The 125,354-nt window shown below is 37.9% G+C and overlaps 1 protein-coding gene and 1 long non-coding RNA gene across 3 annotated transcripts; one reads left to right on the forward strand and one right to left on the reverse strand.

Annotated features, from left to right (window-relative positions):
- Positions 1 to 46,869: 46,869 nt before the first annotated feature.
- Positions 46,870 to 95,579, forward strand: sema3d (sema domain, immunoglobulin domain (Ig), short basic domain, secreted, (semaphorin) 3D). 2 transcript variants are annotated; one of them, XM_084409678.1, is made up of 18 exons: positions 46,870 to 47,129; positions 58,610 to 58,821; positions 66,516 to 66,676; positions 70,563 to 70,625; positions 71,311 to 71,430; positions 71,592 to 71,685; positions 72,637 to 72,765; positions 73,831 to 73,973; positions 81,631 to 81,745; positions 81,858 to 81,927; positions 82,177 to 82,321; positions 82,588 to 82,810; positions 83,113 to 83,201; positions 83,310 to 83,351; positions 84,168 to 84,325; positions 88,799 to 88,863; positions 89,474 to 89,610; positions 93,964 to 95,579. In XM_084409678.1, the coding sequence occupies exons 2-18, from the start codon at positions 58,641 to 58,643 to the stop codon at positions 94,339 to 94,341; spliced, it is 2,313 nt and encodes a 770-aa protein (XP_084265804.1). In that variant the 5' UTR covers positions 46,870 to 47,129; positions 58,610 to 58,640; the 3' UTR covers positions 94,342 to 95,579. The 2 variants fall into 2 exon arrangements, with proteins under 2 accessions (XP_084265804.1, XP_084265805.1); XM_084409679.1 differs by having other exon boundaries at positions 46,883 to 47,129; positions 84,171 to 84,325.
- Positions 95,580 to 97,571: 1,992 nt separating this feature from the next.
- Positions 97,572 to 102,774, reverse strand: LOC311290917. Its single transcript, XR_014627480.1, has 3 exons — positions 102,613 to 102,774; positions 101,587 to 101,669; positions 97,572 to 98,927 (listed from the first exon to the last, which is right to left on the reverse strand). It is a non-coding gene; the product is annotated as an uncharacterized lncRNA (long non-coding RNA).
- Between the last annotated feature and the right edge of the window lie 22,580 nt (positions 102,775 to 125,354).

Consider the following 125,354-nt stretch of genomic DNA (forward strand, 5'->3'; position numbering starts at 1 on the left):
CTCAGGCAGTAGCGTCTTGGCTCTGTGTTTTTTTACGGGCATTAGATAAAGCAGCCTGGCCTTGTCAATCTCACACTCTCCCCTTCTGCCTCCTGCTAATCTAAATGGGATCTGCTGTAGAGGTGATGGTGAAGGGGAACATCATGATTGATTGATCACTGATATCTAGAAACTCCATTAAAAAAGCACTAACTCATTCAGACACAAATCATTCCTATTGGAAACAGCAGTGTATATCTTGCATCATCTTGAAATCTCTTACACCGAAGCGCTATTTGGATACATCACAAGTGTTTTTAAATTCACTTTATCACAGTGCCGATTGTGGTAATTAGTGGAGCACATGTGAGCAAAGTTTGCCCCAGCTCTCCAAACACATTCATCCATTTTAAACTAATGCTTAGTGATGTTTACCCAGTTCAGCCGTTAATGAATTATAGATGTGCCCCTTTAGTGATCCAGTGTAAAGAGGATCTGAAACCTCACTTGTGTGCAGAGAGGTGGATTAAACCCCTTTAGATAGATTTGAACGGCCTGGTGGCTGATCATAGCCTCAGGCGGATTACAAATGTCAGGCAGGTAAGAACTTGATGGGTCTGATTCAGTTAAATGCTTTTTTATTTTGTACCATTTCGCAGCATATAATTTGCTCTCACAACAGCACAGAGTGAATGTTGAATGATGCACTTTAACTGTGTAGTAACTTTATATAATATTGTGCTGGGAAAATATTTCCTCAAAATATGACGACAAAGCGATGTTTTGACACCAAGCTTTGACTTTTTCATAGCTTAATTGAATGCATTGCTTCTCATGATTGTTGCAACAGTCTTTGTCATTTGAGAGGGAAGTTATGAAACTCATAAAAGTCAACGTAGCATGGCTGCACAGATTTGAGTGCAATGAGATATGAAGCCACTTTTGAAGCGTCATGCCATATGAAACTGCTGCAGTGGTAAAATGAAAATGTTGCAGAATCATTTTGCAATACTATCTCTATTAAATGCATCATAATATGATTTGTATAGCCTATCTGCAGTTAGCTTTGCTCAGAGAGGCATCAAGCTATTTTTTATACTCAAATCTGTTTTCAAATCTTTTTTAAACTCTGATTAAAATCAGATGTCAGTCTAAACATGTTTGAGTGCATTCTTTTTTATTCACTCTTTAACTCAAACAAACTAATGACCAGTAAACAGTATATCTTTGAATGCATAAAATGCCTCGCTCGTGTCGTCTCACGCACCTTGTGAGTTCACCAATGTGGTGAGATGTCATCATAGACATAAGAAGCAGCAAAATATGTTTTACTTCCTCTCTTTCCACACGGATAGCTGCATGGTGCTTATATCATTACCATAGCAACTGATGTAGATACTGCAAGACCTTGATAGAATATCTTAAAAAAAAGAAAAGAAAAGAGATTTCATCACCTGCAAAATGACAGTCAGTACTAAAGATTGCATTTAACAACCAAATCGAATTTGCATGCAGTGCAAACAAAGATTTATAGGCTAATTTTCTTGGTAGTGCACATTTTTAAGAATTAATCTTTTTAGGGCTTTAGCTCAAATCTAATGGTTGTTAATAGAACCCAAGTGAACTAATTGTACTACTTATTCAATTTACATAGACTGAACAAAGTTATTTGACACCAACAAGCCCTTTGAGAAAAACCAATTGTACTCTCCTTATATTAACCAAATTAAAGGGATAATTAAAGACAGCTGTTCCAGCAATGCCAGACTTGATTACAGCTACTCCTTTTCTAAAGCTCACTTATATTCCTTATTATATCATCAGAGTCAGGTTACTAGCTTGATAATACAACAGGGTAATGCTCGAAGAAAACAGACAAATTGGAATTTGTCAGTGTGGAAAGAGTTACTCAATCAGTCTGGTACTCTGCAATTGAACCACTGGGTACCTCAGAATGGACACTTGGAACAGTATCAAATCTTCCCATGAGAGGCTACTCTGCCTAAATATATTCAAGGAGACAGCATAAAATCATCTAGGAAGTCAAAGGTTCCTACAAACTGGTTCTGAATACATTATAGTTTTTGATGGAGGTTCACCACATTGGTGAACTCACAAGGTGCATGAGACAACATGAGTGAGCCATTTTATGCATTTAAGCATATACTGGTCATTAGTCTGCTGTGAGAGTTAAAGAGTAAGAGTAATTGAAAAGAATGAGGTAAAATCGACATCATTGAAGACCAGCATTTTGAATAGAAAAACTCTGAAAGAAGTACATTAGGTTTGGTTTTGTTGGTTATTGCATGTGCATTCTTCATGCATTGCAGGCAGAATATCGTACTAACATTTCCTGCACTGATTATTTTGCCACACCGCAACTGATCTACAGTGCAATGTAGTCTGATTCCTGAATGAATAACTCGAAGACTAGTTACTCTGTTCTTTTTACGCTAATACTTGTGTAAAATGTAGGTTTTTTTTTTTTTTTTTTGTGCAAAATTTGAGATGGCCTATGCTCAGAATGGCCAGCATGGGAAAATTGGGTATCGAAATGAATCAAAAAGAGACCAGTTTTATGATTCTTGGACAAACCGTCAACTAGTAAACTAAGGCCCCGTTTACACGATGGGAAAACGCAGATATTTCCCTGTGGTTTGGCCTGTCATTTACACGAAAACGGCGTTTTTATCCCAGAAAACGATTATTTCTAAAAACTCTGGCCAAAGTGGAGATTTCTGAAAACGCCGGTTATGTGTTGCGTGTCAACTGGGAGAAACAGGGTTTTAGGTTCTCAAACGTCACATTATGTGCCAGAAAATGCTTACGTCATTTAAGCGCCCTATGTTTAGAGTTTGTTTGGCTACCATTTGATCATGGATGCTGTTAAGGTGGTACTCATTTTTACTTCTGTGCAAACGCTTTTGGCCTGTTTGCATTTGCTTCGCTGTCTGTCCACACAAACGAACCTCGCGCCATGTCTGTTGTTTTGAAAGGAACTGGAAGTCGCTCGTTGTTGTCGATTTTGAGGATTCTGATTGGCTTGCATGGCTTTATCCTTCTCCCTACACTGCCGCCCATAGGTTTGGCATAGTTATGATGTTGCTCGACGGCGTATTTATGCGGGTTGTGTGCACGATGTTATTTTTGAAAACGGAGGGGGAGAAATATTCGTTTCTCTAAATACCCGGCTATGTGTAAATGTGGCCTAAAGCAAGACTCTTGAACTCTGCTTTCCAGACCCATACAGCAAATCTCTTGGTTGGCTTATTCTCCTTAAGCTGTTCTCTCTGATACTTGCTGACAGATCCTGTCAGTCATCTGGTGCTTCTCCTAAGTGCATGTTGGGTGTCTCTCAAGTCTCCTTCTGATGAATAGATGTGCCTTTTCTGCTCTTTTTTCCCCCCCTCCTTCATCCTGCAGTCTTTAGATTTTCACACTGAAATGTTCCTCAGGTGAAACTGATAAGAGTGGGTGCCAGTTGGTCACCCATGGCCATGCTCTTGACCTTCTCCAAACCCTTTATAATAAAGGGTTTCCTTTATTATACACCTCATTGCTCAGTAGACAGCTTTAGCTCACCTTTAATGTTCCACATCAGAGATCTGTGTCTCAGCTGCAACAAAGGACAGCCCTAATCGAGAGGAGAACCTTTCAGGCCACCCAAAGTAAAAAAAAAAAAGTAAAAAACATCCCACTGCAGACTTCAACATTGTGACTGATACATTGTTTTTTAAGTATCCAGTTTCCTAAACCAGTGAGAAAAAAGTTAAATCACATGCTCGGCTGTTCATTAATCATTAATTCATTAATCCAGCAGTGGAAAATTCAAGCATATAATACCAACATTTTTATTGCAGTTCAGTAAGCTCTTAAACTCATTCTCATTACATCTCAACTTATTTGCATATTTGTTTCATTTAGACTGCAGTGTTTAACTTGATATCTATGCCAAGAACATCATCAGACACTGAGCAAGAAAGCACAAGTTGTTGATGATTTTTTTGTTCATATGTTGTTTTGTGAAATTTGTTGTTGTGCGACTGAGGACAGATTGTTTTCGCTGACTGAACATGCTGAATCAACGTTAGAATATCTGAGAAGTGACGTGCTGTAATCTGGTGACTGTCGGCATTTGGTCTGCGTCTGTCGTTGCAGTGTGAACTGGCCTCAACAGTGCCAGAACAATATTTAATGTGATTTCTATGATAATTATAGACTTTTGAATAAAGTTAGGCATTGCATTTCAAATTCATAGCAGGTGATCATCTCCCATTATTTTTTGTACAGAAACATTTTATGTACAACAGTAAAAAAGAAACGTATAATTACTTTAATTTTTATTTCAGTGCATTAAACTCAGTGTGTGACTCAAAAGGAGCTGGAGCTGGTCACATTTGTTTGTTGCACCTTAATAAATCTTATTGTTTTAAAAATCTAACTTTTGACTCTCAAAAGAAAAAAAGTAAAAGATTGTTTGAATTAGATCAATCAGTTTAAGGTGGCTAAGCTGGTTTTTGGACTATGGTAGCCGGATTGTTATAGGTCAGTGTTAGTCTACTAGTTCTAACCAGCTTGCTCATGGTATACTTGTACCAGCCAATGACCAGTTTGGTCCAGCTACCATGAAAAATACATGTAGAGAAAAGAATAACATAGATTTAGCATATGATATCATGTCTGTGCCATAACTGCTTTGATTAAATGTCCAGCCTGTAATCAGTATGACATGGTTCATCATGACATATCAGCTCATAATAGTATGATGATTAATGATCATAATCCATCAGAACAGTTAAGAGTGTCCCAATTTACCTGGAACCTACTGTCTCCCTTTATATAAAATTTGAAGCTAAAGTGGAACAGTATTATAATTAAAGACCATCACAAATAATTAAACGCATTTTGCAACAATATACACGTACAGTACCATTCAGTTTTATTATTATTTATTTATTTAGAATTTTTTTGAAAGAAATGAATAGGCCAGCAAGGATGCGTTAAATTTACATTTATAATGTTAGTAAAGATTTCTATTTCAAATAAATATGTCAATAACTTGTCAAACTATCAAATAACCTTGGAAAAAAAGTGTCAAATTAACATTTGTTAATTTTTTTGTAGCAAATCAGCATATTAGAATAATATCTCAAGAATCATGTGACACTGAAGACCGGAGTAATGAAAAAAGTCAGCTTTGCCATCCCAGGAATAGATAACATTTTAAAATATATTAAAATAGAAAACAGCTACTTTAAATGGTAATAACACTTACACAATAACTCAATATTAATGTCTGTGCTGGATTTTTGATCAAATAAATGCATTATGCAATTTGTGAGCATAATCAATCAAAAAATAAATCATACTTTTTGTTTATACCTTTTATGCTTTTTGTTACTGACCATTTAATCATCATTTAAAAATAATTAACCTTAACAATTTTGTTGGTATTTTATTTTAATTCAGTTTTTAAGAAAAGCATTCACATTTGTCTGAACTGTCTGAGATTGGTGAGAACTGAAGTTGAACTGAACTGTGTTCCACTTTTCCTGAGCACACTCTATTAGTTTGTCTAACTTTAAGTGTGATAACATCACTAATTGTAGTGAGAACAGTTGCAATATCCGCTCTGCTGTCAGATGCACTATCTTTCTTCTAATATGTTAGAGCTAAGGTAAGTTAACTTTATAATAAATAATTCATAACCATTTTGATAAGTATATATTGATCCTCTGATATCAAAAAGGGTGGGAATGATACAGCTTATAATAAAACTTAATTTTCTTCTAAACTATATAAATAAATGCGCAGCCATCTATAATGCGAGCACAGTGCAGTGTTACACAATGAACAACAGCAGCACCTAGTGGTCGTGTCTGGAGTTTTTATATGTGATGAGTAATACGAAGGAGTCTGCAAATCAATTCCCCTATTTAAAATTCTGTAACCATAGAGCTTCAAAATGTTCAGTGACTCTCTTTCTGTCTGTCAATCCAAACTCTGTCCTCGAAAGAGCACCTCACTGAACAGCCATCAATACACTTAATGAGAAAACTCTCTTTTACGACCCACACAGAGGGAAACATTCCTCAAATTCACAGGGTTTCTGTAGATATCCATGGAGACAGTAACACACTCTTTGTGGAGATTCAAAAGCACACATTTAACTGAAAAACTAAAGACATGGCTGTCTGACAGTCATTCAACTTTGTGACCAAACATAATCCATTTGTAATAAAATTCAATCCTGTTATAGATATGTATTTCAATGTGCATCCTGTATCTTTTGGTTCTAAAGTCAACATGAAATCACCAGTGCCCTCATTGAATAACCTACTTCACTCGGATATATGCATCAGATTAGATAAGTAAAATGGCAAAGCTGAATTTTCAGCATCATTACTCCAGTCTTCAGTGTCACATGATCCTTTAGAAATCCTTCTAAAATGCTGCTTTGTTTGGAAAAGAGCAGCTCAGACATTCTGCTAAACATCTTATTTTGAGTTCCACAGAAGGATTTTTTTTTTTTTTTTTTGAGTGACATAAGGTGAGTAATAGATGGCAAAATGTATTTTAACTATTTTAAAAAACTATCCCTTCAGCAACACAAATGTTTTCCCTCCAAAACATTTGTTAGATGATGTATCAAGCCACTAGAGGGGAGTCTTTAGTAGCTTTACAAGCACAACATAACCTGTCCTGCACCCTGTGATGCACTGAAACATATCTAGAAGTCACATGCTCCTGAAATGTCCGACTAATATATTTACAGCTTGACCGATCTGTGATGCAATGGCCAGATATGTTCATACTCATTTCAATTTACATTAATTACCTAAATGTGTGTATGTCAGGGAACCTGTGCTTGTGGAGCATAGTTAGGCCATGTTTTTTTTTTTTTTTCTTTACGTAGAGGGTGACGTTAACTCTACTGTTTTTATCTCTGATGTGTAATATAATTAATATTCCAGTCATATATCTTTCTCTCCTCTAGCAACTCAAACTCCTCTCATGTGTGGGTTTAAAGTCTCTTAGAATAGTCTCACTCTGACTCACTCTGAGTGCTTCCTCTGGTCCTGTGATGAGGCAGCTGTAGATATCTGCTCCCGGCTAACACACAAACAAACAAACACACACACACACACACACACACACACACACGCACACACACACGCACACACACACACACACACACACACGCACACACACACCTTGTTTCCCCCTGACACACTGATACTTCAGGAGATTTGTAAGCTCTTTTGTTTTTGAAATCCTCAAAGAGCTGGCAAATGCCGACTACAGCATGCCTGATGTCCTCGTCTTATGGGAAGATGAATGGGACTGTGCTCAGTCTGTAAATTTACCATAGCGCTTCTGAGATTTTAACCCTCTCCTTGACATTTAGGCCTGTTATTATCATTAAAGCCTCACTTTGCAAGTCTGCACTTCTGCTACACGTTTATAGATGGCTGTGCAACTGGCCCCATGTGCGGATATCATAAAATGGTGATGAGAATGCTGATAAAGGTGAATGGGTGTAAGATTGATGGCCATTCGTGTCCTCTCTTGAACTGGCCAGTGGCATTATTGCATACTGTATTTTATGTCATACTATCCACTACACGAGGGGGTTGTGGAGTAAATTTAAGACACGTAAACTGCACTACACCTGCAGTTCAATATCAAACACACGCAGAAGATTGATATCCTTCTGGAGACCATCCCATAGCCTTTTGATATCCATTTTGTCATCTTTCTCCCCCTTTTTCCTCGTTCTCTTACACTCACTTTCTCTATGACTGTTTTTCTTTAAGGTTTGGATTGCAATGTGTACAATTTACATTTCATTTCTGTTAAAGTTAGATTAAATAATTATGTATAAACTACGGTAAGATTTTTTAATGTTTTTGAAAGTCTCTTTTGCTCATCAAGGCTGCATTTATATGATCAAAAATACAGAAACAAATATTTTGTGAATTATTTATTTATTTATTTACTATTTCAAATGTCTGTTTTCTAGTTTAATATATTTTACATTGCAATGGTATTTGTTCCTGCAATGGCAAAACTGAATTTTTTGCATCATTACTCTAGTTTTCAGTGTTACATGATCCTTCAGAAATCATTCTAATATGCTGATTTGGTGCTCAAGAAACATTTCTTATTATTATCAATGTTGAAAACATTCTTTAGTGTCACTTTTTATCAATCTGTTGTGTCCTTGGTGAATAAATGTATTCATTTCTTTCAAAAAAAAGAGAGAAATCTTACTGATCGCAAACTTTTGAATGAAGTGTATCTGCAGTGGCCTCAAAAAGTGTTTGTACACTTAAAAATTTGTGAATTCCATTGCATTAGATACAAAATATTAAACAGTGGCATTATTGCAAAGAATAGATATTCAAAGCTCATAGTTAATTTTTAAAGAATTATGGGGTCCAAAACACATTGGAACTCATTGACTTTCAGGTGGACAAAGACATTTTTCAAAATATCATATTTTGTGTTTCACAGAGGAAAGACTTCATGCAGTAGGAACATTTGGGTGAGGAATTTTAGGGATAATTCACCCCAAAAAATTACTCACTAGATTATTAATGCTTTACCAACCTAATGATATTTAGACTAAATCTGATGTACTGTACTTCTTATAGACTTATAAGGCCTTATGATACACAATGAAAGCTATAAGAGATATAGCCATGAATAGACATGGAAGCACAATTATTTTTCCAATGTTCCAACCTATTCAAACCTTTATAAATGGATAATAATGTCTTGAAACTCAGAAGTTTGAAAATGTGTAGACTACAGTCTGTCTCTCCCTCTTTAAACTTTGTCCAAAATATTTTCAGGCTGTTGCTGTATTAAAAAAAGTAACACATAGTAATTATTGCCTCAGTTCTTGCCAAGCACACCTGTTTCTGGTTAATAATGAGAAATGTCAAGCCAACATAGTCCAGTTTATGTTTTTGCTTGAATGGCTAAATGGCCCCTAAAATGACTTGGTATCCTTTGAAGAATCGTGGAGTTTATATTGGCGCAAGTGCAAATTATCAGTAAAGATCTAAATGTAAAAACCTGCCCAATGAGAAAGATATAGACATAGATTTCCATGTACGAAAACATAAGCCTTGTTGTTTTATTATTCAAGTAATTTGTCATAACCTGTGGACATTTTTGTTGATAGTTGATCATGTTGTGATTAAATAGAAAGTGAAATCTTTGGATACTGATAATGCAGTAAAAGAATATTTACTCTCTAATGGTGTTCTAATGTCATGTTTTGAGCTGGAGAGATGATTTAGGCAAGAGTGTGTTTGAGTGCTGTGTTACTGCTCGAAACCCTGCTGCTTTACTGTCAAAGAGATTTTCCTTTTCGTAGGCTTAATGCCAAAAACAGTTGCTTTTACACACACACACACACACACACACACACACACACACACACACACACACACACACACACACACACACACACACACACACACACACACACACACACACACACACACACACACACACACACACACACACACACACACACACACACACTTACCTCAGTTGTGGTTTTTATCAGCCCCTAAAACAAAATCTTTTGTCTTTTATCATAATGAGTACAGTACTTCTATAAACTTTAAATAGTTCAGTTGGACTTGTGTGGCTTAGAGTGATCTGTCAGGAACTGCGGTTGTAGCAGTTATATTCAGTTATTCGTTTAATAGACCGTAAATGAGATTGGTCATGGCCTAACGAGAGCCTTCGGCACTGAACTTTTATTACGTAAGTCTGTACTTCTGCAAATCAGAAATTGTATTTCCAAATGTACGTTTTCCATGTTGTAGAAGTGTTCTGTAGGACATTTTATCTTTTAGATACAAAGACATTTCAATGAATTTTTTTTGTTTATGTGGCATGTTGGATTCTCCATGACTTAGTGGTAAATGTAAGCTTGTATTGTTCCCTCTAAATCAGAAATCACATTACATTGCAGTGGCCTATAGCAACCAGCCAGAACATCCTAGCAAACAGAAGATACTAACTACCACCTAGAGTGCCCTGGCAACCACCCCAGACATTCTAGGAATCATCTACTGCCCTAACAGCCTCCCAGAAAACCCCAGAACACCAGTAGTCACCCAGAAAACCCTAGTAATCACCCAGTAGCCACTTTTCCACTGTCGGGCCAGTGCAAGCCAAGGCTAACAACATGCCGGGCAGGGCCAATAACCTCGGACCTCGAGCTGCGAGCCCAAAATCAAGCTGCATTTCCCCTGTCGGGCCAGTAGACTTGCAGCGCTACCCTAAAAACCGCCCTTAACATGCCTCCATAGAACAACGTCACTCAATTTCACTAGTATGGAAAAGATAACCGAATGAAAACCAGCTACACTGTAGATAAAAAAATAAACATGTCATTTGGGACATTTGTTCTTTACTTAAAGGGGATGTCTAATGCTATTTTATGCATTCTGAGTTATTTGCACTGTTAAAGAGTTGGATAACCCACCACTAAACATGGCCAAAATACACTCCTTCAGGATTCGTATAAGTTTCGGAAAGTTTTGTTCGAGTATGGCCCTGAATGACGTCGTAAAGGGCAGAATTCCTTGTATGGGCACTTCTCCTGGAAGAGCGCATGCACACATCAACCAGAGCGAGAGCAAGAGCACGGCCATCAACATGCTTCGTTCGGGTTACGGAGAACGTCGGCAGCGCTGTCATTGTGTTTTTAGACCACGAAATCAGTGTGTTTTTGGTTGTGAGGGAAAGATAACTGTGTTCAGCTTCCCAAAGAACCCAGTGTTAGGGGAACAGTGGATACAGTTAGTTATTACCGGGGCAGCAATGGAGTTGTGCAAGTGTGTTACACACACAGGGACGTGCAGCAGCACACAAACATGCCAAATATTAAAAATAAAAGGATTACAATGTAAAAGATTAGTATTGTGTACATAAAGATATGGTGGAATCTGGCTTGTCCCCTGCATAATCTGCTTGCGCCGTGCGCTTTAGACCATGTGCTTAGATTTTAAAAATAGGGTCTCAAATGTCTGTTGTTTGTTGGCAATCGGCACGTAAGTGAATATAATATTAACAACACGAACGTATAGTGTATCAAAAGTTATCCAGGGATAATGCGATGATGTATTGTGCGTGACTCTTTAACTCCGCCCACGACACGCCTCCAGGTGCTCGGCTGTTTTTGGAAAGAATCGGTACAGCGTATCTGTCTTTTATAAATCGGATAAAACTAAAGACTCTGAAGATATGAAGGATGCAATACTACTCCATAGGTACTCAAGATTAACAAAAGATTGGCAGAAACTCTGCGTGTTATGTCCCCTTCAAAGACTCCAGCATCGATATTTGAACAATGATTTACACCATTTACATTGACAGTAAATGCTAATTAATCATGCTAATTTAAATGGTATTTATCATAATTTCTCATAAAAACAGAACACACATATTCATTTGTGCCTGCTTCCATTTATTTGTGATCACAGGAAAACAACTCCATTAAGACTTTTAAATTCACCATGAAATCTCGTGAAGTTTTTTGGCTTTTAGTATGAATATGTTAGCCATGCTGTTATCTATATGGTGAATGGTAGCCTACATATTGGGGATAGGAAACAATTCAGGCCGTGTAAATATGCTTTCCATCGAGGCGAATGAATTAAGTCTGTTTTCGCATTAGTGTCACGGGAATCATGAATTCGTACCAAATCATACGAATTGGGCAACTCGTAAAATATGTACGATTTAGCAAAAATCTTACGAATTCATACGACCTCACTCGTACGATTTTTTGCTAAATCGTACATAATTAGCCACCTTGTAAAATACGTATGAATTGCCGTGAGATCGGCGCACGCGCACTGACTGCTCCGGTCCAGAGACACGATAGCACAGAGCGGATCATATGCACAAGTTGGCGCAGACCACAAAACATATCGGACCCATTTAAATTCTACACAGAATGCTGTATTTTAAAGCGAAGGAGGAGATCAGTTGGTGAAACGGTTTGATTAAACACATTGAAATCTTTTCAATGTGTATGTGGACAACATCCGGATACAGGTCGCATGTTAATGCCAAGTGTAAACGCAGTCATTGAAAAGACAAGTGTAAATGCGCTTCTGATCGGAATGTTATTTGATCGGAATGTTATCTGATCAGCGTGTCCAGTTCATTTTCTGTAAAGAAGGCGCATTTTTCCCACCACAGCTGGCAACGTTCTCGGACCCATACGTTTCTCTGTACCGTTTCCATTACGGCATCTATCCACATTATTAGTACTTGCAGCCTCTTCATCCTCCTCATTTTGCGAGATTTTTAAAATGTCCCCCAACTGAAAACTGTTTTTAAAAGAAAACCCACCACTTCAGGTAAACTTTGCACCGGAGGCGGAGCCATAATTTTTTTCTTTTCTTTTTTTTTTTTTTCGCGAGAATGCGAGATCCGATCTGTTATCCAGATACAGAAGCTACATGATGAGGACAAGTGTAAACGCACCGTGTCTTGACTGACTTATGATCCAATCTGCTTGATCGGATCTCGCATTTTAATGCCAAGTGTAAACGCAGCCATTGTTTACGTCACAGTTCTTTAGAACGAATAAACATTTCTATTCATTTTCCAGGAAATTATGCAATCTGAGGAAGTTTGAGCGATCTCTCCCGTCTCACTAAACTGTTATCCTTTCAGCAAGAGCAACATAGGGAGCTCATGAGCAGAAAACAGGTTATGTGTTATAGAAGTTAACATAGTAGGCTACTATATGATATATGCGGATGCGGATGCATTAGTCCTGTATCAACAAAGACACAGGGAAGAGTAAGGTGAAACATAAACCAAATAAATACACGATTATTGTTCTTCAAGTAGTCTTGGTATTTTTCATTATCATATGTGTATTTATTATGAATGGTTAGAATAAGTAGCCTTTAGCAACGCATATAAATATATTTCTGCCTCACATGGTGATCAGAATCCCCATTGTATGGGAATCAGAAGTTATTTCAGACACTCACTGGTGTCTAAAATTTAGTTTTGAGATGGAAATTGTTTTAAATGTCTTAAGCCCTATTCGCACGGGATTTGTATTATCTCGGGACCTCGTGTGAATTAGAACCCCCCCCCCCATCTTAATTTTGTGTGGCGCATTCGCATGGGATAAGCGAAGCCTGTGATTTTACTCGAATTCACTGACTTATCTCCCGGATATGATGTAATGTCTTGTTGCTATAGGTCTAGCTGTATGATATATAATAAACAGAAGAATGTTCCTTACCGCATACTGCTATACAAGTCATCTTATCTAATCAGGGTTTTCAGCTTTCTCTTTCTGCAAATTGTGCAGTTGTATGGTGTATAGCGAAATGACCAAGCACCCAAAATACTATCAAAACACTCCAATGCAGACTCCATTCTTCGCGAAAAATGGATAAAAAGGCACACAGGAAACAAAAAGCTTGAAAAAATGATACACTACCATGCCAATTCCTGGCCAAGTGACAGAGAGATTCACATGGGACTAATATTATCACACAACCTCGGTGTTCGGCGAAATATGGTAGGTCATTTGCAGGGGAATTTTTACTTTACAAATTAAAGACAAGACCAATTTGCACGGGATTAAGATCACGGACAACCCCCGCAATTATTACAAATGATTAGAGGTCACCAGGTAATACTAATACTAATACTAATAATTGAGGTTAGCTGATAGCCTGATATGAAGACATAGGGAATGAGCAGTGGTGTTGACCGTCTCCTGACTCAGATAAACATCTCTCTTCATGACCACTCCTCAAACCACAGTTGGCCAGTTTTGGACCAAGGCATTCGGCGGGCCACAAACCCCTGGCCCCCGATGAGGCCCAGTCAAGCTTTGGAAGTGACAGTGGAAACATGACTGGCATGCACTAGCACACTCGCTTTTGACCCGACCATAGAAACGCGAAACTTTTCAAACCACCTGGAATGAAACTAGCAACCACGCTAGCACACCAGAACACCTTAGCAACAACCCAGATTTTCGAACGCCTCTCACATTTCATAACAATTTAAATAGTATTGGATAGGTTATTGGACACATGCACATCTCTAACTCAAATATAACTAGTTGAACAGGACTGGTGTTGAAGAGACGTTAGAGCGTGGGTTGTTTTGGAATTATGCTATCTGAGAGATATGGCTGTAATGGGCCTCTTTGGTTTGGCAGCAGTGTAAGTGTGAGGAAAACTGAGACTGTCATACCTCACAGAGGGTTCTCTGCCCTAACAGATCTTAAACTGGCAGGAAAACAAAGTGTGGCTGTTCTCATCCAAGTTTTATTATTTATGAAAGCCATGACGGTGTTTGATTTCCTCCTATGTTTTATCATTATGTCAGCGCTTGCGTATGAAAACACAGGTTAACGGGAAAGTGGGCGAAACCTCTTTACCTTTTGTGACGCAAATGGGCCATGTTTTCATACTGACAGCCGGATTGTGTGTGTGTGAAAGAGAGCAAATATAACTTGTTTGATCTGGCTGTAGTTTGCATCCAATCAGCATGGCCTCTGAAGCCACAATATGTCATTTAAATGAACCATGCCATCCAACAGGGCAAGCTACAAGTAAAGCAACAGGAGAACGCCCACCAAAAGTGTGTGTGTGTTGGACAAAGGGTAAGAGAGATCAGCACGGTCACCCATCGGACAGGAAACAGACTCGTGACCTTGTCAGCATGTATCATTGGTGCTATCAGGGATAAACACACACCCATTACAAAAGTAGTAGCTAGCATAGTAGCTATGCAAAGTTCTCCATTTCATTGCAGGAAATTCTGTACTAGTGCATGGTTTCTCCTTTGCAATGAGTCAATCTTTTGACACGTACATCGAACCAGTGCGATCATTCTAGGCTGGTCCCTGCTGTGTATAAACAAACTGGAGTGATTATAGAGTTCAGTGTGTGACGTTCGTACCAAATTGAAGGACTGGCTGAGTGCTGTCATTTGTATGCCTGAAACATTTTATGTTAGAGACTTTTAAATCTTCTACTAGGATAAGTTTACAAATCGTATCTACACCCTGATGTCCATGGCAGCAACCAAAATAAAGTCAATCACCCAAAGATGGTTGATTCCACAAATTGTTGAAATTAAATGTATATTTATTTGACTTAATATTTCATAATCATTCATACGAATTAGCCACCTCATAAAATATGTCTCTATTTTGTCTCTTGGTGTCAATTTTTTTTTTTTTTTTTTTAGGCCAAATCAATTTGGCTGCAGCAGTTTTGTGACACATATATACATAGAGCCATAATTACAATTGTATATCCCAAAATTCAGATTAGTAAAGTGACCAGTACTTAAATGTCTACATTTAGTTTGCCCTAATCTTGTTTATTTGGTTACACCCTTGGCCATAAAACCTTTTTGCTAGCCATCACATTTAGAGTGTGACTGAAAAGTTGCCACCTGGACAACAAGAAGTAGCAGGCATGAAAGGGAAGGGAAGAAGCCTGACTGTTCAGTGGAAAGTCTTCAGTCACTTCCTGTACTCTCAAAGGTGTGTTTATCTGTCTAACAATCCAGTCAGCCAGTCTAAGACCACCAGAGCTGTAACAACTGCATCAACACTTCAAAAGCCAAGGCTGCCATTCTCTCTCTCTCTCTCAGTCTCTTTCCATCTGTTTCACTCTGAGTGGCTGGCAGTTGGTTTTTGTCTCCTCTCTGAGACAGGGTTTTAAACAAAGGGCTCAGGTTAAACAGCATCACAGATGTCTGGTGATGGTATAGGTGAATGCACACATGCTTTCATTTACAGTACTTTACTGGTCTTGCTTTACTAGATTGTTCCAGTATGGATATGTAAGAAAAAGCCGGAGGTGTGTTTCTTATTTTAATATTTCAAACAGGAAGGATTAATTGATGACTTTAGCAATGAGACGTGTGTGTGATTGTTCGGACGTGGACGTGTTTCATTGCTGATAAGTGAGGACTGTATAGAAATACTTGGCTAATCACCAACTTATAACACACAAGTTTAGTAGTTATTTTAGATGGATGTGATAGCATGCTTTACTGAGACTATCAATCATTCTTTTGCCTGAATCAGCTCTTTAAAATGCTTTAAGACAAAGTTAGTTTGTCCAAACCAAGTGTCAGGAGACAGCAAATGCCCCGTTGTAACATTTGGTCCAATACTTTGTTCTGCATTTGATGAATCAAAGCTGCCATGATCAATATTTTTTTTTGATCAACAGACTGCAATATTAATATTGCGTATTGATAGATCCAGGAAAAGATTTTGATTAATATGCCGTTTGCACTTCAAAGAATGACACTTACTTACATCACACAGGTATACATCAATTATCCACCAAGTTTTGAAGTTTAAAACACTGAAATTGAGGTTTGTTTCCACTTTAAAATTTTCAGAAATTGCACTTGATGACAGTTGGTTTTTAAACCACATATTGATAATTTGGTCAAGAAATTGGGAGTGAGGTTGAGTTTCTATTTTAGGCATTGACAGTAAGTACTGTATATATAAAGCATTTAATACCATTCAAAAGTTTGGGATTAGCTAGATTTTAAATAAATTAAGAATGAAAATAATTGTTTTATTCAGCAATGACGCATTCAATTGTTTAAAAGCGACAAAGACATTTATAATGTTATAAAATATTTCTATTTCAAATAAATGCTCTTTAGAATTTTCTATTCATCAAAGAATCCTGAATTTATTTTTGTTATCATGGTTTACACCATTACACCAAAATTATTAAGCAGCATAAGTTTTAAACATTGATAGTTATAAGAAATGTTTCTTGGGAACCAAATCAGCATATTATAATGATTTCTGAAAGATCATGTGACACTGGAGTAATGGCTGCTGAAAATTCATTCATTAAGTTCTGCAGCCTTGCTGAGCATAAGTGATTTCTTTCACAAGCATTAAAAAGATTTGTTATTTGCACAAAAGGGATATTTTTGAATGGCAGTCAATGGAGAAAGATTTTTGATTGCAGATGCTGTACACATCCACCAGCAGGGTAATGCTAACTACTTTTGCTGCCAAATTTTCTCTTTAACACATTTATTTATTTCATACTTGTACTTAATTGTTTGTAATGTTTATTGATGTATTGCTTTAAGCTGTAATTTTTGGCCAAGTCTCTAAAAACAAATTTGGATCTCAAGAGACAATAAAGAGAATAAAATGTTAATATTACATTGTCCTTTGGACAGGTGTGATGTATCACACCCAACTCCTCTGTATATGCATAATTATTATAATGGGTTCCAGAAACCACCTCTAAAGCTCACAGGAAGCTAATCAGATGAAAAAGGAAAGATCATACAAATATAATTGATTATGGAACCAGTAGAGCAGACCTCCAGTGACACGGAGGGGAATTGAATTGGCCTAGCGGATGTGTCCCATCATCAGTGCTAAAACGGGAAGCATTTGTCCTGTTGGGCAGTGACAGTAGGTTTCCTTCTGATGTCTGCTGGAAGTTATAGACAGCAGGTTTTCCTCTGAGCAAGATGGATGATTGGATGTAAGGTGAAATATGCTCGTCGGCCATTACAAACAGAAGTGCAGACGTTAGGTCATGCAGCCTGAGCTGTTCGCTTTGAACCCTGTAGTGACGGACTGCTTGGAGAAAGGACTTTTGCCAAATGTAATGTTCTGAGATGATGTGGACAGACTGCTAGAAAACATACCAACATTCCTAAAATGCAAACACAAAATCAATAAAAACATTCATAAGCAATAAAACCTGCAGACATTTTAAAGGGATAGTTCACCCTAAATTATTTTCCATCACCCTCATGTCATTTGAAACCCATTTTTTCTTTCTTTAGTCTGTCAGAGACACACAACTAAGCCATTTGTTTGGGTGACCTATTCCATGAACAATTGTTTTTAATGAAATTGGGAATTAATGTTGATGTTTGCCAATTTCTGACCTCCCCATTCATTACATTTTACATTCTGACAAGCTAGTATGACAGTATGTAGTAAATGGACTAGTATACGTAGTTATCCATATGTAGTTGGGTTGTCTACTGCATTATATTAAAGTTTTTAATTTCACTTTATACTAGTGATGGTGGTCCTTTATGATGGTGGTCCTTTGGGAATGCTCTAGTTGAGGTTCATACAGCTGTGACGAACCGAGGATGACAGTGGCCTCTGTACTGCTCCGGGCAGCTGATGCTGGTTTTAATGCAGCACGGAAGAAATATTGACCAATTAGACTGTTGACCTGTCAGATCTTGCCTGAAGGGTAAGTGCTGGATGCCCTAGGGTAACCCGCGGCAATGAGGGGTTATTCTACAAAGAGGCTCTCTTAACGAATTAGTATATTAATGTCAGTCTGGGTCACTGGGTGTCATGTCCTGACCTTATGGTTTTCATGAAATTCTGTTTAGTTGGTTTGGTGAAGTTAATGTACAGTTAAGATCAATCTGAAAATTTTGAATGAAAAATCTTAAAAGTAAATAAAGTTTGAAATATTATGATCTAAGAATAAGAAATATTTAAGATTCTGCACCGTTTCTAGGTTGCTAATCAAATAAGTGAATTTGCTAACATTCATGGTAATTTCAAATTTGAATAAATTTCACATTTGTATTTCATTTTCAGTTAACACTTGAAACATTATGAAATTGCAGACTATTATTTTTGCTAGTGCTCTCAGACTTTTAAACCCCATGGCATATGTACATCCCATTCATTTATTATTAAAAATAAAGTTTCTTCATTGCTACTTTGTGTACAATGTAAAAATTGATAAACTATAATTTTTGCCTATAATCTAACCCTTAATTTTTTTTTTTTTTATGTAACCTGATGCATTCAAGTTTATTCAGTGATGTTAAATACTTCTGACTTAACATATGTAAAATACATTTATTTAAATGTTAAAACTTAAAGCAGATTTTTTAGGTTATTTTTTTTTCGGTGAAGTAACCTAAAGAGTTTACTCTTCCGGAAATGTTAACCTAAAAGAAGCGCTTTATGCGGTAACATTTCAATTAGAGAATTTGAGATTGAAAAGTTCTTTGAGGAACTGTTGAAAACATTCTTTAAAAGGCTGAAAAAACCTTTTTGCTACTAATTGGAACCTTTGCAGAACACACATTATATACCTTCAAGTACTTACATCTTTTTCTCATTCTGACTCTTTGATATGGAAATAAGCATAGTGCGTTCACATAGTAGATGCTTGCATTGAACATATTATAATTAATGCTAAGAGTTAAAATGACAATATAATTGCTGTTTTCTATGGAACTGCCTCAGGATGCATTGGACTGTGTGTGTGTGTGTGTGTGTGTGTGTGTTTGACTGGAGCAGTGTGTCTTCTCTGAGCGCTCTCTCCCCTGGGTTCACTCTTCACAGGTGCACTGAGCTTAACCCACACTGACCCCTCTTAATGAAGCACTCTGGGGCTTCCTGTGACCCCTCACCTCTCTCTCTAACCTCTTTCTCTCTCTGCACACACACAGTGGACATTAGCACGAAGAGCCTTGAGGATACAATAGCTTGAAAACAGCAGGACAGGAAGTTTGTGTGATCTGGCCAATGATATGTTCCAAAAGAGGATAGATGCTATTGATTGAGATATTTACACTTTGATTACAGCAGTATCTATCTATCTATCTATCTATCTATCTATCTATCTATCTATCTATCTATCTATCTATCTATCTATCTATCTATCTATCTATCTATCTATCTATCTATCTATCTATCTATCTATCTATCTATCCACAAAAAAAAAAATAAAAAAAAATCACTGTTTCCAAATTAGTTATATTCCTATATCTGAGCTTGGAGTGGAGTGCTTCTCTTTTATACAAAAATGTTGAGTTTTTTTTCTTAACGGCATATGGAATTCTACTTTCAGTTTTTAAATTATGACCTGTGCCACAGAGAGAGAGAGAGACATTGAATCTGGGTTAGTTAGCAGTACTGGTCTGATTAGTTTGTGGAGATTTACTGTGGGACTGCTGGTGTTGTTAGTATGACCATGTGGCCCTTTCTTTCCAGGGTACTTCTTGGTGTGCAGCGGTAATAAATTGTATGCATTTCTAGAGAGGCCGGTGTGTTTTTAGATCTTTCCTATAGGCTTACTTTCCTGTGATGTGTGACACACACACACATAAACCATTTATAAGGTTTTCTGCAGCCATGACATCAATAACAGAGTTGACAGCTTAGTGCAGATGGTATAAACCTGGAAATGAAAAATAAAGGAAAACTTAAAACATAAAAAAACAATATTGTTTGATATGTGTGATTACCTGCGTTTCTTCTATCTATCTATCTATCTATCTATCTATCTATCTATCTATCTATCTATCTATCTATCTATCTATCTATCTATCTGTCTGTCTGTCTGTCTGTCTGTCTCTCTATCTATCTATCTATCTATCTATCTATCTATCTATCATTCGTTTGTTCGTTCTATCGTTCATTCTAGCGTTCTAGCGTTCTAAGAATTTAGCATTCTATCTATCTTGCGTTAAGAATCTAGCATTCTATCTATCTAGCATCTATTGATCGATCTAGCGTTCTGTCTTCTTGCTAACAATTGCTGAGCTATTGTTAAAATATTTCTTGGATTAAACAGTTGTCAACTTTTAAAAATGTGTGACAGTCAACCAAAGGTGTTTTTCCCCATTATATATTGTTTCCCTTACCAGAAGGAAAGAAGAGAAGAAAACAAAACAGTGCCTTTTTGTACTTGTCGGACACTCTCTCAACAGTACATGCAGTGAACTTAGCCAGCGAGATGTGAACTGGAAAGCTGTATACGTGGTGATTAGAGCCCTGCACATGTAAAGGAAACTTTAACGGTGGCAATATCTTTCTGTAATGAGGCTGATAACAAGGTTGTATTTGTGCCACAGACCTGCAGTACCTGCACTGTGACTTTAACGAGACTAAATGTGGCACCAATTTAAACCACAGGGTCTTTACACACACGTATTATGGTTAGAAACCTTTTCATTGTATTCAGCTTTGCCTGGAAATGCCATTATAGAGCCACTTTTTAGCTAATTTATTTTTCATGGATGCTGCTGTAAATGTGCTGCACTCTTTACAATGCATTCATTATTTCCTAGTTGACACTGAAAAGTGTTATGTATGGCAACAGTCAGTAGGCCTGACATACACCACACATAATAAGCCACAGCCAGTCCTTAAAATATATGGCACTTTTGGCACTGAGAGTGATAACACACACCTTTACTAAACCAGCCTTTCAGTAATGACCTCCTTGGAGACAAACACACACACACACACACACACACACACACACACACACACACACACACACACACACACACACACACACACACACACACACACACACACACACACACACACACACATCCACTCTGCTCACACACCGCTAATGACTTTGAATTGTTCATAATTGTTTTTCCATTATAGTTTGCTTTTCAAATGACTGCATCCTGTGGATGGTTTCTGGAGCAAAGTGGTCATATGATTAATGGAATTATTTTCATGGCTTTCTGGCAGTGATCATACATGTTGTTTTGTATCTTTTCAGAACAGCAGCTAAATGCTCATATCTTTCCATTTATTATGTGTAAATAATTGTAACATTTATTTAACTTACAGTTTTTCTCAGTCGCTTTGGTGCATTTCTCACATCGCTATTTACATTTGCACAACAGTTAGTTCAACCTCCACAACATTTAGTCATTTGTGCACATCATAGTAGCAGTTTCTCATTCCTTCCAACAAATTGCAAATGCTTTTGGACATGCATCAATTGCTTTCATACAACTCTCTGCTGTTTTATAACATCATCTGCTTATGTCATGTCAGTCAAAATTAACTATACTTGTGAATGCTGAATAGTCATTCCATATAAAACTAATAGTCCTCATTTCATTGCTTGAGTCATTACATACAAAAATGTTGAACTAGTTGTCAAAATCTGTCAAGCAAATTTGACACATTTTTTTAAATCTTTTTTTGCATATGCAGTAAAAATGTGAAACATACATATTCAGTGTCTTGTACTCAGTTACCTCACTAAATACAGTAATGTGTAACTTTACTGTATTTTTCTAATGGCTGTGCAAATAGTATATAGTGCTGTCTTGAGCATTTTCAGGTAGTATGTCACCAAGATCTGACTTTTTTGCATTGGAAAACATTTACAGAGTAAACTGTCATAATGAAATCATGACAAAGCCATTTGACTATCTTGTTCATAAACAATGGTGTCAGGACTTTTCATCTTGATGACACTGACACTTTCATTGACATGAATACTTGCTTTTGAGGAATGAGCTATCCATTTTGAGCAAGTGACACGCTTTTGCAGGTTATCAACTAGGTTTTGCAGTTTGTACTAATTGTTTTGAGAACTGCATTAACTGTTGTGCAAATGTAAATGAGAAGTTAAATCTGGACATTTTGGTTTATTTATTAAGTACAAGTACATAAATCACTAAGAGATTACACACTTTATGCATTTGCTTGTGTTTGTTATTTATTCTCAATCACTTTGTACTCCTGATTCTGACTTCTTCTGTATCCATTTAGGATTTGTTATTGATTTATTCCCTAGGATGCAATGCATTTGCAATCACATAACTAAGTGATGTAAGTAATTTAAGAGTGAACAGAGTGTGAGAGATACTTTGCATGATCATGCTTTTGGAAAATGTATTAAAAAGTTTATTTTTTTATTTTTTATAAAGCACATTTCTACTAGGGGTGGTTAATCTGTCTGATTTCCCGATTCGATTCGATTACGATTATTGAAGTCCCGATTCGATTACAGTCGATTTTCGATTATTAACGATTCTCGATTAGCGATTATTGATTTTCCAGTTCACAACAGTAAACGAAAATACACTACAAAGTGATTGCAGTATTAAAAAAAGTCAGTTTCTGTGTCGTGTAGTTATAACTTCAGAATTATTTGTATGTAGCTTATGTTCTGTAGAACACAGAAATGAATACATCACATTGTGTTGTGACTCATCAAGTTGAACTAAACAATAACAAATAAATGAAAGGCTTATTTCCTTTAGGAAGTAGATCAGAACCAACATACTGTAGAAACTGGACAATTTTCTTCTAGAAAGACAAGGTGTTCAGCTAAAGATATTAAATAGCAGTCCCAAACTAGCTTGTGTTAATACAATGTTGGTATGAGCCACCACAGTATTTTACAAATATAAAAAAATAACACAAAGTGAAAATAAAGTGGCATTTTGGGGTTAATATTGAAACGACAGTTACCATGGTGAATACACAATACTAACAAGAACTGTTAATGAAACATGGAAACTGCTCCTGGTGAATAGAATGAAAATCATACCTGCATGCAAATCCTTCTCAGCTAACACACGACGTACCAGTAACGTGATTTATTGGTATTTTACTTTTATTTCATGACTTACTAATTTACAACGTAACAACGTTGCATGCTCGTAGTTTCCTTTGCACTATACAGTGAAGCGATACACGGCGCGCCCCTCCGCATTTGCGCGTGCAACTGAAGAGTGTGCGCTATGAGTACAGTATAACGGCTGACAGGACAGGAACGTCCGTTTTTCTGAGGTGAAATACTTTTTATTTCAGCGTACACATACGTCACTGCCTGGTAGTTCCTATATTGTGCTGGGTTTTCTGAAGTAGTTGTGATTCGCCTCTCATAACATAACATGCTCTAAATGCACGCAGAGTGGATTTTTTTTATTTATTTTTTTTTTTTATAAAAAATCGATTTTTGAAAATTTACTAATGGATTCATACTCGTCCATAACATACTCGCGATTAATCAATAATCGATTTTTTTCACCACCCCTAATTTCTACTGCCTCAAGTGCAGCCCAAGTGCTGTACAACAAAGCCATTGATAAAACCAAACACAGAGAATACAAAACACAACAACATAAAAATCTAGCGTAGCATCAGTTCTGGCAGGTCACATTAGTCAAGCTCTCAGCTGATCCACGTCTACCTATAGGAATACTAGCCTATCACTGTATACATATATAAGCTCCTTCAGTATTATCAGCTGCTATCGCGTTTCTCAGGAGCTAATTAATTCCCCACAAGGATTTCACCTCAGATTCATTTAAGTTTGTGAACTTGAACACGAGATTCGCCGCATTGATCATAAGCTGCCTGATTTGGAAGTGACCTCAGTCTGCATTGCTGCTTGCATCGCTGTTTATTGATAACAGGACTCGACGTGATTCTCTCTCCATTCATCTCTGAAAGTCTTCACGAAGCTAAGCTAAGTTCCTTTTTAATGCTCATTGCTAAAAGCTATCAGGGTATTGGCAACATGCTTGTTGCTAATGCTATCCGTGTGCTTGGGCTTATCTAGTCGTTTTCATTTAAAATGCTCTTGCTAGGCTTATGCGATCATATTGCCAATGTGCTTTACTTATCTGTTGTTATTGGCAACTGCTGGTGTTGCACATGCTGTGCTTTTAGCACTATGCAGCACAGATTCAAGCAGCTTGCAGTGATAGTTAGGAAATAACAATTCATGGTGCAAACGGAATCATTTCTGCTGTGGCACAGCTCTAAAAAGACATAGTAAACAGTCACTATACAGTTGAGTCAATTCAGCGTTGATCCTGGTTATACAAACATGCTGGTTGTATCAGATTTTGTTGCCGCTAGTCTGAGCTAGTGCTGCATGGTGTATGCTTCCCCTACCAAACTACGCTAGTTTTAGCATTTAGCAGTTTTTGCAAACCTACTAAAACCTACCAAACCAACATTACTCTGTATTTCCAATGATAAGGATAAGTGAATAGGAAATCTCCATCTCTCATCTCTCGATTACAGTCATCACTTAAAAGAAACTGGATCTAAACTGCGGATATACAACCACAAGCAAGCAGCTGATTCATTTGGATATCTTAATTTTCACTTCTTCATTTCAGACGGCATGTCATTTATGGCAATATGCATGTTTACTGCTTAAGCATTTCGGGTATTGACAACATGCTTGTTGCTATGGCTTATGCGGGGTATTGGCAACATACTCGTTTAGGTCATACAGGTAAGGGCAACATACTTGTTGCTTAAGGCTTTCCAGTATTGTTGGTAACATGCTATTGCTCAAGCTTTTCAGGTATTGGCAACATGCTTGTTGCCTTGGCTCACTTGGGTAACTGCAAAAGCATCCAGAATTGCGCTGTCAGTTGGGTTTGGGGGATATTTGCATATGGTTTTGTTTTGGGGGGTTATTGCTGCTCTCCCTGCTCTTATCCATGCTAGGCTGCATGGATGCGCAGGGAGTTCTCGCCCAGAACAGAACCATACCGCCAATCCAAACTGTATGCTAATTGTCAATCGTATTTGACGACAGTGGTCCTGACAGAATTAATATTTAGTTCTCTCCTGTGTCAGAGTCAAACGCCAAGCTATAAAAGTGCTTCTTTAAAGCTGTTTTAAAAGAGGGCAAAGTGGGGACAGAGTGGATTGCAAGCGGCAAGCTATTCCATAACCTAGGACCGGCTATCGAAAAGGCGCGATCACCTTTTCGCTTGAGTCGGGACCGCGGTACCTGGAGCAATAATTTATCTGCCGTTCTCAGATTCTTTACTGGCTTGTCCAGAATAATAAGATCGGGGTGATTCTGTCCCTCTTTCTCATACTGGTCAATAGTCTAGCAGCGGCATTTTGAACCAGCTGCAATCGATTCACCAATGACTGAGAGAGTCCTAAATACACCACATTACAATAGTCCAGTCTGGATGATATAAAAGCATGGATGATCATCTCCAAATCTCTAAATGAGAGCATAGGTTTCATTTGAGGTATTTATCTTAAGTAGTAGAAACTAGTTTTCACCACAGCACTAACTTGTTTTGCAAAATTCAACTCAGAGTCAAAAAATATACCCAGATTTTTTGCGCATGGGTGAACATTACTGGAGAGTGGCCCCAAGTAGCTAGTGATAAGTGGCGAAGAGCTAAGAGGGACAAAAACAACAACATCAGTTTTGCTCTCATTTAAGTGGAGAAAATTCTTAGCCATCCAGCATTTTACATCATCGAGACAACAAGGTTGGAACAGGACTTATCAAGTGGATGTAATGGGACATACAATTGAGTGTCGTCAGCATAACAGTGATATGTGATCTTATATTTCCTGAAAATAGAGCCCAAAGGTAACATATACAGGGAAAATAAAATAGGACTCAATATGGCCCCTTGTGAGAGCCCGCATGATAGAGGAAATTAAGGTGATGAATGATTACCAATTTGAACTGAAACAGACCTATTGGAAAGATATCAATAGAACCAGCGTAAGACCATGCTGCAATGCCCAACCTCATGCTGTAGACGATCTAAAATAATACTATACTGACTGTATCAAAGGCGGGGGTTAGATTGAGCAGAATTAAAATAACGGAGTTACCCAAATCCAAAGTGAGCAAAAGGTCATTTGTCACTTTAAGGAGGGCGGTTTCGGTGCTATGGCGGCCCCTAAACCCTGATTGAAATTTATCATCAAGATTATGGTCAGTTAAGAATGCAGAGAGACAATCTTCTCCAACACTTTTGACAGAAAAGGTATTGTGGAGATGGGTCGAAAATGATTACAATCAGACGGATCAAGACTTGGCTTTTTCAAAAATGGCGAAATCACTGTGTGCTTAAAGGGATAGTTCACTTTGAAATTAATTTTTGGTATGTTTTAGCTTACCTCAAAGGCATCCAAGATGTAGGTGTCTTTTTTTCCGGAGTAGTTTCAATTTTGATATTTTTAGGTCAAACCGTTCTTGTCTGTCAGTCATATAATGCAGGTCTATGGTCACTGTCTCAAAACAGCATGCACAAAGTCCAAATTAAACAATTCCCCATCGTCCAAATTAAACAATTCCCCATCGTAAGTACACATTGATGGCTTAAGACACGAAACGAGCGGTTTGTGTGAGAAAACGAACAGTATTTATATAGTTTTTGTCCTCTTGTAAACACACACACCCAAATGATCAGAGGACGCGGGTGCTTCGGTCTGCGCAAGCGCCGGAAAGCGACGGAAAAGGTCAGAGGGCGCGGGCGCTTCGATCTGCGCAAGCGCCGGAAAGCGCCGGAAATTATCTCTCGCGCGTGTACGTCACTCATTGTTTACAAAGAACAGAGATTGTAGGTAAGACGGCTAATCGAAATGGTTCTAATTTGCGCTTATCCAGGATGTTTAAACCGACGTAAAAGAAAACAATTTCGTATGCTCGCGCGAACTCATCCGGGAGTGGTGAGTTTTCACGAATTCCCAATTTATAATCCTTCCCTCTTGAAGTTCTGGTTGATCGCTCTTCGGCTGGATATCAACACACCCATAAACGTACTAAAGTTGAGGAGGGTCTGCAGCGATCATTTTTCCCCTGATGATTTTATAAACCAAGGAGAGGATCGCATAGTACTGACATCATCAGCTGTGCCTATGGTGTTTTCTCATCCAACGGAGGTATGTGAACAACGTCTTTGTATTTGTAAAGCTGGCATTACATGAAATGAGCAATACAATGTATTTCTGCACCATATATTTGGTAAGAATGGTTTTACATGAGAGAGTTATAAGATATGTTATAAGAAGAGAAGATATGTGTAGCCTATACTAAGCAGCTGCTAGTCAAACCAATGTGAAACTATGTGTACTACTCATAAGGGTGCAGTCAATGATACTACTACTACTACTAGCCTAATAATAATAATAATAGTAATAGACAGTGTGGATTCATGTTCGTGTAGCTCTACTTAGTGTTGACTTTGTAATGACAAGCAATATTTTTTTAGGAAAGCGTACAGGAACCATACCAGCCAACAGAACATGAGTCAGATGAAGAGCATACAACAGAGTGCCTTGGTGCATACATCGGACTAAAAGATGTTTAAATCTCTGTGTAAACAATGAGTGACGTACACGCGCAAGAGATAATTTCCGGCGCTTTCCGGCGCTTGCGCAGATCGAAGCGCCCGCGCCCTCTGACCTTTTCCGTCGCTTTCCGGCGCTTGCGCAGACCGAAGCACCCGCGTCCTCTGATCATTTGGGTGTGTGTGTTTACAAGAGGACAAAAACTATATAAATACTGTTCGTTTTCTCACACAAACCGCTCGTTTCGTGTCTTAAGCCATCAATGTGTACTTACGATGGGGAATTGTTTAATTTGGACGATAGGGAATTGTTTAATTTGGACTTTGTGCATGCTGTTTTGAGACAGTGACCATAGACCTGCATTATATGACTGACAGACAAGAACGGTTTGACCTAAAAATATCAAAATTGAAACTACTCCGGAAAAAAAGACACCTACATCTTGGATGCCTTTGAGGTCAGCTAAAACATACCAAAAATTAATTTCACAGTGAACTATCCCTTTAAATCAGGAAGGAATAACGCCAGTGCTCAATGAACTGTTCATGATAGTCAAAACAGATGTGCCAATCACACCTAACACCTCTACATTGTATACAGTTGAGGGAATTATCACACAAGAATAATGTACATCCTTCTGATCGTTAGGAGGTAGATATGGAACTGTTATATTAAACATGACAGACATGATCCGATAGGCAGATTTCCTTAATATCAGTGTTACATACTGAAAGGCCGTAAGTTACAACAAGATCAATGGTATGTCCGTGTTCGAGTGTAGGGGCGTTGATGTTGAAGGAGGTCAAACGAGTCAATAGCTTCCAGGCCAGGCGTGGATAAACCGCGGCGATCAAGCCCCGCATCTCTTTAGCCTAAAAAGAAGTCCCCTGCGCTTTCCTCGTTTTCTGACGCGCTTTTTACGATGAAGACAGCAGCCCCGTCGGGTAACAGCTGATAACAGGAAAGATAGAGGAAGCCCGCGAGTTGAAGAAGTGATCCTCAATAGGGATGCGTCTGCAGCAGTCCGCCGAAGAGAGACGTACATCGCCCATACCAATACATATAGAACAAATGACATGGATGAAATCCGCGGCCAGCCAGCAAACAGCCCGGCGCCATCTTTTCTGATAGCACGATAAAAAGATAGCACATTTTCACTTAAAAAATAATAATTGGTAAGGGCTTTTTGGCAAGTTTTCTAATTTTTTTTACGACTGCTTCCAAAGATTTTACTGAAGTTTCAAAAAGCATAGCTTTAGCTTTCAGTCTCATGTCAGGTTTTTGTTAGTGGCTTATTAATCTAAACTTGTCTTTGAAATGTCAATAACCTCTTTGTTACAATTAATAGCCTGTAATGTGTAATGTTCATAGGCTAAATAATGGCATACATTTCATTGAAGGCTCAGTCTTAAAATGCACGGGCCGACACTGCTTTAAAGCATGCATATTTGTGCCTGGTGCTATACAATTTAAAGGGTTAGTTCACCCAAAAATTAAAATTCTGTCAGTAATTACTCACCCTCATGTTGTTCCAACCGCGTAAGACCTTCGTTCATCTTCGGAACACAAATTAAGCTATTTTTGATGAAATCTGAGCCATGTTTCACTCCTCCATAGGCTTCTATGTGACCGAAACTTGCTGGCCCAGAAAAGTTATTAAAGAGATCGTTAATATAGTCCAAGTGACTCCAGTGGCTCAATCTTAAGTATATCAAGCGACGAGAATACTTTTTGTGCGCAAAAACAAACAAAAATAACGACTTTATTCCACTATTCATTTCCTTCTCTCTGGACCTCTAGTTGGTTCGCGTAGTGTTTTTGCGCAGCGCGTCTGTGTTACACGTCACCACGTAGGCTCACTATTGGCCGACGCCGGTCATGTGTGTGTTGCGTGATGACGTGCAACACAGACGCGCAGCGCAAAAACACTACGAGGCCCAGAGAGAAGGAAATGAAAAGTGGAATAAAGTCGTTATTTTTGTTTGTTTTTGCGCACAAAAAGTATTCTCGTCGCATGATAAACTTAATGTAGTGCCACTGTAGTTACTTGGACTATTTTAACGATGTTTTAATAACTATTCTGGGCCGGTGAGTTTCGGTCACACTGGAAGCCTATGGAGGAGTCAAAATTCTGTCAGATTTCATCAAAAATATCTTAATTTGTGTTCCGAAGATGAACGAAAGACTTACATGGTTGGAACAACATGAGGGTGAGTAATTACTGACAGAATTTTCATTTTTGGGTGAACTAACCCTTTAAATAAACATGTATGCTAAAATCACAAAAACAGAGTGTTGAGTGAGATTTGACAGTATTATTGTAAATATACCAAGAAATAATCAATGAATGTAATGTTAAACAACATATTTCCCCCTATAATTTGCAGTAAATGTAGACACATTTCATTAATTTGACAAATTCCATTAATTATTGGGCTAAATGAGGACCTGAAGATCTAAAGTTCAGCATAAATCACTTTAAAATTTGGTTATACTGAGGTTGTAAAAATACTATATGGGACACGAGCCATGGATAGACACTTACACATGTATTAACATGCTCAGACGTGCACAACTATTTCAGTCTTTAATGACATTTTCTGGTCAGACAGAATAGAAAGGGTCATCTCTAAAACAATTCCCCCCTGACCTGTTGAGTTTACTTAACCAGGGACAGACAGTTTATCGCTGAACAGTTCTCCCCACTTCACTGAGCACAATTACAAACTACCGTCATTAGAGCCTCTCACAGGATACAGCTAGAAGTCCAACTGATTCATGTGAGGAATGTGGAACACACACACATACACACAGTGCATTCAGCATTCACAAACACACACATTGCAGGGTGCAGTCATTTGTGTTCATATCAAACATATTGTCAACAGGCACACTGCAAAAAAAAATAGAAAAAAAAATAAATATTTCCGTGGTATTTTTGTCTTGGTTTCCAGTAAAACAATTATAAATCAAGATAATTTATTTGAGAAGCAAAATGACATAAATTTTTTTTTTGTTTTCTGAAAGATTTAGCAAGTGAGTTAATACTGAAAACAAGAAAATTATCTGCCAATGGGGTAATACAAATAAACTTTTCCGCCCTTGGAATTAATATTATTTTTTCTGACCCCACTGGCAGATATTTTTTCTTGGTTTAAGCATGAACTCAATTTATTTTTAGACTTTTTTCAGAAAACAAGACTTAATGTGCATCTCCAGTATATGTATCTTGATTTAAGAATGTTTTGATATTTTTACTGAAAAGCAGTGATAGGAAAATGGTTCTGCTCACAAATTTGTTACTTAGAAATCTCAAAGGTGTACCCATACTGTTCTGGCTTTAAACATAAATAAACGCCTGAGATTTACCTATGGGATTAATGACATTTTGATATTATTTTAGGAAAGAAAACAAACCGATTGGGGTTATCACACTCAATTTACAGATCTGGTTACATGTCTGATAGGTGCTCGAATGTATTTTACTGGCAGGCAGCAGTATGGACGGCCTGTGGGGTCCTGTGCAGTTTTCCTCTAGAGTACAGATGGCCGATAAGGGGAGAGAAGCATACAGCAGTTAGACCAGGACCACAGGCAGTGAATATACTATGCTTCATTCTCTCTCTCTTTCTCATTGATGCCAATCTCTGTGGATGGAAGAATACTGTAATAAAAACACATATTCCAGAAAAAGGAGAGAGATTGGTTGGGAGGCTGGGTCGAAATCTTCTTATCTTGCTGAGTTATTAGCAGAGTTGACTCTGTAATGAAGTCTCAATGCTAAGATCACTCCACAGCAATATACTGGCCAATGACAGCTTGCCTTAGGCAAAAACTGTGTTTGCAATGAAAAATTAATAATGTGTGTTCCAAATCCTTGCCAATATAGATCACTTGGGCCTTGAAAAGATTTGTAGTCTTTAAATATGGGGTGTAACTCTAGTCCTACAGATCATGGAGGATTATTAGGAGGCAGAAGAACATAACAGCATTATATTGTTAATTGGAAGAATATTGTTTTCAGAGTGTTCAGAAATGAGACAACCGCATTGGAAGTATTGAAGGATTTACAAAGCAGGTATTGTGTCCATATCAGTATCTGCCAGGATTCACACTCATTTTGTCAGATGGACATGGAGGAAGAACCGCTGCCTGATTACCTAAACCAGCCGAACAACAAAGCTATGACATCAAACCACCTTAGACTGGTTTAGAATCCACATGAAACAGAAGTTACGATAGTCTTTTCTTCCTTATTGTGACGTATATCCCAGTGAAACAGCTTCTCAAACAAGCAAAAATGGAGGACGGTTTTGAACTGGTTGAACTGTTGGGTGGTTGTGGTTTGCTATTGCTGTGTGACAGGTTGTTCCGCCCTCGCGCCAGTAAACACGTCATCAGAGAAGAGAAGATATGTCATTTCAAGATGGAGGGTAAGTTATGATTTAAGATTATAATGATGTGCACAGATAAATCATTTATAATAAACATGGCAATATTCCATAAAAAATAAGAAGTGTCAATTTTGATTTCCTAGTGACTTTAAGGTGTTTTTTTCTTCTTCAGGTTTTTGACTTGGATTTGTCATCTTTGCTTTAGCTTCCCCTCCTCCCTCAGTTTAAATGGCTATCTGTCCATCATAGCAACGCCCAGGCCATAGAAGGGCCAGCAGACATAAGTGCCAGTGGGAGGAGGACAAAGCCCAGTGCTGTCTGTCAGTCACTGAGCAGGAAGTGCCGATCCCATGTTTCTCACCCTCGTTTCCTCTCTGTCACAAGCTGTGGGACTTTGACCTAATGCCACTCCAGCCACACTGCCTCTGCACAGCTGCCAGTGTGACAGGAGAAAAGACTGGAGGAGAGAGTAGGAGAACAGAAGAAAGGAGGACTATTCTACTGTGCAGCATACATTTTCATGATCCATCTGTCTGTCTTAATATTCTGGATAAAACATCAACAAATGAAAACTTTTTTTTTTTAATCACAATATCACAAATTACAGGTTAAAATTGTTTTAAAAAAAGTTTAATATTTTGTAAATAATTTCAGTTCATCCATCCATCCGTCCAATCTTTCTCTAATCCAAATATTTCAAACACATTTTTTTGTTAATTGCTAATCAATTTATACGTTTTACCTGTGTCCTCAATATAAGTTTTCATCCTTTTTTATATTCCTTAATTATTTCTTTAAATTGCAAATGTTATTCCTCAAATTCCAGTTCCTTTGTGACACCATCCTCCAGGAATCGACTTCATTTTAGAAGGAAAACAACATCACAAACATAAGTAGGTATTAGCAATTAATTCATTCTGATCCTTCTATTTTCTTTCATGCCAAATAATTAAATTATAATTAACAAATAAAGTGTCTGCTCTTTTGTCTCATTATTCTGATTTGAAGAAGCTGGGAAAATTCTAACTAATTAAATGGAGGTGAAGACTGAAAATGATTGACATTACGAGATGTCACACACACTAAACCGGGAGGTTTATTTCAGTGGAATACCATTGCTAGCAGATCATCTCAGGTTTTGTGCAAACGAAAATGAATACCCTCAGCTGACTGGGTAATTGAATCAGCTAGCATGGCTTTTTATTTGATAAACAAGGAAAATTGTCCATTGGGTCTCATGCCAAAGTGGAAAAGCCCAAGGCATGGGTGGAATCAGAGCACAAGAGAGAGGAAAGGATGGGAAGGAAAGGTGAAGACCCTGGCTGACGTGTGTGGATTGTTGGAAAATTTTGGCAAGAAATGTCCATCTTTGTCTTTTATTCAAAAGGCTGGAGGGTTAAGTTTAATGTGAGGACATTTTAGTTTGAAATGTGTGATTTTTAAAGGTTAATTGTGAAATTTGTTTAATGATACAATACGCCTGTCCCAACTTGACAACTTGACCGACAACAAGACGCAAAGTACTGTAAGTTGATTCCCAATTTAAACAAAGCATCCCAGCCTGTCCAACACTGGCTCAACCAATAGAATGAGTTGGAGGCGGGGTTTCATTTTTGTCCAGGCCAATGACGGTCTCAAGGGTTGTGTTTGGGAAACCTGTTTCAAAACAGTCAGAATTTTTTGCTCAATTATTCAATTTTAATCATTGCAATGGAGTCATATTTATAAGAGATAGTTAATTTTTTTATGCAACAGCATGTGCATGTGATTATATGTGTGCTCCTGCAATTTTTATATATATTTTTTTTATCAGCCTGACAGCTTTCTTTAACACCCAGTGCCTCGGTGCAGACATTCATTAGGGGTGTTTATCTGGGCGAGATCGGACACAGTGGTTGCAGTTTTGAACATAACCCTAAAGCAGAATTTAATACAAATGAATTATTTTAGGACATATTGAACATGTCTGAACCGGTGGGCAATTCCTGTCAGTTCTTATGATCTTTCTAAACACCCCAAGCGTATATTTAAAGTATGAAAGCCAACGTTTTACTTACAGTGTGTGCTTAATCCTTTCCATGTGCACCATGGAATAGTTTGCCCATATATGATAAATTGCATGCAGCTCATCTCTCTTCTAGTTAACTTACTGTTATTAATGTGAAGGCATTCATTTTGAGCTTTTATGGTTTGATTTTTATTGGTCACTCACAGTGATGTTAAGCTAAACAAGTTTTTAACACCTGTGCCATTACTCAGAAAAACCTTACAGCTTTCTCTGACATCTTTTAGTGGCTTAAACATAGTGGCACACACACACGCACGCATGCACTCACACACACACACACACACACACACACACACACACACACACACACACACACACACACACACACACACACACACACACACACACACACACACACACACACACACACACACACACACACACACACACACACAAACAAAGTTTCCCCATATTATCGAGGCACAAGCAAGCGTGTGTCCACCAGCTGGCTAATATTACACTTTTAACTTAACATTTTCTCTACAACTATTTTCCAAACATCTCCTGCAGGTCAGAAGCAATCTCATGTCTGTTGTCTCCTTTCTCCAGTTCTCCTTCTCTCTTTTTCCCAAAAATTCATATATAACATATAATATCGTATTTTGTTCCACATGCACCCAGACATCTCGCTCTGGGATCTATATAGAAAATCTCTCAGTCACTGAAGGATTTGATTTATTCAGCTCAAGTTACATTTGATTTTTTTCAAAGCTGCAAATGGACAGAATGGAAAATTGTATTGCGCAGGTTGTTCTTTCATAGCTCAGTAGACTCTGGTTCTCAGTTATGTTTAATCAACTTTGTCTTATATTTAATATTCCTTAGGAGAAACAAAGATACAGTAGGAACAAATGAGACAATTGTTGGCTTTACAGTAAGAATATGTAAAAAGTGAACAGTTGGATCAACTTAAAAAAATTACTTCAATTGGTAACACCTAAAGAAATGAAGTTTTCTCAACTTAAATGATCACGTTTTATCGTGAAAAACGTGATAATTTAAGTTGAGAAAACTTAATTTCTTTAGGTGTTACCAATTGAAGTAATTTTTTTTAAGTTGATCCAACTGTTCACTTTTTACAGTGTATAGAGCCATACTGTAAAATCCATGATAGCACAGCTCAGATCACGTCAAGACATTAATAGAATTCCTCTTGAAATTTTTTATTGGAGGGGTTTTGGGTACTTCTTTGACATTTTGAGGGGCTTATAGTGTTTTTTCTTTGCTCTCCATTTTATCTAATCGCTATCTAGGAGAAATACTTGAGCTATTATAATACGTTTTTTTGTTATTTTTTAAGGAAGCAGACGAATAAATCCAGCTTATAATCTCCCAAGAACAAACAAACACTGGCAAATGCACAGTGTTTACACTTGGATTTTGCAAGATGATTAATGGGAACTCAGAGGAAACTGGTTTCCTGACATATATCGACATGTCATTGCTGTGGAATGTGGATGATACAGTATGACACATTGTAAACAAATAAACACACTGTAGTTGGTATGTTGACTTCAGGCTATATATTTTAGCCAAACCTCATTTTAAGATGCTGTCAAAACACATATGAATTACATTACTTTTGTGCGTCGTTGTACATTCAAATATAAACACACCCGTATAGATGTATTTCAGTTGTTTATCTGTTCTGACGTGATGTCAACCAGAGCAGACATACTTCTGAATGTCACTACTATAAACGTATATGGGTGTATGTGTGTTTAACTTCCTTGCATGTTTCAGATCTCTGCCGCTCGGGACAACAAAACACCTCGGCCACACCAAAGAATCCAGCTGTCTGGTCTGGAAAAATAATAAATAATTCTATGCACAGACGCTTGCCAATTGTGAAAAAGCGGCGGGGTAAATAAACACAGTACAGAATGAGAGAAAACTTTGCTCGGCTGATTACATGTTTTTAGTGCAATTGTGGCTAAATGGATTTTTCCCGTTAAGTGTTTACCTATGGAAGAGTGAGACTATGTAGACTGCCACACTGTTTATTTACAGGGAATTCACTCAAGGCTGGTTGGAAAACGACCTGTGTTCGGTTGCAAATGTCTGAAAAATACAAACAGCAGATATCAGGGCATCTTTCTGCCTGCTTTGTCAAAACAGTGATTGTTTTTAGTGCAATGCCACAGAGGAGGGGGCAACTGGTTGGGTTTCTGAACCGGCAAAATTAAACAAAGAAACATTAATGTTCTGTTCAAGATGTGGAATTGTCTGATGGTTGTCGGTGAGAATTAGTGCAGGGCGTGAATTTTACTTCTGATTGGATGGAGTGCTTTTAACGGTCCGGTCGTGAAGAATGCCGGAATTTCTTTTCATTCTCATGGGGAGTATAAGGAGGAATGTGTACTATTGTGTGTCCATACATTTCTAAATGACTCATACTGTACAGCAGGGCTTGACACTTACTTTTTTTGCTCACCAGCCACTATGGCTAGTGGTTTTCCAAAGTTACTAGCCACTCAGCATTTTCTCTGGCCACAATTTTGACATCGATACCATGGGGAAAACTGCCATATAGATATTTTTAATATTATCTCATAATTTGACATGGCCAGGTATATCAGGCTGATGTCACTTTAAGACCCATTATACTGTTACACATGCTTTTTCTATCTCAACTGTTTATGTTCACTTAAAGGCACAATATGTAACTTTTTTTATAATCACTATATGTTATATATTTTTTTTGTTGTGTACTTACATTATCCCAACTGTTTCCAACAACTTTCAAACCAGGAGAAATTTGTAATTTAATTCGAAGACACGTCCCGTTTCTTTATTTCCGTTTTGTCGCCGTCATATCCGCGTTGTCCCTGGTTTCCGCTCGTACTGCCATAGCAACCAGAGCCCTCTGATAGTAACCAAGGTGACTGACGTGGACAACTGTGTAGTTCGCAATGTCTATTTGCACGCTGTTGTTGTTTCGTTCAAACATTATGGACCATGGCAAGCAGACTTTGGATAAAAAAGGAGAACTAAAACGAGAATCAATATCAGCGCGGTGTTTTCGAGATGCCTAGAGCTCCCATAGACAGTACTGTATATAAACGAGAGCTCCACGTCCGAGACTTCGACCGCTCCTACATGTACTTTATTAAACAGGTGAGCACATTTACATAAAACTAATCAATGTTATATAGTTCAACAATGATAAAATGTTAGAATATGATCTGTATGTTATTCTAATGTTGATCTAGCTTACTGCTAGTCTCATACAGACAAACTAACACATACATTTCAACACATTCAAATGCAGTTTAGTGTGCTAGTGTAATGTTAGACCAAGTGAAACAGCGCTGCGTTACCTCACAAGTTTAATTTGTCTAATAAACTGACCTGTGAGTTGTAATTCTGCACTTGCGTGTAGTTCGGTAGAATTAAATGTCCATATTCCTTTTATATCCGCGGGACTCGCGTCGCGTGTGGAGCTGATAGCTGTCTCTTAGCAATCCCGAACTGCTTCATATTACAGTCATGATAAAAACATCGATGTATTTACTCATCCATAAACATTATTAGATCGGTCGGCTTGACGTTGACGACAAGATCCATAATTCTTAGCAAATGTTGCGTCATCAAACTACGCCTTTGTTATTGTAAGAGGTTAGCGACCCCTAGCGGCGAAAAATTCCATACTGTACGTTTAAAACATGTTTTTATGTGACTGTGTTTACATGAATGCATACATAAATGCACACAATAGCCAGCAAAAAAGAAATTAATTTCATAGAGGTGGCTTTATCTGTCAAGCCCTACTGTACAGAGTGTTTGATGTGAAATGAGAGGAAGTTCAACTAATGCTAAAATTAATTTGACATCAAATGTCTTTGTTTACATTGTAAAATGATCCTGTCCTATATATGCTCAAGCACATAAACACTGTTCACATATGTCAAGGGGGAAAAATTACTTTAAATTGTCCAAAAGATGGGCAGTTTATTAAGAGATTATTAAAAAGAGAAAAAACTGTGATAAATTCATTCACATTTTCAACTAAAAGACAGACGGGGGGAAAAGACTTATATGAGCATCATCCCTATGTGCATACATATTATGCAAACAATGTGGTATTGTGTGATGTGCAGAAATATATTCATAGTCCTTGTAATGCAACAATACAAAACACCAGGCAATGCTCAACACACATAAGAATAGAGTAGAACATGTTCAATAACTGAAATCACTACATACATTTTTGCATTATTTATTTATTAAATCTAGCATTATTAATTTTGTATCACACCATTGTCTTTGATTTACTGTACAGAAAACATTTTCACTCTCTTTTAATGAATTGCCTACATGTTATAGATGGAATATCTGTGTGTGGCATGTTTCGTCACCCATTCCAAAACCCCCAGTGGACCTTCATGGTTGATAAAACCCCCACAATTCCTGAAGTAGTTACTCGGCGTGATTTCATTATTGATCCTTATCCTAATAATTGATAAGGCTGGATAACATGGCCTGTTGCATTGTGGGAGTGCTCAGCCAGAGGCCTGGCTCATAGACTCCACTAATGGCATGATTGGCTAATCGCTCTTTCTCTCTCTTAGCTCTAATAAGTTGTTCTGTGTGGGGAATGGGAACTAAAAGGTCCCTTGGTGTAGAGTGTTGGCTCTGGGCCCTCAGCGCAGTAGATCTCCACTACAGATTACTGCAGAAATTACTCTCAGATTTCTCTCATCATTCTGGCTTTCAGCTACAACAGGGATAGATGTAAGCTGAATTGGCTTGCTGTTAATAAATGAAGACTGTTTTATATCAGGATTTGAAAAAAGTTACTGCACTTCCTAGATGACACATTCAAACACTAATGTCCAAATCATATTCTATGCAAATATGTGAATGTGAACATTTCAAACTACAGTACGCAAGCTCAAATTGTTGCCTTATGAAATGCATTCTCATCACTGCATTGCTACACATAGAAAATAACAATCATAATGAGAGCTCTGGAAAGTCTCTATTCTCTTAGACATCAATTAGATTAAATGAAGTTCAAATTGAGACTCTCGTCAGAAAAAAAGGTTATATCTCAACGTCTCAAACTGATTTGCCAGGATTTGACAGTCTGCAGACTGTCCACATTAATGTTATAGCGCTATACTCTTACTGTATGTCACCAATTGTCTCATTTGTATCTATTTTTATTTCTCTTATGAAGAAACATCGGAGACAAGGTTGAAAATTCTAAGTAATTCAACTGAGAACTCCACTAAGACTCATGAGATATAAACATTTTCAAATATATTTCCTCTGGATGCAAGATACTATATCTGGTTTAATGGCACGGACATTTGAAGGTTACTATTGTCCCCTTTAACTAAAACTAAAACCATAAAAGACATATTCATTACTTGAAATAAAATAAAATAAAAGGTTTTTTTTTTTTTGTCAGCTAGTTGAAAGGCAACATTTCTGGAAGCTTGTTTCCACCACAGAATAAAACATTTTAAGAGATAATTTCGACTTTTTATCTCACAATTGCGAGTTTACATCTCGCAATTCTGACTTTATTTCTCAGAATTTTGAGATATAAAGTCAGAATTGCGTGAAATAAAGTCGCAATTGCATCTTATAAAGTCAGAATTGCGAGATATAAAGTCAGAATTGCGTGAAATAAAGTCGCAATTGCGTCTTATAAAGTCAGAATTGCGAGATATAAAGTCAGAATTGCGTGAAATAAAGTCGCAATTGCGTCTTATAAAGTCAGAATTCTGACTTTTTTTCTCGCAATTGCGACTTTACATCACGCAATTCTGACTTTATAATACGCAATTGGGAGATATAAAGTCAGAATTGCATTATATAAAGCGTGTTATATAAATTGCATAATATAAATTGCGTGTTATAAAGTCAGAATTGTGAGATAAACTATTCTGAGGTAAAAAAACAAAACAAAAGTCCGTCTTTTTTTTCCCCCTTAGAATTGGACTTTATATCTCACAATTGTGAGTTTATATCTCACAATTCTGAGAAAATATGTCAGAATTGCGAGATATAAACTCGCAATTGCGTGTTATAAAGTCCGAATTGCGTGATATAAAGTCGCAATTGCGAGAAAAAAAGTCCGAATTCTGACTTTATAACACGCAATTGCGACTTTATATCTCGCAATTCTGACTTTATAACACGCAATTGTGACTTTATTTCACGTAATTCTGACTTTATATCTCGCAATTCTGACTTTATAACACGCAATTGCGACTTTATTTCACGCAATTCTGACTTTGTAAACTCGCAATTGTGAGATAAAAAGTTGCAATTATCATTTACATTTTTTTCTTTTGTGGCGGAAACAAGCTTCCATACAACATTTCTCTCTCTCTCTCTCTTACAGTAACTTGACTAAAGCTAAAACTGAAATACATTTTTAAAACCTTAAACGAATACAAAAAACGAATAAAAATGACAAATTACAACAAAATTGCCCAAACTAACTGAAATTAAAATGAAAAATATAAAAATAAAAAACATTCACAATATTAATGAAACCTAAAATGACACTGTCCCTTTGAGTTCTAAGGTTTGTTACCGTAGCACTTGCAATGCACTGGCCAATCATTCACATCTTGGTTTGTTCACAAGTCTTGGAGTATGTTTCTGGCCTAACTCACACACAGAGATGTATGCTTATAGACAATACACAAAAAGGTTCTTTCCCGGGGAATATTCCACTTATTACGTCTTTGGCAGCATTTTGGGACAGCAAGCCACTTTTCTCAACAACACCCAGTTGTTTTTACACAGACTGTCCTGCATTTTATCCAAAGCACATCCCAAAAAGGTCAGTGAGCATTCAGCGTAGCCTTCAGTTTTTAGGAGTTTCTGCACCAGATTAATCACAATATTTCAGTTGCTTACAGTATATTTTGCCAAATAATACAACTGCATGTTATAATCCCCATCAAATGGGCTTTATGTTTTGATTAATATACCCAGCAGGGCAGCTGGGTAAATATCACTTTCTGAAGTTCTTTGAGTGGAGTATGTCATGATGAATTCATGGGAAGGGGAAAAGTATAGCAGAGCTCAGTTTCAACCACATGTATGTAATGCTTCTCCAAATGTGGAAGTGAAAAATCACATTAATTTGAGGGGTGTCATTGCTCATTGCTCTCTCTCTCTCCCACTCCGGCAGTCCTGCTGGCCAAAGGCTCATACAATGACTGAATTGTGCCTCGCGTTCTGTACAGTAACAGGCTTCTGAATTTATTGTATGTGTCAGCCTTCATAAAGAACTGTGTAAGTCACAGCACAAATGAATGACATTAGCTATCGTTAATGACGTATGCAGCCAGAGAGAAATGACTCATATTGAGACCTCGAGCAAGCCTTAATTTTACAGCGCAGTATAGTGACCTTTTTTCCCCCGGCAAGCATTGGAACCAGAATTATTCCCCATTAAATATAAATTATAAAGAGTTATAAAAGGTAAAACATGGTATGAAGAGCGGTGAATTTTTAACTGTATGCTGAGTGCCTCTAAAATGAGACAGGCCAACCCGATCTCACGGCAATTCGTACGTATTTTACGAGGTGGCTAATTCGTACGCTTTTTGCTAAATCGTACATATTTTACGAGTTGCCCAATTTGTATGAATTCGTACGGATGACCTACCCCTGACCCCACCCCTAAACCTACCCATCACTGGGGATTAGACAAATCTTACGAATTCGTACGAATTGGTCGTGAGATAGCGTTGGACAGGCAGTGTTTTGGAATGAATCTCTTCAAGTCGCATCAAGTTAGCCTACTTTCCAAAAGTGCTTTAGTGTATTTTGATCGATACCGTAGACATCAGTGCTTATAGCCAAGCTATAAACTTCCATCAGGACAGCCGTAGTCCTTTGTAAAAGAAAAAATAAACACTCAAAATAGTCAATCTTGGGTCCCGAGAACCAAAGCAGTGATGTGTAATTTTTTTTGACCACTATTTACCAAAAAAAGTACATATTTCTCTAAAGTGGATATTAATATAAAAAGGTATACATGTATGGCTCATAGAAGGTCTTGGGACTGAGAAAACATACTGGGGGTGCAGAGTTTATCTCTTTTTTTTATATTTTGCTCAAAGTAATAAACTAGGCTACTAAAAACAAACAACGTACATAATCTAATAATCTAAACTCTCCTCATGAGCACAAAACAAAGTTAACTAGTCATTTGAAAGCTTTTTGTCTTCCCTTGCCATCTCTAAATAATTTTCCAAATTATAACATTGTTTATTATGAAATGCTCTTAATATGCTTATTAATAATGCTAAATGTATGGAAAAGTTCTAAATGGCACCACACGTTAACTTGTCACAAACCTGGTTTAGTTAAACGGTTAAAAGTAATTTGTATGACATATAAATAATTGTATTTACTGCATTCTCGTTTTCTGCAGCGTTTTAGCAAAAGTATCAATTTTGCTGCTCACTGTGTTTTTGCTACTGTTATTAAAATAACCACATCATCTGCAGCTCTCAGTGTGGCGCTTTACGTCTTTAGCGAGAGAGAAGCAAAGGGCTTGAATGAAGCGTGTTAATTGTCTCTAGATAAAAATATTAAAGGATATAGCGCCGAAAGATCATTACTGTAAACGACTCTGAACTCTTGAGGCATGTACCGCTCATTTGGTTTGACGCACCGCTCACTTTAATCTGTAGAAGCGGTAAAATGGAACAATTATGTACCACTAGTCTGCCATTCGAATATCGCTGCCCTATAGCTTAAATACTTATATTATAAATTAAGTATTCTATAATAAATGTAAGTAGCCTATTATAAGTAAAACATAATTAATTATAATAAATAGTATAGTAAATAAAAATTTAGATAAAAATAATTTGAAAATGCAAATTGGTGACTTTAACAAATGCATACTATCGATTAACAACCTCGGATAGTTACAGTAGGTGTAGTAGGTCCGTCTTTAATGGTTTATCAACAGCCCTTTTTTTCCACCTCATGGACATCACATGATTACTTTATATTCACAAAATGGCAGTAACTTATTCACAATTTATTGATTCTCCCTAATTCTTCTTTTATTATCTTTTAACTTTTACTTTCTCAAAAGTTTTGTGGAATTGTACACAGAGATTGATCATTAGTCAGGCGACTATAATTACGTGGAAAATTGAGATGCCGCAAGATGACAAACATAAGGGACCAGGTGACATAGAAGGCCCTTGAGGGCAGGGTGGAGCCACAACGATGAACAACAGAGGTGGAGCCAGGGTGCCGAGGACTGAGCCGAAAACAGAGCGACTGAGAACCAAGGTGGAGCTGGAGGGGTGGAGGGATGAAGTCCCGGAAGTCCATAGTGCAGGTAGAGTGACGATTTACCAATGTGGTGCCAGAGGGACAAGGAAGCCCACTGGAGTTGTAGGGCAAAGGGACTTGGGCTACACTTAATCCCCTCAAACTCCACCAGTATTCCCTCTGGGGTGGGCTCAGGCTGGTCTGTCCCTGGGCTGGTGGTGAAAGGTGCGCTGTTTTCCTCCTCAATCACGCAGATGGTAAAGTGGGAACTGTTGAGGAGGAGTACCCAGTCCACGTACTCCTTAAACTTCCCTCAAGGTCCGTCTTGTGGAAAAACACATGCAGGCAGTCGTCATCATAATGCCCTAGATGGTATATTCCAAGAAAGCCTTCATGTTTCTCTCGAGGGACTGGTTCCAATGTGAGAGGAGGATAATTTTAACTGCCGCTAGATCCATCTTTTGGTCACTTCTTCTGTCACAGCTGGGTAGCAAATAAAGATAAATACAGGATCTAAATGTAAGCAGTATTGCGTTTTATTTATACAGATTAACAGTGAACAGGAACAGAACAACCGGCTTAAACGTGACGAGAACTGACAATGAACTGAATGAACTTAAATTAACAATAGCTGTAACCTGTAACACATAACCAAATCCTTGAAAAACCATTGCAACTAAAAGGCCAAAAAAAAAAAAAAAAACATAGCAAACCCAGACAATCCGTTACATTTAACAAAATGTCTTCACTGTCACTTTTTTAAAAATCATTTTAATGCATCCTTGATTAGAAGTATTAATTTTTCTCTATTAATTTTACCAAATGTTTGAATGGTATCATTGTTTCCACAAAAATATTAAAGGGGTGGTATAATGCCCTTTTCAAAAGATGTAAAATAAGTCTCTGATATCCCCAGAGTGTGTATGTGAAGTTTTAGCTCATGCTTAAACTACCCCACGTATTTCAAAATACCCCACATATATTTTGATATAGCATGTTAAAATGGTCACTTATTGAGGGTGAGCAAAAACGCACCGTAAATTCAAATAATCTGATGCTGCTCCCGGCACAGGGGGAAGAGCTTCAACAGCTTGTGTCCTTTTACCCAAGGGGGTAATCTTTCAGCCGGAAACTGAAGCTTCCCCGGGGGCCGCCATTGATTAGCAGACCATCACCTGCTGTTAGCATTCCATTGACTCCCATTCATTTTGGCGTCACTTTGACAGCGAATAACTTTACATCTGAGGTGTTTAAAGACTCCATTTGTCCATTTATTTCTAAAGAAACACGAAAATGTATAAAAGGCTCCATTAACTTGTATCTTACGTTATGGCCCCATAGAAGCAGTTTAAAAAAAAATAGGCTAACGATTGCGTCATATTTTACGCGACTCTCTGTCGCACAGTAGAGACATTACCGTATGGACAGGAGGAGAAGCTCGCGGGCAATCGGGGGGACGTGGAGGAAAAATGCCAAAATAATTCATCAGAATACTTAGCAAAAGTTGCTCCTGCTCCTAGCTCATGGACAGCTACTCACGCTCTCCGTCTCTGCAAGTTTCGGAAGGGAATGATTCAGATTTCTCTTGGCACAGCTACTAGAAGACAGACGGGTTGCTCACGTCACATCTACGTCGTCAAGCTCAGTTTGAGTCTGCGCAGTACGCTCGGCCATCAGGAAGTGAGAGCTTCTAATTGACTTCACTTTTCTCCGTTGAATCCAATGAGGTCGCTGTGTCCATTTCTTTTACTGTTTATGCTTTTACCTCACACAGACATGCACTGAAAATTTGAAAAACTTTTAGCCTTTTATTTTCAAACCGGAATTTTTGCAAAATCGTACATATTTTACGAATTGCCCAATTCGTATGAATTCATACGAATGACCTACCCCTGACCCCGCCCCTAAACCTACCCATCATGTGGGTTTAGACAAATCGTACAAATTCAAAAGAAAAAAATTTAAATGATAATTGCGACTTTTTATCTCACAATTGCGAGTGTCGCAATTCTGACTTTATTTCTCAGAATTGCGAGATAAAAAGTCAGAATTGCGTGAAATAAAGTCACAATTGCGTGTTATAAAGTCAGAATTGCGAGATATAAAGTCAGAATTACGTGAAATAAAGTCACAATTGCGTGTTATAAAGTCAGAATTGCGAGATATAAAGTCGCAATTGCGTGTTATAAAGTCAGAATTCTGACTTTTTTTCTCGCAATTGCGAGTTTATATCTCGCAATTCTGACATATTTTCTCAGAATTGTGAGATATAAACTCACAATTGTGATATAAAGTCCAATTCTAAGAAAAAAAAAAAGACAGGTTTTTTTTTTTTACCTTAGAATAGTTTATCTCACAATTCTGACTTTATAACACGCAATTGCGACTTTATATCAGGCAATTCTGACTTTATATCTCCCAATTGCGTATTATAAAGTCAGAATTGCGTGATGTAAAGTCGCAATTGCGAGAAAAAAAGTCAGAATTCTGACTTTATAAGACGCAATTGCGACTTTATTTCACGCAATTCTGACTTTATAAGACGCAATTGCGACTTTATTTCACGCAATTCTGACTTTATATCTCGCAATTCTGACTTTATAACACGCAATTGCGACTTTATTTCACGCAATTCTGACTTTATATCTCAAAATTATGAGAAATAAAGTCAGAATTGCGAGATGTAAACTCGCAATTGTGAGATAAAAAGTCGAAATTATCTCTTAAAATGTTTTATTCTGTGGCGGAAACAAGCTTCCATACAAAACCTGCCTAGAACTTTATCTCACTAAAAAATAATTGCGCCAATGTTCATCAACCAATCAGAAGCGATCATTCAACAGCCCCTTGGTATAGGCTAAAATAAAAATGTTATAGGCTACATAACTCAGTAATGTTGCCCAATGCTGGTCAGTCTCGCACCATCTTAGTTTTGACATTAAACAGTGCTTCTTGCCTAGGTCGGGATTAGGCTAATCTGTCTAATCCAACTTTGAGCACAATTCTAGTCTTTTTTTTCATGTAGGGGGCACAATTTGAGATGGCTCGAACGCAGTATAATTCTCTTGCATTTGATTCAAACCGAATCAAATCAATTTGTCATAATATTAATATAATTGATAGCTTACACATGAGCATTATAGCTCGTGGAAAATGTGTAAATATGTTGAAGCGTGCCGCCCTCCCTTCCCTCCTGCACGCGGCGCTAATTGGTGCTCTCTGCTCGAGCCAGCAGACACGAGCCTCACAGACGCGGACACCTCAGCCAAATTCACACAGAGTCCAGTCACACTGAGAGAACAGTTCATTAGTCTTTTTATTTGTTTTCGTTTTATGTGTCTCCCCTCAATTAAGTTGAAGAGAGCTTAGTTTGGGAACAGCGGAAACGTCTTCAAAACATTTCAAGCATGACTTTGGATAATAACGGATTTTGAAGTGTCAAACTGCGCCTCAGACTAACAGAAAATAACGACAGACACCAACTCTCTCACAGGTACTCGTTATTAATAATATTTCATTATTCTGTTGCATTTCAATGATAGATACTGCCTGGGAAGAAAAACACTAAAACCTAATCAAAATTTTTGGTTTTAAGGTGCATCACTCAGAATAAGTGACAGTTTGTGTTTTATGACGGCCGATAGTCGATAGTGATCATCTTTCCTTAGTTATATTATACATATATTATGTTATTAAAGATACTGCTAGCAATTAAAACGGTGGCATGTCTGCTATGTGTGATACTGACTTTAAGGAATAAAATGAATTGCCTACTCTCGTGAGGATAAATATTTGCAGATATTCTTTGAGGTAGCCTAGTTGATCATGCATGGCTCTCCCCTTTCTCTTCCCCTTATCTTTAGGTGATAGGAAACATTTAATTTCAGAAGATTTAATTCCCATCTGCGCTTTATTAAACATTCTCTTACTGGCAAGCAACTTTGTGTAAAGCAAATATTTGACTTTAACAAGTGCATATGATAAAAAAAAGGACCCATGCTTGCTATTGTATAGATGTCCATTTAATTTTTTTATTTGCATATATTATTATACATGCATTATTTTATTTACATATTCATTTATTTTAGATTTTGATTTATTTTAGATTCAAATGTATTTTAGTTTAAAATTTAATTTATAAATAACAATATATTGGTTAATTTATTAAATAAAATGATATATATAGCCTAGTTCAGTTTGCTAAGCCTATGTGTCATTCTTTTCCAGTATACCCATTGCAGTTTTCTTCACTGTGCATGATTTGCTAGTCATGTGGTAAAGGAATGGGATTTTGTGATGGGCATTTGTAGCATTTGCGAATGATGCTGTTTTAAGTTTCAGAAAAGTGCATTCTGATACAGGCTCCATGGGGACACTACCAGAGAGTCTATGTGGCATTACGTCACTTAAGTGTGGACTTGGAGGAGGAGGAAGGTCACAAAGGCTTAGGGCAGCATTTAAGGATCATTATCATTAGAACTGACCTCATGCCAAAGTAGGTTTTTGTCTCCAATTTTCTTAAATTTATATCTGCTAACTTTTATGGATTAAAAGCCACAAAAACACCCATGGATGACTTTAAATTAAGGAAAAGATTAATAAGGTTGTGAAAGCAGATAAGGTTTGTTTTCAAACGGCCGGCCAGATTTGCTGGTGAGGAATGTTTAATGGGAGTAAAGTGTGTCTGTTGTGTCTGTCAAGGGAATGAAAGATGGGAGATTCTCAGCCTGCCTCTGGTCCTCCTCACACGTCCACGCCAACTGCTGAGCTGGGATTGGCATTAACTCTTGACTCTTGAAGGGGACTAAAGTAAGCCAGGACGTAGTACTCGAGTGGTTTAGAGGGGGCTCTTTCTCTTCCCAGCGGTATTTGCCTCGTGTTAACGGGCCGGATAATACCTCTCTATGATGCACGCAGACTTTATGGAAACTCTCACATGCTCCACCGTTTTATGGGGTGAGACCAAGAGAAAGTCTCAGTCATAAGCCACAGATGGAGTATACACACAATTTATAGACTATGTGAGTGTTCCTTATTAAGTATTGCCTTATTAATATCAATATTAGCAGTTCATTTATCTATATTGATTATATATAAAACATGAGCGTATCTGTTTTTATTTCATTTGCATGCACAAGCACACATGCCGTACAGTATAGTTGTACCTGTGTTCTCAATATAATGTTTTGCTTAAGCAAGCTGGACCTCTGACATAAATGTGGAGAGGAAAGCATGATTCAGAGGAGCTGGATTTCCTCTGTGTATGCTGAAGAATCAAAGTAGGGCAGTAAGTGGCAGTGTGATGGATTCTAGTTGCTCTGAATATGTGTGCGTCCGTGTCTAAGTGTGTTTACTGTACGTCCGTGGAGCATAGTGCCACCTGGGTGTTAAAAGGCTCTAGCACAGAAGTGCGATTTCTTTTTTTAGACTTTTTTCGTGCATTTTCTCTCCGTCTGTCTCGCCTCACTGTCTCTCCTCACTACATCAGCAGTATATGAGGCAGTAAGACAAAAACACTTTTGATTCTTTTAAATCCTCGATTTCTTGACTCATTTAGAAGGCAGAAGGCTGTGCCCTAGTGCAGGAACTTTAGTTTAAACTCTTTGATAGAAAAGAAACAGTCTATCCTTTTTCTTTTTTTCTTTTTTTTTTCTTTTTTTTTAAAGAAAAAGCGTGGCTTGCCATGCAAAAGTGCCATCATAATGCTAGGGTGTGCCGTTATGCCATGTTTTTTACAGTAATTCCCAGGGTTGCCAGATCTCTCTAGCCCAATGGCCAGTAAAAAAAAATCCCCAAAAATAGTATTGTAGTGTTGAAACTGCCAAATTGTACGTTCCCGTACAAATAAATAATTAGCAGCAAAAGCAGGGCAATTACATTCTTACATTTGGATCATGAGATAAATGGTCAGTGGCTTTATTCCATCAAATATATGCTGATTGGTCCAGTTTTGGTTTGCGATCTCTTACCCGGAATGAAACCTCCTCCTCCGCAGGTTAGTTGTGTAATTTAAGTTACCATTGGTGATGAACACCACCAAAAACCAATCAATCTTCTTAATCCTGAAAAAACTGAGTTTGCACAAATTAAACTCATACTTGGGTAGAGCCACTAAAATTTGCTTCATAAAATAAGCCATAGGGTTTTTGGAACAGATCTATTATGTTTTGGACACATATGCAACCCCTCTGGTCTTCCTAATAACCTGCGTTACCTGAGTCCGTGTTTTTTTTTCACTGAATGTTTGTATCCTAAAATTGATTGACATGTTGCGTTCAGCTTTGTCTCCTTCAAAGGGATTCTGTCAGCGCCCTTACACACCTGAACACCCTTGATAAAAACCCCAAACTATGTCAAACCCCTCGTCTCTTATCCATCCTTCACACGGCCTAAACCTTACACCATCCGCCCCCTCTTCACCTGTGTGCGGGTAACAGTACAGTTTTTAATCCGCTCACTCCAAACACAGCTAATCGACAGGAGGCATTATCCGAGCACTTTGTCTGCTCTCAATTACGGCTATGGAGGTTCCAGGATGGATTGAATTACCCATAATTCCCTAAACCTGTCACTCACAGACAGACAGACAGACCGAGTGTCAGGTATTCCGGGCACATAATGAGGTTTGGGAATGTTGGCAGGGAGGAATTTCTTCGCTCTCTTTCTGCTCTCTGTCATTAGATATGCACCTGGCTCTCCTCGAGCTAAGTGCAGGTATGAGAGCTAAAACATCCTTCTTTAAAGATGAGAAGGGGGATTAAAAACATATCATTAAACATGGACTTGGCTCAAGCAAAAAGGTCTATAGAGAGAGCTTCGCCCTTTTTAATGTTTGCAGAACACAATTGAAAGCTTTTTTTTTACTGTACACTTTCCTCTGTCTAACATTGTGGAGATACTTTATATCTTTTTGATTTGCCTTTACCATTACAGGCAGAGTGCAATGATCCATGGATGATGATGATTAACTTTATGAACGGCTGTGGATATAAAAAACTGCCTTAAGTCAAATTTACAGACTGTAGGAAACAGTTGTTGAGGATTAGAAATTAAACTTGAGATTAAATTGTTATGACATCGTCCTGCTGTGTGATTGGGCGTTTAAGTTGAGGCCAAAGGACTGTCCAAAGTGTCATGCGAATACTATTCAACGAGTTGAACTAAAGGTCTGCTTTTACTTTCAAAAAATATGCGAGCTGTCAGTCATTCAGTTATGTCCTGAGGCAATTATAATGTATTCACAACAAACAAGGGGAAATAAGATTTTACAAATGTTTCCATTATAGGTAGGCCTATTAAGTTGAGTTGTTTTCACATTCCGGGTCACAGAAGTGAGTGAGTGTAGCCTGACGTCGTCATACTCAATTCTAGTCAGAATGTGAGTCTGATACTTTTCCATAGAGATTTGATTATGGGGCGTGTCTCAACCAAACCAGGAAAAAAAAAAACTCTGCACTCAATTGGATAGACCTACAACCAATCAGAGCAACGGAGTAAATGACGCATGTTCTTCATTCATATTTTCAACCAACAAAATGTCGCGGCTCTCTGTTCCTCTTTTAAAATGAATGCGCTGTCGATATAACAGACGCGATGGCGGAATCTACACATGATGTTTCATAAACAAAGTTCGGGAGGAGCACGTACAAATAATCAATCCAATATAAACTTGTCATCAAACAATACCATGTCTAACGTTACCCTATCTATCAGCATGAGGAAGCATATTCACTCTGTAAACTTACCTAACACTCCTTGACAGTTTTTCAGCATCCCTCCACCACCCCGAATCCTCACTCTTGTCTTGTTCTCTCACAACCAGGAATACGGGGGAGTATGGCTACCGAGCCCACAGCCCTCTCCTCGGACAGCACGTCATATACGCATTTATTCTATCGACTTATTTGTGTGAAATCTTATAAACGCATTTAATCTATCTGACTTATTTGTAAATGTGAACTCGTGAAATCTCAATTCTCCAGCAGCAGTCGTCTTTGTTGTAAACTAATTCAAATCAAGCGCTCTTTGGTGACGTGGACGATTACGTTGCATTGCTCATCTGTCCATCATCGTATAAAGCCCGCCCTGACAATTTGATTGGTCCGAACAATTTTTGTTCGGGCATAATAGCTCCTCAACGGAGCGAGTCCAGACCGAACTTCCCGACCAAAAAATATTGTGGGCGGGGTTCGGGCTGGCACCCAGGCTAGAGTGAGTGAGTATGTGGCTGCATACAGTGAATATGTAATTACATTTATGTCTATGCTGAAAATAGTTAACTTAGAAAGAAGAGTAACAGCTGATCATGTGATCTCAACATGGCACACGTCCCATAAAGGGACACCCCAGAGTAAGACAGCTTGTTCTAAAAGACTGACTGGAGTCTGGAGAGTGATATCTGGATTATGTTTCTAATGTGAGCATAATTTTAATGATATTTCTTAAAAAAGTATGTTTATTTCTTCATATGTAAAACATTTCTAAGTAGAAAAACTAAAAGTACCTTTATTGTGAAAATATGCTGCATGGTCTGCACTGTAAACATGAAAATTGTTATTAGTATTTCTGAGAAAACTGATGCTTGGGAAACCACATAAACAATAAATACATTCAATATTCAATAAAATACATTCAAAAATAGTAAAACACACTTTACATTTACACCAGTATAAAGTCCAAAACCATATATTTAAAATTTTGCAAACTTGTTGACGAAGGATATTTTTACTAACTACCTTTACTGACCACAATATTGCTTATATATTAAAGCTACAATATGTAATAAACAGTTCGCAGCTAGGGGTCGCTAACCTCCTTACAATAACAACGGCATAGGTTGATGACCCAGTGATAAGCGGAATGATGGAACTTGTCGTCATGCTGATGGATCTAATAATGTTTATGGATGAGTGAAAACATTCATGTTTTTTAACATGACTGTGGTATGAAGCAGGGTGCAATTGCTTATAAGAGACAGATATCAGCGCCACATGCGAATCCCTCGGATATAAAGGAATGACATTTCATTCTACCGAACTACCCGCAAGTACTGAATTACTACTCACATTGGTCAGTTTATTTGACGAATTAAACTTGTGAGGTAACGCAGCGCTGTTTCATTTGGTCTAACGTTACACTAAACAGCATTTGAGTGTGTTGTAAGTTATAATGTTATTCTATGTGTTAGTTTGTTGGCTATATGAGACTAGCAGTAAGCTAGATCAACATTAGAATAGCATACTGATCATATTCTAACATTTCATCATGTTGAGCTATATAACATTGATTTGTTTTATGTACATTTGCTCACCTGTCCAATAAAGTACATGCAAGAGCGGCGTCCCTGTCAAGTCGTGACTCGTGAAGCTCTGTCAAGTCCAAGTTAGTCGCGGACGAGGAGCTCTCGGCATCTCGAAAACGGCACGCTGATATTGATCCTCGTTTTAGTTCTCCTTTTTTCCCAAAGTCTGCAGAAACCAGGGATAACGCGGATATTACGTCATTGACAGGCAACAAGTGAACAGGGACGGGCACTTTTAAAATTGTGAATTTCTCTGAATTGACAAATTCTTGGAAACATTTAGGATAATGGAAGTACACAATTGAAATAAATATATAACACTGCGTGAGCTTAGAATTATAAGGTTCTATCTCCGTTTAAGGTAGTTCTGAGATATTGAGCATCAAAGTTTTTACATCCCAGCTGGCAAAACTGTTATGTAGTATAATCTACTATTATAGCTCAACAAGACCATCACCCTACAGGTACTTTTGGGCGCCATCACCGGCTTCAAATGTCTAGGCTAATGTCCAGCCCTTAGCTCTGTGTCCAGGCTACAGAGCTAAGAGGTGGGTTTTGATTGGTCCGTCCGTGTTCATTCATTGGGGTACTCTTGTGTACACACACACACACACACACACACACGTAGTGTTTTAATTTTTTATGGGGACTTTCCATAGACATAATGATTTTTATACTGTACAAACTGTATATTCTATTCCCTTACACTAACCCTACCCCTAAACCTACCCATCACAGAAAACTTTCTGCAATTTCACATTTTCAAAAAAACATAACTTTTTTGATTTATAAGCCGTTTTCCTCATGGGGACCAAAAAATGTCCCCACACGAACAAGGATTTCGGATATTGCCATCCTTGTGGGGACATTTTGTCCCCATAATGTAAGGTTTACCAGGCCACACTTACACACACACACACACACACACACACACACACACACACACACACACACACCTTAATACTATGTCATTTGTTCACAATGTCCCACCACACAATAAATCATTATACCATTACGACTAGACACATTCAAAATGCAAAAAGATTTGTTTTTCCAAACTGTTTGGAGCAATTTGTTATATTTTTGTATATTTGTAATTTTTAAATATAACATTAAAGAGTATATTTGATGTGATGAATTGCTCTGTCATTTATCAGATTTACCAATTGTTATAATTTCAATTTGTGCTGGTTAATTATGAACAATGGGTAAAATTGGGGGTGGGGACGGGGCTCCATTAGGGCTCCTCCCCTAACCGCATGTGATCTCACTCCAAGCTTTTGATAAAACTTGAGAACCCTGCCTTATAATCCCAACTCGGTTTATGTTTTGTGAGATGGAACCTTTTTATTTTATTAATAACTACTAACAATTTTTTTTTTTTTTACAAAAATAACACCACACAGGCATTAATAAACACCTAATGGATCAGATTATGTCAAAAACTCCATTTCGACCAAAAGTGGAGACAGAACCTTATAATTCTAAGCTCACGAGTCTGTGCAAGTGATTTTTGGATATAGAATTCTTACATATTGTACCTTTAAGGAAAATTAGGCTACTTATGCTACTTAGGCCTACATTTTGTGTAAACAGCACCATGTGTGAAAAGTACCTTTACACTACAACATTTCTTACAGTAGTGTAACGCAATGCAGCTGCTATTTATTCTTGTGCAAACAGTATTGTACCACTTTCACTTAGTATAAATACCCTTTGCTTTATTTGAAGTAATTCAACTTCAGTCATTTATGTTTAATTATGTGGAATAATAAATGAATGCTGCCAAACTAACTTAGCTCCATTTCAGTTCAACCAAAACAATTATTTTTTACTATCTCTGGCAGCAACAAAACCATATTTCTGTTTCTCATAATAATATTTTTTTTACCTTTTGAATTTTTCCTCTTTAAGCAACAAAATAGTAGTTGTACAGGTGGCGACCATGTGAGCTGACACTCTAATGTAACTAGGCTTTGGTTATATAAAATATTGAAGCCAGAAAATACAGCCAAATATCCACAGAGCAGTATTTTAATGGTTATTCTGAGGGGGAAAATGATAGGATATTATTTATCTTCTTTAAAAACCGGTGTTGGTCTTAGAGAGCCCAACCATCACCTTGAACATGATATGAATTTCATTTGACGTAACAAAGACACATTTTCGTTGTATGTTGTGATTAGAATATTATGAAAACATAACATGGCCTTGGTGTCTGCGTGTGCTTATGTTGATATGAATATTATTTACTCAGAGCAAGGGGGTAAGCCTTGCACCCGACTATGACCACCACAGTGAAAAAATTGACCCCTGCAAAGAATAACACACATGCGTAACCGGAGCTCATAATAATGAACTTGCTCTGACCTTTTGTAAAGCTGAACGGTAAAGTAATGTAGTTGACTATGTCTGGGGTAGGTGTGAGCTGTCCAGGAGATGTTTGCGTGACACAATAGCTGTGATGTCAAATCAGAGGAAAACATAAAAAACATGGGAAAGAAGTTCTATTGTTTGATATATGAACTTCCAAGACTCTGGCATTACCCAAGAGCCCCAGTGCAGATATCGTCGTGACACTTGCTCTCTGAGATAGCTACTTAAGCCCCTTTAATCTGCCTTTACATGTCACAAATGCTTTATGATCCATCATAATCAAAGCTATCTGTTATGCCGCCTTGTTCTTTTAAATAAACAGACAAATTAGACTTATCTTTGTGTTGGAGTTAGAGATATGTAGGCCTATATCTGCTGTGTGCATTCCTTAGTGACAATGTATGTCTTTGTCAGACACATCTAATAAATAGATTAACTGTGTTTCTGTTTTGTTTAACAATGCAGTGGATGTGTTTGGGTAGCAGTTGGTCATTAAAATAAATGGACACTTTGCATGAAATTCAGTATTGGTGATTGATATTCAACAAATAAAAAGGCTAAACAACTGACTTTGCAATATATTATTTTAATGTGACATGTACGTATGAAAACAATTTCACCAGATGGAAAGAATGAATCATGCTAAAATAGAGTAGTGATTTTGTAGTGTAAATCTGCATAGAAAATAACAAAATAAACTAATTACAAGCATAGATACATACAATAGAACAAAGATACAAATGATATAAACAGTGCTTTATTGAATAATCAAATGTAAAATAACACTGCATGGTTAATATAATTGATCTTTGTTAAAGCTACAAAAGTGATTTTCTCTTTGTCTTTTGTTTGATTAACATTAATGACAGATGGGAGAAGGTAGGCTATATTAGGCTGCTGTCACTTTTAAGACCTAATGCATGCATCCAAAATAATGATCCACACCTGTTTTCAGAGATGGGACCAAGTCACACATGTGCAAGTCTCAAGTAAGTCTCAAGTCTTAACCTTCAAGTCTCAAGTAAGTCCCAAGTATTTTTTTCTTGGGCAAGTCAAGTCAAGTCAAGTCACAGGCTATGTCAAGTCAAGTCAAGTCAAGTCCTGTAGTAGGTCAAGTCAAGTCCAAGTCAAGTCACCTTATTTTTATCTGCAGAATCTGATCTTAATAAAGTGAAAAGACAAGATATCAGTTACTGCCAGTAAATTACAATAATTTGGATTTGCATTGTAAATACTCATGTTCAGTAAAATACATAATGGGATCAAACAAAATTGTAACTTCATAAAATTATTTATTTTTCACTTCTGCCACAGTGTTTGAAATGTTTTAAATTTTCAACATTGAGTCCATAAAACAAATAACAGCTTAACATCTAACAGACTCCTCTCTGAACACCTCCTTCTCTATCTCTCAAACACAGTTTACGTACAACATTAAACTTTGTTACATTTCTCCTCTCTCTCTCTCTCACACACACACACACACACACACACACACACACACACACACACACACACACACACACACACACACTCATTCTCGCTCTCTTTCACTCACTCACTCACACACACACACACACTCACTCACTCACTCTCTCTCTCTCTCTCAGACACACACACACACACACACACACACACACACACTCTCTCTCTCTCTCTCTCTCTCTCTCTCTCTCACACACACACACACACACACACACACACACACACACACTTTCTCTCTCTCTCTCTCTCTCTCTCTCACACACACACACACACACACACACACACACACACTCACTCTCTCTCTCTCTCACACACACACACACATACACGCGTTTTTTTTTTGACGGCCTGCTTAAGCCTCTGTTATACTCCAGTTTGGACGCGTACACGACAGCTGTGCACAGCTCGGACGCGGACTACTTGTATTTATACTTTCTGCTGAGGTCCGCTCGGTGAAAGCGTTCAACGTATGCGCAGTAGGTCGGCTTGCGCTGTTTAGCCTAGTGACCGCGCATACTTGACAGCGCAGTCATAAAAAATGGGAGGCACGCGGATGTCCGCAAGGAGCCTGATTAACACTCAAGTCATTCAAGTCATCGTGTCTCAAGTCAAGTCAAGTCCCGAGTCTTCAACTTACAAGTCCGAGTCAAGTCTCAAGTATTTTATTTTTTGTCAAGTCAAGTCACAAGTCATAAAAACAGCGACTCGAGTCGACTCGAGTCCAAGTCACCAAGTCACAAGTCCCCATGTCTGCCTGTTTTGTTTCTTAATTGTTTATGTTCACTTAAGACATAGGCGACTGTGGATACTCGTGAGATGGGTATTTTGACAACTTTGTGTGTACGTGTCTGTTTAAGCACAAAAAGTCGAGAAAGAGAACTGAAATTAAGTTCTGAATTGATTTTTTATTGTTGAAGGTGGTGAATTTGTTCCAAAATGTGGAATTTTGGTCTGGCCATTTGAAAAGGGGTGCTTTAAAAGATGAATTTAGAGAGGATTTTACTCAACATGCCAAAGCACAGCACACTGTCAACACGCTCAAGCCCTCACTGACAAGTCTCTTAATTAATTCCTTTAAAGCAACCCTGCTAAAAATCTACGTAAACCAACTAGTGAGTTGTTGGACAACAAAGTTGAAGCCTCTCCATCCCCTCTTTCATAATTTGCTCGTTCCTTCATTCAAAATAATGGGACCTTTTTGAGAGCCCCTGCTCTGGAGTGTGTGAATCCTTGTTCTTAATGATTCCCTGCTGAGGGAAATTTCCTAATGAAGATGGACTACAACAGTTTTTTCTCTCTCTCCCACAATTTCATGGCACTCTGTTGACTAATGAAGCAGAGATTCAGACATGATCGTCACCCCAGCCATTCAGCTTTTACAATACTGTTTGTTGTAGAAGCAAGAAAGGGAGACGGGGACAGAGCAGACGAGAGATGGTGTGAGAAAATAAAAGAAAGGCATTTGAAAGAAGGCTGAAAGTGGCTGCTCTCATCAAGCTGACCTTTTGTTTAGAGACAAACAGATTTAGAAAGAGAGAGAGAGAGAAAGTATGTGTGTTGGTGGACAAAAGAAAGGACTTGAATAGAGAAGCAGCTGATGCAGAGCTGCTAAAATGCATAGACATGCCTGAAAGAGACCACAGTAAAGCAGCTGAACATTTGTTTGGGATTTAACAAGACCTCAAACACACACACACACACACACACACACACACACACACACACACACACACACACACACACACACACACACACAAAGATGCCCAGCCGCTCCCTTAGATGACTCCATCTAACTGTCCTCTCCATCACAGGTCCACAGCAGCAGAACTCTCCTCTCCCATCATGAAGACTGCTGGGGGGAAAAACAAAAAGCAGCAGAGGAGCAGACATCAGCATCTCCACCAGGTCGGGATGGGGCGGTTCTCCAGTGTCTGGTGGTCTACATTGATGATGCTCTTCTTCTCTCTGCCCAAGGTGGACTGCATGAAGGAGAGTGTGCCTAGAGTTAAACTCAGCTACAAAGGTAAAATGTGTCCTTATGTGACTTTATGACTTCAACATTCTCTTTATTCCTAAAAGCTTTTAATTTGCTCTATGTCAACAATTTCATTTTAGAATCATCTATTAAATCTTTAGTGTTTTGCTGAATTACCATGTATTTATTTTAAACGTCTCCTGGAACGTTAGTCATTTTTAAAGGTTACATTTTGAAGTACATTTTGGAGTGTGATGAGAGGTTTACAGCTCACTTGTATGAGGTCAATATTTAGACTGCACATGTGACTGATTGAGTGTACATAAGGGATGTGCTGCATATCACAGTAGCAGTATGCAAGTTTTGTATATTGTATATGCTGGGAACACACACACACACACACACATGAAGATGAAGATGAATATATCTAAATGAAGATATATTCTTAGACATCTACTGTTTTTTATATGAAGCTATTTTTAATGGCTATATGTTTTTGTTTTGCAGATAAGTATGTCCCCAATTGTTTGCAACAATTTGGCTCACTTCTAGAGACATTTTGTACTTAAACTATAGATAAGGAACTTCCGCACACGTATGCATCATCTCATGTATTCAATTACTTAGCAATGCCCCAGCAACCACACAGAACACAATAGATTGCAATGCTCTGGCAACAACCTACAACACCCTAACATTGTGGCAGCAAGTTTTGTACAGGTGAGCACCACTCAATAGGGAAAATCTGAGAAATTTGTCGATCGGTTGATATTTTGGATGATCATTTCTAGTGTGGTTAGTTACGCTCAAATGATGTGGTGCTGCGCCGCCATGAAAGTCTGTATTTGCATGCATTTTTAAGCCTTGCCTGTTTAAACGTTTAAGTGAAACGTCAATGAGAACAATCAATTTGGTACTCATGCGCTGTCTAAGAGATGCTATTTTTGTTTATTAGGCTATCGCTCGTAATTAGTTTTGTGGCAAGCAGGACGAGGCAGAGGGCCGTGAGAGAACGGCACAAGGCCGGAGGCGTGATTACTAATGAACGCACCTGCGCGCCGCACCGGCCTCGTATCTCACGGAGGACCTACGGAAGCATAAAAGGAGGAGCGATGACAGTGAAGGACGAGAGAGGACCAGCCTTCGCTCATTAGTAATCACGCCACAGGCCACTCAGTTCTCTCACGGCCCTTGGCATCGTCCTGCTTGCCACAAGTTTCTTCGTTTTTTATCACTATTTACTTGTCTTCAGTAAGCTTGAGAGCTTGTTTACTTACGCTAGTTAGGTTAGTATTAGTTTTTGCTGTGATATCAAAATTGCTCTCATGAATTGTAACATTTCAATGGAATCTAAAATTTGTATATCAACCTAATTTCAAGCACAAATTACTATATTATGATATATATTGTTTTTTGTCTGTACAAAATGGCCCTTTCATAATGAGAGGTTAAATAAGGCCATGACTCTGGTCTGTGATTTTACCCAGTACGTCACTGTAACTGGCTGCATCTCTTGTGGTATTTGCTAACCACTGTTGCATGCTGTGAGCGAACTCCCTCCCTCTACCTGTGGTTGTGTTTGATCGCTCGACTGCAGCTGCGGCTTCAAAGGTTTGATAAGTCAATAAGGCGTTAACGCTCTGATCTCAACAGTGATCCCACAGGCACAGCGCATTTTAGCTTATCACTGGAGTTACTTTGACAACACCGTAGCAGTGCCAGTGCCACACACTCAAACACACACATATTTAAGCTGTATTGGAGATAAAGGCAAGATAAACGTATAAAGCTGTAAAGTGAATGAAGCGTAAAAGAAACATCTGTTAAAAGTAACAACATGTTCGTACTCATTTAAAGTGCACTGACACATGGATTGTTTTAAGTCATGCATACTTTGTCCACAGTCATAGACGCATGATAAATCTGCACTGAGATTTACAACATCAGTAGCACCACTGATTAGATACCATGTTGTTCTAGAACGTGTTTTTGATAGTACTAAAAATTGATAAAGTGTCCCTTAGATATTAATGTTCTTTCTAACCAACAAGCAGTGATGAAAGTCTTTTCTCCATTTCTCACTTCTGCATTCGATCCCTGCCTCGATTTGAGAAGTTATCTGAATACGGCGTTTGTTTTATACCACTGAGGAAAATAAAATGTATTGCTCACTAAAACTGACCCACAGCATGCCAGAGCTACTGTAACAGACCCTCATCCATATCAGGAAACTCACTCCAATAAAAATATGAATGACTGTGGTGAGCCCTCTGTTTATTTTCAGTTTCTTTAGCATAAAAATCCTACATGCTGTGCTTCAGTTTGCCATATTTTAGTTGCTGTGCTGGTGAGAATGTAATGTGATTGAGTGTAAAGAACAGACAGCTGCCTGGCTTGTGCTAGAAATTATGCTTTGTGCATTGGCTGACCTCTGAAAAGATTTTCTTGATGTTTCCTCAATGAAAATCTGTACAGTATGTTGGTTTTATGACCAATTTGAGATCTTATGATTTAGCTAGATATGAAAATGATAATAATAAAGAAACTTTTTATTGTATATATTATTGTATACATAGGCTACATTTAAAAGTGCAAATAACCATTCATTCTACACTGCAAAAAATTATTTTCCTTGGAATATATCTGAATATGGTTTAAACAAGATACATTTTGTGGGAACAACAACAAAACAGTGGCAATGGTACTGTAACTTAATTCTGGATTATTTTGAAAACAAACCTTAATCTTAATATTTTACATTATTCCAACCTTGCTTTTTAGTTACTTTTACTGGAAAACAGAACAAAAATACAAATTAAGAAGTTATCAGTCTTTTAAAGCTGTCTATTAAAATATAGCCTAGTATACGAGATTGGCTTTAGAAGATTATCTAATCCATTGAGCTGCAGTGAGCAGGTCAGTTTGATCTTAAACTTGCTGTTCCGCTCCATGTTTGGTCCTGTTGGAGAGGATGCAGAAGTACAGTCTTTCACAATCCATCATCTGAGCAGATGCTCTCATAAAAGCATCGGCACCATTTCTGTATCAGTGCACTCCTTTAAAACAGTGTGTTATTATCCAGAAATATGCAGCACTGCATGCACACCTCAGGGCCGGTTGACTGTGTTTTTCTCTGAAAGGAAGGCTAAAAGGGGAACATCTGATCCACATTAGATACATCTCATAATGTTCTCTGGAGTCAACTAAACAATATTACGCTAAAAATATACGTTAACATCACTAGATGACAATGTCCAGTGAAACACATCAAAATATTATCTTCAGGTTGTGTAAATATTTCTATCAAAGACAGACTCCCTCTGCACAGGGCTCTTGAGTGGGGGATATTGATTGTTTTATGAGTGGTATATTTTCTTGTGTTTGACATAAAGTGTACATGCATGATGGTATAGACATGCATGAATGTGAAGCGTTGTGCAAACACAAAGGCTAATTTTGCAATAGGAAAACAGCAATATAAGGACTCAAAGTATAGTATTCAATGGATTTATAACTATATGGCTCCCAGTTGGCTGTGGCTCTCTAAACAGATGTAAAACAAGCAGGTCATAAATATAGTCATGCGTCTTCCTAATGTACTGTACACAGAGTTAGACTAGGTTCCACTAGTTTGGCTCTCTTCCCAAACCACAGCCAGAATATTGATTACACCTAAGAGTGTAATCCTTTACTGTCTGAGAAATCTTAAAAGAAGTCTTACTCTGTGACATTAGCTTTAACATGCGGTCCAGTTTCTGGTGAATAGCTGGGGGTACCTTAATTTGTCTACCCCTCAAATCGTGCATTACTTTAGGTTTGTATTTCACTCATCAACCTTTATGCTTTTCTGTTGCCTAAAGATAAATGATGTACCTGTATGGCTGAAATAGTATGCAATGTAAAGGTTGAACTGTACAGCATTATGTAATTATTGAACTGAATGGACAATACCTTCTTTATGTTTCTACAGGGAGTCTGTGTTTCTTATATGAATAATTATTAAGCCACCTCAATCAGGAAAGTGTAGCGTTACACTACAAGCTTATAAAATGTGACTTAGGGTAGAGTGGGGGAAAACGCCCCCCTGGGGTAAAAAGCCCCCCACCTGTTTTTCCCAAAATAACCACTAAAAGTAGTCAAGATACATTTTTACTGTTGCTATGCACTACGTTGATAACGGGGATATACAAATCTCTATGGATAAGCTGACACCAGCGACACATTTGAAGAGAAGAGGATTACAGGGTAAATGCTATAATTTTCAGATATTAGTAAATAAGTGTTTAAGAGAATATTGTTCTTCAGGATATCACAGTGATGTATGATAGATGAATAGTGAAGTCTGTAGTTTGAGATCATATATTATTTATAAGGAATATAATTATATTTTAAAAATTAAACATTTTTTTTAAAAACTCATAGCTTGTGGGGTAAAACGCCCCCTACGCTGAGGGGTAAAACGCCCCCCCCCCTGGGGGTATAGTTTCTCTATCATAATTACTATAATAAAATATTTCTGTCTATCAAATCCTTTGTTTTACACTTAATGCAGTATAACTAGGTGGTAAAATCAAAATATTTGAACAAAACATGAAAAAATTACCTCAAGTGAGCATTAACTAGCTAGCTTGCTAGCACAGTTAGCTCACTGATGGAAGGTAGTTAATTTTGCCTATTTTGAACATTGCTGAAATAAATATTAATATATATACATGTTGATACATTACTTGCCTTTTACCTTTAGAGATTAAAAACTATTGTCTGTTAATTTTGCTGTTGATCTATGAAGCAAACTGGTTGGTAAGAAAGGGGGCATTTTACCCCACCTTGGGGGGCGTTTTACCCCACCGCTGGGGCAAAACGCCCCCTTTGTACAAAAATATTTTCAGTGAAAATACTAATTAATTATGAAGGCTGAGCAATTTTAATATTTGGTGAATAACTCCTGCCATAGTCACTCAAAACCGGGATGGCAATTCTAGTCACATTTATGTTTTGTTTCACTGTAATGTCACATTTTCCTTAAGGGGGGCGTTTTCCCCCACTCTACCCTATAAGGAGTTCTTATTAAAGTTATTTCACTCTGTGGCCATTTTGACAATTGCCTTTCTAGTCATGGAAGTATAGCCCCTTTGTACTTGAACGGGAATAGTCTGACATTTCCAAAACTGTTTGCCAAGCTTACGTTTCAACATAGCCTATATCAAATGTTCAAATCAAACAAAGGGTCTTCTACTGAAATAAAATGTATGCATATATTCATTCATACATTCCTACATATTCATTTACACCTATGTCTAATATTCTCTTGTCCATACAATAAATATTTGGTGAATAATGACTTAATTTCGCCTATGAGTTGTCTGGACTACTTTTACTACTTTTAAATTTTTTGTCCTTTTTCGAGCTTGACAACCCATTGACAACCCCTGAAGTGAGTTTTTCTTTCACATCTTTTTTATATGAGAAAGCAGTTCAAACATTCTGCTATGTCTCCTTTGGTGTTCCATGTAGAAGAAAGGTTTAAGAATTTTTTTTATATATACTTTTTTTTTTAGGTTTTATCACTGTAAAGGATGGAGTTCAATTACTATAGCTGCCTTATTGACTGTTGCGATTTCTCCCATTCCTTTTTGTGGTCATGTCCTCCTTATACTCTCTTTAATTCATATAGTACTGCTATGAGTGGACGTGAGGGCTTTATTCTCCTGAGGGATCCAGATAAAGCCCCATAGCTCCAGATAAATCTCTGTATACCTCATTGCTAAGCAGGGATCTTTCAGCAGGCCTCTAACCTAAAACTGTTTGCAGAGTAGATTAGCATCAGCTAGTCAAGCGTTATAATGAATGGAGTTTTATTTTGGAGCGGATTTTTTTGTCTTGTAAATATTGATCAGAAATGACCCATTCTTGACCGTCTACACCCCAGAGAATTAATAGTTAAGTCCTAAGATTTATTCAACTTCTTAATGCTCTAGACGCCCCAAGACACAACCAAAACAGGGATGTTTAAACAATATTTGCGTCCATGGCTGACAGCAGAAGCAAAGAGGTAGCTGAAAATCGCGAAATGTAAATAATGAATGCCAAATGGTGTGTATATGTGAAATACAGAATTTAAACCAGAACAAAAAGAGGATCAGAAAACATAGGCCTAAATGAATCTACAGAACTGCTTTCCATGATGTTTAAGTGCACTCTGCCAGATTTTCTTGCTTTGAGGCTGCTGGCAGATGGTTATGTTTGAGTGCATGGAGAGCAGAACATAGGGTGGAGAAATGTTAGGACTCTGTCCAAGTCTACAAAGACTGTGTGCTTTAGTCAGACGTCATGACGTGTTTAAAAAATATCTCAAGAATCACGTATCCAGAGAGTTCAGTTTGTGCGCACCGAAGAGAATATGAACGAGGCTTAACAACGTCACCTTTAGAGATATTCCATTTCTCTTATGTTGGTGTTGATAGCTTGAAACCTTTAAGCTGATTTGTGTTATTGTGACAACTTTTGGCTTACCTTCACTGAATGCGCAAACGCCAATCTCAGCTTCATCTCAGCTGTCTAAACTGTTAACCAGCATTCTTCTGCAAGAATAACACTATGTGTAATTGCTCCCCCAGAGAGCACAAGAGGTGAAATATGTAATATACTGCAAATGAACCATTGAGCTTATCTGCATCAGTGCTGACGTGTGAGAATTGATAGGTGGAGCAATTAGATCCAGCTGAATTCTTATAGACAGCTCAGAGGCTCTTGGTTTATGTTTGGCAGGTGAAGTGAGCTTTTGTAGATGGGCGGATGTTAAAGAGAGGATAACATTTTATCAGGATGGAATCTGAACACATAGATGACAGATAGCCCCGAGGTTACCGTTACTGTAGATCATACTGAATAGAGATAATAGAGCCTATCAGTACATTAGAAAAATGAGAGATTGGGGTGGGGTGGGGTCAATAGGTGTGAGATGGTAACATTTTAGATCTATTGCTACACACAATGCTTACACAAACACACACACACACACATGTTGGGTTTTCATGTTTTATGAGGGCTTTCCATAGACAATGATTTTTATATTGTACAACCTGTATATTCTATCCCCTAACCCACAGAAAACTTTCTGCATTTTTACATTTTCAAAAAACATCACTTGGTATGATTTATAAGCTGTTTTCCTCATGGGGACCAAATTGCCATCTTTGTAACATAGGGTTTACCAGACCAGGTAGACCTCCGCAGACTTACTAGAATTCTCCATTATGTTTCATCTTTCAACTTTTCTTTTAAAATGGCTTAGGAGAAATAAACAATAGAAACAAGACAATTGTTGACATATACTCATGCACATGCTCATTCACACATAAATGCTCTTATATGCATAAAAGTCTGTAATATGCTGATACACATTTCTACTTTAATATCCTTTCTACTAAAATTGCTTATAGGAGAAATAAAAATAGAATCAAATGAGACAGTTGTTGAAATGAATGTTAATTTAATGTTTATAGCCTGATTCAGATCATTTACAGTAGTCTTAAACAAGAATTTGGTGAGAAATGTTTGAGCACAGTTTGAGACATTGTTGAGATACCTTCCAAAACTCTAGAGCAGGCACATGTGAGATCATTTAGATAATTTTTTCTTGGAGATTTTGCATCGATCTGAATCTGTTTGTGCATACAGTACATACTTTGTGTTTATGTATGTGTATTTTTGTATTGATGACCCTCATTTGACTTCTCCAGAGCTGATCCATTCTCGAAGTGTGGTGCCATTTGTGGGTTCCAGCCATGGACAGCAGTTTCAGACAGTACTTTTGGATGAGGAGAGAAGCCGATTACTGCTTGGAGCCAAAGACCACATTTACCTACTGGACCCAGACAACATCAATAAACACCCCAAAAAGGTAAACACACACCTTACAGGGCTAACACCTGCAGACATGCAGAATCAGGTTTCAGAAAAGGCACGTAAAGACTTTACACTACAGTATGTGTGGTCTGGGGCAGAACTTAGCACATTTTTTCCATAGAATCATTTAGAAGAGAATTCACTCACTCTCAGACTGGTTGACATGTTTCGGTAACACTTTATTTTACAGTGTCCTTGTCACATATGTTACATGTACTTACTATAGAAATAACAGTAAATTATGTATAATTACATGCACCTAACCCTCAACCAAATCCTAATCCTACCCTAACCCTATAGTAAGTACATGTAGTTGCTTAATATTACTCAGTACTTAAATATATAATTACACTGTAACAATGACACCTTAAAATAAAGTGTAACCCATATTTCTTTCATTTGGAAAAGCAGCCTTACATTGTGTTTTTAATAGATGTGAGAATGCATTTACTCATGTCACTTGCAAAAAAAAAAAAAATAGATTCAGTATTTTCAGGGTTCTGTCACTTCTGTCTAGTTTCTTTCTTGGTTTTGTGACAGAGCTCTGACACTCCTGTTTTGTCATGTCTTTGTGTGGGCGAGTGGCTTCGAGCCCTCTCTTGTCTGTATGCCTTGTTACATGTGCGGGGCGTGGTGTTTGGATCCCGGCACGTCAGTCTAGTTTGGTTTCGGTTCGGTTCTGTGTCAGGATTCGGACATTCATGCTCCGTGTGTTTGTATACTGTCGTGAGCTCAGAGGATGAGCTTTCGCTCATTCTCATGCGCTCTGTCTTGTCGTCTGTGCTTGCGGTTTCGAGTTCGCTCGGACCGTACGCTCTTCTGTCTGCGTGTGTTGTGTTCTGTGTAGCATGCGGTTCGTGTTTCCATCGGCTGCGTGCTTTCATGTAGTGTTTTGTCTTGTGCTGTGTAGCACGCAGCTTGTGTTTTCACTAGCTGTGTGCTTTCATGTTGTCATGTTTTGTGTGAACATGTGGCTTATGAGTGTTCTTATTGGCTGTGTGTTTTGTGTGAGCACATGGCTTGTGATTTGTTTTACTGGCCATGTACTTGTGTTTTTGTCATGTTTGGTGTGAGCACATGGCTTGTCATGTGTTTCTTTGTGCCATGTGCTCTCCTGTTGATTGTCTAGCCCCTCCCATCTTGTTACCTGATTATTGATTAATTTGCCCCACCTGTCCTCCCTCGTTACCTGCTTTGTTTGCTCACCCTATTTATTCTCCTTGTGTTTTCAGTCCTGTGCTGGTTCGTCGTCTAACCTTGTCTGTTGTTGCCTCTTGTTTAGTGTTCATGCCAAGTCTAGTCAAAGTCTTGATTCCTGTCTTGTTTTCCCCCACGGGGTAGTTTTTGTTTTATTTTATACTTAATAAAAACCCAATGTTCTGCACTTGAGTCCTTGCTACTTTCACCAACCCAAACCCTGACACAGTAATCCTTAAAATGAATAAAAACAGTGAAATGAAAACTCAGAATATCACACAATAATATGTTAAATTGTCTTTGCTGCTAACCTTCGATGATCCAGTTCAACCATACAAATAAGAAAAAAAAGACTTTACATAAACATCACATTTTTTTGTTTTTATTGCTGAAGAAAGAGTGTTAAACTTTCTTCTCCTGCATCCTATTCTTTTGCAATCCAGAATGGCGTCACATCTGCTGACATCCCATCTCTCCCTATGAGCATTTCAATGCCCATTTTGTGCGTACGCAACGTCTATACATCAGGTCCCTGGCCTGAAGACATACCAATATTCAGTTATAGTCAAAGCATCACCTACATCACATACTAGCAACATACTAGAAATATGTTAAAACATGTTAGCAACACAAGTGTTAATGCTATTAATGCCATGAAACAGGAAGTTGTTTTAACTCAAGCATATATGTCCAATCTGCCTCAAACTTCACTTATGATAAGAGATTTATGTCTTACACTTATGTCTTGTTCTCTTTTCTTTTGTTTAACATAACTATATCAAGTGCATGTTTAGTGTGAGTGAGTGTTTGGAAACTAGACAGTACTATGTGGTTGCTAGGATGTGCATATGTAAGTCAGAATCATTAACACATTTTATGTCAAAGTATTTGTCTATTTTTTGCCAAACAGGTGCATGTTTTTATTGTGAGAACAAATGCATTTTTCATTTTTTGTTTTAAAACTCTTGACTTGTCGACTGGTTACACTCCTGTACTTGGACAACATAATCTGGGTTAAACTAAGTACAAATCAAAACTGTTTATACCTTTCTAATCTCACAAAATGCTTGATAGCATGGTATGAGAGTCTCTGGGATATGTTTAGCTTATGAATTCATTTATGGTAGGAGGTCCTTTAGACTTTCTTTATACGTTCACTCCAACAAGTTCTCACAGTTATTTCACTGTCACTTCTAGATATTCCCATAGCATCACCCTACAGAGCTACTGAGCTGACCCTACCACTATCACACCTGTCAATCACTGTCTCTACAGTGGTCCCATGACAAGACCACATCATCTTCACCTTCACCCTCACACACGCACACAAAACGTTTTTTTTTTGTGTGTTTTTTTCTCTTTCTCACATACATGTAAAGACACCCATACAGCAAAAAATAGTTTTTCTGATATATATTTTTAGTGTATTTCAAAGTATACCAACAATGTATTGCTAATAGAGATTTTGAAATATATTTACGTAAAAACATTTTCAAGTTTTAGTTACTTATATTTCCTCATATAATTTTTATCTAAATATATTTAAGTTGTCCAGCATATATTTTATAAAATACATTTTGCATTACCCAATTTTTAGTTTTTTTAAAGATTGGGAATGTACTTTTTGTTAGGCCTATATATTTTGCCACTTATAATATATTTAAAATATATATTAAGTAGTGCTTTGTACATTATATATTTAGCAAATATTTGAAATGTATGTTTTGGGCAATATATAGAAACAATATAACTTCTTTGGCCATATAGGCACCTAATGCTTTACTTTCATATATAAACATGCATGTTTACATTAGACATGCATGTGTGTTCGTTTATGACTCATGCGTGTCGTTTTTTTTCTTCAGTTGTATGGTGGAGGGTACGTATTGATCCCCTTTGTCAGTTTGTGGTAGGCACGACAATCTTCAAAGCGCCGTCATGTAAAGTCGTCTCACGAGCATGTGTAATCATGGATTGCAAATTACATGTAGAGACGGCTCTTGGAGGTCAAGGTCAAAGGTCAGCCCTGTGTGTGCTAAGCGTTTAAGCTTTTATAATACATGTGTGCAGAGACAAGGCCAGCAGCCCCTTCATCACTCTTTATCTGAACGTATATATCACTCTTTATCTGAACCTCCCTCTCGTAAGCTTAACCCAGGACCCATGTTTGTACAGTATTTCATGTGTGCAGCTTTTCGTCTGTTAAATACACAACGGATTACACTCTGTTTAAAATCTTACCTTGAGTCACGACATGATCTCATTCTGAAACGGAATTTTTGTATGGTTTACACTTCATGGTTGATATACTTTTCTGTAACAATGCCATGAGAGACAATTGTAAACACTTACTCTTGACTATTTAAGTTGTAAGGTATTTGCTGTTACTTTTGGTTGAATTTACTGTGTGTGAGTGTGTGTGGTCCTGGTAAACCCTATGTAATGGGGTCCCCACAAGGATATTACCAGACATTTTTTAGCTTGTGGGGACTTTTTTTGGTCCCCATGAAGAAAATATCTTATAAATCATAATAATTTTGTAAAAATGCAGAAAGTTTTCTGTGAGGTTTGTGTTTAGGGATTTAGGGTTAGGGAGGGGGTAGAATATACAATTTGTACAGTATAAAAATCATTATGTCAATGGAAAGTCCTGGACCCAACATGTGTGTGTTTCTCACTTGCAGCTGAGTTGGCCAGCTCCACGAGACAGGGTGGATATGTGTATACTTGCTGGCAAAAACCCTCTTGTAAGTATCAGTCAGAATATATGTCTGCTAAATGAACATTTCAATACACAGACTGTCTTCTCTAACTCAAACCTGTCTTGTAAAAGAGAGCCGTAAACTGTTTTGCATCAGGCTTCCTCTAAAGTTTTTTAATGATTCTTTTAAAGGAAGAAAATAATACTTTTATAAAGCAAGGATACATTAAACTGATCCAATGTGACATTTAAACTTTCACAATGTTACAAAAGATTTATATATATTTATATAAAAAAATGCTGTTCATTTGAACTTTATATTAACCAAAAAAAAAAAAATATATATATATATATATATATATATATATATATATATATACTGTATATTTATATATATTAGTATTTAGATACTTGCTTACTTACACTTAGATATTTACACTTACAGTGTATGAATGTTATTGTTATTTGAATCAGAAACAGGTGGCATAGATAATTTTAGACATTGATATTGATTGATATGGTTTGTTTTATCATTTGAAACCAAACGTTTTGTGAAAAGTTTTACTTGAAAAATTATGCTTGTGATATCTTTCTTAATTAAGACCACTTAAGTAGACATGGTGCTATTTATTGCAATGACATTAATACATTTTTATGTGTGATTTAAATATCCATCCTTTTTGAGGACACTGCACATGCTCATAATTTCTTTATTTCTCTTTCTACCTCAGACCGAATGTGCTAATTTCATAAGAGTTTTGCACAGCTATAACCGAACCCATGTCTATGCCTGTGGCACTGGAGCCTTCCACCCCACCTGTGCTTTCTTAGAGGTCAAAGGTCACAAAGAGGCAAGAAATTAAATTACTGACTGCTTCAACACAGAGTATATTGAGTTTGTTCAGATTTTCTATTTGATTGACTAGTATTCTTGAAAGAGTTTTAAAGTTTTAAGTAATTTCTCCTGTATGGTAACTAATAATAATGAGTGTTTTGTGTACTATGATCACAGGACAGCTGGCTGCACCTCCACAGCAACACTGTGGAATCTGGCCGAATGAAATGTCCCTTTGATCCACACCAGCCTTTTGCTTCAGTACTCACAGGTGAGACTGAATCAGATGACACAAACTCTTCTCTTAAACACAAACCTGATGTAAAGAGCATTTTACTCTTTACACGTAATCGGCTTTCACCCAAGAAAAATCTGGTATGTCTGTTCTGTCTGTCAGACATTTTTTTTCTTCAAGTTAAACTGACCCTTATGTTTCCAGTGGAGTACTGTGGAGAAATGTCACACCTTGTCAAGAGTACTAGCCATAAACTTTCCAAAATGTCCATTTTGTTCTTGTGTTCCAATTTTTGTGGGTTGCATTGAAGCCTGAATTTTTACAGCTGAGCAAAGTTTGATTAATTACAGCCATTAGTCATTACAGAACCTTCCTTCCTGAGAAGGCCTGAATTAGGAAAGTTTTAAATAAATAGTTTACTCGAAAGTGAAAGTTATGGGTACAAAACCAAATTGTGACATGGTCCAAAAAGGCCCATAAAAGTCCCAGCATCATAAAAGTCATCCAGAAATAGAACATCTAAGAATAAAAAATGTATCTCTTCTGTAGCAATCAAATCTAAAGTAAGTAATGCAAATGAGAATTTTCACTTTTGGGTGAAGTCTTTCAACAGTGTGGTTGAGTGTGTTTGTATATTTACACTGACAGGCATAATCAACCGGGAACAACTCTGGGAGAACACAGAGCATATTCTGTGCTCCAAACCACATGCATGGAAAGAAGTAGGGTGGAGGCCCAAACACCAAATGATAATGATGATGATAGAAATCACTGAGTTATTCTAAAAAAATAATCCATAAAGCCTTCTTGGTTGTCATGGATAGATGGTAACTTTAGAACTTCAGATCACAGGGCTTGCATATCACGTGTGTGAGGAAAAGAGAACATGATGGTGATGGCTGATGGTCAGCTGTTGAAACAGTGCCTGCAGCCTGACTGACCGCAGCTCAATGTTTACGCTGAGATGCTCCCTTTCTTTGTTTTCAGATCAGTATCTCTACGTTGGCACAGCGTCTGATTTCCTGGGCAAGGACAGCACGTTTAGCCGCTCTCTTGGCCCGCCCCCAGACCAGCAGTACATTCGCACAGACATCTCTGAGGACTACTGGATCAACGGTCAGCTTTCCCCACCAGTCCAGTTTACACTCAGTGAATAACATACAGGCACATCTTACAGAATTTTTAGGTTTACTTTTTTATGATGCAGAATACTGAATAGACGTTGATCTGTAAATGTGGGCTTTCAGAAGAAGTCTCACCAAGGCTGTATTTATTTGATAAAAAATACAGTAAAACTTTAATATTGTGAAATATTATAACAGTTTAAAATAACGGTTTTCTACTTGGATATATGTGGATATGTAATTTATTCCTGTGATGGGGAAGATGATTTGCTGCTCAAGTAATATATTTTTTTATTATTATCAATGAAAACAGTTGCTCTCTAATCATTTTGTGGATAATTTTCTCAGGATTTTTTGATTAAAAGAAAGCTCAAAAGAACAGAATTTATTTGAAAAATAAATCTTTTTAATATTATACATTTCTTTACTGTCACTTTTGATCAATTTAATGTGTCCTTGCTGAAAAAAAGCCTTTTTACCCTAAACCTTTGATTGGTGTTTATAAAAAAAAACACATAATTTTGGCCAAACACACAAGCCCAGTATATCTTACTGCTTGGACTGCTTGGAGAGTCATAACGCTCCAATCCTTTAGACATTCTCTAAATTACTCTGTTAGCAGCTGCTGGCACTTTCCACTTCTCTCCTCTCTGGGTCTTAGTCATTTGCAGAGAGTCTAATATAATACAGTCTTTGTCTAGTCATCGAGTTAATGACTGTCTTTCTTTCACCTTTGATTTTCCTTCTGAATGTTAGAGCTCTTCTAGTGGCTGATGCAATTTAATGGAGTTTAAACCCACACAGTCTATTTTCCAACCCTAAACACTCATTAACGGTCTGCTGCGAGTCCAAAAGGAAATGCCTAGCATTTACACTAAACAGTAGGATACAGTTTTGTCTTTATTCTCTCTCTCACACACAAACAGTGGATAACAAACAGGGTCTTTGCTGTTTTAATAGGCTTCCACACTTTCTTCGAAGTCTTATTAAGGGATTGTTGGATTAGTATCACATACATCAATTAAAGCTGACCAGCTTTTCTCTCTCTTGTCCACAGAGGGCAAGTTTATTTCCGCCCATCCCATCACGGACACCTACAACCCTGACGATGACAAGATTTACTTCTTTTTCCGTGAGGCATCCCGTGATGGGAGCACTGCAGACAAGAGTGTGCTGTCTCGCGTCGCCCGGATCTGCCGGGTAAGTTCTGTCCTCACGCTGCCTGATCAGAGACAAACTCACCTCATCTCTCTGATCCTTCCACAGCACATTAAATGTGCTTCCCCTGAGAGGGGAGGCTTCCTGGTACGTTCCCCTTGATGTGATCTGCTGAAAGCGGACTAAACCACTGTTGTCAGGCGGGGTAAATCATAGCAGAGGTCTGGTCATGTAATTGCTGCCTAAGTCGTTCATTGTTCATGATGACAGTGGAAGTCTCTTGTGTAGGGAAATAAGTGTGCTAAGTGACTCCATTGTGTTCCACCCATTCCTTAACACCAGTTCACTACGAAGGCTGGGGGCATTACGCTAATACATCCACAAAGAAGTCAAAGTTAGATTTGATGTCAACTGAAATAAATGATGGGGAACAATAGCTCAAACATCACACTGACCACAAATTCGTCATTTTTACTCCCTTGAAAGGGCACTGTGGGAAGTGAACTCCATTGCCAAGGTCATTTCCAAAGAAAGTGAGCAATTGAATCCCTTCACAAGGGTCTCTTCCACAAGGTCGTCATCAAATAATACAGAATATGGAAGTCATTTTGCAGTTTGTGATCCTGGGTGACAAATCCTGAACAAAGTTTAATTTAATTTCATTGTTTTGAGCTTAATTACTCTCATGTACCCATGCAAGGACAATGTTAGATAAACGTGTTTTAAACAAAGACATGGTAAAAACAGCTATAATTTCACTTATTCAGTTTTTTATTTAATTTATGAAGAGAATAATGTACAGTCAGTTGATCATTATCAAAAAATATTACTGTAAAATAGACTGAAAATAGAATAGCCAACTGACTGTACATTATACTGTTTACAGCTGCTTACCAAAATAAATGGAAATATTATTTTGAGTTAAAATTATTTAATTATATGAGAGAAGATAGAGACCACAGAGAGTGATGCAATAGGCATGAAACCAGAACTGATACTGATACATATTGTTCAAAAGCTTGGGATAAGTACGTTTTTGTGTTTCAGAATGGATGTCATGCTAGAGTACCTACACCAAAAACAATGAAATATTGCTTTTGGTCTGGGTACTTTATATATATATATATATATATATATATATATATATATATATATATATATACCCAGACGTATATATATATAAGTGTATATATATATATATATATTATATTAGTTAATAATTAACTAATTAATTGCACAATTTGCTGTAATTAATTGCAATTAATTGCATTTCCCCCAAACTTGTAATCATCAATATTTAAACTTAGAATCACCTAATTAAATTAAACAACACAGGAAAAAAGGAACAGAAGATAGCCCTATATTAAAATAATATTAAACATCAATATCAATATATTATTATTTTTCAATAATCAATCAACATAATCAATTTAACAGATTTTTTTTATTTTTTATTTTTTTTTACTAATTATCAAAATAAAATATAGTCCTACAAAGCTATTATTACCAGAGCATGTGATCAGAGCAGGTCATTTTACCATTGTTGCCGAGCATGACTATACCAGCACAGTAGGGCTATTGCAAACAGAAGTCTACTACAGAGAAATTTCACGTTATTTGAGCAGACTTTGCTTTTCCAGTGCGCGATCGGTTCATGATTGGACCGTGAACGACAGAGCAGAACGCGCAGCACAAACACGGAGCATAACATTGAGCAGAGAGCGCAGAGCGCCAACACACACACACACACACACACACACACGGAACACAGAGCGCGGCGCACACACAGAGCGGAAATGAAAGCTGCGCGAGAATGAAACCTGATCGCCGAACACGGAGGGGCGAGACGGCATATTTTCGCCCTTTTCAATAGCAGCCGCAACAGGAAATCATTAAAACGAGGCAAAAAAAAAAAGTGCTGCGTTAACGCGTTAAACATCTCAAATTAATCGCAAAGATTAACGCGTTAATTCCCCCAGCCCTAATATATATATATATATATATATATATATATACAGGGCTTGACATTAACTTTTTTGTTTCAAAGTTACTAGCCACACAGCATTTTTACTAGCCACATTTTTGTTGTTGTGAAATTACCTGATAAAAGTTGACTATGGCGTGCTAAAATTTACTTGAACTAGATTTACAACCCATTTAAATGTAAAACCACTGTACACAACCAAATCAAGACTACATAAATATCATTAGCTCTGATAAGGTTGTGTGTAAAGCTTTTTTTTTAAAAATAAAACCATGTATTATGTATTATGTCGCCACATAGCTCCACCGGCATACGACGTACCTCCAGCAGGGCAGCTAGCTGTCTCTTCGTTTGTGTTGTCGTCACTAGAGCGCAAGCGCAAGGCAACACTGTGTGCATGTACTCATTAGGGCTGTCAAAATTGCTCAAAAATGACGTTCGAATATTCCCTCTAAAAAAAAACACATAAAACCCTGCGTCCCAATGTGCATACTATCCACCCTATCTGCCCTAAATAGTATTGACAATTAATAATGTCACATACTATTTAGGATGGATAGTATGCATAGCCTATATTCGAACTATTCGAACATCTGGTTGCGCATTTTGTCAATTACGCGCATTACGTCAATAACAGGACACATTAATACAAAGAGACATAACTACTTAGGTAGTTTATTTAAGTTTAAACATAGGCTATTTGACAACGTATTATACCTACACAAAAACAAGTAAATCAAATGGCCAAGACCGCAGACCTCACTCTCGCTCACTCGCACTCGCACTCGCAGGCACTCTCTCTCTCTCGCCCTCACCCTCATGCTCATGCTCATGCTGCGTTCACACCAAACGCGAATAAAGCGTCTGGCGCGAGTGATTTTACAGTTTTTCTCGATTGCTTAAACACATTTCTTGAAACTATGCCTCGTATTCTCAAAACTGTAAACACAAATCCATAACGTCTCACCCAATTCTCCAAACATCCTATTTTCAGGTCAAAATGAAGCTCTACACTCAAAACCATTCACTCCTGCTGAAAAACCAAACTTTGCCCTCAGACAGGACACACAAGCCCTCAAAATCACACACACTACAACATAGTCTAACACACTGGTGCAATAAATTCAAAACAACATTTCCAAAACTGGTAAGTTATGTTGCTTGTGGTTCCCCCCCTCACAAACCTTTTTCACATGATGAACACAAAAGACACAACCAATGGATACATTGGCACATTTTTATTCATTCATGTACTACACAGTACAACACACACACACACACACACACACACACACACACACACACACACACACACACACACACACACACACACACACACACAAAAAAAAATATATATATATATATATATATATATATATATATATTTTACTCTCTCCTCTGATTTTTTTTAATTTACTTACAGTAAGATGTGTGTGACCATCATATGACAGTAAAAGAGCTCACATAAACCTTATTCTAATATGGAATTGTATTGGAATGGTAAAGAGTGTTGGTCGTGACAGGAGGGCCTCCACTCAAGGAGACAATATGATGAACACGTCTAAGAATGTTCCACATATGGTTGAAAAACCATAATTTGCCTAGAAAGATAACATTCTGGGAGTCAAGACTGTAAAGGATGAAGGATGCCCTCCCTTCACTGTCACACTCTGCAGCCACTCTGTGTGACTGTACGACTGCTGGCCTTTTCTTGCAAGAAAATACACCTCATCAAAGACTATTGGAAATGTTTGTCTTTTATTCAGTGATAGAATTTTGTTTGCCACCACACCTCCTTGAAGGTTCTCGAGGTGACGGTAAAGCGACTCAAATTTGGCCTTACTCGTAGCCCAGCCTCCCTCATAGTCATACCATTGACTAAGACATGGGCAACTAGAGTGGCTTGAATTTCATCTGAGACTGCTTGTCTTCTTGTCCTTGCCCTTCCTCCTCCTCATTCTTATCCCTCTTTCTTCATGTCTTTCTGGATCCATTGGTCCAAAACTCAATAAACTGATTTGGGCCCTTTTATCTATCTATTGAAGGATCTGATTGATGTGTGTTAAATTTTGACTCCTAGTGTTTCCACTTGGGTAATTGTGTGCTAACTGAGCTGAAACTGTGCTGACTTGAGTGAACAATTTTGAATGCTAGTGCTTTCTAATGGACAACACGGTCTAGGCAATGAGAAATGAAGGGATTTGTCTGTAGAGTTTTGCAGTGACAGTTCAACAAATCTGACTCATGTGTCAAAACAGGGAATAGTGTTTATAGTTTAGTGAAATGGGTGTGCTTTTTGATAAATGGCATTATGGTTTTGAAATTTTAGTTCAAAAGCCTGGTTATAGTGTTTAAGCAATCGAGAAAAACTGTAATGTTAAGTCAATGTAAAGATGCGTTTACGCGCATCTGGTGGTCTTGCGGCGCGAATGAGGCGTCACGCTCTCTGCGCATAACGGTTTAAATGAACAACAACTATACGCAAATGTTGAGTGCTGATCAAGAGTTTTGTGCAAGCAATTTAAGGTCGCGACTCTTATATAGCAGGCTTCATTCAGCGATTGAAATAAATGTTATTAACATTAATTGAAGTTTTACAGTATATAGAACCGACATTGAATGCTCCGAGCGAGCTGTGCTAAACATGAACTTTTCCTTGACATGAAACGGCAAATAATCAAACCAGTGGAAGCCTGCAGCAGTGCATGAAACTGCTGTATCTAACCTACCTTATTCATGCAATATCTATTCAGTCAGAAACATTACTAAAGTGTAGCCTACTGTACTGTTTAACGCTAACGCTTCTTCCTGTTACCTGTCCCTGACCCCTCAGGCAGCGCGCCCACTCGCAAAACAGACAGCCGCGCCTCTGCTACCGCGGGCGTTTTCCCACATTCGAATATTCATTTTCACCTTCAAAATTCTTTTTTAAAAAACTATTCGAATATATATTCGAATTTAGAATATTCGTTGACAGCCCTAATACGCATGGGAGTTCAGTTGTAGTGTCACACTTATTTCAGATGCCTTTTGAAAAGACTACAATTATTCAACCCGCCAAAGTGGCTAGTTGGAGTGACTATGTTACCCGCCACGAGCAAAATCCACCCGCATTTGGCGGGTTGGCGGGTGTTAATGTCAAGCCCTGTATATATATATATACATATATATATATATATATATATACATATATATATATATATATATATATATATATATATATATACAGGGGTTAAATTGGGATTTATTATGTGTGGGGGCTCTCCCTAGGGGGGTCCGGGGGTATAAGCAGAGAACAGTCTGTTTTCTTTCATTTTGAATTGTTCTGTTTAAAAGAAGACATTTCAAGCTTTCCATAGATATATTTCTCAGGTCTGTCAGGCAAGTAGGCTACCTTACGCTGAGTTTCGGTTCATTTATGAGACGAGCTCCAGTTCACGCGCCAGCGCCTCCGTGTCGTGATTATCTATTGTCTGCTATATTTACTTCTTATTTATTAAATCCAGGCAAATAAAAAAAATTAAGATACAATTAATACAAAACGAAATTTATTTTTAAGAAAGGCTTTGTGCTTTCTGTTTGAGGTCTCAGTGAAAGTTTTAAACAGTCTTTTAGTGCCGCTTTCAGAGCGGTCACATCCGTAACATTGTTTTTTCCTCATAAATGCGAACATGAAAAATAAAATAAAATGAATGTTATGTTCTGTGGAAAGTCGACCCTTCTTCATCCGGTGGGTATTACTTTTGGTTTACGCAGTGTATTTCACAGAATTACAAAAAAATATTTTGCCACCTAAAAGTTAAAGATTTTTTGTGTCACGTCCACGGCATGTGTAGCCTATTTCCCTCATATTAAATATAAAACGCATGTGTAGACTGATATTTTTCTAATGTCTGGACTCCTAGGGAGTATGGATATATAAACAGTTTCAATATATTGGTATTAAATGCATTTTCTGATAATTTATTTTAAGTTTTTACTGCAAATGTCACGTCCATAACGCTGGAACTGACATCACTTGATTACACATTGAATTAAACTGTTATGATAGTGACCCATACAATGTGCCAAACATACCTTCCTTACCTTGTCATTCAAGGCCAGGGCACTTTTTGTACAACCAACATTGTGCTGAACTTGACAAAATTGATCTACTGCTGCAGCGGCAGCCAGCAGCTCATGAGGTTTTTTTTTTTTTCAAGGCAGTTGTTAGAAGGTTCTGGAACTTTTGCACGCTTCCACATCCCGCGCAACTACTGATCTCCCAGGAACATTCATTATATATTGCTGCGTACATTTATCCGTGTCGGAGTAGTAGCCTACCTAGATGCGCATGGCAGGCGCGAGCGGTGCGCGATCATGGTCGACTGACAACGAGATTAAGCAGCTGAACAAGAATACGGCCGTGTTCCGATTGTTCTCATCTCAGCTCCGCCGAGACAAAATAGACATGCCATTTCAAAAATCGTTCATTTATTGTCAGAAATATGTTTTCAAAAGCATCACTTTCATCAAATGTTATGTGAAATAATTTCCAGTAGGCAACTGACTGCAAACAGGCACATCAGGACACAAACGAGCAGGCTTATGTGCCGGGGCTGAGCCCCGGAGAGCCCAATTTAACCACTGTATATATATACACACAAACAATGAGCAACAAGATACATTTAAATATATATACATATTTAAATGTAATTAAAATAGAAAATTAAATTGTAATAATATTTTATTATATGTTTTTAGGTTATTTTAGTCAAATAAATGCAGCCTTGATGAAAATTCTCCAAAACTTTGTTGTCTGTGTATATGTTGAAAACTGTTTTAATGCACAGTGCTTCAATTGACCAAAAAAAATTCAATATTATAGAGAACTGTGTAGTGATTTTAAGCAATTGTCCGTGCAAGTCAGCTGTCAACCTGCAAGTATAAAAAGTCAATGATTTAAAGCAGTTTCCTTAATGCTGTAGACTCATCCTCCCGGGCTGTATGCTATAAAAATTCCAAGCTCTATTGCAAAATTCTTGTTTCGAAGCGGGCGGGTTTTTATAGCTTTAGAAGTGAGCTGTAAAGCTATCCGAGGCCAGATTCCTCACTGGATAACTGGCCTAACACTAGAGAGGGCATCTTTGAAGATTAAAGAATTTGGAAAACGCCACTCCTAAACCTCTTTTAGGTGTTTGCCCCCCTTTTTCTCAAGTGTGTGTGTTATTCAACAGGGATAATGGCAGAGGAGGAATATGTTTGCTGCTTTAAGTGGGTGTAGGTGAAATCATTGGAGTCCTTTGATTAAACCCTTCTGGCTATAATGAGGAGATTCATTTAAGTGTTCTCAGCATGTCTTCTCGTCCTAAGACCTCTCAGTGCTCTATTGTGCATCTAAAGACGTAAACCTGCTCTTTGAGTGTTCATGGAGAGGGTCGTTATATTCCCATTATAAACTTGCCTCACTCGCTCTTCTCGCTCTCTTGAACTCTCTTTCTTTTTCTGTCTCTTTTGTTTGTGTGCCTCTTGTGTGTGTCTGTGTGTACCTGAGGGGTTTGTGGTGTTCTGTAGTCGCATGCTTAAATAAATAAGCTGCTCTAATCAGAAGCAAATGCTGGTTTTACATTTTTATTGTAAAGCCTATACTGTAACTAAACTAAAGATTTCAATTATAAACATGTGCTTTCATAACAACAACATTTAAAGACCCTATATGCATGTGTTTGCTTGCAGAATGATGTTGGGGGTTTGAGAAGTCTTACCAACAAGTGGACAACATTCCTCAAAGCAAGACTTGTGTGCTCCATTCCTGGACCAGATGGAGTGGACACACACTTTGATGAGCTCCGTGAGTGATCTGTTTTCTGTTCCTACTCCCTCTCATAAACACATATTTCAGTTTTATCATACTTCTTGGCATTTAAAACGATGTTCATCGTGTATTTGTGTGTGTGTTGCAGAGGACATCTTTCTCCTCCCTAGTAGAGATGAGAGAAATCCAATGGTGTACGGAGTGTTCACCACCACCAGGTGAGAACCAGCTCCTACTGTACAGTGAGCGTATTAATATTTCATTGCTTTTGGTCTGGGTACTGTAGCTTGAAATCCATTTTTAAACTTGTTGGTGTGATATAAAATGAGTTCAAATATATTTTATAGATTAACAAGGCAATTAAAAGTATGGTGGATTTGTATAAAGTTGCCCATTTAAAATGTATAATTCTTTTTTACTGTGTCATTCATCTTCTTTCGTTTTTGTAACTTGTTTTTTGGGGTCAGTTCTATCTTTAAAGGATCGGCGGTGTGTGTCTATAACATGGAAGACATCCGTGCGGTGTTTAATGGACCTTATGCTCATAAAGAGGGACCAGACCATCGCTGGGTGGAATATGAAGGCAGAATACCCTACCCACGACCGGGAACTGTTAGTGGCACTCTTTCAATTTATTTTATTCTTTATTCTTTTTTTTAAACCCCCTTTCAGTCATTGACACTTTTGACACAGGAGTTTTATACATTACCGCTAGAGGGAGACATAACACAATATAAACCTTACACAAACACAACATTCATGATAATACCAAAGGCAGTTTCATCACTTCATTTGAGTGCATATTTATAATAACTTCCAGAAATTCATGCTGTTATATATTCTAAACGTTTAACTCTAAATCTTATTTTCTTTCGTAGTGCCCCAGTCGGACATATGATCCTCATATAAAAACGACTAAAGACTTTCCAGATGAAGTCATCAGTTTTATACGATTGCACCCTCTCATGTACCGCTCCGTGCACCCAATGACAGGCCGACCAATTTTCACTCGTGTCAATACAGAGTTCCGGCTCACTCGGATTGTAGTGGACCGTGTGGCAGCTGAGGACGGACAGTATGCTGTTATGTTCTTGGGCACAGGTATGATATATAACAGCCACATATGATGTATATATATATTTTTTTTTGGGCATTTTAAAAGGTTTTAATGACCTCATGAACTGCCTACAAAGATAGCATTTTGCCAAACATAGGCATGTTCTAAATACCTATAATGTTTAAATATGCAGAAAAGGTTGGAAACGCACTAAACACTTGGCCCTGCATAAGCTTCAAAAGTGAACAAATAAATAAATAAAAGTAGCTTTTATTTCGATCAACCAGCAGATGGCAGTAGAGCTTATCTATTTAAGAGGCAAATGTGTGCATGTTTGTCTGTACAGATATGGGATCAGTTTTGAAGGTTGTCAGCATCACTCAAGAAAACTGGTCCACAGAGCAGATCATCTTAGAGGAGCTTCAGGTGTTCAAGGTAAAAGTCAAAACCATTCAAATATGAAGCATTTATGGATGAATGAAAAACGACAAATTAATAAACAAAACAAGTTCACCTGGTAATGTCTTTATTTTTTTCTCTCAGAGTCCCTCACCCATCCTCAACATGGAAATCTCCTCAAAGCAGGTAAGAACAGACTTGGTTCTAGTAAACTAAACCTTTAGCTTGGGAATGAATAAATGAAGAAAATAAATAATTCATAAATTAAATAAATCAACTTTTTCATCAAGAAATGACTGTTATGATTCATTAGTAAGCTGTTTTAATTTCAGAGGTTCCACAGGACTATTTGTTATATTTTAGCTACTGCAAGTCAAAGTTCTCAAGCCTCTGTCTCAAAATAGATTTGTTAGGACCTCCATTGTTTTGTTCTGGTTTATCAAAGTCTTGCGGATACGTTTCTTCTGTTCTTGTGCCATTCCTTTCATTTTTCCTTTATACTCCCATTTGTCTAATTATATCTTATTATACTTTGGAGCTCATGGTTAGGTTAAGAGTTCACCCAAAAGCTTTTATCCTTTCTCTGCATAAAGATAGAACCGTATGGCTACATCAGTGGGACACTTGGCCAATTGTTTTTGTAACTGTTTATTTTTTATGGCCTTTTTTATTTTAATAGTAGAGGATAATAGAGTACCGATAATATTAAATGGTTTCAGAAAAGATCCTGAACAGCTTTATTTTCAGACTTCTGTAAGAAAAGCAAGAGCACCACAACTTTTATTGTGCTTATTGTTGTTGTGTTTAGGGTTAGTTTCGTCACATGTACACGTACCTCTTTTTTTTTTTTTTAGTTTGTTGGACCAAAATAGACACGAAATGCAAACGAATGACATTTACTGATAACTCTATTAGAGAGATTGCTCCAGTAAGCACTTTTTTTGTCATTGCACCTGGTTTATTACTTTGTGTGTGTGTGTGTGTGTGTGTGTGTGTGTACAGCAGCAGCTGTTTGTTGGAGGAAGCGACGGGTTAGTGCAGGTGTCCCTGCACAGGTGCCATATTTATGGGCAGGGCTGTGCAGAATGCTGCCTGGCTAGAGACCCCTACTGCGCTTGGGACGGCATCCAGTGCTCCAGATACATTCCAGCCTCTAAGAGGTAACACACAAACACACATGCACATGAGCTGATAAAGTCATTGTCCCAAAGAAGAGTCGATGCAAAGCCTTGAAACTGATTCACGAAGTCAGCATTTCTGTTTAACGGTCTTCTTATCGGCACACACAAAAATGCAGCGCCACATGTATCCTATGATATCCCTGCGATGTGCACCGTGTGCAGTTTGGTGCTCTGGTGTTTGGGATAGCAGAAAGTTAAAAGAGAGAGAGGGCTTTGTGGTGCCCTCTTTCTGACCTACTTCTCCTGGGTGAGTTGTTTCCTGGAGTTCAGCACAGAGAAGAAAATGATAAATATTTGATTTTTCCTGTGCCATAGGGTGTAGTGGGACTGGACTGGACAGGCAAATTGATTAAAGTTGCTTTGTTGTTGAGATGATGTATGTGAGCTGCCAGAGAAGTTTTCTTGCCCTTTCTCTCCCCTGCTCTCCGGTCCGCCACTGCCGCAAGGAGGCCAGGTCAGTCCTGCAGAGAGAGAGAGAGAGAGAGAGAGAGAGAGAGAGAGATACAGAGAGATACATTTTAGTCTGTTTTGGAGATTGTTTGGCTGTCAGATGTCTCTGTTTGAAAAAACACTTTGTGGCTTCATTAAGACTCATATCTGTCATCGAAGTTTGTTGTATTACGGAGAGAGCCGGAGAGGGTGTTTTCATAAAAATGGTGGCAGTTCTGATTTTGTGTTTGAAATTAAATAAAATGCATGACACTAGTCTTAATGTCTATTTTCTTGCTCTGAAGATTAAACTTTAGATTAGCCAGTTATGCTTGCATGGGTATTAAGGTAACTGATCTCACTTCCTTGGATTTATGTTCAATTAATCCAGTATTTCTCAACCTTTTTGATTACATGATATCCACAAGAATTTTTAAAGGTCCCATGATGCTTTAAATTCATGATTTACTAGAAAAGGATTTAAAAAAAATATATTTTTTTTCACTCACAATTTATACTTGATAAAATATGTTTAGCTTGGCATAACAAGAAAAATGTGAACACTTCAAAAGAGTAATAAGATTTATACATTTACATGACTTTTCCAGGTCTAGTATGTAAGCTCTCTGTTGTCTGTCACTGTTAACTTTTTTCAGATAAAGTAATACCACAGATGTTGCCTTGGTTATATTATTTAAAATAGAGTTTCTCAACTGGTGTGTCGTTGACCCAAAGGTCTGTCACGGAGTGTGTAGTCTAAGAAACAAACGTAATTCTATATTTTTTCTGATGCGAGACTTTTAATTTGAAAGATGCGCATGAAATCTGTTGACACTTCTGTTAGACGCAGTTTAAGTGAAGAGTGCCTGAGAATAATGCATTGCCCTGATTCAGTATCTGTTGTCAGATGAGATGTTGTCAGGCTAAATGTTAGTGTCATTATTCTAACATTATTTTCTGAACTTGTTACAAAATAAAAACTTCTCGGGTTACAACTGTAACCCTTGTTCCGGAACGAAATGCTGCGTCGAAGACGGCACTTTGGGGAATGCCTCCAGCGTGATAGTGTCTGAAGCATGTGTGGAACTAGTCCAATCTCGATTGGTGTTGCGTCATGACGTCACATGTGACGGTGTATACGGAAGCTACAACGGGACGCCAGAACACAACAGTGTTAGCTTCTAATAGGTCAGAGCAAGTCATTATCAGGCACTCAGGAGGTCTGGCAAAGGGACGCAGCATCTCATTCCCTTCTCAGGGAACAAGGGTTACAGTTGTAACCAGAGACTTTCCCTTTCAAGGGAACTTGTGCTGCGTTGAAGACAGCTCAGGATGAGAGGACTTGAGAACCCGGCGTGGAGGGCAGATCCAAGCTACAATATCTGATGAAGGTGATGCAAGGAGGCCCAGCCAGCAGCATCACAGACCTCTTGAAGGGAAACCCCTGATAGCAGGGCTTTGGAGGAAGCCACTTCTAGTCGAGTGAGCTCTTATTAGGAGAGGCGAGGGCAGACTGTGCGCCTCGTACGCTGAAGAACTAGCCTCCACAACCCAGCTGCTAAACGTCTGCTTAGAGGCAGGGGAACCCTTCTTAAGTGACCCAAAACACACTAATAGCTGGTCCGACTTCCTCCAACCTGAGGACCTACGTACGTAGGCCTCCTAGGCCCGGACAGGGTATAGTAGGTGTAGACTTCCTGATCAGCCGACACAGGTGGTGGAGGATAAAAGGCCTGCAGGATAACTGACTGTGCCACATTAGATGGCACATTGGGCACGTAGCCCGGCCTAGGGTGGAGAATGGCCTTTACCCTCCCAGGAGCAAACTCGAGGCAAGAGGGAGAAACAGATAAAGCCTGCAGGTCCCCCATTTTTTTGAGGGACGTAATGGCTAGCAGGAAGGCCACTTTGAAAGAGACAAACTTCTCCGACACTTAGTCAATGTGTTCGAAGGGTGCCAGGGATAACCGTTCAAGAACCACTGCCAGGTCCCACACAGGAACTTTGGCTTGGATGACAGGCCTCATCCTCCGAGCACCATGAAGGAAACGAACTATTAGTTGGTGTTTCCCCAGAGGGCCACCACTTAAAGGCATGTGGAAGGCAGCTATGGCCGCCACATAGACCTTAAGTGTGGACGGGGAAAGACCATCAGAGAAACGAATTTGGGGGAACTCCAGCACTGAAGCCACTGGGCAGTTAACTGGGTCCAGCTGGCGTTCTCTGCACCATAAAGTAAACACATTCCACTTTAAAGCATAACATTTCCTCGTGGAGGGAGCTCAGAGTTTTAAGATGGTCTCAACAACCTCGGTTGAGAGACCAGTACTTAGGAGTTGGTCCCACTCAGGGGCCAGACCCATAGCTTTCGCAGCTCCGGCCGAGGGTGGTGTAATAGGCCCTCGACCTGCGAGAGAAAGTCCCTACTGATGGCAGTCTTCCATGCGGGGGCTGCTAGGAGCAATATGATGTCTGAGAACTAGACTCGGGCCGTCTAGTACAAGGCTACCAGAAGTAAACTGACCCCATCCCGACGTACCCTCTCTAGAACTCCGGGGAGCAGAGCGATCGGGGGAAATGCGTACAGTCACAGAGGAGCTGGATGTGTGAGTGAAAACCAAAGTGGACAATGTGAGTTGTCGTGAGAGGCGAACAAATCTACTTCCGCTTGGCCGAGCTTCCTCCAAATTAGCTCCACCATGTCGGGGTGGAGCCTCTATTCACCGGGCCTCAGCCCCTGTCTCGACAGGATGTCTGCTCCCAAATTTCCATCCAGGGAATGTACATTGCTCTGATTGAGAGCAACTTGCCATGGGACCACAGAAGAACCAGATGTGCCAGTCAGCACAGAGGGCGCGACCTCAGGCCTCCCTGCCAATTTATATAGGAGACCACCGACGTATTGTCCGTTCAAACTAGATCATGATGGCCCCTGAGGTCTGGGAGGAAGTGTCTCAGGGCCAGAAACTCAGCCATCATCTCCAGGCAATGTGCCACGAAAGATGATGCCCTCTCCACAGACCTCTGGTAAAGTGGCCCTCCATGACCGCTTCCCATCCCGTGAGCCTTAATCGATATAATTGAGTATTCAAATGCCCTGAAGCCTCAGTGGAGCTAGAGCAGCATCCATACACTTTGTGAAGGTGCGAGGGGATAACGTTAGGCCGAACGGAAGAACCCAGTATCGGTTTGCTTTTTCCCCAAAAGAGAACCGCAGGAACTTCCTGTGTTGAGGAAGGATGGATAATGTGGAAGTACGCATCCTTGAGATACATTTTGACAGACCAGTCTTTGGATATGATTTGACTGGGATGATACTAACAATGATAGGGATATTTAGCATCTTTAACTTGAATCTCCTCAGAGAACGATTCAATTCCCTGAGATCTATGATAGGACGCAACCACCCATCCTTTTTGGGTACTGTGAAGTACCAGATGTAGAACCCGGCCTCCTTCTCGTGAGGAACACACTCTATGGCCTCCTTCGCTAAAAGGGACCCTGCTCGGAGTTGACAATAGTGTTGACCACTCCGCTGAATTTTCCAATGAATTTAGGCCTCTACATATTCTACTAGGGAGATCAGTCTCTCGTGACTGACCTCAGGTGATGTGTAAAATACTTTCAGATGTTATCGCTCCGTCACGGGGGGGACCGCCCTCAGAGGCCTGCTCGCAGCGTCAGGGCCTCTTTCCCGAAGCCTTCCTCGCCTGAATGACAGTCCCGAAGCGCACAAGGCGCACATCCGTGTACACCATCACATGTGACGTCATGACGCAACATCAATCGAGATTAGACTAGTTCCACAGAGTTACATTTGTTACATTTGAATTGTAATTGTTACATTTGAATTGAAATGTTACAGTTACATTTGAATATCGATGAATGGACACAGAAAAATATTAGAAACTCAAGCTGTATTTGCTCTTTAAATGTTTTGGTTGTTCAAGGAGTCAGAAATGTAATAAAAATAAATCAGAGTCTAAATAAAAAGCTTTTTTCACATCTGCTCACTGCTTACAGGAGGGCCAGAAGGCAGGACATCAAACATGGAGATCCATCCAGCCATTGTTGGGACACAGAGGATGGTAAGGAGGCATACGAGGGTGTGTGTGTGTGAGAGTGTGTGGTTTTGGTAAACCCTACGTTATGGGGACAAAATTTTCCCACAAAGATGGCAACATCAGGAATCCTTGACCTTGTGGGGACATTTGTTTGGTCCCTATGAGGTAAACGGCTTATAAATCATACTAAAGGCTCGTTCACACCAAGAACGATAACTATAAAGATAACTATATTAGCGTCCACACCAGCGTACGATATCGTTCTGTTTATTCTTTTGGGTAGGTATAGGGTTAGAGAATAGAATGTACAATATGCACTGTATAAAAATCATTATGTCTATGGAAAGTCCCCATAAAACATGGAAACCGAACGTGTGTGTGTGTGTGTGTGCATATAGAGCATAAAAGCACTAAAAGCTATGTTTTGTTTTAAGATGCCGCATTGTCCTGTGGGGCTCAACTAATGGACAATGCTAACCCAAAAAATACCTTTACTGTATTTTTGATATGCTGATCGCTCTCTCTCTCTCTCTCTCTCTCTCTCTCTCTCTCTCTCTCTCTCTCTCTCTCTCTCTCTCTCTCTCTCTCTCTCTCTCTCTCTCTCTCTCTCTCTCTCTCTCTCTCTCTTTGGCAGTATTTGGGAGGAATGTTGAGGAAAAGGTGTTGTACGGAGTGGAGAGCAACTCCTCTTTTCTTGAGTGCGTTTCTAAATCCCAGCAGGCCTTAATCCGCTGGTTCGTACTGAAGCCAGGAACGGACCACCGTCAAGAGGTATCACCAACATTCATCTGCCACTCCTGTGTGTGTGTGTTTGATTTACCCACTTTCCTAGTTGTATCTAGAATGACAGTTGTTAAGTAGTTAGCAACACTACAAAATAAAAAATAAAAATCTATAAACGAAAGCAGTGCATAGGGTCATGCAAATGAAATGTTGAATAATTTATTTCGACAGTGAATTGCTTGTTTACTGTACATAAACTGTAATCAAACTGATTCACCAAAATAAATAGTAGCCTACCATAAAATGTGGTAGTGCAGTGTTTTAAACATCATTCAGCATTCATGTAATGTATAGCCTGGGTGTATTCCAGTCATATTTTCTCTTTCATAAAAATGTCTTTTGAGATCACAGGCTTTTTATGATTCAACACACTCCAGAAACAGATTTACAGTAACTTTCAACCCCCTGATGCTTAGAAAAAGTAGATGTTGCATAATTCTGAAGATCATATTACTAAACAATGTGTTGTAACAGAGAGACCGAGAACTCAAACAGTTCTGTTGATAATCGTGAAAATGGCCTGGGGCTCAGAAAACTAAGGGAACACAAACATGGAGATACAGAACACAGCAGAACTTGACCTTCACTGGTGGATTCATCTCTCTGTTTTACACCTACACATTTAATCTCATCTTCACTGCTGTCTATTGGGTGTCATGTTTCCCTTTTTTACTTTAGAAACACATAAATACACTCATCTTTCAGATATCTTTTAAACTCTCTGATGGAGTGTATTTATGCTATCTGCTAAGACAAAGATACTCCAGTTGTTTATTTAAGTCACTGTTTTGTGCAGCGTGTTAAGAGTGTAGTAATGGATCTATGTGTGTTGTGGATGAAAGTTCATAGTGCAGAGACAGAGGTCATTTTAACCTTGTGCCGTGTGTGTCCCTCGTCTTTATTAGCTGTGATGAATAGACGGGGGGCCAAGACCTGACTCTGGAGTGGTAGATCAGCATATCCTTCTATTGATCCATCTCCACAACAATTAATCCCAACAGGAGTGTGTGTGTGAGAGAGAAAGAGAGTTGAAGACACATTTGTGGAGGCATGACAGCAGAAGGTCAAATCACAGCACAAATGTCACAGGATAGTTGCAATTCTAGTAGAAACATGCAGTTTCCTGCTTTTGGAAAAATCCTCCAGTCCCACGTCTCAAGTAAACATTAGTCTTGCTATGATGCATTTGTTTTATTTTTGTTTCCCTTCCTGCTTTTCTTTTCCTCCTTTCTTTCTCCCGTCTTTCCCACAGCACAAAACGACTCCCTACCGCCCAGCTGCCCAAAACACCTGCAACACACAATCTCACGTGTGGCGCAATCTTAAAATATCACCCCACACTTCACCTCGTAAAAGACAACAATGAATGATAGAAGAGAAAACAGAGCTTGCGTGTATGTGTGAATGTTTATCGAATCAAAGTAAAACAATATCTGGTTGCAATAACAGAAAGGATGCTTCATATCCCACATAGCTGAGAACACAACAACTATGGGATGGAAATTACAAAGAATTTATTGTTTCTGGTTCCAATTCTGATTTTGGTTCCTTCACAATTCTGTGAAAACAAGTTGTCTTAAAAACGTACACCTTGAATTGATTTTGTCTAAAGCCATATGAAGGCAGCACACAATAATAATAAAAAAATGTAGGCCTATATATACACGATTTAAAAGATGTATTTCAATTGTATATACAATTTCCATCCATTTGCATTAGTTTTAACAAAAACTAATAAACTTTAATATGTGATGCATATTCATATAATTCATACATGCATAAAACAAGCAAGAAAGAGATTTATGCAATAGTACTAAAAACCCAAATGTGTTTTACAATAACTAGGTTCATATATTTACCATCAATAAGTCCAATTTATTATATGTGAACCAATCTCATATTTTTGTTCCACAGCTGGCCACATTTTAACCATGTTCATACTTTTTAATGAATTACATTTAATTATTTTAACAATGAAAAGATTTACAGTATGCTGATTCTAAGGAATTTGAATAAATACATTTAGGCTAATAAATAATAAACTATACTATGATTCATTTTTGAGTGCATAAGGGGCAAAGAGTTGCTTTCACACATTTTAATTGTTGATTCTTGTGCAGGGCTGACATGAAAAAAGAAGCATGCATGACAATCTTCATGACAACATCAACGCTTTATAGTCTAATCTTGAAGTATGCAGCATATTTTTTATGTTACATACATGTAGATGGAATAATCCAGGCATTCTAAAACCAAATGTAACCAAACATCATGCAAATCCTTCCTGTATTGTTCAAAAAATCGGACCTGTTATCGATTCACAGCACTTAATAGCCCTAAACAGGACTGTTCTCACTCCCTCTCATTCTCTTTTCCCTCTTCATCCCTTTACGCTTTTTCCATGCTGTTCACTACCCTCTTTTTACAACTAAATATTATTTCCCAGAGGATAGTGGGTCACCGGCAGGCCAGCTCATATTTGAGATGTGAGAAAGATCCTGTGTTGAAGGTTCCAGACCCTCTCTCTTTCTTTCTCTAAACCCACAACCAAGACCCAGTGGTGTGTGGAGGGGCCACAGAGAGACAAAGTCCTCGTATTGTAGTTTTAATGCCTTTGACCCGGCTCTTAGACCGATGCCGTGCTTAAACCTGCTTCTGTGATCAGAGGCCAGTTTCCTCCTGCCCCCCCAGTAAAACCTTCAGCAGGAGTTATACGGTGTGATATACTGCTGAGATACGAAACACAGACACGCATTCACTTCCAGCAAACTCACACACCAGAACATCTCCATGACACACACATACACGTTTCATCTTGACACTCGTGCCCTTGGCCTTTATGTTTTAGTTCCTGCTGTCACAGGTGCTGTAGACATTGCAAAACCGCCCTATTTCCTCTAATTCCTGACACGTTTCTGCAGGGTACGATTTATAGTCATACTCAGAATTTTTATTCCAAAACTAAAGAGTTGTTTAGTGCAATCATGACTATTGCATTTCCTTGAAGCATCTTTTAGATGGCAGATAGATTAGCATAAGTCAATGCAGTGCTAAGCAGCTTGCGTGTCTTTTACAGGGATTCGGTATGCTTTGAAGCTTTCTTTCCCTCCTCTCCGTACTGCACAGCTGTATTGATTTAGTCCACAACTACAGCAGGAGAAATCAGCAGCCTCAAAAACACAGATAACAGAAAAAAATGAAAGGGAGAGAAAGAATAGGCAGATAGGAACGGAAGGAAGGGAGGCGAATGGATGGAGAAACTGATGTTGGCCAAAAAGAAATATTAGCATGACTAAAGCTGGTGGAGATGATTGATTTGTGAATAAATTGTTATTTTGAATAATTTCTTTTATATTAGTTATTTGACTAAAACGAAATCTGTGAAAATTCATCTGACATAATCAAGGTCTTATTTTGGATGACAGCATCAAATTTGTACGTCCAAATTTATACGACCAATACAACTAAAATCGGCCTGATTTATACAATTAAATCAAAAAGATTGTGATATCAGTAGTATTTAGGGCCACACTAACTTTTTTTTAAAACGTATCTGCGCGGATTAATTAGTTTCAAGGCACCAATATGCACATGGATACAGGACATCTTATAATTTTATTTTTACAATGGGTATTTTGCAAGTTAGTCGTATTGATTCATTTTTTCCTAAGAATTTCCAGCATCTCTGTATAAGAATATGATGTGACATGCATGGGCAAATTACATTTGTATGCATATTCCTATAAAACCCGTCCAGACAGCTCTAAAATATAAATCGTTATTATACTGTATGTTTATCATATTTGAGTAAAGACATGGTTTGAATAATGGATGTTTTGCACTCTATCATTATTTCTTTTCTTTTTTTTTCTTTTTTATAATTTTTTGAATCAGTTCATTGAGTCCTATTTAAATGCACTGAATACAGAGCACTTAGTATGTCAGAGGTGACCAGAAAGATGGACACCTTGCATATAGATCAGTGCAATAGATCACGCAAACATGAAAGTAGACCCTGTAATTTCTCAAGACCTTCTCTACCTCTCTTTTTCTTCTGATTTTCTCTCTCGTTAGCATTAACATGTGGTCAGCTTGTCTAATAAGACTCTAATGACCAATCAGATGGTATAATGTGAGGTCAGCAGGAAGTGGAGCGCAGAGGTTAAAGACTGATCTCTGACCTTGTTGTGGGTTCGTGGGCAGAATGATTTATGTGAATAAACCCAGCAAGTGACACATAAATTCACTGTTTGGCTGTGATTAATCTGTGTTTGTTTTCAAGAACGTGTATTGATATTGTTGACTTTTATGAAAGAGTCCTAATAATTGTGTTTGTTGCAGATCAAACCAGACGAGCGTGTGCTGATAACTGAGAAAGGTTTGCTGATTCGTTGGCTCCAGCGTAGCGATGCAGGTTCCTACTTCTGCACCTCCCAGGAGCACAGCTTCACCCGTAACCTCCTCCACCTCTCTCTGCACGTCCTGGACCCCGGACAGCTCAACGGACACCAACCTGCTATACGGGTATCATCAGAAAACCCTTCCGTGACCGAACCCCGCCAGCGCTATAAGGACTATTTGCGCATGTTGAGCGGCCCTGCGCACTCTCTAGACGAGTACTGTGAAACAGTCTGGCACAAAGAGAAGAAGCAAAAACAGAAGGGCAAATGGAAGCATGTCCAAGAGCTCCGCAAGAGTAGGAACCGACGCCACCACTAGGGGTGCCAATGATGCGTGGATTCGAGAGTGAGGTTAGAAGGGTCACAGTGCCCTGGGAGCCACTGGATGTGGATTAAATGAATTCAAACAATCTCAAAACCAAATACAAATACAGAAAAGAACTATCTCCTGACCAGTCTGTTTATGCAAAGCAAAAAGTCCCCCAGAAAGATCAATCTTACCATTAAACATTAATCTTGTTTTCATTGTAACTGATGCCTCAGATATGACCCACTGATTCTTTACCATTTAAAAATACCAAAATACCTATGTGACCAGTCATCTGGCTGATCTTTAAGGCAAGACACTACAGGCAAAACCATTGTTTTGTTTTTTTTCCAGGCACTGGTCAATTTTGATATTTTTGGGCTATTTTTCTTCCATAAATTGTCTTCTTTCAGACTAGTAGAAAGAAAATATCAAAAATGCACATTTGATGCATTATGCAGTGAACCAGAAATCTCAACTTTATTAGTACATACATGGCTTTTACCTATATACTTTAACTATTCTCTTTCTGGCTGTTGACTGTATTTTCTGATTTATGGAGTGATAAGAGATATCTAAAAACCCCTTTGTACAACTTTAATTTGAATATGTAAATGAGCTTTGAACCTGGCTTTATCCAAATTATAATTATTATTAAAATTATTGCATAATTGATTAGACAGTACATAATTTCCATATTAAAACAACATTTTTGGAAAACTCGTAATACAAAACAATTGTCTTCATGTACTTTAATTAATCAACTGGGGAAGTACAGTGTTATTTATTAGTTAAAAATGTCATACTATTTACCTGTAGTGTCTCGCTTTAATACTATTTAATACTCAGAATCATTGGGGGCAATGTATTGTATACTAAAATCATATAGCTATAAACCTATAAACGATGCTCTACACCAGGATTGTTCAGTCTACAAAATGTCTGGATTAACGTTTTTAAAAACATGGCACCAGTTCATTGCGCTTTAATTTTAACCAAGAATAAAAATGCATTCATGTTGAATGTATGTAAATATTTATATTATTTGTACATGAGATTGTGCATGCTTTAGAATTATTTACTTAGAATTCTCTTTTGAGATTACAGTTTTAACCAAGCATTTAAATTTCACTGAGTAAAATACATTATTTTTGTATTTTTGCAATTTGTCTTATAGTAGGTCATTTGTTTATGACATATGACGTTATTTAAAATGACCCTGGTGTTGAAATAAACTCTTCTTATTTCTACTTAACTGTGCAATGGAGAAAAGACAGTGACTTTATTATTTGAAGAGATTTTTTTGATTCTGTCTTCTTCTCTTCATGTTGCTCAAAGTCAAACTATGTATGATTTTTTTTTTATTTTCTTCAGGTGAAAACAAAGGGAGATTTAGCAGAATATCCAGGCTGCTTTTTCCATACAATGCCAGTTTATGGTTTATTAAGCTTCAAAAAAATTAAAGTGTCATAAACGGGGACTATAAGACCCTGTAATATGCACTATTCCAATTCTTCTGATTTGGTATGAAAAAGCACATGAAAAGAGTAGGCCTATGTGGTGATTAAATGACAGAATTAATTTTTTGGTGAACGATCTCTTCAAGTAATCATTGATCTACTAAGAAACAAAATATAATCATTTGCAATGACATGTATAACAAGATACTTTATGTCTATAATTCTGTATTTTATATTTTAATACAGTATGTCGTTAATTTTTCATCCAACTGAAGTTAAATTGTAGTTTCATGTTTTCCCTCAAAATATTGCCTTTTATTTTTAATTTCATATCTTGTCATTTCATATTTAGATAAAGATAGAGGGTTGATACCACAGTTTTTATTCCAAATGTATTATTTTACTCACTCACTGTTCCTCCCCCATGCTTTCAAGTGTCTGTATCCCTCAGGATACAAAAACCATTTAAGGGGTTAAACACAAGTTCAATATCTGTGATGTTATATAGATGAAACAATCTGACCCTATATCTCTGTCACGCACTTAAATACGCACATACACACTCTAGGCACAGATGTATCTCATATCCCATGACTTCAAATCTCAACAAGAGTCACGCAGCCGGCTCTTCTGAGATTCATCGCGGGACTGCGTTTCTCTGAGGTCAACCTGTCCCAGATCAGATTAGAGAGGGGAGTGAGCTCCTCACACATACAATAGCTCGTGACCTCAGATAACCTCACCGCCTGAAGCATGTGTGTGTGCTTTCAAGGTCAGACCTCCTCTCCCATCAGGATTTCTCATCTCCTCTCATTTGGTCAATGTGTTGCCCTGCTGAGGAAGTCAAGGTCAGTAGGTCATACTCACACACACTCATTACTTTATTTCTGTTTTGTTAATTTCCTAAAGGCAGAAAATAAACAATATGATCCTTTATAAACTTAGTTAATGATCATTTTACACAAGTAAACAAGTCCTAAATGAACCGCATCGTGCCAGAAAACAAACACAGGATCCGTTTTTTTGCTCTGGGTTCGACAACAAGGCCTTTCTGTCCGAGTCGGGGCACGGCCCGGGGATGGCAGTGACAACCACATGGGGAGTGCGATAAAGGGGAAATGACTGTTTCTGGGCTGACGGGTGAACTCATTTATCAGTGCTAAAGTCTTGAGTAATACCGCTTTCTCTTTCCCGTACCTCCTGCCACGGCCAAGACAAGCAGAAAGTGATCTTTTCTCTCCAGAATGCCCTCCTGTAGTGGTAATCGCTGGAGCTCTTTACCCGTACAAGAGCATCTATTAACAGAGATGTTCTGCTTCGTGCCGTGGCAGGTCAAAGGTGGAGCGGATTGACTGAAAGAGCATGCGAGAAAGATTCAAATCGGATAGATTAGGCTCAGCTGGGTGTTGTCTGTATTAATGAGTGTCTTTGCTAATAATAGTCAGTTTAAATGAGTTTGGGAATTATAATTACGATTCATTCCATTTTGGTTTGGAAAAATATATATTTCTCTTGTTTTAAGCTTTTTATGCTTGATTCATTCATTTTTATTTATTAATTTCCTTTTTTTTGCAAAAAAAAAAAAAAAGAGCAAAGGATGAACTTTAGGTATGCAAAACTATGTGTGTGTATTTTAACATTCACATGCTGCCACATAGACTGATGGCAAATGTTGTTTGTCACCTCTTAAATTTGCTAAATAACATTTTAGTAATATGTGTAGCTATTTATTCCCAACAGTAGATTAAATATATGAATAATTTGACCAGTACCCATTTGTTTCACCATGATGATTTAATTGACACATGCTCAACTTGAAAAGCCATGGCTCAAAGAATTTCAAACATGTACATTATAGTATGTGTGTCACCAGCAGTTGCAAGGAACACACACTGAAGATCAGGTATAACGTCTTTAATAATCCACTCAGACGGCTATACAAACAAGATGAGCAAAAGAAACCAACCAATATGCGGCCGGAAAAATGAACACTGAAGACTGCAACTTAAATGCAAAGCAAATGAGGGAAATAATGACAAACAACTGTGATGATTAATGAATGCCCATAGTAACTAATAAGTGGAGGGAAACTAAACAAAGGAACACACATGACTGAAAATAACAAACTGAAAGTCTATGAAAATGAAACTAAGAACAAAATAACAGAATGTCCATGACAATATGACATTGTGGCATTTATGTGAATTTTCCTTCTAGTCTTTTGGAAGATGTCGGGACTGAATTGGGACACAGTTTTGCAACTTGGCTCTGATTTTGCATATTTTATCAGTGTTGGAAGCTGACTAAATGAAAGTAAAGCTGTTTTTGCCCGGCTACCATGTGTTGGGCTGGATTGTGATCTGAAATGTTTTATAATCATCACTTATTTAGCACTTGGCTAATTTCAGCTATTACAGCATCAACACATTTCTGTGTAAACACTCTAATAAGCTGGAACTTTAACACAGAACCAGTTTGATGTGCTTTGTGAATTTAAAGTGCTAAGGTTTACATTATATTCATGTAAAGTTTAGCATAATTCCACACATTTGACCATTACATGTTATCATGCAAAACTAATGATGCATACACTGAAGTGTTTTGTAACATGAATTGTATGCAACTGAAGTTATGTGATGCATGACTGTTTGCCACATCATATATTATGGGTTGCACAGTAGTCGATTAATTCTACCTCTAATGATGCTTTAGGTCTGTTGCATGTGTCAGTTGCATCAAATTCATGTCAACAAAACCATTCAGTCACAATATAGCTGTGCATGGGCCATAATGCAGACACTGTTGTAGGTCAGTCCACTCTTGATCCCAGAAAGTGCACGTTTGCAGATATGACTCAAACTGACTAATGTGTTTTCCAGTCTCCCAGTGGACGCAGGACACATGACCGTGTCCTCTGCAGTCCTCTAAACCTGGCGCGAAACCACATTCCATTTCAAGCAGCATTATCATAACTGTATAAATTTGCTTCTTCTCCAGCTGAGATCTGAGTATTTGAGGAATTTGTGGTTGTATCATCAGTAGTTTTGTGCAGTGTTTTTCTGTGATTTGCTCCCGCGGTGCATCCGGCACACAGGGTTCACGCATTCCTTACGGCAAGCCTTCGTTTTTCCCGAAAGCCTGTGGAGAGACAAAAAAGAGGGATAGGCCTACAGATAATTATACGATCTTCATGTGGAATGTATGATTCTGATTAATTTATCATTTTGCATGTTGAAAATGGAGAAATGAGCACTGAAATATTGTGTTGGTTTCTTATCTATTATTCTCGGCTCTGTTGCTGAGTTTATAAGACCGTTCGCTCTCTCGCTCTCTCTTTGTTAACAAAGCTGATGAATATTTCAGACCATGCGTTTGAGAGTTTTTGAAGCTTCATTGTTTATTTAATAGTTAGAACAAATCGGAGCACCTATCCGAGAGAGAATGCAGGAACCCAGTGGAAAACTAAAGGACAGTTCTGATTATTAATACAGTTAGGCCTTTTTAAAATAATATTAAAAGTCTAGTATCAAACTGAACACAATTATACTCATCTATGAAGTACATTTTAATGTATGCAGGTAATAATGTTCAGATGGACATGAAAAACAAATCATTTAAACTGAATCGGCTATTTTGTATCGGAAGTTAAAATTAAGAGAAATTAAAGCTACACTGTGTAATTTTTTAAGTTGATTCTTAGCAAAAAACACTTTGTTCTTTCAAAATGATATGTGCTCATTAATGTGTAATTACTTCTAACGACTAATCAAGTATTCTCGTAAGCGTAGAATCTGCCATTTAGAATACATAAGAGCGAGTCGCTCGAATGGCGGCAGCCATGTTGCGCCTCCATCTTGAAAGTACATTAGCCAAAGAGGGACATACCTGGAAATTCAAGCTTCGCCTTTCGCGTTTTTACACTCAGTGGCTCCGTGATGAATGTGAGGGGGATATTACTCGCGACTACAGGCAGATTTGAAATAATACGGCCACCGTAGGAGTTAAAACGCCCTCGGAATGGGAGGGGCTAGAAAGTAATATTCAGTTGGTAGTCATAAACAATTTCACCGCTAGATGGGAGAAAATCCTACACAGTGTAGCTTTAAGGTAATGGCATTCTGGGAAAAACATATAAATACAGTACATATGGTTTGTAATATTTTTTTATGTTTTTGTAAGTCTATTATGCTCTCCAAGGTTACATCAGAGAATGTCTAATAAGGCAAGAAGTTTCACTCTCAGTACACTTCCGGCTTCTGAACTGGTTGCAGTTCCACTCTGATTCCATATGAGGGCGCTCACAGGACGAGTGCAGAATGAATGGAGGTCTATGGCGCTATACCAATCAAAATCCACTTTTCTCAGGATATAATTTTTTGTCTAGTAATTTGAATGTTGTATTCGAAAGGAGATGCAAAGAAATTACACATTGCTGGGTGTTAGATTTTTTAGAGTCAAAAATGTTTTAAAGTGTCAATGACGTCATACACATCGTACGACCAGAGATACTGCTTTACGGCAATCCTTCAGTCACTCTGGTGCTTTCGCGCTCTGCACTTTCTTTTCTCTCGAGGCATCGACAACACAGCTGACACAGGTAAACACACGTGCTAGAAGAGTTTTTGTTTTGTTTGTTTCTGGTCCCGCTTCGGATGCCACGATGCCATCAAGCGGTATCTCTGGTCGTAATCAGTCCTTCACTGACCAATCAGCGTTCATTAGCAGAATGCTAGCGTGTTATGGGCAACAACAACTCAACCTGTAAGAAATCAAAAGGACATAAGTACTCGTTCATTCAACTTTCGACCTATAACCCATGTTGAACTTGCAAAACCTACAATCAAATCTGAGATTTCTCAACGGCAATCAGGTGAAAGAGGCAAATTTAGCCGTCTAGCTCCATAGACTCCCATTCATTCTGCACTCATGGGCGATCGCCCCTAGTGGAACTCTGGTGGAACTACAACCAAAATTCGGTACAATAGGACTTAATAGGGAGTGGGCAGGCTCTCCGTAGACGGGCTCTGGTTACATACAAAATATAGTAAAAACAGTAATATTGTGAAATATTTTAACTCTTTCCCCGCCAGCATTTCAGTTGCGAGCCACCGCCAGCATTTTTTATAATTTTCACAAAACTTTCATGGCCCCCAGAATATTTAGTTGAATATTTGATATTTAAAAGAAAGAACAGAGCCTCAAAAAAGAAAAAGAAAAAGGAAAAAAAGAACTGTTTTATTCTTGCTAAATGCATTCTTTTTTTTAATCAACACTTGAATGTTGGTAAGTTTCATAAAAAAGCTACATTTTTTAGCAAAAAGCTTAGAAAATCACGTTTTTGTCAAAGACTACAATCTTTGATTTGAATGATTTATCTAAAGAAAAGCTAAAAAACACATACACAGGCATGCTTGTGTGTGTTTGAACGAAGGAGCTGACAGGATTGACTTATCAAAACAAATGTCGTGGAAAAAAAGAACAGGATTGAGATATCAAGGAGGTACAAGGTATGTTTGGCAGAATATTACAGGGCAATTACGCTGCTGCAGATGTGTACCACAGCGCTGACAGACAGAAAGAGAGAGAGAGAGGAGCTTCCTTTAAGCCAGTGACAAGGGAAGAATATTGATAGTGTCCTGAGGGAAGAAGGACAGGAGGAATGTATGACGGAGAGAGAAACAGTTGTTACCTCTGAGAGGGTAATGAGTACCTTTGTGGCTCACACCTGATTTATGCCCAGTATCTCTCCACCTGAGCGCTGCCACAACATGCTGAACACACACACACACACACCCACCTGTGGAGTGATGGCTTCATTCACAGGAAACATTTGTATGTCTGTGTTTAGGCAGCATCTTGATTTTCCATGTACCACCATCTCTAAAATTACAGGCCGCAGCTGGTTTAAGATACGAACAATATGAGCCTGTAGTTACAGAGAATTCCTTCTAATGATAAAGTTCAAAAGACAAATTACACTAAAATAATGCAATAAATATTAACATAAAATGTCACACAAATGTCACACATAAACGAGTCAGTAAAGAACCCTGCATTGGACTCATAATTATCTGAATTGATTTAACTGATGGAGGTCAAGGGTCGGATGGTTGGGGATTGAGTTACAACTTCTGCATGGACTGATCTGCATTCATTCTTGATCATGTGTTATGGGCAAATGTTTGTTGATTTAGGATCAGTATGGGCTCTGAAAAGGCCACTGATGTCACTGACATCAAAGATGACGGAGGGTGACTTTTGGCTTAAACCTGCCGTTGCTGAGCATCGCTATGCAGATGTTTTGAAAGATGAAAGAATACTCAATTTTAAGTACGTTTGGTAATAATTATCTACAATGTTTGAAGTTTGTGAGTGATGCGGTGTCTAATGCTATCAAAATGCCGAACAGTATTTTTGTGACTGATTTGCCCTTGCCCTTAACTAATCTGCCCACCTAAACGATATTTAAAATAGCCTGACAATTAACTCCACTGGCAAACCATATTGGTCCGACCTTTGAACCTGTGCTCCCAGGATTTGTGGGTGAAAGGGCACCACAACCTTTTCATGGATCACTCAACACAGAGAAACAATGTCATTTGCAATGACACTAACTAGATATAACCTAAAAAGCATCAGACATCAAACGGCCACGTCCGACAATAATCGTCATGACATTTAGAGACTCAAGTTGTCAGAGAGGATTTACCTGCTGAGACTTTACAGTTACTGTTAGCATGCTTATCTAAGTTCATTCCTTTTAAATCAACACTGCTGATTTATTATTAAAGCTAAAAAAAATAAAATCAACTAATTGACCGACCTGTATAGTTGACCTGACCCATCCGTAGACTGAACTGCAAAAGATAATAGTTTGGTGGAGCTCAGCAAGCATGTTAGGCGCTAGAAACATAATGGGCTATCAACTTCTAACAAGCTTTAAATCTGTTCTGTGCTGTGCATAAACTCTGTCCCGGATTAAACTAGAGGAATGTTAGCTTGCGTAAGAGAGCAGCAGATTGACAGAATTTGGGCGATTTTTCAGAGCTGCGCTGTGGAAACCACAATGAACCTCACAGTGCACGACGGAGATAATTTCATTCAAACGTATTACTATCGTAACATGCTATTTCCTGAGCTGATTATTTAATACAATCACAATATCATATGTATTTCACTGGCCTTGCTGAAGAAAAGCTCTTTTTTTTTTTTTTATCCTGAAGAGAATAGGCTACAACAGAGCAGAAAATTGAATTGAATGCTGTCAGTCATTCTTTTGTCCTCTGGGATTTTAACATCTGTTAAGGCAGAAACATCAAACTCTTTCATACTTGGCTAAAATTGTAGAATGCGCCTGGCAAGCCTTGAGAGAAAGAATGAGAAAAATAAAAAAACAGCACAGCATAGCACAGGTTTGACATTTAATTTAACTTGAAATTTAGAAATGATTTCCCAAACAACATAATGTAAAGTTGGCTGACTGAACATGAAAGGCTATTTCATTGGGTGTAATGTAGCCTACACAAAAAGTACGTTTCGGTGTAGCCTATAGGCTACTGTATGTTGATTTTGAAGTAGTAATTTTGAATTATTGCAGTATTTCTTCTGTGAAGTCTGTAAAGTATAAAGGTGCTGTAGGCCAGTGGTTCCCAACCTTTTTCCTTTCCTATGTTTGCCATTTGATGTTGGGCAATGTTGTGGTCGCGCCGGCGTCTCTTACATTATGAACGCGCCTACATTTGAAATAACGAAATTGTAATTGAAATCGGCATTGTAAGCAATATTTTTTGGAACATTTTATCCATCTTTATTCACCTCAAAGCATATCCGCTCCCGCCCCCCTGAATAACATTCCTTCTGATGTTCATTTATGTTTATTTGATGCTATAAATTAACTAGAAGGAAGAGATGATCTGTTCACGAGCAGCCTTAGCTGCGGCGCTGCAGCAATCTGACACGACACATCATATCAATTTAAACGGTTTTGTCCCGTGCTATGGGTAAACACGGAGATTCAAATAATTGTACCAACACTGTAAAAAATTTGCTGTAGTTATGCAGCTGTTTGCCAGTAACTTACTGTAGATTTAAATTGATGTTATTTACTGGCAACAGTTTGTTCAAAGTTAAATGAATTAAAACATTAAACATTAACAAGTCTTTGTCTTTACAGAATAAAATTATAAAATAACAATCTAATGCAAAGCATTCTGGGAACCAGAAATCTTCATCAACCTTTTTCTGTTTTTTTCCTTCAGATTTTGGTTCCCAGAATGCTTTGCATGAGGCTGTTATTTTAGTTTTATTCTGTAAAGATAAAGACTTGTTAATGTTTAATGTTCATTTAATTTTGAACAAATTGTTGCCAGTAAATAACATCAATTTAAATCTACAGTAAGTTACTGGCAAGTAGCTGCCAGTAATACTGTAATTTCTACAGATTTTTCTAACAGTGAACTTTCTGGACACACACACTGTAAAAAAAAAAAAGATCAGTAAGTTATGACGACATATATTTTTACATTGCTTTAAATGTAATCAAAAATGTAAATCAAAATGTTAAGCAATTTTCTACTTTAAAAAAAAAATAAGTTATACATGATTCAACACATTTTTTAAGTCAGTTCAATGTGATTTAAGTTGACATGACTTAAATATCCAAGTTGATTGTACTTAATTTAAGGCAGCAACTTTTTGTTCCGCACATGCATGGTTTAAAGCTTTTGAAAGAAGGCTGCATTTATTTGATCGAAAATGCAGTAAAACAGTAGCCTGGGTTAGAGCTGTAATCGGGCCTTAAAAGTTCGGCCCGAAAAGGCCCGAGCCCGACAGAGTTTGGCCCGAGCCCGACAAGTACATTTTGATTGACAGCTTTTTAAAAGCCCGAACCCGTTTACAGCCCGACTGTCCAAAAGGCCGTCTATCAGCAGTGATAAGAGTGTCGCAGAATAGCGCGGACACGCGCTTCACACCGCGAGCCGGCACACGCACCACTCGGCGGAAAAGGGAGAGAAAGAAAAAAAAGAGACTGCGCCGCACGCTGTGTGCACCTTTGTCTTTCGTAAAAAAAGGAGTAATTTATACATTTTTTAACATCATTTATTCATGACTAACGGAGGCTAGAGGCCACTTGGAAGTTGGAACAAAGAAATAAAATAAGTCCTCCAGAGACCAGCCTCCATTTCACCTCCTCAAGATCCATTTTCACGCTAATCTAAACACATCACCTGACCGCTCATTTACCACGCAACCCGAAGCGCGAGCCCGAGCCCGGCCCGAGCCCGTGTAAAATAATAGAAATTAAGACCGAACCCGACCAAACCCGTCGGGTTCGGGCAAAGATCTTCAGCTCTAGCCTGGGTTTCCACATGCTGCCTTGCGCGCAGCGCAATTTTATTCCCGCTGCTAGGCAGCCTGGATTCCATGGACCAGATTTTCACCTCAGCGAGGGGACCAATCACAGAACAGGGAGGGAGCAGCAAGACGACGACGACGTCTATGCGACACACCGAAGCAGTTTGTTTATATCTATGGATCCAACATGGCAGCAGATGCGAAGTTACCTTTCGATGCAGCCTTAGATAGTGTTCTAAGTAGTTTAGTCGCTGAACGCCATCGTGTACACATAAATCTCTGACCCATCGTCTTCTTCCTCGTCGAATTTCTGTCGCTCTACATACGTAATCTGGTATAATTGAAACGATTGGCTATGAGCTACGTACAGGTGCATTTGATAGACATTTGTAGCGCCCAATAAACGGCTCTGGGCATTCGTAAACCACGCCTCAAATACGAGAAAATGAACATGTGGTTCCCAGACCACGTCTCAATGAGACGAGGTCTGATGTTAGCCAGGCTAGTAAAACAGTAATATTGCGCTAAAAATTATTACTGAATGGTAGTGTGTAGGCTATACAAATAAAAAAAGATAAATAAAAGATGTATAGATCATAAATGTAATCTATTCTAGTCATATAAATATAATCAAATTAATATATCTTTAAAAAAGCTAAATAAGTACTGGATCACTACACTAACACACACATTACTCACAAACCAGGTTTCCCGTGTCAGGTTTTAGTGTGTCATTTAGTGTTCTTGTGCTCTATTGATCACTGATACACTCTTCACTCTCCCCCATTCACTAAAGGCCTAGACAGAGATCAGATTCACCCCTGCACAGGAATTAAAAGCACACTGACTGGTAGCATGTTTCTGAAGAACACCGCAGAACTGGTGTCAGATTATGTTTTTTGCAATATCCCTTACTTCTTTTCTTCATGCAATCTTCTTCACCATCTCCTTATATCCATGGATAATGGCAGGTGACAGTAGCTGACAACAAGATCCTGACTAACAAAACAGATGCAGAAGTACTGACCACGTCAACGCTTTTCCCTGAATCCTGGTAAGACAATTATGAGACTATGGTAGCCTTTTATTTTACATTTATCTGATGTAAAGACTTTTATTTTGATATATCTCCCCTATGGGAAAATTATGAGTATGGGAATGGAGTTGAGTAGCTTCCATCTTGCACTTTGAATGTTCTGATTAATTAATTTGCACATTTAAAATGGTAGTCATTTTAATCTTGAAACCTTTTTTTTGTTTCTGGAATTCTGCAGAGTTTACCATTTTCAAGCCCTTGCTTGGTTGCTTACAAACCTCACACCTGACACCTGAATAGGGTGATGACTTTGGATTTGAACATGTGGACAACAATGGTGCTGAAGATCTAATCCGACATGACGTGAAATGAAGGTAAATCTCTTCCTTTGAGGAATTGTTATGCTTTGGTTGATATACAGCCCTCATATGACAACTAATGATGCAGACATTGTAAAGCTCCTTAGTGTGGCTATCACCTTGGGGGAAAAGGGGTTTAAAAGGGGATTGTCCTGAAAATATCAACATTGTTGTGCATTTTAGTATAAGTTGTAGTATAGCCTAAGCCTAATGCATGTGAAATGGTGGTGGTCTTTTTGATCTACATGACTAATATGATGTGTAAATATGATAAAATATTGGTAATGCTTCAGAGTTTGGCTGTAAAACACAGTTTCTCACAGTTTGCATTGTCTCACAACGTAACATTATTTATTATTTTAATCTTTATCTCATGATTATTATTATTATTTATTTTTTATACTCTGAGGCTCTGATTTACTCTGATTATGTTTGGTGATTTATTTGGTCTGACTTGCGCATGCGGCAGGCATGAATAGTTGCATTCATATTTTGTCAATATAATGAAATCAGACAGCACACGGCAGGCTGAACGCTGAATGTACTTTAAGTCAGCTGATAAGGTCAAGACTTTTTGTCCAGGCGTTTTATCTCCGCAATTATTTCAAGTTCCAATCCCCAGGCTACCCGTTGAGTCCAGGAAGCCAGCCCATTCTGTTCATAAAACATGTCAATTTTGCTAGCATTTTAATCACAACACCACAGCTAATGCACATTGCAAATACTAGTTTTGAGTCTCTTCAAAGTCTTATCAAAGTTTTTGATTGACTGAGCTAAGATATAGAAAGGCATGGATATTAAGTAGCTCTTTAACTTTGTGTGTGTGTGTGTGTCTTTTTTTAAATCACTTAGAAACAAAAGTCTGTTCTGTTTTGCTGTGAAAAGCCTGGAATAAAGCCCATGTAAAAATACTAATTACTTTAAATCCACTGCATGCTGGAATTTGCATAAGTTTTACATAAGAGAATAACCCCAGCTGAGTAAACGAGAGCTAACAATGCCAAAAGAAACACTCAGCATGCACTGTTTAATCAGGTAAACGCTACCTACTGGCAGGCAACACGTGAAAGAGCTGGACAAAGTCCTGTAGCTTTGATGCAGACTATGAGGTTTTTGTATTAGATTATCCAGTTATATTTAGAGTGAGTTATTCAATTTACCCACATGTACTTTTTTTTTTGTCCATGAGTTTTAATGCTTTTCATGGCTCTTTTTTTCCACCTAGCAGAATGTTTTTTATAAGCTTCAGTTACTTTACTTACAGTTATTTTCTTTTTTTTTCTTTCTTTCTTTCTTTCTTTCTTTCTTTCTTTCTTTCTTTCTTTCTTTCTTTCTTTCTTTCTTTCTTTCTTTCTTTCTTTCTTTCTTTCTTTCTTTCTTTCTTTCTTTCTTTCTTTCTTTTTTTTTTCTAAGGGGTCTCTTATGCTCATCAAGCCTGCATTTATTTGATAAAAAAAAAACAGAAAAAAAAAAAACAGTATTTTAAATTGTAATAATTTTCACAATATTTTTTTTCCAGGATTTTTTGATGAATAAGAAAAGATAAAAAAGAAAAGCATTTATTTAAAATAGAAATCTTTTTAACGATATACACTACCGTTCAGAAGTTTGGGGTCAGTCATTTTGAAAGAAATTAATACTTTTATGCAGTAATAATGTTAATTTGATAAAAAGTGATAAAGATATATATTGTTATTTTGAATAAATGTTGTACAACTGTTTACAACATTGATAATAAATCAGCATATTAGAATGATTTCTGAAGGATCATGTGACACTGAAGACTGGAGTAATGATGCTGAAAAGTCAGCTTTGCATCACAGAAATAAATTATATTTTAAAGTATATTAAATTTTTTTTTTTCTGTATTTTTGATCAAATAAATGCAGGCTTGTTGAGCATAAGAGACTTCTTTCAGAAAAATTAAAAATAGTTATGTTTCTTTTGACTGGTACTGTATATTTGTGATCTACATTTGACTTTTTTTAATGTTTTTATGTCTGTTGTCTTGACCAAGGCTGCATTTATTTGAAAAAAAAAAAAGAACTGTTTTGTATTTTTATATTTTAGTACAAATTTGTTATTTACTTTTTCAGCATAATCACTCCAGTCTTCAGTGTCACATGATCCTTCAGAAATGTATTATCAGAATAATTTTTGATCAATTTAGTATTAATTTCTTAAAAAAATATATTTTGATTGGTTGGGTAGATCCATTTATATTGTCCAAAATGCATGCTTTACATTTATTATTTATACATTTAAATTTACATAAAATAGATTTTAAGATTAGAAATGTATTTTCCTGGCCCTTGAAGTATATTTAGTCCAATGTAAAAACTGTAAAACAGTCATAGACAGTTGGGTAGTGCTGTCGTCTAGTGTGAGTACTCTTGTTAATGATAAAATTGACAAATGAGACACACTACGACCTTCTGGACTTCACATTAGGTAATGTTGATTAACTTAGTGGTCTCATTAACTAACCCTCCAATGTCATAGTCCGTAACCAGTGACTCTGACGACTCTGGATTTGGTAGAATGAGACATCTCATCTCAGAGGAACTCTCTAACCAGTGATTTATCACCGCTAATTAACGTCTGAGAGTGAGCAGATGTTTTCATTTCATTAATGCACCTGAAATGGCACCATAACAACTACCATTTGTTGAGTGAGTGTTGAGAGAACCTTCACTGGGACAAATATGAGCCTGAGCAGACTGATAGATATAGTACGTTTAAAACAATAGCTCATTCAACTAGTATGGCATTTATTCCACACATGGTGCCAACAAGTCAAATATAATTTTATAAAGGAAGTAAACTTGCGTTATTGATAGCAGCTGCGGCCACAACACAGGTGGGAGAAAGTTTTTGGGAGTCAGATTGTGAGAAGAAGTGAAAGTGATTGATGAGACCTGTACTCATGCCACCTCTCTCGCTGACTGGTTTATTGGTGGGCCGCATTGGTTGCTGTAATCTGAAGCAGATGGCAAGTTTGTTTGAAGTCCCTGCAGATGGCCATCAGTGCTCGGCTCTTCAGCACCTGAGCCGTGAGGGATCCAGACCATCGTGCAAATGATCAAAATAACCTATTCTGAAGGATGAGTCAAAAAACCTGCGAGCTCTAATCAGGTCTAGAAACCCGTCCAGCGTGTCAGCCGTGATTAAAGATCTAACCGTGCTGTATAACCAACATGTTCTGTTTAATATAATCAGGAGTGGCTATTCTAACTAAAAGAGCGACATTAGCATTACAGGAAAGCGTGTCCAGACGTTTGTTATTTTAGTTCTGCATTAACCTTCATTTTTCCTGGCACATCTCCATCAAAAACTCCTTTTAGTCTTGGATTTGACCTACAATATTAGGTTGTTCAAAATGAACATGTCCTCATTGACAGTCTGTGCAGAGTGCTATGCATTCTGGGATTGAAGCCAAAACGCAAGGCTGCATTCGAAATCGTATACTTCCCTACTATGTAGTAGGCGAAAAAGTATGTGACAAAATAAGTATATCCGAATTCACAGAACTCATAAAAGAATAGGCCGGGTGACTCACTATTTTCTGCGAAATTGTGCAAGAAACTGGACATTTTACTCTCCCATGAGGCCACATGAGAGGATTTGTGAATGGCAGTGAAGTGACGCAACTGACGCTGGTAGGTCACATGATAATGACAACATGGCCATGTAGTACATCCAGATTACATTCATACTACACACATTCATGCTATATAGAACATACTTTTTAAGCAGTTGTGAAGTAATTACTTATTCAAAATAAGTGCGATTTCAGACTCAGCCCAACTCTTCCAATCGAGCAATGCATACCAAAGGAAATTTGCTAGAAATTGAATGCATTAACTATGAACTAACAATGAGGAAATATATATTTTTACAGCTTTTATTATATAATCTTACTTAATAGGAATGTTCATGTTTATGCAAGTTCACAGTGCATTAGCTAATGTTAGTGTTGCGATGAACATAGCTAAGATGAATAAATTCTGTAGAAGTGTTGTTCATTATTAGTTTGTTAATGTGTTAAATGTTAACAAATGAAATCTTATAGTAAAGAAATTGAAAGGCCATATACCGCATAATGGACATTCAGAAGGTCAAAAACACGGAATGTGAGCAAAGTTTTGATCCGTGATGCCCATAGTTAAAGGTCAACCCGGTTATCAAACCCATCCAGCTTTTGCTTTATTCCAACAGAGGCTATAGTGTCATTTCATACTCCAGAAAGCATGAAGGATACAGTCACGGGCATTGAAGAGACTTTCCAGTCCTCGTCTGTGCCAAATACTTCACAGATGAACGACATTAAACAGTTTGTCTGCCCTTCATGGTTACGCTAAGATGCGAAAAACGATTAGTCAGCACAATCATCATCGCTTTTTTTCTTTCTCGTGGTGTCGTATGTCACAGCGCTCTGAGAATATCACGTCGAAATGGAACTTGTGTGGTTCATTGGAGCGTGATCCTTGAAACATACCGTCTAACGTCTTGTTTCATTGGCTGAGTAGATGATAGGATGTAGGTTACATGGCAGGAAAATGGCCATTGTGACATGCTATTGCCTTTTTCCTATTGTTAAAGCCAAGTTGTGAAGGACAGAGACTGAAATGGAGAAAAACTTTGGAAGTCCTGCCCCATTGTTATGTTTATCTTAGAGTGTACTTTTTTTGCTCAGAGGTCATTCCTTAAAAGCATTGGTAACACTTTACAATAAAGTCTCATTTGGTAACATTAGTTAATGAATTAACCAGGATAGCATTTATTAGCATTTTTTAATGTTAGTTAATAAAAAAAATTGCTCATTGTATAATGATGTTAGTTCAGAGTGCATTTTCTAATGTTAACACAACTTTGAATGTGGATGACAAAGCTCAGGCCATTTGGACTTTGATGAGAAATGTTTGTTGAAATCCCATATCAGTAGTGTAGATGATGTTGGTATTTTAAAGAGATTTGATTTGTGATTTTACTTTCTTAAGGGTGAGAGTAATCGTTCAGCTGGCAACCAGCAGGACTTTTAAAGGGCGCCTTTTCACCTGTTGTTTTAGTATGTTTATTCAGGTGGTGGAACTCATATGGTCTGGAGAAAGAATTTCTCTCCGCATGGATACATACATTTGAATATGCAATTTATATCAATGTTATTGTGCTAAATTAATAATCTAACCAATATAAAAAGAACAGTGTAGTGGTATTTTGAGAGGTATATATTGGTATTTGTTACCTCTCATTTTTGTTCTTGTTGAGCAAAACTTTTAAATGCTTCCTTTATATATAAACATCTCTCTCTCTCTCAATCGCTATATTGTTCTAGGATCCTAATATCTGTCATCACTTATTTATCGTCATATATAACTTTCTTTTATTGGGAACGCAAAATTAAAAATCTTGAATACTCTACTAGTTGGTCTTTTCCATGTTATTAAATTGAACTGTAATTGGGGACTGATGCTTTCAAGCTTCACTCTCAGAAAAAAAGGTACAAAAGCTGTCACTGTGGCGGTACCTTTTCAAAAGGTACACCTTTGTACCTAAAGAGTGCATATAAGTCCCTCAAAGGTATTGGTACCAAACGTGTACATATTAGTACCTAAATGGTACATATTAGAACCCTTTTGAAGGGTACTGTCCCAGTGACAGCTTTTGTACCTTTTTTTCTGAGAGTGTTCAAAATGTACACAAAAGCAGCATAAATGTTGGTTAAATATATCATAAAACTGGTTAATATTGAATTCATATTAAAATCCCATGACTTTCTTGAAATCCCATAACATAAAAGAAGATATTTTCTCCATACAATGGAAGTCAATGGGCTGCAGAAGCAGAAACATGTCTTACTTCCTCACAACAGCAATAACAGCAGCAGCAGATCTATTCTGCCAACACCAAATATATCAACATTGTCATATCCATTACCATTCCAAACACTCCGAGAGTTGTCATGACATAACTACTCCTTTCCGAACAGAATTTTGCATGGCTATGAAACTGACATAAAGATTTCCCTGTTTATTTGAAGTACCTTTTTCAACTACCTCCACTTCCTTCCATCTCACTTAAAGAGGATAATGAAAGGGCTTTTCAGGGGATGCGGTCAACTTATCAGACTCACACCTGATTCCTGTGTGACGTCTGAGCCTCAGTCTTTCCATTAATCAACCCCCCTCACTCTCTCTCACTCACATATACATAAGGTTTGTTTGTCCATCGCATGTCATGTCTGGTCATTGAAAGTCGCCATCAACCACTTTATATAAGAGGTGTGGATGGGATGCAGGCCTTTGCTTTCAAGCACACACACATACTGACATGCTGATAGTTAGAGATAAGTGGCCACTGTGACTCTAGGAGACATACTATCACATCATGCACTCCCTAACACACAACACCTACACACACTTAACACACACACACACACACACACACACACACACACACACACACACACACACACACACACACGATGTGTCTGAAGCCAAAGACTGCCTTATGGCTCAGTAAAAGTTACTTCAAAGCAGGTTATTGTAGTATTGAATATTACATTTTTATTCAATTTTCAGTTTGTTTTTTAACTTTCAAGTTTTTCAGTTTTCAAGTCTAAGTTTTTAAGATTTATTTTTTATTTTTTAAAGTTTAAAGATGTTACATTTGTCAGCACAATAGTGTTATTGCTGTCTAGTACCATTATGATTAATGCAGAGAGGTTTTAGTCCTGGTATGCCATCTATCTAGGGGGCTGTTTACACCCCCGTTCTTGAAATCGCATAACATAAAATAAGATATTTTCCCCATACAACGGAAGTCAATGGGCTCCAGTGTTGTTTGGTTCCCAACAATCTTCAAATATCTTTTTATGTTTCGCAGAAGAAAGAAATGCATACTGTATATGTTTAGAATGAGATAAAGATGAGTAACTGTTTTCAACTAAAAACGTGCAACTTTTTATGCATTTTGGCCGTTCGTTTACACGACAATGGCGTTTTGGGAACGTAAAAACGCAAAGTTTTGAAAACGGGTTTGTTTTTGAAAATTGTATCCGTGTAAACAACAAAAATGCGAATCTCTGAAGACGATGACGTCATGCACATTCGTATTAGGCTACATGTTCAGTCTATAGTGTTTCATCGCCATCTAATGGTCTGGCAGCAGAATACAGGGTTTTTAGTCGTTTTCTCGGATCCGTGTGAAAGGGGATCGTTCTGACGATGGTGTCGTCTGTACGCGGAAAACTCAAAGGAAAAACGTATCCGTTTTAAGCACATCGTTGTTGTGTAGACGTACCCTAAGGGGCTGTTTACACGACACCGTTTTGAACTAAAAACTTAAAACTTTGTTTTGGCCGTTCATTTACATGACAACAGCGTTTTGGGTGCCTAAAAACGCAAACTTTTGAAAACGGGTTTCAAAGTGCAAAGTTTTGAAAACAATCTCCTTGTAAACAACAAAAACGCTAATATCTGAAGACGATGACGTCATGCACATGCGTATTACATGTTCAGCCTATAGTGTTTCATCGCCATCTAATGGCCTGGCTGTAGAATACAGGGTTTTTAGTCGCTTTCACAAATCCGTGTGAATGGGGATCATTTTGAAAATGGCGTCGTCTGTTAAAAAAATTTTTTTCTCAGTTTTAAGCATATCGTTGTTGTGTAAACGTACCCTAAAAAAAATTGGAAAAATATTATCTGTGGCCTATTCCTATTTAATTTAAACTCATTTTGGAGTCATTAAAATGTAGTTTAGTTTTACCTTTTCCCCAGCCCTATTTCAGTTAGCAACAATGTTTATAATTTTAAAATTAGTTAATTAATGCTAATAATACTGCTTTTTTTTTCTTTCTTTTTTTGAAGGTACCTTTTAAGGACACTGGTTTCAGACAGGCTTCCAAGGCACCATAAAATGATCTAAAACTAATTCAAGTGTACTTTAGAATAATAATATTACAAATAAATATGTAATGCCTACTATGCTTATTTCCAATTATAAATGGATTCATAAATTGAAAACAATGAACATTTATGAATTCATTTACTTTTTTTGTGTGGCATGTAGTAAAACACAAAGGATACCTTTAAAAACCAATCAGATTAAGATTCAGAGACAGGAGATCAGTTTTTGCGTTTGGTTTCAGACACAGCCATTGTAGCCGATTCAGTCTCTTTTCCTGTGTCACATCCCTTTATTCTTCTGAAAACAATTGCAAACAAACAGAATTGCATTCTAGAGACTCCTTGGGATGACATTCTGCACGTCACTTTAAAAGTATATCAGCCCTGACTGTCGGAGATGAAATTTTAACCCTGTGCAATATGGATGTCACTTTAAGAATGTTGAGGAGAGACCTTGACCCGACTAATTGACCCGTCCATCTTCAGAGCCTCACTCAAACTCTGAGATAACTGACAAGAGCGCCACGCATACTGTTTACATCCACTAAAAATAAGAGGTCGGACATATACATGCTGACCTCCAGCGTGCCAGTGGAAACAGACACACTGGAAGACACAGGGACTCCCGACATGAAGATGTCCAATCAGCAGTCTGTCCACACCGTCTTCCAACACAAGGCCTTTAGGGTAATGGAGGAGCTTGTGTCTATGTGTTTGCATATTTATAGTGTTGTGCGCTTCATGGAAGTGATCAGGGTGTCTCTGGAGTTGATTTCAGTATAGCTTTAGCACTTCCTGCTACATCTTAATTTGATCTTTATTAATGGTTGTGAGTATTCACAGGCTGTACAATATATGCAAAGGTAATAAAAAAAGAGGTAATGAGAAATGTAATGTGCATATGTGTGTAATAATATATATCAATAATAATGTCATTTTTAGCATATCTCAAAATTAATATCTACTTTTCATATTGTATATTATATTGTGATTCCTAAATTCAATTGTCACATTTAAATTATCAATTTTAATTTTACTGTATTTATTTAGACAAAATAGTATTTATTTATTTATTTTGGATTGTTAAATAGTGGTGTGGTATTACTATGTAGCATTTAAGTTATTGATTTTAGTGTTATTGTTCTATTGTTAATTTATCCAAAATAGTATAGAATTGTAATATTGGCCCACCAACCAACCAACCAACCTTAAATTTTGTGGATTTTTGAGTAGTGGTGTGCTATTATTTTTGGCGTAGAAACCACCAGAAACATCCTAGAATTTGGATAGCAACGCATTGGCAACCACCACTCACATTTTCTTTTGGAAATGTAAAAAGCTATTATTAGTTGTTGTTGTTGTTGTTATTATTAGTATCACGAGGGAAGAAGAACTATGTACATCTGCTGTCCTAATTTGACCACAGCACTATGTAGGAACTCTGTAACAGCTGTAGTAATAAATAAATGGCAGATGTGATGAAAGAGTCCTTTATAGTAATTCAAGCAGTTGCATATACTCACAGAACAAAAGCTGAATGAAAGCGCTGATCGGTCATTAGCTCTCTAAAGGAACGCCGTGTGTAGTATCAGTAGATCCATGTGAAACTGAGTCAGGCACGTATGACCGATACATGCTCATATAGTCTTACAGACCACACGGAGAGCAAGCGTCTCGCTAATGCCACACGCGCGTGCCTAACACATTGAGGCACTCGGAGAAACTGGGCAAGACCCACAGCTTGTCCTACACTTGTGTTTGTGCGTGTGGTGGCTTTTAGATAGCATATAATGAATAACACACCAACTTGTTTGGACATCCACGATTCATTGGAGAGAAACAAAATCTTGGCAGATCGCTCCTGCTGGATGATAGAGGACGAGGAAAGCGACTAGGGGAAACTCCAGTTGTCTGGTGGCTCGCAGTGAAGGGCAATGAGGATATCCAATCCAAACACACCCCGGTTCGGGTAAACACCCAGAGCTTTTTTTGCTCTATCCGCCAGAGTTTAACCAGGCCAAAATCAACCCAGCTATCTGAACCGCTCGCCTCTACTTGCACTTCAAACATGAGAATTCAGATGCAACCCCTTCTGCTCAACCACCATCAAAACATACAGGCATCTTCCTCACCGCTGTATTAATGACCTGCGTTACGAGTGAAGACATGTCTTAATGCCTTGATGCTATGTGTCATTGGAGGTGAAGTCATCCAGCAGATGCTTTATTCAAAGCGAATTGCAACACAATTATTATAGGGACAATCTCCTTGGAAGAACATTAGCCACCATGAATCAAAAGTGACCTGTCATTCACATGAGATCACCGCTATGGCAAACAACAATCCAACGATTCAATCAATTCCCTATGGAAAAAATCAAGTCCTACCCTACTTTTTTTCTTGTTCGAGAAGCCGTTTCAAGCGGATATACAGAAAAAAAAAAAAAAAAAAGACTATCACACCTATCTTAGTGCCTTATCTAGCCATATAGCATTTTATAGTTCAGCAATAATATAGTTTATATTTTGCGACTATATAAGCAATCAAGTAGTTGAGGAATTATTTTGGCCTATACTGTATGTATGCCGATAAAGATAAATAGGCTGTCGAGATTCGCTTTATAGTATGTTATGCTTTATGTGAGTGTATTTTATATATCCGAGTAAGTGGTAATCCTAAAGTGGTAATTTTGCTGCATAATTATATTCATGAGCAAGGCTGAGGTTTTACAATGGGTTTAAAATGTCCCTTCCCAACACTTTTCAGGTTTCTACACCTCTGATTTTAAACAAAAAAATGTGTTTATTGACTGTAGGCCTATTTTTTTTGTTATTTTGCACAACAGTTTCCTTTAAAAATATATATAAAATAACTTGACTCTGGAAACTTGTTATATTAGAATACAAAATGCACCAGTGTTTGTCAGTCTTGACTAAGAAGACATGAGTTGTGTCCCAAATGACACATTGTACATTATGCACTTAAACACTATGTACTTATGCGCTATGTACTCAATCGTGTAGTATATGAACTTTATATGGTTATTTTGTCATTCAACATTGGAGTCAAATGGCATAGAATGGTGCATAAGTACGCAAATTGATGCAACTATATTTATGCTAGTAAGCCTATTCATTTTGATGATTATATTTTGTTGATTCAAGTGTGAAAGTGACTGTACTTATTTCTTGGCTTTTTATTCATGATGGTGTTGTTTTCTTTTCGTCCTCAAAGGGCTGTATTGGCCTGGTTCATTATTACCTTTAAACATGAACCTTTTTGTAATTTCTCTTGGAAGGCCTTGAGGAATAATAACAGATTTGTGGTTCCAGTATAAAACTGCGTATTTGTCCTGGGATATGGCGCCGTTTTACTGCCTGGCCTCAGGATAACCAAGACCTGGTTAAAGTAGCTCGGTATCACGGTGGAAACTTGTTTGCTTGACAACGTCGGTCCCATATTGGACGGATTCACGTCTCCTTCACAGTTTGTATTTGGTTTTGTCAATTACTGTAGAGTTTTCCATGGTGGCTAGGTATAGGTTTGGTGTTTAGGATAAAGGCTCTTGGCTGAACTTATTTTGGTGTAGTATGCAAATGTAAACAGCCTGTGGTTTCCATTATGGTATTTTAGGAAAGGTCATGGAGTAATGGAAATGTTTGGCTTTTGGCCGCAGGGTGTGTGTGTGTGTGTGTGTGTGTGTATGGCCGACTGTTTCGTGATGAGAGATGAAGGTATTGAATAACAGAACTCAGGAGTCTGGCTGGTAATTAATATGGTTTTTAAGCCGACACATCCAGTGTGTCAGCTTGCCAAGAGCCATCTTCAGAAGGGGCATGTACCCATAGAGAGGGGTCAAATATGCCACAGATACCAGCATATATTACCTCAAGCAACAATAATGTGTAATATAATATCCTGTGGTTATGACAAAGCAACAAAACAAATGCCAGAAAACCAAGAGAAGCAATGAGCTTTTCATTTGTCAAAACATCTCTAATGTTTTATTCATACAGAATTACAATTACAAGGATGTTCAGCGAGTGTGACTTGGCAGAAAATCTACCGTTGAGCAAATGATTCTTCAAATGTAGCTAAAAGACCATTTTATGGATTTTTTTTTTATATATGTAAGTGTAAAAACAATATATTTATGCTTACATTATTTCTAAGTTTATTTTATTTTTCTAGCTAATTTAAAAAATATATATGTTTGAAGTAGTTAACTCATTCATTCATTCAAAATGATATTTATTATTTTATAGTTCATCAAAAATCGCTATGGTTAAAGTTAGGGTTGCACTTTATTTGAGTCCTGTTTGCACTCATTGTAGAAATGACCGGTACTAACCCTAAACCTTAACTTAACCCGTGTAGTTACCTTACACTACTCAGTACTTTTGTGGTAGCCTAAGTACATTGAAAGTGCACGTACTGTAAAATAAAGTCCAACCAAAGTTAGTACTTTTCTATATTTTCTTTTATTATTGGCTCCTTTTTAGCATTTTTTTTTCTGAAACCATATAACACAATATACAGTACATATAACTGTACTGATGCAATATGGAGTAATTTATCATTTTATATGGGTATTTCATGTCACTGACTATAACAATGGCACCTATGTCCATCATAATCAGGGCTTTTCTGAGTCAGATGTGGTATTGCTTGCTCTTATTACTAGGCAGACTGGTATTAGCACCAGTAACTTAAACTAGGTTGTATATTCTCACTAGTGTGACAGAGCTATTCCCATCCCACTAACTCTGAAGACGCGAAGTCTGGATGCGAACATGAGCCGGCTGGCAAAAGTCTGTCTGCATAATAATATTGGTGACGTTTGAGTTCTTTTGATGCCTTCAGTAACTTGGTTGCCATTTAAAGAGTTTTAAGGCTGTATATTGGTACATATTTTGACCAATCATATCGGTGAGGCTCCTTGATCTTTTTTTCCCAGATTGCTTTGATCTGTGAAGTTTTTGTTCCGCAGCTGGTTGACTGCTCTGTTTTAAGATGTTTGTAAGATGTACATTATCTTGCCTGTAGCTATTACATCATTTCTAACTTTAGAATGGTGGTCTCCACTAGATATTTGTATATTTCTATACACTGCGGTGGTTTTTACTTAGTATGACTTTGGCATTAGTGTTACTTAGTAGTCAGGTCTTGACATTAACACCCGCCAACCCGCCAAATGCTGGTGGATTTCAGCTGGTGACGCAGTTACTCCTACTAGCCACTTCGCCAGGTTAATATGCATTTTTCAATAGCAGTTTTTTAAAAAGGCATCTGAAATAATAAACAAAATGCAATGTAGTGTTGTTAAAAAATACTGATTTTTATTGATACTGAAATATCTGCAATATATGCTTCCAATACTCATTTTCCACAGAATAAATACACGATACCAGCTGCACTTTCTTGCTCTCTCATCTCTCAGACAGCAACTTGACACACAAACACACTCCTCCTTACTCATTAGTTTAATTTGCTCCGGATGATATTGTTGGTGTTACAGGGCTTGAATTTCGGCGTGAGATTGCACGTATTGTGCATAATTTTACTCATTCATGATTTTGTGCTCACACCCAAAGTGCACGCAGATAAAGCCACCTCTCAGTACTAAATTGACTTCTTTTTCGCTGCTTATTGCACTTAAACAGTCAAATACACACAAAATAATGTCAAAATGCCGGTCTTGGTGAGTATTCAAGTAAACACAGTCAGTTATGTTTAAAGTGAATGTAAACAGCTGAGAAAGAAAACGCATGTGTAACAGTATAATGGATCCATGTCTCAGGTCTTAAAGTGACAGCAGCCTAATATAACTGCTGCCATATTATGAGATAATATAAAAAATATCGATATGGAAGTTTTTCCCCATGGTATCGATGTCAAAACTGCGTCCAGTGAAAATGCTGAGAGGCTAGCGACAGTGGCTGGTGAGCAAAAAAGTTAATGTCAAGCCATTTTAGTAGTTATACTACTGTATATGTGTGCTTAAATAAGTAGAATTTTGTAGGGAAATTTCAAATTAGGTGAATTTTCCTATTTTTTTTTTTTTAGCTGAAGTTTTTTTGTATTATTTGAAATAAAATCATGTTTTTAAAAACAATCATTCTATTATTATTAGTTTTCTTTTCTTTTTTGATCATACCCATAACCTTTGATCTTTATTTGATAGTGTGATAAATTACATGAATAAAGCATTGTTTGAAAAAGTTAAATTGTTCAAGACTTTCAATTATTGTCAAAATTACCCCCCAAATGAAGAATTATCCTATTCTGATGCACCATAGGCTGTTTTCCTTCCTTGTTCTCAAAAGGTTAAGAGCAAGCGTCTCATGGGGAGGAAGGTGGAGGCTCTCTGTTCTTCGTCCGCACTCAGATTGGGTTTCAGTGGCCGGGCTCAAGATTTCTCCTCAGGAAACTGGGTCTGATGGACAAAAGTGTAGCCCGTCTCCAGGGATCTGTGTTCCAAAAAGGTTTATATTGTGTTTGCAGCTCCCGCAGGACTGCAGATGTTGGTGGCAGAGCCCAGGCGTGACGGATGAAAACACGCATATGTGCAGGATGTGAGGAGAATGGTCAATGTCAGGGAAACTTTCTGTCTGAGCGCTTGCGGTTCAGGAGACAGGCACCATTGTGCTGGAGCTCATTTTGGGCTCCCTTAAATGACTGAAACATATCTGACTGAGCAATCCAGATGCTGCAGGAGCAATGTTCTGGAATTGACTTTAACCTGTAGTGTTTATTTAACATGCGTCTGGTAGGAATACAGACTAAATGAGCAGCATTACAACATTTAATATCAATGACTTCTTCATGAAGGGTAATGGTCTGTAACATTTAATCATTAAAGGAATAGTTCAGCCAAAAATGACAAGAGACATTTAAGTATTTTTCTTTTCTTTGAATAGATAAAAAAAAAAAAAAAGGCCTATAGGCCTATATATATATATATAAGGTATATATTATTATTATTATTATTATTATTTTTATTATTGTTTATTTTTCTAATACGATTTCAAAGCTTTATTTAAATATTTTATTTTATTTATTTAACTTTATTTGAATTGATAGTTTGAAAAAATATATGTTTTTTTTATTTTATTTATTTATTTAATTTCATTTATTTTACTGAAAATGGCTCATAATAAGATTTCAGATATTTGGCAGATGATTTTTTACATATTTTTTAGTAAATAAGTACTTCAATTTCAGCCAAATATAGGTGTCCTGCAGCTTAAGAAGACTCTGAATAACGCATTTTTATTTTTATTGTATTCTGTTTATTTGGAGCAGGCGTGTTTTTTTGTTTTGTTTTTTTTAACATAACATTTTTCTATTATGATACATAAATACATAATACATAAATTCTAATAAATACATACAGGTTTGGAATGACATGAGGGTGAATTTAAAACTGTGATTTTCTATCATTAGATATTTATTTTAGCACTTCTATAATTGTATTTTTCTCTTTTTGCTGTCTTTACCTGCATTGAAACTCACATAGGCCCAGCTATATGGCTCAAACCTCAGAATGATGTATGTACATCTGTGCGTATCTGTCTTTTCCAGATGAGACATTCAAATGGAATCTCCATTCACTTACACCAAAACCTGACCTGTTCTCACACAGAGATCCATGGGCCACTGGTCAGATTGTCATCTCTGTATCTTACTGGATACGAGTTCAGGTGTCTGTGCTGAGGTTGGTCTTGTGAAACGCTCTCCTGCTGGTTTCCCCACAGAGTGCTAATGACCCGAGAGCTGTTAGAATAACGTTAGTCCTGCTTTACCCCTCTCAAACACACTGACCTAATAGTTTTACCACTCCTGCCGCTGTGTTTAGTGCCACTGTTTTTTTACTAACGGACAGAGTGACCAGTGTTCTCCTGTCTGTGCAAATCATCACCGTAACACCTGCTTGAAAGCCAATCGCCTACACAGCTGTCCGAAATAGTAGTTTTTATTTATTTTCTCTTGTTACTTGATGATGGCATGCTGTATAACAAGCAACTGACAACAGTTATATCGATTTCACATTGAACAATGTTCTTAATGGTTTCCAATCCCCTCCATGCATTTCAGTAAAAAGCTCAGATGATTAGAGTGGAAATGTTTTAACTTGTTGCATCACTAGTGGTGTAGACGGAGTGAAAGGCAGAAAGACAAACAGAGAGAGTGTGTAAAAACAGATCCGCTCACCCCTGCTGTTAACTACTGCCACCTGTGCAATATACCACCAATTTCTCAAGAGAGAAAGAGGAAGAGAGAGTCTTACCCCTCCCGCTTTAAACACCTCACTGATCTAAAAACAATAACAGTTTATTTTGGTATCCAAGGACTGATTTTCCATCTCCCATGGCTCATTTCACTAATTCTCCACTCAGTTATGAGTGCTATAGTTCCACTGAACTTTTCCCTTGTTCGTTTGAGACTTGTTTTACTCAGTGTTATTTGGTAATATATTATTTTATGATTTATTATATATGGTTTAATATATATATATATATATATATATATATATATATATATATATATATATATTTTTTATATATATATATAAAGATAATAGATATAGAATAGAAGATAAAGTGTTAGTATTAATGGATAAAGTGTTGCCAAAAGAAACACACAAAAAAACCAGCCGTGTCTCGAAAATGGCCACAACTCAGCAGCTCTGGTTGAGTTGGGCAGGTCACTCCACCAGCAGGGAACAGACCATAAAAAGGTCAGAGAAAGAGATTTTGTGCCTCTTTGAGATGGCACCACAAGACGGCGTTCACTTGCAGAGCGCAAGTTTCTGGATGGCATGTAAGTCAGAAGTAATGAGTTTAGGTAGGAGAGAGCAGAGCCAGTGGTTGTTCTGTAGGCAAAAGTCAGTGACTTGAATTTGATGTGAGTGGCAACTGGCAACCAGTGCAATTTTGTGAGGAGAGGAGTGACGTGCTCTCTTCAGATCGTTAAAGACCACTCAAGCTGCAGCATTTTGGATCAGTTGCAGAGGTTTGACATTGCAAGCTGGAAGACCTGCTAGGAGAGCATTACAATAGTCCAATAGAGCATTACAAAGAGTTGTGTGTCATCAGCGTAGCAGTGATAGGAAAAGCCATGTTTCTGAATCACAGATCCTAGTAATTTCATGTAGATGGAGAAGAGAAGTGGCCCAAGCACTGAGCCCTGAGGCACTCCAGTAGCTAGATGTTGGGTCTTAGACACCTCACCCCTCCACGACACCCTGAAGGACCTACCTGAGAGGTAAGACTTGAACCATTGTTCAAGTGCGGTTCCCGAGATGCCCTTCGTCTTTACAATTGACAGGAGGATCTGGTGGTTAACTGTGTCAAAGGCAGTAGACAGATCCAGCAGGATGAGAACTGAGGATTTGGAAGCTGCTCTTGCCATTCTCAGAGCTTCAGTTACAGAGAGCAGGGCAGTCTCAGTTGAGTGTCTGCTTTTGAAACCAGACTGGTTGTTGTCCAGGAGGTTGTTCTGTGTAAGAAAGGAAGAGATTTGGTTTAAAACAACTCATTCAAGTGTTTTCACGACAAATGGAAGAAGGGATACCGGTCTGTAATTTTCCAGATGTGTTGGATTTAGAGTGGATTTCTTAAGCAGTGGGGTTACCCGAGCCTGCTTAAATGCTGTGGGAAAAGTACCAGTGTGAAGAGAGGTGTTTATGATGTGCGTGCACAACTGAGGAAGAAATGGCTTGAAGTAGATTAGTGGGAATAGGATCAAGCGGACAGGTAGTAGGGCAATTGGAAAGGAGGAGTTTGGAGACTTCTGCCTCTGAAAGCAGAGAACGAGGGTAGAATGTGTGTGTTAGGTAAGATGTGTGTGTCAGTTTGCGCTTTGGTAAATTGGCCGCTGATGGTGGTTTTTTTACTCATGAAGAATTTATTTACGTCAGCTGTTAGGGTTGATGAAGGAGGAGGATGGTTGAGAAGACAGGAGAAGGTTTTGAAAAGCATGCGAGAGTCAGAAGAATTGTTAATTTTGTTGTGATAGTAAGTCATTTTAGCAATAGAGATATTAGCAGAGAAGGAAGAGAGGATGGATTGATAAAGACCAAGGTTAGTAGGATCTTTCATTTTGCGCCACTTCCTCACTGCACCCCTGAGTTTAGAACGATGTTCGCGGAGAACATCAGATAACCAAGGGGCAGAGGGGGTGGCGCGGGCTGGCCTGGAGGAAAGGGGGCAGAAGTTGTCCAAGCAGGATGTTAAAGTGGAGAAAATAGTATCAGTTGCACTGTTAGTATCTAGTGTTGAGAGCTGATCAGGTGGAGGAAGTGTGGATGAGACCAAAGAGGCTAGGCGGGAGGGTGAGAGTGACCGTAGGTTTTGCCGAAAGGTGACCTGTGGAGGAGTGTGTGTTGTGTTCTGAGGCAGGTTGAGGTTAAGAGCGAGGAGGAAGTGATCTGAGGTGTGCAGTGGAGTGACCAGTGTATGGTCAGTTGAGCAGTAGCGCGTGTAAATAAGGTCTAATTGGTTACCTTATTTGTGAGTAGCCGCAGTAGATACTCGTTTGAGGTCGAATGAGGAAAGCAGAGTGTGGAAATTGATGCATGAGGTTGAGGTTTTTCTTGGTGGATGTTGAAGTCTCCAAGAACTACAAGAGGAGTACCATCCTCAGGGAAGGATGAGAGTACACTGTTAGACTTTTCAAGGGTTTTTTACAGTAACTTACTGGCAACACTGTTGTTTTCAATGTTTTTGAAAGAAGTCTCTTTGATGCTCAAGAAACATTTCTTTTTATTATCAATGTCAGACTGTCTACTCCTCCATCTTTTCTACAGCATAGGAGTAAAAGTCATCATCAAAATAATCTTTAAAAAGCCAACACAATGGTTTTGTCCACCTTTGAATAAATGAATCTTCTCCAAAGATTGGTT

This window comes from Rutilus rutilus (assembly GCF_951802725.1).
Source record: "Rutilus rutilus genome assembly, chromosome: 5".
Taxonomy (NCBI): domain Eukaryota; kingdom Metazoa; phylum Chordata; class Actinopteri; order Cypriniformes; family Leuciscidae; genus Rutilus; species Rutilus rutilus.

Excerpts from the sequence above, each read along its gene's own strand:
- sema3d (XM_084409678.1), top strand. The coding sequence starts at position 58,641 with ATGAAGACTGCTGGGGGGAAAAACAAAAAGCAGCAGAGGAGCAGACAT. Across the intron at positions 82,322-82,587 it reads CCTACCCACGACCGGGAACT|TGCCCCAGTCGGACATATGA; the intron begins GTTAGTGGCACT and ends TTTCTTTCGTAG. Across the intron at positions 88,864-89,473 it reads TTGTTGGGACACAGAGGATG|TATTTGGGAGGAATGTTGAG; the intron begins GTAAGGAGGCAT and ends TCTCTTTGGCAG.